Source organism: Haliotis rubra, unplaced genomic scaffold (genome assembly GCF_003918875.1).
Source record: "Haliotis rubra isolate DU_JTF1 unplaced genomic scaffold, ASM391887v1 Scf246, whole genome shotgun sequence".
In the NCBI taxonomy this organism is placed as follows: Eukaryota; Metazoa; Mollusca; class Gastropoda; order Lepetellida; family Haliotidae; genus Haliotis; species Haliotis rubra.
The window spans coordinates 1169162-1313340 of NW_025766514.1; the positions used below are offsets into that span (position 1 = coordinate 1169162).

The following is a 144179-nucleotide window of genomic DNA, read 5'->3' on the forward strand; positions in this document are numbered from 1 at the left end:
GAGAATTGCAATACGAGCCCCTACACCAATGATTCTCCGTGACCTGGGGACACATGTGATTGAGCGTATGTAGGGACGTAGTCTGTCATACAGACCCTGAAGCAAATATATCCAAGTCCACGCAAGTCTAGAAAATGTGGCAAGTCTAGATTTCCACAGCTTCAGGAGAATGTCTCAGGGCTCCTTTTTATTATATTCTCTTTTTTACTATGAACTTTTTTTCTGTAAAATATGTTCATTTCAGAGACCAGTTGTTCGTCTAGTAGGGACGGGTAGAAGACAAAAGACAAAATGGATACTCGTGCTGTCATACTTTTGAATTATATGTAAACATTCGTTCTTGTCTCGGGATAAATGTATATTTTCCAGTTTCAACCAAATGTACATTCGAGGATATTGAAATCTAGGTTAAGCTATTTGAATCATATTTACAATTAAAAGACCCAAACAATGGTCTGTTGTCCAAATTGTTGGTTTTCCATACCTTGTCCCAGTCTGTATCAGTCACAGACCGATATTATTTGCCCTTCTGTCCAGCCCTTACTGTAATATGCATACTGCAATACTGTATATGTTGCACATATACTACACAACGTATTATGCATGTAGTCAATGCTATGCTAAGCAACGTCCACTCGTATTCAAGATTACACCTGGTTAGAGATGCAAACAAATGTGTATTCGTATGTGCATTTTAATGAAATGAGGAACCAAGCAAGCAAAATCATAGTATGCATAAAAATCAAGTTGGTACACTGGGACTCGTTATCAACGGAGGAAGCTCACAGTTTACTTGTATGGACGATCTATTATAAGTACGTGTTGTCTGTCTGTAGTAGACAGAACCGTTACATAGCATGTAGAGCACGGATACACTGCTCGTGCATCCCACACACTCACGTGCACGTGCTTCACAACATTCGCAGCGCGTTCACCGTTAACATCTGGCGGTGCGTGTCACTGACTGAAGACGTGAAGGGAGGCATTGACAACTTCATGAGCACATATTATCATATTTATCTAAATCATATAAATTGTTCATTTACATCACATGTGAATCTCTGCATAAGCGCAATGTTACTGTAAACAACACAGTTTTATGCACAGTTATACTGATGTTAACATATGTAAAGCATGGAGTCATGATGACTATCGACAGTAACTGTTCATGAGATCGTGCAAGGGCATTATGGGTATTTCAAACAAGTTATCTCATGACTGTAATAGTATTCATTTGTCTTGACTCAGACTAATCACCACCTTGAGTTTAGTAGACTTGCACACTTCATCGAAGTGCTGTTGGCCACCTTTCTCGCCGGCCCGTCCCCCCATCTTAATGAGGATGCATGACCCCGCTGGTCACCCATGACGCCTCAACTTTCTTATACAAGACCAGTTGGCGGGCCCTTCGACCTTGCGCTGCTCGGGTCCGGTAAGATCTTCATTGATGATAAATCGTGTCAACTGACAAGTTATGCGTTCTCCTAAGGTCCTCATATAGCTTCCCGTCTCGATTACGATTTGTGAATCTTAAATCTGAATCCTATATGTGTTATTCAGAATGGTTGCATTGTATTCTCTCTTCAGAAACAGTTTTAAAAAGGAAGTAATAAAACTATGCTTTTCAATGGCAATGCTAGAAAATAAAATTTTATATATACACATACTTCACTTTCCGAATGAAAGCATATATGAAATTATCTGCTGTGTCCATATATGAAAACAACCATAGGAATGTGCTTGATGTTTAACAAATTATGTTCTGGTCACGTGTCCTCGTTGATCATGGAGGGTCGGTTTGCTTGGCTAGTGGTTAAAGCGTTCGCTCGTGGATCCGGGTTCAATTTCCCATATTTGCATAATGTGTGAGGCCACCCCCCGAGATATTGCTGGAATATTACAAAAAGCGGCGCAAACCACACTCACTCGCTCACTCGTTGATTACAGAGTAACAGCATGCTACGAGATTCCTTCTTATCGTTTATTTGCATATCTCCTTAAAGGCATTGTAACTCTTTAATCTTGCATGAAAACGCATTTAGATGATATCAGCTTTTACTGACATTATTGTAACATGCAATTTGTATGTGTCTCTGTATGGTTCATACACGGACATGGGCGACGGCAAAATAGTCGGGGCTGCATGAAATACATGGACAGTGTCGGTTATAATGAAGTGAGTGGGTGAGTTTAGTTTTACCCGCTTTTAGCAATATTCCGGCAATATCACGGCGGGGGGACACCTAAAATGGGCTTCACACATAGTAACCATTTGGGGAATCGAACCCGGGTCTTCGGCGTGACGAGTGAACGCGTTAACCACTTGGCTACCCCACAGCCCAAATGATGGTTGAATGTTTGTCAAGTTATATTTATCAATAATACCATTTACAAGGCATTACATGTACTTGACTTCATACTCATAGGCATATATGGAGAGATTATTCATATTGGTCAACCCATTTCGATCGTTATTAAAAAGACATACTGCAAAATTTACACTAGTCTTTCATGTTAAATACCTGTCTTTGAAACACAGCTTCTATTCCGAACTGATTTGCTTTTCAGTCACTTCACGTCCCACGCCCAGCGATGACATTGGCATTATGTGATTTACACCAGCCATTAATGTTAAATAGCTGTCTTTGAAACACATAAAGTATTCCGAGCTGATTTGCTTTTCAGTCACTTTCCGTCCCACGCCCAGCGATGACATTGGCATTATGTGATCTGATAACGGAAAACAAATGGAAGCTCTTGTGCTTATTTACTCTTTGAAGTGTAGCGTTTCTACAACTTAACACATGCTAAATGATACATAATAGTGGATAAAAAGAAACCTTGCTTTGTAAACTACTGACTGTTTTTTTGTTGTGACAACAACCATCTGTCGTCGTATATCTCATAAAGCGAGAGCGTGTAGTGAACGCCTGTGTATGTTCGTGCTGGTCTTTCCTTTGGGAACATGAATCAAATCAAAACCCTGTATGGTGTTTATGCATAACTCCATGTTGAGTCACTCACTCATGCACGCTGGGAGTTTTAAAAACTCTTGTTACCTTTGATCGCGCAGTGAATATCGAAGATTTTCAGTCGCAGATGATATTGTGAAGCTAATTCATAACGCCATTCGTGTTGAACATGTAACGGATATTACTTCATACGTTTACACGCGCACCACCTCCTGTACAAACTTGACGGAGAACGGTTCTCTATGAACGGTTCTATGTTCATGATAACTGTCTCTTACAGTAATATGTAGAGTTTCAAGTTAGGGTTTAGTACTACGGAAGCGTAGTAGGGCCACGGTGAAAAAAATGTTTGGTCTCACTATCTCCTACGTAGGACTTAATATCTCCTACGTAAGGCATATTTTCTCCTACGTAGGACAAATTATCCCCTACGTAGTACTTAATATCTCGTATATACGTAGGAGATGAGCGATATATTAATAGACATTAATCTGATATGGTCGACTTAGATCCGCAGACATATATATATATATATATATATATATATATATATATATATATATATATATATATATATATATATATATATATAGTTTTATATATATATAGTTATATAGTTATATAGTTATATGATTTTTTACTGGAGTATATCATCCGAGTATTCAATGTGCTGCACGTCCACGTGAACTCATTATTCTTATCACCAAAAGAGCCTGACAAAGAAAGCAGTATTACGCAAGCTAACACGCCTTATTAAGCTGCACTCGCTCTTGCTACCAGTATCAGTTACGTCTTGTCTGCGGTGTTGGCAGATCTTGTGAGGTGCTTGTTTCGAGGGATTAAAAGGTTCAGTGGTGAACAAAGGGCGATGAAGTGCCTCTTTGTCCTCTCAAGTGTCCCTAGCTGTCCCAATAGAATAGCACTTTATCTCTCTTACATCCTCGATAATCTCCAGGGTATACGTTACGATCACTCTCCACTATACCCTGGATGCATCCACGGCTTAGGGCGATGATTTTATTACCTCAATTGGCTGGCTTTTTATCCAATCAGGTGCCTACGCTGGGAAGTTGAGCGTACCAATCACAACTCACTTTCGCTTCTTAAATTATCTAACCGTTAAAACTTGGCAACACAATTGATGCAGAGGTACTCTGAAAGAAGTAGAAGGAGTTCTGTCATATATTTTTTAAAGTTTCAGATCTGTCAATTTGTCTTTATTATTTCCCCAAAAATCTGAGTGGCACTGCGAACAAACCTTCGCGACTGCGACCGCTATCCTTGTTGACACTGGCAAGCTCGGTTGTAACGGCGGCTTAGCTGATTGGCTACTGTGAGAATGCGGAGCCAGCCAAGGGAGGTAATAAAATCATCGCCCTAAGCCGTGGATGCATCCAGGGTATAGTGGAGAGTTATCGTAACGTATACCCTGGAGATTATCGAGGATGTCTCTCTTAGAGCACAGCCAAATATGCCACACGTACCAACTCGTAATTCTTAAGTCTATTCAGCTCACTACTGTAAAATATTTTTTGGCAGTACATAATTGGAATATTATTGCGCTGCATGTGAACTTTCTTAATAGTCTCACAGTGCCGGAACCATGTTATTTCTCCTTCCGCTCAGCCTTTGCTGTAATAACGCCATACATCAGCTTTAAGTTGTCCACATTTGTTTCAATAACGCAAAAGTATGCGACAACAAAAAAAGGAGGTATCTCATAAGACCTTACCAGCAAACAAATCTAGTGGACCTGATGGCATTAACATGAGAGGGGTAAAACGAATTTGTACATCTATAGCTGAACCTCTTTGTTTGTTGTATAAAAAATATATCACTGAGTGACTGTATTTCCTACATTGTGGAAAACGGGTAATGTTACTCCTATTTTGAAAGAAGGAAATGCATCCCTCCCAACTAATTACAGACCTATTAGTTTAATACCTATCCTTTGGAAAATCCTTGAAAGAATAATGGTAAAGCATGTGCACGACCATTTCCATGAACATAACATTTTAAGTAAATTCCAGTCAGGTTTTACTGCTAGTCATTCTACTACATCTCAACATAGACATTTATCATAATATATGCTCAGTCCTAGATAATCACCACCGTTACTGTATGCTGTTTTGTGATATTTCAAAAGCTTTTACAGGGCAGGGCATAAAGGTTTATTGCACAAATTAGAAAATGATGGTGTTCGTGGAAACGTACTTAGTTGGTTAACTAACTAGACGACAGTGTGTCTCTGTTAATTGAACATTATGAAAAACTAAATGTTACTGCAGGGTTTCCTCGAAGATCTGCCCTTGGTTAATTTGTGTTCCTTGTATATATCAATGATTTACCTGGAAATTTACAAAATATCACAATAATGATGGCCGATGACACATCAATCGGTGTTCCGGGAAAATATGTAAAATCCATAGAAGCAACTCTCAACTATGATTTAGCCCAATTGAATAAATGGGCAGAAAAGTGGTGTGGTCTAACGGTTATATCTAGCATACTTTAAGACATAGAGAGGGTGGTGGTGGTTCTAACGGTTATATCTCAAATACATGTAGAGGCGGGAGGCCTAACTGGTATGAACAACAATAAAAACCTTAATGCATTTATGACCCACATTTTCGAACCATTTATCAGTCTCTGAAAGGGAGCTGGCAATAGATTTTAATGAGCATCGTCCTTCAAACCTGAAAACCTTTTAATATGGTTGATTAATCCTTTGTCATTTATCAAAAAAAGTAGTGAGGTTGTGCTTTATTGTTATAGATTTCTAAAATATATGGACACTATTGGGACGTTGGTAACTGTCATCAGACATTATTTGACGACATTTCTCGTGGTTTGAATATAGCCGACTTTATAGAAGATCAATATCAGTTTACAACACAACTGCCTAAATCTTGGTATTTTCGGAACCAGAGAAGGGATATGCCGATATTTAGGTAGTTAACCTAGCATATTATGGTCACGAATATAATTTTCTATTTATTACCGAAGTCTTTAATTGCGGAAATTACGCGATAATCTACTTTCCAACAAAGGCAGGCTCCCCGTCATCGTTGTATTTAGAAGGCGGCTTCTTAGAAGCAACGTGACGTCATAACATTGTTCATGATGTCATGTCACCATGACAAAGTGATATTTCACCCGGTGCATATCGCATGAAAACAAATTATCCCCGATATGTTTGCCCTCGTATGTTATAAGCATTGTTATGATCATTCTTTGAGGTTAATGCCACCCGTTGAATTCTTTGTTGTATTTTGAGCGGTGAAACTAAATAAATGATTTCTTTGGTCTACCCATAACAATTAAGGTGTCAACTTCCACTGTATACCTTACAGAAAGAAGTTTTGACTTTACTTTGATAACGAGCACATCTGATCGATTCCTTGAAGCAAATGATGCAATTCAATATCATTTCTACATTTTATTTTATATGCATCAATCAAATACAACAAATGAGTAGACAGATTGACTGCTATGTGACAAGGAATAACCAGGCGCCAGCGATTTATGATATCCTTAGCAAATGTAACTTAAAATTCCCTCTCAAAAATACAATAATATGTAGTAATATGATGAAGAAAATAATACGAACCAGGTTAAACTATGACAACGCAATATATGAATGTATGATCGAAACATAAATCATAATAAATCACATATGATTAAAACATTAAATTAACTTCAAATATGTCATTGCGTCAACATTGAAAATAATTCGAAAATGAAGAAAAAGAAACGTACATTTCAAAGCGTAAACAAACAATATCCTGTTATTTTGGGATATGCTATGAAGAACTTCAAAATTTATTGAAAGCTATTGCTCGTAAAATATGTCCTTGCGTCAACATCGAAAATAACTCCATAATGAAAAACAATTAACTTTAAACATACACAAATAATCTCTGGCTTTTTTAAGACGTGTCACGAATAATTTCACAGCAGGTAGAATTAACATGAAATTACAGAAACCATATGCTAACAAAAATTTGAAAATTAGTAATGACAAAGCGTTTGTCACAAACATAGCTATTACCCCCGCCACATGTCGATATCTGAATGTCGCAATTATCCTCTGTCTGACCCTGAAAATTATGTAAACGTTACCGAAACTGTCATCTGATGCCTTGATACAAAATGCGAACAAATTCGATCCATTAGGTTTGGAGATATCGCAAGAATACTCGCTGTGACCTTGAAAATAATCCGAAGGTCACTGAATTGGACTGGCGTTAGACCATACTCCCAACGCATCTTGGTACTACCTTTAAGCAAAACATATTAATTCTGTCTTGTATTTTCGCACTAAAAAGTTAGACATGTGCAAAACACTTTTCACTGTGAACTTAAAATGAGCACAAGTTTCCCAATCAATTGGTGTTGGGGGAATCCCGCCAATACACCTTGATATAAAATTGGATCAAAATCTATTTATACTTTCCTGAGTTCGCGGCTACCAAGCTTGGCATGTGCAAAACTGTTACACCTTCGCTGTGACCTTTAAAATGACCTCACGGTCACTGAATTCAAGTGGTGTCGGTAAATCTCCAATCTCCAGTCAATAAACCTTGGTACCAAATTTGAACAAAATCCATCATTTCTTTCTCGAGTTCTTTCAGTAAACAGAATGGGGAGTCATTTGAACAAGCGATTGTAGTTTTGAAATTGCGTTTTTGTGAAGTTTAATATCTATGTTTGATTCTAGCCGACTTCTACCAATCTCAAACATAACATATTTGGTTTCCTGAAGTTTGTGATGCATTTTATTGCAGATTTTACCTTTTTTGGGAGTACCAAGCCAAGATACAAAGTCTCACAAATGGGAATCGTGAGGCTGCAACATAGCAAAACCAATTTGCTTGAGGCTGACAGATAATATGTAGAAAAATAAAACATAAAAACAGCTGCATTTGTATCATATTCTAGTTATTACACTAGTAGTTACACTACTATTTGAACGTCCCTCGTAGTTATACCCGAACACCCACCCACCTCTCCGACTCTACATGCATGCAAGTGTGTTAGATATACCCGTTAGAAACCCACCCCCACCCCACCCCACTTTATATTTATACATATTAAAACCTTAAAAGATATTTGCGAAAAGACATGATACAGAGGACAGTAAGAGATTTTATATCGATTATATATCAGGACGAATATCATTTTCGTCATTTGGCTAAGATTTGTCAGTTCTTTCTTGGGTTATCGCGCTAACAATCTTTATATTGGCAAAACCCTCAAATTTTTGCTGTGACCTTGAAAATTATCTCAAGGTCACTCATTTCACTTGTGTCGGTGAATCTCGCCAATATACCTTGGTACCAAATTTGAACAAAATCCATCATTTCTTTCTTGAGTTATCGCCCTAACAAGCTTATTTGATGTATGAAATGCAACGAAAAACAACCACCCGCGTATTTACGAAGGATTAAAACTGTTATTACAATTTACGTAAATATTTATTACATTTTACCGCAACGAAAATTATTACAATTTACGTCAATTTTTATTACAATTTGCGTATTACAATTTACGTCAATTTTTATTACAATTTACGTTTTTATTACAATTTACGTCAAGTTTATTACAATTTGCTGCAAGTATTACAATTTGCGTTTTTATTACAATTTACGTCGTAACAGGGGTCTTGCGTTGTTATACTGAAACAACATGCCGATTGATCAAGAACGGCAGTGCAACTGGTTCCAAAAGTTGACGCTTGTATTTGTTTGCGTTTAGATGTCCCCGGATTATCACGAAGTCCGTTTTCTCATCACAAAAATGACACCCCACACCATTACGCCATTTCCGCCGTAAGGATGAACCTCACGAATACAAACCGGGGCCAATGGGTCACCTCGACGCCTAAATACCCTTTCTCTGCCATCGTTGCGGAACAAACAAAATCGACTTTCATCACTAAAGAGCTCTTGTTGCCAATTTCGCACTTGCTACCGAAGAACTTGTCTCGCCCAACGCGACGGGTTCTGTCCATGTCGAAGGGTCAAGGCCATGCGGAAGGGACGCCGAGCTCTGATTCCAGCTGCTGATTCCAGCGTTGCCGTCAAAAAGCGGTTTGGCAGGTGAAGGGTATGGATGTAGCGGGTTTCTCTCTCTCTCTCTCTCTCTCTCTCTCTCTCTCTCTCTCTCTCTCTCTCTCTCTCTCTCTCTCTCTCTCTCTCTCTCTCTCTCTCTCTCTCTCTCTCTCTCTCTCTCTCTCTCTCTCTCTCTCTCTCTCTCTCTCTCTTCTCTCTCTCTCTCTCTCTCTCTCTCTCTCTCTCTCTCTCTCTCTACACATATCCCTATTTTGTAGATTTTCATTTGTGTGTTAAAGCTGTTTTGAAAATTCAAAAATAAAAACAAATACTTTCTTTTGCAAGGGAGTTTATAACTTGTGTTATTGTAGCTATGAGACCAGAAAACAGGTAAACGTTTATAGACACATACACATAGACACATGATGTTTTAAACTGCTAACGGGCATAACAGTTGTTTTGTAAATGAAATATACTTACATACAAAAACGTAAAGCTTAGATGCAACCAAAAACATAAACATAATTAAAACACAATTATCATTTATTCATGACAGATAATATACATTGCTGATTATGAAAAATACAAATAAACACAATTATAAGCGTACAATCGCAAATCAAAAGTGCAATATTTTGTGCTTGGGTTTACTTCCCTCGAAACGAAGCAATCGGGATACCGAACCCAGTCAGAGCGGGTGGGCGTGCACTTAAGTGTAACGATGACTTTTATTGTCTGTTTCATTTGCCGATACACCCAGGGCTCTTTGTGTGTGTATAGAGATGTTGGGTTTTGTAAATACATGCTCATTTTCTGTGTATATCATTTGCAATCAAGAGACATCATAACATGTCATGTCTACAAGTATCACACCTGCCTGTCTGTGTAATTACATAATGTGACAGAGACAGAACTCGGGTGCACGAGCCATAAATCAATGTGTTTTGTTTATGGTGTATAGCCTGATAGGTGTTCAAATTGCATGTGGTCAGTGATCCAAGTTGTGTATTGCATATTGTCATTAGCAGACAGGCAGGCAGACACATAGGTGTCAATAAAACAGACATTGAGTTTCGTCTGTGACAGAGGCAGCATATCTATTATTTACAGACCGCCGCCATATAGCTGGACTATTGGTGAGTGCGGCGTAAAACTAAACGCACTCACTACATTTAGAGTGTGCCGGTCCGTGAACCAAATGATTTAACAAAGAACACATAACACATTATTTCATTGTTACAGCAGATACCATAAAAGAGTAATCTGTCCTGATTATTCCAATCTAAACCGCCCGTCCTTGTGCAAGAGTTGTTATTGAGCTACCTAAACACTGCGTGGAATTGAGAGTTCGGTGATGAAACATATTCGGTAGAATACGCAGTAATCTGTTTCAAGCAGGGGCGGATACAGCTTTTTGAGAGGGGTGGGGTTGGGTGTGCGTACCCCTGCAAAAAAACATTGACATTTATGTTTATTACTCGACCGTAGAAGATACTGCAGTGTAATACTTTACGGTAATTTTACACACTAGGGTAATACCGCTAGACGTATGACGTCACAATGCTAATACCTCTGTCACGATGGTATTGGGCCTCGCTTGCCTGGCGGAAAGCTGAGTCAACACACTGTTGGACAGTATCAAACAGAATACTAAACTCGCTTACGTGTAATAACATTTTTATATAACGAGTTAACGATTTGGTATGATACCAAATCTTTCACGAGAGAGTCGTGAAAGACGTGTGGTTTAGTATGCTCCTTAAATGTGCTCTAGAAAACCTTGTTAGCACGATATGCCTTTCAATTTAGCTATTGTGTGAAAACTCAAATATTTTGTGTATGTTCATGTTGCATTTCAACTTTGGACATGGCACATGCCGTCAGCCATAAAGTGATCTCAAAGATATCCATATATGTTCGTGGCACTTGTTTCATTAATAAATCGTTTTCTCCTTCAAAGTGCGTTGAAGTAGAATAAAATGATTTTCCTCCTGAGAGGGTACGTAAGTCCCAAAACATTCGAAGTAAATTTAGTTGTGAAACTTTCTAGTAAAGTCTGCGGTATTCCCCTCCATAACTTGACTGCCCCGGGTTGAAAAGAAAGCATCTGCCATTCTGACTGATACATCCCACTTTTTACATAATCATTTTGATAATTTACATTGCTGTTGCCAATCTTAATATTACTTTTGTGTTTTGATACTGTCAGTGCAATATTTTATGATCGTTAAATGCTCCAGAGTGCTTATGAATGTAAACCAAATTTCCTACGTGGATAATAAAGTCTTATCTTATCTTTTCTTATCTTATCTACCACGTTTTTAATTATACGATATTTGTGGTTTTAAGTGATGGCTAAATTTGCCAACGTCTGAAGGGACCAAATAATTCCACCTACGGCCCATGCAGGTAGCAAAAGTACTGTAAGTCCCCATGGTGACCTACCTTTAGGTGCTGGCAGTCTAGAGCTTGTTTTTATATTGTGCATTGTCCGAATGGTGCTATTATTTTAACATTAAATGCTGGTTTTAAATCTGACTCATACTCTAGTTGTTTTACTGTCCCTTGACCACAGGTTTTATGATGTACATTTATTCCTTATCAATGTTGAATTGGTTCATGTCAAGATATGGCTGCAATATTGCCGATGTGACGATATATACTTACTCACACTCAAATACCCTTCATCTACATTCATTTTTTTTCAACGAACTTTGTCCATAAGGATAAAATGAAGCAATTCGTATTGTGTTTTCATAAAACATGGAAAGAACTGTGTCATGAGTCAGGATCCTTATAGACAGTAATATATTTTTTTTGCAAACCAAACCAAATGAATTTTAGCTCGCCAGTAGGTTAAATTGTTTCGCACATTGTAGATTGACATTTATTACTGAGTTATGAGTAAATGTAAATATTCTCTCCCATGGTCCAAATATATTTCGCCCATTGGCGAGATGTTTTAATAACACTCTAATTTTGTCGAATTAAGTCAAAATGATTTAACAAAAGAACACATAACACATTATTTCATTGTTACAGCAGATACCATAAAGAGTAATCTGTCCTGATTATTCCAATCTAAACCGCCCGTCCTTGTGCAAGAGTTGTTATTGAGCTACCTAAACACTGCGTGGAATTGAGAGTTCGGTGATGAAACATATTCGGTAGAATACGCAGTAATCTGTTTCAAGCAGGGGCGGATACAGCTTTTTGAGAGGGGTGGGGTTGGGTGTGCGTACCCCTGCAAAAAAACATTGACATTTATGTTTATTACTCGACCGTAGAAGATACTGCAGTGTAATACTTTACGGTAATTTTACACACTAGGGTAATACCGCTAGACGTATGACGTCACAATGCTAATACCTCTGTCACGATGGTATTGGGCCTCGCTTGCCTGGCGGAAAGCTGAGTCAACACACTGTTGGACAGTATCAAACAGAATACTAAACTCGCTTACGTGTAATAACATTTTTATATAACGAGTTAACGATTTGGTATGATACCAAATCTTTCACGAGAAAGTCGTGAAAGTCGTGTGGTTTAGTATCCTCCTTAAATGTGCTCTTGAAAACCTTGTTAGCACGATATGCCTTTCAATTTAGCTATTGTGTGAAAACTCAAATATTTTGTGTATGTTCATGTTGCATTTCAACTTTGGACATGGCACATGCCGTCAGCCATAAAGTGATCTCAAAGATATCCATATATGTTCGTGGCACTTGTTTCATTAATAAATCGTTTTCTCCTTCAAAGTGCGTTGAAGTAGAATAAAATGATTTTCCTCCTGAGAGGGTACGTAAGTCCCAAAACATTCGAAGTAAATTTAGTTGTGAAACTTTCTAGTAAAGTTTGCGGTATTCCCCTCCATAACTTGACTGCCCCGGGTTGAAAAGAAAGCATCTGCCATTCTGGCTGATACATCCCACTTTTTACATAATCATTTTGATAATTTACATTGCTGTTGCCAATCTTAATATTACTTTTGTGTTTTAATACTGTCAGTGCAATATTTTATGATCGTTAAATGCTCCAGAGTGCTTATGAATGTAAACCAAATTTCCTACGTGGATAATAAAGTCTTATCTTATCTTTTCTTATCTTATCTACCACGTTTTAATTATACGATATTTGTGGTTTTAAGTGATGGCTAAATTTGCCAACGTCTGAAGGGACCAAATAATTCCACCTACGGCCCATGCAGGTAGCAAAAGTACTGTAAGTCCCCATGGTGACCTACCTTTAGGTGCTGGCAGTCTAGAGCTTGTTTTTTATATTGTGCATTGTCCGAATGGTGCTATTATTTTAACATTAAATGCTGGTTTTAAATCTGACTCATACTCTAGTTGTTTTACTGTCCCTTGACCACAGGTTTTATGATGTACATTTATTCCTTATCAATGTTGAATTGGTTCATGTCAAGATATGGCTGCAATATTGCCGATGTGACGATATATACTTACTCACACTCAAATACCCTTCATCTACATTCATTTTTTTTCAACGAACTTTGTCCATAAGGATAAAATGAAGCAATTCGTATTGTGTTTTCATAAAACATAGAAAGAACTGTGTCATGAGTCAGGATCCTTATAGACAGTAATATATTTTTTTTGCAAACCAAAACAAATGAATTTTAGCTCGCCAGTGGGTTAAATTGTTTCGCACATTGTAGATTGACATTTATTACTGAGTTATGAGTAAATGTAAATATTCTCTCCCATGGTCCAAATATATTTCGCCCATTGGCGAGATGTTTTAATAACACTCTAATTTTGTCGAATTAAGTCAAAATGATTTAAATTTTGGGTCATGATACTTATGAACATACCTTCATTCATTTGCAACCTCCAAAACAGCCCCATAAAGTAAAAATTCTCCGCCTATAGGCGAGGTAGTTTAAATTTGAATTTTTCGAAAAACATTTTGTTCATTGTTTCATCCTTAGCACTGCATGTTGAATTTTGTCAAATCCTTTGTCATAAAGTGGCCACAGTGCGGATAGTTTCTACACTTTTGGTTTCCAGAATTAAATCGTGACGTGTTTTAGGCTTGATTACATATGTAAATACATTCCAATATCGAATGTTCTCTAACACCAAACATGTATGTGTGTCTGACTCTAGATAGCGGCTTGTGGTATGGCTGAGTGGAGGGCTAAAACGGTCTGTGTTAAGAACATAGGAAAGAGGGATTCACTTTGAGCAACGTGTAACAAAAGTTGCAAAGACGGCTGTGTCATAAAGGCTTGAATGGAAAATTATATTTATACCGTCAAAAGGCATTTTGTAGTTGTTGAGCAATGTCAATGACCTGGCATAGCCCCATAATTTCGACAAGAGATCAGGTGTCTATTTGCGGTCGTTGAAGGTGGGCTCAGTTGTTACTCTTGAACAATCTGCACTTACTTAACTCTTAAACACTTATATATAACTAGTGATACCTGCAATCCGCAGGAGAATTCTAAAGGTAATAATTTCATTTTCCATTCACGCGTTCAGGACACACAACATTGGTGTGGTAACGGCGATAGAGCAAGTATTACTTTCAGGTCAATATCCGTGGACAATACGATCCCACTCGTGTGTAGACCTGTGTCACATTTGAAAACCTTTTGAAATGGCTTCTGTGTTCATAGCTTTCTGGCGTGGGAACTTCCAATAATTTCGGAAGCCGCGGTAGCTGAGTGGGTTAGACGGCTGTCTTTAGGTGTGTGACTCTGAGGGTGTGGGTTCGAATCCCGGATGGGAGTCAACCTCCCAAAAGTACTAGAATCTGTACTTTACTGAGAAAGTGTAATCCCAAGTAAAACATGTGCTACTGTAGGTATTAGAAAACATGTACACGTTTACAGACACATAAATTCTCTCATGTTTTAAACTGCTCACGGGCATAACAGTTGTTTTGTAAACGAAATATGCTTACATAGAAAAACTTATATAATGTTCTCATAATATTTATCGTATTCCACAATTTCGTATTTAGAGTGTGCCGGTCCGTGAACCAAATGATTTAACAAAGAGCAAATCTGCAGCCCCGAAAGAACAAATTAACTAAAACTGAACAAATGAACGAAAAATGAATCCGTGAAATAAGTCTAATTCTTGCTATGTAAACGGAAAAACCAAATACCCTGACACTCCCTCGCAAAGCAAACACGCCCTGATCACCACCCAGCCTGTGCATATGCGGAGTTTCATGAAAGAATATCTCTAAATGTCAGAGATATGGTTACAACGGTGTCAAAATGAAACTTGTTCCCATGGAAGGGTAAAAACACGAAAATTATAAAAGGGATTAAAAGAAAAGTTGGTGTGTAGGTAGAGACACTGACATGTAGTAGTTATACCACACGGATTTCTGTAAAAAAACTCGATATTGTTCAAAGGTGAAAACACTGACATATAGTGGTGGTGGTGTGTAGGTAGAGACACTGACATGTAGTGGTGGTGGTGGTGTGTAGGTAGAGACACTGACATGTAGTGGTGGTGGTGGTGTGTAGGTGGAGACACTGACATGTAGTGGTGGTGGTGGTGTGTAGGTGGAGACACTGACATGTAGTGGTGGTGGTGGTGGTGTGTGGGTGGAGACACTGACATGTAGTGAGTGGTGGTGTGGTGGTGGAGACACTGACATGTAGTGGTGGTGGTGGTGTAGGTGACTGACATGGTGGTGGTGGTGTGTAGAGTGGAGACACTGACATGTGTAGTGGTGGTGGTGGTGTGTAGGTGGAGACACTGACATGTAGTGGTGGTGGTGGTGGTGTGTGGGTGGAGGTGGTGACATGTGGTGGTGGTGGTGGTGGTGTGGTGTGTGGGGTGGAGACACTGACATGTAGTGGTGGTGGTGTAGGTGGAGACACTGACATGTGTGGTGGTGGTGGTGTGTGGGGTGGAGACACTGACATGTGGTGGTGGTGGTGGTGTGGTGGTGGTGTGGTGAGGGTGGAGACACTGACATGTAGTGGTGGTGGTGGTGTGTAGGTGGAGACACTGACATGTAGTGTGGTGGTGGTGTGTGTAGGTGGAGACACTGACATGTAGTGGTGGTGGTGTGTGGTGGAGACACTGACATGTAGTGGTGGGTGGTGGTGTGTAGGTGGAGACACTGACATGTAGTGGTGAGGAGTGTGGTGGTGGTGTGTAGGTGGAGACACTGACATGTAGTGGTGGTGGTGGTGTGTAGAGTGGAGACACTGACATGTAGTGGTGGTGGTGGGTGGAGACACTGACATGTGGTGGTGGTGGAGACACTGCACTGACATGTAGTGGTGGGTGGTGGTGTGTAGGTGGAGACACTGACATGTAGTGGTGGTGGTGGTGGTGGTGGAGACACTGAGGTGGAGACACTGACATGTAGTGAGTGGTGGTGGTGTGTGCAGGTGGAACACTGACATGTAGTGGTGGTGGTGGTGTGGTAGGTGGAGACACTGACATGTAGTGGTGGTGTGGTGGTGTGTAGGGGTGGAGACACTGACATGTAGTAGTGGTGGTGGTGTGTGGGGTGGAACACTGACATGTAGTGGTGGTGGTGGTGTGTAGGTGGAGACACTGACATGTAGTGGTGGTGGTGGTGTGTGGAGTGGAGACACTGACATGTAGTGGTGGTGGTGTGTGTAGGTGGAGACACTGACATGTAGTAGTGGTGGTGGTGGTGTGGTGGAGACACTGACATGTAGTGGTGGTGGTGGTGGTGTGTAGGTGGAGACACTGACATGTAGTGTGTGGTGGTGTGTGTAGGTGGAGACACTGACATGTAGTGGTGGTGGTGGTGTGTAGGTGGAGACACTGACATGTAGTGGTGGTGGTGGTGGTGGTGTGTAGGTGGAGACACTGACATGTAGTGGTGGTGGTGGTGGTGTGTAGGTGGAACACTGACATGTAGTGGTGGTGACATGTGGTGTGGTGGTGGGGTGGAGACACTGACATGTAGTGGCAGGTGGAACACTGGTGGTGTGGTGCAGGTGGTGGTGGGTGGAACACTGACATGTGAGGTGGTGGTGGTGGTGTGTGGAGTGGAGACACTGACATGTAGTGGTGGTTGTGGTGTGTAGGTGGAGACACTGACATGTAGTGGTGAGTGGTGGTGTGTAGGTGGGAACACTGACATGTAGTGGTGGTGGTGGTGGTGGTGTGTAGGTGGAGACACTGACATGTAGTGGTGGTGGTGGTGGTGTGTAGGTGGAGACACTGACATGTAGTGGTGGTGGTGGTGGTGTGTAGGTGGAGACACTGACATGTAGTGGTGGTGGTGGTGGTGTGTAGGTGGAGACACTGACATGTAGTGGTGGTGGTGTGTGTGTGGTGTGGAGACACTGACATGTAGTGGTGGTGGTGGTGTGTAGGTGGGAGACACTGACATGTAGTGGTGGTGGTGGTGGTGTGTAGGTGGAGACACTGACATGTAGTAGTGGTGGTGGTGGTGTGTGGGGTGGAGACACTGACATGTGGTAGGTGGTGGTGGTGTGTGTGTAGGTGGAGACACTGACATGTGGTGGCAGGTGGTGGTGGAGACACTGACATGTAGTGGTGGTGTGTGGGTGGAGACACTGACATGTAGTGGTGGTGGTGGTGGTGTGTAGGTGGAGACACTGACATGTAGTGGTGGTGGTGGTGTGTAGGTGGAGACACTGACATGTAGTGGTGGTGGTGGTGTGGTGGTGGAGACACTGACATGTAGTGGTGGTGGTGGTGTGTAGGTGGAGACACTGACATGTAGTGGTGGTGGTGGTGGTGTGTAGGTGGAGACACTGACATGTAGTGGTGGTGGTGGTGGTGTAGGTGGAGACACTGACATGTAGTGGTGGTGGTGGTGTGGGTGGAGACACACTGACATGTAGTGGTGGTGGGTGTGTAGGTGGAGACACTGACATGTAGTGGTGGTGGTGGTGTGTAGGTGGAGACACTGACATGTAGTAGTGGTGGTGTGTGTAGGTGGAGACACTGACATGTAGTGGTGGTGGTGGTGGTGTGTAGGTGGAGACACTGACATGTGGTGGTGGTGGTGGTGTGTAGGTGGAGACACTGACATGTAGTGGTGATGGTGGTGTGTAGGTGGAGACACTGACATGTAGTGGTGATGGTGGTGTGTAGGTGGAGACACTGACATGTAGTGTAGTGGTGAGTGGTGGTGGTAGGTGGGGACACTGACATGTAGTGGTGAGTGGTGGTGTGTAGGTGGAGACACTGACATGTAGTGGTGGTAGTGTGGAGTGGAACACTGACATGTAGTGGTGGTGGTGGTGTGTAGGTGGAGACACTGACATGTAGTGGTGGTGGTGGTGGTGGTGTGTGGAGTGGAGACACTGACATATGGTGGTGGTGGTGGTGTGTAGGTGGATACACTGACATGTAGTGGTGGTGAGTGGTGGAATGTAGGTGGAGACACTGACATGTAGTAATGGTGGTGGTGGTGTGTAGGTGGGAGACACTGACATGTAGTGGTGGTGGTGGTGTGTAGGTGGAGACACTGACATGTAGTAGTGATGGTGGTGGTGGTGTGTAGGTTGAGACACTGACATGTAGTAGTGGTGGTGGTGTGTAGGTGGAGACAATGACATGTAGTGGTGGTGGTACGTAGGTTGAGACACTGACAAGTAGTAGTGGTGGTGGTGTGTAGGAGGAGACACTGACATGTGTGTTGGTGGTGTGTAGGTGGAGACAATGACATGTAGTGGTGGTGGTGGTGGTGTGTAGGTGGAGACACTGAGATGTAGTAGTGGTGGTGGTGTGTAGGTGGAGACACTGACATGTGTGGTGGTGGTGTGTAGGTGGAGACACTCCCATTTAGTCATGGTGGTGTGTAGGTGGAGACACTGGCATGTAGTGGTGGTGGTGTGTAGGTGGAGACACTGACATGACATGGTGGTGGTGGTGTGTGGTGGTGGAGACACTGGCATGTAGTGGTGGTGGTGGTGGTGTGTGTGGAGACACTGACATATAGTGGTGGTGGTGGTGGAGATAACTGACATGTAGTGGTGGTGTAGGTGTGGGAGGTTGAGACACTGACATGTAGTGGTGGTGTAGGTGGGAGACACTGGAATGATGTGTAGTGGTGGTGGTGGTGTGTAGGTTGGAGATACTGACATATGGTGGTGGTGGTGGTGGAGACACTGACATGTAGTGGTGGTGTAGGTTGAGACACTGACATATAGTGGTGGTGTGTAGGTGGAGATACTGACATATAGTGGTGGTGTGTAGGTGGAGACACTCCCATTTAGTCATGGTGGTGTGTAGGTGGAGACACTGGCATGTAGTGGTGGTGGTGTGTAGGTGGAGACACTGACATATAGTGGTGGTGTAGGTGGAGACACTGGCATGTAGTGGTGGTGGTGTGTAGGTGGAGACACTGACATGTAGTGGTGGTGTAGGTTGAGACACTGACATGTAGTGGTGGTGTAGGTTGAGACACTGACATGTAGTGGTGGTGTAGGTTGAGACACTGACATATAGTGGTGGTGGTGTGTACATGCTACGTGTTATGTTTACCTAATTTTCCTTGCATATACGTACTTTGATAACCCATTGTGAACATTCTCTAATATTTATTTGTAAACATTTCTATTATTGACTGATTATGTTGTGGCTGTGCAATAAACTCGTCATTAATTTACTCAGGTTGTGTGTTGTGTGTGGGTTGGTATAGTGGAACCTCTTGCCAAGCTAATCCCCCAAAGTAAGGAAGCAAAGTGGATTCCGACGTTTTCAGATTCTTGGTTTCCCGTCCTCTCTGTTAAAATGTAAACTAATTAATCCTTTACTGCAACACTAACCAAAATCGAGCTACAAAATATTTTATTTTCAACAAATCAAAGAACATGAACAGACAGGGTGATCCCAACTGGTGACAGTTGAATAACATTGAATTCAATATTTCCAGCACTGTTTAACTATCGTCAGACGAAATGGCTGTGCACTGGCACATACTAACTGAAAGTAACATCACTAAATTATAAAAAAAACATCATCGAACGTCAAATGCTATCATTATGCAATGAAATACTATGCGACCTCTACATATTCCCACAAATAAAGTTTCTACTTTATTCACTAACAATGTAATCCTACATAGAACAACGGTGGGAGAATTTTGACAGTAACCTCCTAATCAAAGCCTCAGGTGAAAGAATTCCGACAATACTTGAAACACCTAAACAAAGCCTTAGATGGAAGAATTCTGACAGTAAACTCCTGAACAAATCCTTAGATGGAAGACTTCTGACAGTAAACTCCTGAACAAATCCTTAGATGGAAGACTTCTGACAGTAAACTCCTGAACAAATCCTTAGATGGAAGACTTCTGACAGTAAACTCCTGAACAAAGCCTTAGATGGAAGACTTCTGACAGTAAACTCCTGAACAAAGCCTTAGATGGAAGACTTCTGACAGTAAACTCCTTAACAAATCCTTAGATGGAAGAATTCTGACAGTAAACTCCTGAACAAAGCCTTAGATGGAAGACTTCTGACAGTAAACTCCTTAACAAATCCTTAGATGGAAGACTTCTGACAATAAACTCCTTAACAAATCCTTAGATGGAAGAATTCTGACAGTAAACTCCTTAACAAATCCTTAGATGGAAGACTTCTGACAGTAAACTCCTTAACAAATCCTTAGATGGAAGAATTCTGACAGTAAACTCCTTAACAAATCCTTAGATGGAAGACTTCTGACAGTAAACTCCTGAACAAATCCTTAGATGGAAGACTTCTGACAGTAAACTCCTGAACAAATACTTAGAAGGAAGACTTCTGACAGTAAAACTCCTAAAGAAAGCCTTAGACGAAGAATTCTGACAGTAAAACTCCTTAACAAATCCTTAGATGGAAGAATTCTGACAGTAAACTCCTTAACAAATCCTTAGATGGAAGACTTCTGACAGTAAAACTCCTAAAGAAAGCCTTAGACGAAGAATTCTGACAGTAAAACTCCCAAAGAAAGCCTTAGATGGAAGAATTCTGACAGTAAAATCCTAAACAAAGCCTTAGATGGAAGAATTCTGACAGTAAACTCCTGAACAAAGCCTTAGATGGAAGAATTCGAACAGTAAAGTCCTAAACAAAGCCTTAGACGAAGAATTCTGACAATAAATTCCATTAAATGGAAGAATTTTAATAAAAAATGTGTGTTAGATTGGGTTCAAAGTCCCAAACTGCACATCGGCACTATGACATTTGTAAGCCAAGGGTGAACTGTGGAGTTATGAAAGGTTTATGGATCAGGACCCAGGTCTTGATTCATGGCGGGCCATGGAAGGTGAGTCACAGCATTATTGTAAATGAAAGGTGTCACTGCCCGAGAATGTTGTGGCCTAGCATTGTCATCCATAACTACAAGTCTTGTAACAAGAGGATAATCAGCAAACAGGGGGACAACAACTGGATCCAGCACTTCCGGGATATACTGGTCACCCGTCAAAGTTCCACGCCTTGTCACTCAAGTCAAGTTCAGAGAGGAGATATCCCCACATCATAATGGAACCGCCACCAAAGGCAATTGGCAGTTGGTTGACTGTTTTTGCTTCAAATGCTGTATTTCGCTGCCTCCAAATTGTCATGCTTTCATCAGTTACATGAAGATGGAATATCATCAGACCAATGTATTTTTCGCCAAGTCCTTAGGTTGACCTGTTGCCGTTGTCAACAACAAACCACATGTACTTGTTGGTGATTATCGCTCAGTAGAGGGCGTTTGATGACACTTCTAGAGCTGTGCCCGGCTCTCATCAGGCTATTCCAGAATGTTTCCATCCAGACCCAGCGAAATGCTAACCAGTGGTGCTATGGAACAGTGCTTGTGGCAAATGGTTGTCGTTCAGTGAGCTTCAACTGTGTTCTTTCTTCATAATCTGCCGTCGCCCTGGGTCTTTCAGAACGTGGGCGATCCTTCAGCTCATTGGCTCCCCTGTACTTTCTGATCCAACGGATGACAATTTTGTAGAAACAGTTCTTGCTCCATGTCAGTATGAAAGTCGCGATGTTCACATTACGTGCTCCTGCGCTCATTTCTATGAGCATCAATCATGTGCAGCATTGCTATGCATTACCTTGTCTCTCTCATTCTGTTTCAACCGTTCTTGTTAATCCACAGCAAGAAACTACGCACGCGGTACACCTAAAACCTTGATCCAGATCACATACTAGGTTTAGCAATCTCTGGGTCAATTACACGAGGTAGACCTGGCATCATTATTCTTTTAACAGGTGTTATATTTGGGATGACACTTTCTCAGTACAGTAAAGATTCCAGCACTTTTATTAGCTGAATTCCCATCCAGGATTCGAAACTCTCAGAAAAAAACAGTCTGGCACACAAAGTCAGAATCTAACCCACTTAGCCAGCGCGGCCCAAAAATACCCCCAAAACGGAGACAAAATAAAAATAAATCAATAATAATATGGAGTCCTAATTGTATCTCTGCCAATTTTCTACCTATTAACAAGCTCCCCTGCTAATCAACCCTTTTAATAATCAAGCATTTTCTCGGCAGTTCCAGGTTTCATAAAACGCACTAAACTGTTAACCAATTTTTTTAAACAATCCAAAACTAAAACACAGTGAAGAAAATATTTTGCATTTTTGATTCAGAATCGAAATTGTTAGCCTGAACAGCTGTGTATGTATTCATAACCCGTATGCACAACATGATAGTGATTATTTCTATGAAGTATATTCTGAAAATGTGTTTTCAATGATTATTAATCAAATATGGCCATGATTTCAGTGATCTCTACAGTAACGTAACCAGGCAACATTCTTTGTGAATGTCTTTAGCAGCCGCCTGCAGCCTGCCCAGGGCCACTGTGGAGGTAATGAGGGCACGACACCTATTTGAAAGAAATGTTTAAAAAATAATGGTTCAGTTTTTTATTAATCAAATATAGCCATGATTTCCTTTTCACTTCTATCAACAGTAACGTAACTAATCAACATTCTTTGTGAATGTCTGTACCATGGTGTACCCCTCTGTACCATGGTGTTCTGACTATGTCCAAGGTCAAGGTGGAGGTAATGAGGGCACGACACCTATTTGAAAGAAATATTTAAAAAATGACGGTTCGGATCTTCTCCCGTAGACACTCGTCCTATACAACAGAAATTCCAGCGTCCTCATTTGTTTAGGATCCACATAGTGAAAGGTTATCGTCAGCTGGCTGCAACATTCTTTGCCCTGAAAATAGAGTGAGACAGTGCTCAGAAGTGTTCTGTGATGCCGCTAGTAATATGACAGCAATGTAATGGAAGCAGTGTCTCATGGGTTCTTTGACACGGTCAGCAATACTATGGAGGCAGTGCTATATGGGTTCAGGGACATCGTCAGCAATACAGTGGAGGCAGTGGTACATGGGTTCTGGGACACCGTCAGCAATACAGTGGAGGCTGTACTACATGGGTTCTGGGACACTGTCAGCAATACAGTTCAGGCAGTGTTAAATGGGTTCTGGAACTACGTCAGCAATACAGTGGAGGCAGTGCTACATGGGTTCTGGAACACCGTCAGCAATACAGTTCAGGCAGTGTTAAATGGGTTCTGGGACACTGTCAGCAATGCAGTGGAGGCAGTGTTACATGGGTACTGGGACACCTAAACAATACAGTGGAGGCAGTGCTACATGGGTACTGGGACACCATCATCAATACAGTGGAGGTAGTGTTACATGGGTTCTGGTACACCGTCAGCAATACACTGGAGGCAGTGTTACATGGGTTCTTGGACACCGTCAGCAATACAGTGGAGGCAGTGTTACATGGGTTCTGGGACACGGTTATCAATACAGTGGAGGCGGTGCTACATAGGTTCTGGGACACCATCAGCAATACAGTGGAGGTGGTGCTACATGGATTTTGGGACACTGTTATCAATACAGTGGAGGCACTGCTACATGGGTTCTGGGAAACTGTTATCAATACAGTGGAGGCGGTGCTACATGGCTTCTGGGACATCCTCAGCAATACAGTGGAGGACGTGCTACATTGGTTCTGGGACACCGTCAGTAATTCAGTGAAGGCAGTGCTATATGGGTTCTCGGACACTGTTTTCAATACAGTGGAGGCTGTGCTACATGGGTTCTGGGACACTGTTATCAATACAGTGAAGGCAATGCTCCATGGGTTCTGGACACTGTTATCAATACAGTGGAGGCAGTGGTACATGCTTTCTGGGACATCCTCAGCAATACAGTGGAGGTCGTGCTACATAGGTTCTGGGACACCGTCAGTAATTCAGTGAAGGCTGTGCTACATGGTTTCTGGGACACTGTTATCAATACAGTTATGAGTGTACTACATGGGTTCTGGGACACCATCATCAATACAGTGGAGGTAGTGTTACATGGGTTCTGGTACACCGTCAGCAATACACTGGAGGCAGTGTTACATGGGTTCTGGGACACTGTCAGCAATACAGTGAAGGCAGTGTTACATGGGTTCTGGTACACCGTCAGCAATACAGTGGAGGCAGTGTTACATGGGTTCTGGGACACTGTTATCAATACAGTGGAGGTGGTGCTACATGGGTTCTGGAACATTGTTATCAATACAGTGGAGGCTGTGCTACATGGGTTCTGGGACATTGTTATCAATACAGTAGAGGCGGTGCTACATAGGTTCTGGGACACCGTCAGCAGTATAGTGGAGGCTGTGCTACATGGGTTCTGGGACACTGTTATGAATACAGTGGAGGCAGTGCTACATGGGTTCTGGGACACCATCAAGAATACAGTGGAGGCTGTGCTACATGGGTTCTGGGACACTGTTATCAATACAGTGAAGGCAATGCTCCATGGGTTCTGGACACTGTTATCAATACAGTGGAGGCAGTGGTACATGAGTTCTGGGACATCCTCAGCAATACAGTGGAGGTCGTGCTACATTGGTTCTGGGACACCGTCAGTAATTCAGTGAAGGCTGTGCTACATGGTTTCTGGGACACTGTTATCAATACAGTTATGAGTGTACTACATGGGTTCTGGGACACCATCATCAATACAGTGGAGGTAGTGTTACATGGGTTCTGGTACACCGTCAGCAATACACTGGAGGCAGTGTTACATGGGTTCTGGGACACTGTCAGCAATACAGTGGAGGCAGTGTTACATGGGTTCTGGGACACTGTTATCAATACAGTGGAGGCTGTGCTACATAGGTTCTGGGACACCATCAGCAATACAGAGGAGGCAGTGGTACATGAGTTCTGGGACATCCTCAGCAATACAGTGGAGGCGGTGGTACATTGGTTCTGGGACACCGTCAGCAATACAGTGGAGGCAGTGCTACATGGGTTCTGGGACACTTTAATTAGCAAAACAGTGGAGGCGGTGCTACATGGGTTCTGGGACACTATCATCAGCAATACAGTGGAGGCACTGCTACATGTGTTCTGGGACACTGTGGTCAGCAATACAGTGAAGACAATGTTACATGGGTTCTGGGGCACCATCATCAGCAATACAGTGAAGGCAGTGCTGCATGGGTTCTGTGACACTGTCGTCAGCAATACAGTGGAGGCAGTGTTACATGGGTTCTTTGGACACCATCATCAATACAGAGGAGGCAGTGTTACATGGGTTCTTGGACACCATCATCAATACAGTGGAGGCAGAGCTACATGGGTTCTGGGACACTGTTATCAATACAGTGGAGGCGGTGCTACATGGGTTCTGGGACACCATCAGCAATACAGTGGAGGCAGTGCTACATGGGTTCTGGGACATTGTCATCAATACAGTGGAGGCAGTGCTACATGGGATCTGGGACATTGTTATCAATACAGAGGAGGAGGTGCTATATGGGTTCTGGGACACTGTTATCAATACAGTGGAGGCAGTGCTACATGGGTTCTGGGACACTGTGTCAGCAATACAGTTATCAATACAGTGGAGTCAGTGCTACATGGGTTCTGGGACATTGTTATCAATACAGCAGATCTGGTACAGCGGTGCTGGAGGCTGGGTCCAGCTACATGGGTTCTGGGACACATCAATACAGCAGTATAGTGGAGGCTGTGCTACATGGGTTCTGGGGACACTGTTATGAATACAGTGGAGGCAGTGCTACATGGGTTCTGGGACACCATCAAGAATACAGTGGAGGCTGTGCTACATGGGTTCTGGGACACTGTTATCAATACAGTGAAGGCAATGCTCCATGGGTTCTGGACACTGTTATCAATACAGTGGAGGCAGTGGTACATGAGTTCTGGGACATCCTCAGCAATACAGTGGAGGTCGTGCTACATTGGTTCTGGGACACCATCAGTAATTCAGTGAAGGCTGTGCTACATGGTTTCTGGGACACTGTTATCAATACAGTTATGAGTGTACTACATGGGTTCTGGGACACCATCATCAATGCAGTGGAGGTAGTGTTACATGGGTTCTGGTACACCATCAGCAATACACTGGAGGCAGTGTTACATGGGTTCTGGGACACTGTCAGCAATACAGTGGAGGCAGTGTTACATGGGTTCTGGGACACTGTTATCAATACAGTGGAGGCAGTGCTACATAGGTTCTGGGACACCATCAGCAATACAGAGGAGGCAGTGGTACATGAGTTCTGGGACATCCTCAGCAATACAGTGGAGGCGGTGGTACATGGGTTCTAGGACACTATCATCAGCAATACAGTGGAGGCACTGCTACATGTGTTCTGGGACACTGTGGTCAGCAATACAGTGAAGACAATGTTACATGGGTTCTGGGGCACTATCATCAGCAATACAGTGAAGGCAGTGCTGCATGGGTTCTGTGACACTGTCGTCAGCAATACAGTGGAGGCAGTGTTACATGGGTTCTTTGGACACCATCATCAATACAGAGGAGGCAGTGTTACATGGGTTCTTGGACACCATCATCAATACAGTGGAGGCAGAGCTACATGGGTTCTGGGACACTGTTATCAATACAGAGGAGGCAGTGCTACATGGCTTCTGGGACACTGTTATCAATACAGTGGAGGCGGTGCTACATGGGTTCTGGGACACCATCAGCAATACAGTGGAGGCAGTGCTACATGGGTTCTGGGACATTGTCATCAATACAGTGGAGGCAGTGCTACATGGGATCTGGGACATTGTTATCAATACAGAGGAGGAGGTGCTATATGGGTTCTGGGACACTGTTATCAATACAGTGGAGGCAGTGCTACATGGGTTCTGGGACACTGTCAGCAATACAGTGGAGTCAGTGCTACATGGGTTCTGGGACACTGTTATCAATACAGTGGAGGCAGTGCTACATGGGTTCTGGGACATTGTTATCAATACTGTGGAGGCGGTGCTACATGGGTTCTGGAACATTGTTATCAATACAGTGGAGGCTGTGCTACATGGGTTCTGGGACATTGTTATCAATACAGTAGAGGCGGTGCTACATAGGTTCTGGGACACCGTCAGCAGTATAGTGGAGGCTGTGCTACATGGGTTCTGGGACACTGTTATGAATACAGTGGAGGCAGTGCTACATGGGTTCTGGGACACCATCAAGAATACAGTGGAGGCTGTGCTACATGGGTTCTGGGACACTGTTATCAATACAGTGAAGGCAATGCTCCATGGGTTCTGGACACTGTTATCAATACAGTGGAGGCAGTGGTACATGAGTTCTGGGACATCCTCAGCAATACAGTGGAGGTCGTGCTACATTGGTTCTGGGACACCGTCAGTAATTCAGTGAAGGCTGTGCTACATGGTTTCTGGGACACTGTTATCAATACAGTTATGAGTGTACTACATGGGTTCTGGGACACCATCATCAATACAGTGGAGGTAGTGTTACATGGGTTCTGGTACACCGTCAGCAATACACTGGAGGCAGTGTTACATGGGTTCTGGGACACTGTCAGCAATACAGTGAAGGCAGTGTTACATGGGTTCTGGTACACCGTCAGCAATACAGTGGAGGCAGTGTTACATGGGTTCTGGGACACTGTTATCAATACAGTGGAGGCGGTGCTACATAGGTTCTGGGACACCATCAGCAATACAGAGGAGGCAGTGGTACATGAGTTCTGGGACATCCTCAGCAATACAGTGGAGGCGGTGGTACATTGGTTCTGGGACACCGTCAGCAATACAGTGGAGGCAGTGCTACATGGGTTCTGGGACACTTTAATTAGCAAAACAGTGGAGGCGGTGCTACATGGGTTCTGGGACACTATCATCAGCAATACAGTGGAGGCACTGCTACATGTGTTCTGGGACACTGTGGTCAGCAATACAGTGAAGACAATGTTACATGGGTTCTGGGGAACTATCATCAGCAATACAGTGAAGGCAGTGCTGCATGGGTTCTGTGACACTGTCGTCAGCAATACAGTGGAGGCAGTGTTACATGGGTTCTTGGACACCATCATCAATACAGAGGACGCAGTGTTACATGGGTTCTTGGACACCATCATCAATACAGAGGACGCAGTGTTACATGGGTTCTGGGACACTGTTATCAATACAGAGGAGGCAGTGCTACATGGGTTCTGGGACACTGTTATCAATACAGTGGAGGCAGTGCTACATGGGTTCTGGGACACTGTCAGCAATACAGTGGAGTCAGTGCTACATGGGTTCTGGGACATTGTTATCAATACAGTGGAGGCGGTGCTACATGGGTTCTGGAACATTGTTATCAATACAGTGGAGGCTGTGCTACATGGGTTCTGGGACATTGTTATCAATACAGTGGAGGCGGTGCTACATGGGTTCTGGGACACATCATCAGCAGCAATATAGTGGAGGCTGTGCTACATGGGTTCTGGGACACTGTTATGAATACAGTGGAGGCAGTGCTACATGGGTTCTGGGGACACCATCAAGAATACAGTGGAGGCTGTGCTACATGGGTTCTGGGACACTGTTATCAATACAGTGAAGGCAATGCTCCATGGGTTCTGGACACTGTTATCAATACAGTGGAGGCAGTGGTACATGAGTTCTGGGACATCCTCAGCAATACAGTGGAGGTCGTGCTACATTGGTTCTGGGACACCGTCAGTAATTCAGTGAAGGCTGTGCTACATGGTTTCTGGGACACTGTTATCAATACAGTTATGAGTGTACTACATGGGTTCTGGGACACCATCATCAATACAGTGGAGGTAGTGTTACATGGGTTCTGGTACACCGTCAGCAATACACTGGAGGCAGTGTTACATGGGTTCTGGGACACTGTCAGCAATACAGTGAAGGCAGTGTTACATGGGTTCTGGTACACCGTCAGCAATACAGTGGAGGCAGTGTTACATGGGTTCTGGGACACTGTTATCAATACAGTGGAGGCGGTGCTACATAGGTTCTGGGACACCATCAGCAATACAGAGGAGGCAGTGGTACATGAGTTCTGGGACATCCTCAGCAATACAGTGGAGGCGGTGGTACATTGGTTCTGGGACACCGTCAGCAATACAGTGGAGGCAGTGCTACATGGGTTCTGGGACACTTTAATTAGCAAAACAGTGGAGGCGGTGCTACATGGGTTCTGGGACACTATCATCAGCAATACAGTGGAGGCACTGCTACATGTGTTCTGGGACACTGTGGTCAGCAATACAGTGAAGACAATGTTACATGGGTTCTGGGGCACTATCATCAGCAATACAGTGAAGGCAGTGCTGCATGGGTTCTGTGACACTGTCGTCAGCAATACAGTGGAGGCAGTGTTACATGGGTTCTTGGACACCATCATCAATACAGAGGACGCAGTGTTACATGGGTTCTTGGACACCATCATCAATACAGTGGAGGCAGTGCTACATGGGTTCTGGGACACTGTTATCAATACAGAGGAGGCAGTGCTACATGGGTTCTGGGACACTGTTATCAATACAGTGGAGGCGGTGCTACATGGGTTCTGGGACACCATCAGCAATACAGTGGAGGCAGTGCTACATGGGTTCTGGGACATTGTCATCAATACAGTGGAGGCAGTGCTACATGGGATCTGGGACATTGTTATCAATACAGAGGAGGAGGTGCTATATGGGTTCTGGGACACTGTTATCAATACAGTGGAGGCAGTGCTACATGGGTTCTGGGACACTGTCAGCAATACAGTGGAGTCAGTGCTACATGGGTTCTGGGACATTGTTATCAATACAGTGGAGGCAGTGCTACATGGGTTCTGGGACATTGTTATCAATACAGTGGAGGCTGTGCTACATGGGTTCTGGGACATTGTTATCAATACAGTGGAGGCGGTGCTACATGGGTTCTGGGACACTGTTATCAATACAGTGGAGGCTAGTGCTACATGGGTTCTGGGACACTGTTATCAATACAGTGGAGGCAGTGCTACATGGGTTCTGGGACACCATCAAGAATACAGTGGAGGCTGTGCTACATGGGTTCTGGGACACTGTTATCAATACAGTGAAGGCAATGCTCCATGGGTTCTGGACACTGTTATCAATACAGTGGAGGCAGTGGTACATGAGTTCTGGGACATCCTCAGCAATACAGTGGAGGTCGTGCTACATTGGTTCTGGGACACCGTCAGTAATTCAGTGAAGGCTGTGCTACATGGTTTCTGGGACACTGTTATCAATACAGTTATATGAGTGTACTACATGGGTTCTGGGACACCATCATCAATACAGTGGAGGTACATACAAGGGGTTACATGGTTCTGGGACATCATCAGCAATACACTGGAGGCAGTGTTACATGGGTTCTGGGACACTGTCAGCAATACAGTGAAGGCAGTGTTACATGGGTTCTGGTACACCGTCATCAATACAGTGGAGGCAGTGTTACATGGGTTCTGGGACACTGTTATCAATACAGTGGAGGCGGTGCTACATAGGTTCTGGGACACCATCAGCAATACAGAGGAGGCAGTGGTACATGAGTTCTGGGACATCCTCAGCAATACAGTGGAGGCGGTGGTACATTGGTTCTGGGACACCATCAAGAATACAGTGGAGGCGGTGCTACATGGGTTTTCTGACACTGTTATCAATACAGTAAAGGTAGTGCTCCATGGGTTCTGGAAACTGTTATCAATACATTGTAGGGGGTGCTACATGGGTTCTGGGACACTGTCAGCAATACAGTGGAGGCTGTGCTACATGGGATCTGGGACACACTTATCAATACAGTGAAGGCTGTGCTATATGGGTTCTGGGACACTGTCAGCAATACAGTGAAGGCTGTGCTACATGCGATCTGGGACATCGTCAGCAATACAGTGAATACAGTGCTAAATGGGTTCTGGGACATCGTCAGCAATACAGTGAAGGCTGTGCTACATGGGTTTTGGGACACTGTCAGCAATACAGTGGAGGCAGTGCTACATGGTTTCTGGGACACTGTTATCAATACAGTGGAGGCAGTGCTACATGGGTTCTGGGACATCGTCAGCAATACAGTGAAGGCTGTGCACAATGGGTTCTGGGACACTGTTATCAATACAGTGGAGGCGGTGCTACATGGGTTCTGGGACATCATAAGCAATACAGTGGAGGCAGTGCTATATGGGTTCTGGGACACTGTCAGCAATACAGTGAAGGCAGTGCTACATGGGTTCCGGGACACTGTTATCAATACAGTGGAGGCAGTGCTACATGGGTTCTGGGACATCGTCAGCAATACAATGGAGGCTGTGTTACTTGGGTTCTGGGACACTGTTATCAATACAGTGGAGGCAGTGCTACATGGGTTCTGGGACACTGTCAGCAATACAGTGAAGGCAGTGCTACATGGGTTCTGGGACACTGTCAGCAATACAGTGGATGTTTTGCTACATGGGTTCTGGGACACTATTATCAATACAGTGAAGGCTGTGCTACATGGGTTCTGGGACACTGTCAGCAATAGAGCGAAGGCAGTGCTACATGGGTTCTGGGACACTGTCAGCAATACAGTGGAGGTTGTGCTACATGGGTTCTAGGACACTGTCAGCAATACAGTGAAGTCTGTGCTACATGGGTTCTGGGACATCGTCAGCAATGCAGTGAAGGCAGTGCTACATGGGTTCTGGGACATCGTCAGCAATACAGTGGAGGCAGTGCTACATGCGTTCTGGGACATCGTCAGCAATACAGTGAAGGCAGTGCTACATGGGTTCTGGGACATCGTCAGCAATACAGTGAAGGCTGTTCTACATGAGTTCTGGGACATCGTCAGCAATACAGTGAAGGCTGTGCTACATGGGTTCTGGGACACTGTCTGCAATACAGTGGAGGCAGTGCTACATGCGTTCTGGGACATCGTCAGCAATACAGTGAAGGCTGTGCTACATGGGTTCTGGGACACTGTCAGCAATACAGTGGAGGCAGTGCTACATGGTTTCTGGGACACTGTTATCAATACAGTGGAGGCAGTGCTACATGGGTTCTGGAACATCGTCAGCAATACAGTGAAGGCTGTGCACCATGGGTTCTGGGACACTGTTATCAATACAGTGGAGGCAGTGCTACATGGATTTTGGGACACTGTCAGCAATACAGTGGATGTTTTGCTACATGGGTTCTGGGACACTATTATCAATACAGTGGAGGCTGTGCAACATGGGTTCTGGGACACTGTCAGCAATACAGTGGAGGTTGTGCTACATGGGTTCTAGGACACTGTCAGCAATACAGTGGAGGCTGTGCTACATGGGTTCTGGGACATCGTCAGGAATACAGTGAAGGCAGTGCTACATGGGTTCTGGGACATCGTCAGCAATACAGTGGAGGCAGTGCTATATGGGTTCTGGGACACTGTCAGCAATACAGTGGAGCCTGTACTACATGGGTTCTAGGACATCGTCAGCAATACAGTGAAGGGACACTGTTATCAATACAGTGGAGGCTGTGCTACATGGTTTTGGGACACTGTCATCAATACAGGGAAGGCAGTGCTACATGGGTTCTGGGACACTGTTATCAATACAGTGGAGGCTGTGCTACATGGTTTTGGGACACTGTCATCAATACAGTGAAGGCAGTGCTACATGGGTTCATGGACACCGTCAGCAATACAGTTCAGGCAGTGTTAAATGGGTTCTGGAACTACGTCAGCAATACAGTGGAGGCAGTGCTACATGGGTTCTGGAACACCGTCAGCAATACAGTTCAGGCAGTGTTAAATGGGTTCTGGGACACCGTCAGGAATGCAGTGGAGGCAGTGTTACATGGGTACTGGGACACCTAAGAAATACAGTGGAGTCAGTGCTACATGGGTACTGGGACACCATCATCAACACAGTGGAGGTAGTGTTACATGGGTTCTGGTACACCGTCAGCAATACACTGGAGGCAGTGTTACATGGGTTCTTGGACACTGTCAGCAATACAGTGGAGGCAGTGTTACATGGGTTCTGGGACACGGTTATCAATACAGTGGAGGCGGTGCTACATAGGTTCTGGGACACCATCAGCAATACAGTGGAGGCGGTGCTACATGGATTCTGGGACACTGTTATCAATACAGTGAAGGCAGTGCTACATGGCTTCTGGGACATCCTCAGCAATACAGTGGAGGACGTGCTACATTGGTTCTGGGACACCGTCAGTAATTCAGTGAAGGCAGTGCTATATGGGTTCTGGGACACTTTTTTCAATACAGTGGAGGCTGTGCTACATGGGTTCTGGGACACTGTTATCAATACAGTGAAGACAGTGCTCCATGGGTTCTGGACACTGTTATCAATACAGTGGAGGCAGTGGTACATGAGTTCTGGGACATCCTCAGCAATACAGTGGAGGCCGTGCTACATTGGTTCTGGGACACCGTCAGTAATTCAGTGAAGGCTGTGCTACATGGTTTCTGGGACACTGTTATCAATACAGTTATGAGTGTACTACATGGGTTCTGGGACACCATCATCAATACAGTGGAGGTAGTGTTACATGGGTTCTGGTACACCGTCAGCAATACACTGGAGGCAGTGTTACATGGGTTCTGGGACACTGTCAGCAATACAGTGGAGGCAGTGTTACATGGGTTCTGGGACACTGTTATCAATACAGTGGAGGTTGTGCTACATAGGTTCTGGGACACCATCAGCAATACAGAGGAGGCAGTTGTACATGATTTCTGGGACATCCTCAGCAATACAGTGGAGGCGGTGCTACATGGGTTCTGGGACACCGTCAGCAATACAGTGGAGGCAGTGCTACATGGGTTCTGGGACACTTTAATTAGCAATACAGTGGAGGCGGTGCTACATGTGTTCTGGGACACTATCATCAGCAATACAGTGGAGGCACTGCTACATGTGTTCTGGGACACTGTGGTCAGCAATACAGTGAAGACAATGTTACATGGGTTCTGGGGCACTATCATCAGCAATACAGTGAAGGCAGTGCTGCATGGGCTCTGTGACACTGTCGTCAGCAATACAGTGAAGGCTGTGCACCATGGGTTCTGGGACACTGTTATCAATACAGTGGAGGCGGTGCTACATGGGTTCTGGGACATCATCAGCAATACAGTGGAGGCAGTGTTACATGGGTTCTGGGACACTGTTATCAATACAGTGGAGGCAGTGCTACATAGGTTCTAGGACACCGTTATCAATTCAGTGGAGGCGGTGCTACATAGGTTCTGGAACACCGTTATCAATACAGTGGAGGCGGTGCTACATGGGTTCTGGCAAACCGTTATCAATACAGTGGAGGTGGTGCTACATAGGTTCTAAGACACTGTCGTCAGCAATACAGTGGAGGGAGTGTTACATGGGTTCTGGGACACTGTCGTCAGGAATACAGTGGAGGTAGTGTTACATGGGTTCTTGCACACCATCATCAATACAGTGGAGGCAGTGTTACATGGGTTCTGGGACACCATCATCAATACAGTGGAGGCTGTGCTAAATGGGTTCTAGGACACTGTCAGCAAAACAGTGGAGGCTGTGCTACATGGGTTCTGGGACACCATCATCAATACAGTGGAGGCTGTGCTAAATGGGTTCTAGGACACTGTCAGCAAAACAGTGGAGGCTGTGCTACATGGGTTCTGGGACACCATCAGCAATACAGTGGAGGCTGTGCTACATGGGTTCTGGGACACCGTCAGCTATACAGTGAAGGCTGTGCTACATGGGTTCTGGGACACTGTCAGCAATACAGTGGAGGCTGTGGTACATGGGTTGTAGGACACTGTCAGCAATACAGTAGAGGCTGTACTACATGGGTTCTAGGGCACTGTCAGCAATACAGTGGAGGCTGTGTTACATGGGTTCTGGACACGGTTATCAATACAGTGGAGGTGGTGCTACATCGGTTCTGGGACAACGTCAGCAGTATAGTCGAGGTTGTGCTACATGGGTTCTGGGACACTGTTATGAATACAGAGGAGGCAGTGTTACATGGGTTCTGGGACACTGTTATCAATACAGTGGAGGCGGTGCTACATAGGTTCTAGGACACCGTTATCAATTCAGTGGAGGCGGTGCTACATAGGTTCTGGAACACCGTTATCAATACAGTGGAGGCGGTGCTACATGGGTTCTGGCAAACCGTTATCAATACAGTGGAGGTGGTGCTACATAGGTTCTAAGACACTGTCGTCAGCAATACAGTGGAGGGAGTGTTACATGGGTTCTGGGACACTGTCGTCAGGAATACAGTGGAGGTAGTGTTACATGGGTTCTTGCACACCATCATCAATACAGTGGAGGCAGTGTTACATGGGTTCTGGGACACCATCATCAATACAGTGGAGGCTGTGCTAAATGGGTTCTAGGACACTGTCAGCAAAACAGTGGAGGCTGTGCTACATGGGTTCTGGGACACCATCATCAATACAGTGGAGGCTGTGCTAAATGGGTTCTAGGACACTGTCAGCAAAACAGTGGAGGCTGTGCTACATGGGTTCTGGGACACCATCAGCAATACAGTGGAGGCTGTGCTACATGGGTTCTGGGACACCGTCAGCTATACAGTGAAGGCTGTGCTACATGGGTTCTGGGACACTGTCAGCAATACAGTGGAGGCTGTGGTACATGGGTTGTAGGACACTGTCAGCAATACAGTAGAGGCTGTACTACATGGGTTCTAGGACACTGTCAGCAATACAGTGGAGGCTGTGTTACATGGGTTCTGGGACACTGTTATGAATACAGTGGAGGTGTTGCTACATGGGTTCTGGGACACCATCAGCAATAGAGTGGAGGCAGTGCTACATGGGTTCTGGGACACTGTCAGCAATACAGTGGAGGCTGTGCTACATGGGTTCTAGGACACTGTTATCAATACAGTGGAGGCAGTGCTACATGGGTTCTTTGACATTGTTATCAATACAGTGGAGGCAGTGCTACATGGGTTCTGGGACATTGTTATCAATACAGTGGAGGCTGTGCTACATGGGTTCTGGGACATTGTTATCAATACAGTGGAGGCGGTGCAACATAGGTTCTGGGACACCGTCAGCAGTTTAGTGGAGGCTGTGCTACATGGGTTCTGGGACACTGTTATGAATACAGTGGAGGCAGTGGTACATGGGTTCTGGGACACCATTAAGAATACAGTGGAGGCGGTGCTACATGGGTTCTCTGACACTGTTATCAATACAGTGAAGGCAGTGCTCCATGGGTTCTGGAAACTGTTATCAATACACTGTAGGCGGTTGCTGCATGGGTTCTGGGACACTGTCAGCAATACAGTGGAGGCTGTGCTACATGGGTTCTGGGACACTCTTATCAATACAGTGAAGGCTGTGCTACATGGGTTCTGGGACATGGTCAACAATGCAGTGAAGGCTGTGCAACATGGGTTCTGGGACACTGTCAGCAATACAGTGAAGGCTGTGCTACATGGGTTCTGGGACATCGTCAGCAATACAGTGAAGGCAGTGCTACATGGGTTCTGGGACATCGTCAGCAATACAGTGAAGGCTGTGCTACATGGGTTCTGGGACAATGTCAGCAATACAGTGGAGGCTGTACTACATGGGTTCTGGGACACTGTTATCAATACAGTGGAGGCAGTGCTACATGGGTTCTTTGACATTGTTATCAATACAGTGGAGGCAGTGCTACATGGGTTCTGGGACATTGTTATCAATACAGTGGAGGCTGTGCTACATGGGTTCTGGGACATTGTTATCAATACAGTGGAGGCGGTGCAACATAGGTTCTGGGACACCGACAACAGTATAGTGGAGGCTGTGCTACATGGGTTCTGGGACACTGTTATTAATACAGTGGAGGCAGTGGTACATGGGTTCTGGGACACCATTAAGAATACAGTGGAGGCGGTGCTACATGGGTTCTCTGACACTGTTATCAATACAGTGAAGGCAGTGCTCCATGGGTTCTGGAAACTGTTATCAATACACTGTAGGCGGTGCTGCATGGGTTCTGGGACACTGTCAGCAATACAGTGGAGGAGGTGCTATATGGGTTCTGGGACACTGTTATCATTACAGTGGAGTCAGTGCTACATGGGTTCTGGGACACTGTTATGAATACAGTGGAGGCAGTGCTACATGGGTTCTGGGACATTGTTATCAATACAGTGGAGGCAGTGCTACATGGGTTCTGGGACATTGTTATCAATACAGTGGAGGCTGTGCTAAATGGGTTCTAGGACACTGTCAGCGAAACAGTGGAGGCTGTGCTACATGGGTTCTGGGACATCATCATCAATACAGTGGAGGCTGTGCTAAATGGGTTCTAGGACACTGTCAGCAAAACAGTGGAGGCTGTGCTACATGGGTTCTGGGACACCATCAGCAATACAGTGGAGGCTGTGCTACATGGGTTCTGGGACACCGTCAGCTATACAGTGAAGGTTGTGCTACATGGGTTCTTGGACACTGTCAGCAATACAGTGGAGGCTGTGCTACATGGGTTCTAGGACACTGTCAGCAATACAGTAGAGGCTGTACTACATGGGTTCTAGGACACTGTCAGCAATACAGTGGAGGCTGTGTTACATGGGTTCTGCACACGGTTATCAATACAGTGGAGGCGGTGCTACATAGGTTCTGGGACAACGTCGGCAGTATAGTCGAGGTTGTGCTACATGGGTTCTGGGACACTGTTATCAATACAGTGGAGGTGGTGTTACATGGGTTCTGGGACACCATCAGCAATACAGTGGGGGCAGTGCTACATGGGTCCTGGGACACCATCAGCAATACAGTGGAGGCAGTGCTACATGGGTTCTGGGACATTGTTATCAATACAGAGGAGGAGGTGCTATATGGGTTCTGGGACACTGTTATCAATACAGTGGAGGCAGTGCTACATGGGTTCTAGGACACTGTCAGCAATACAGTGGAGTCAGTGCTACATGGGTTCTGGGACACTGTTATCAATACAGTGGAGGCAGTGCTACATGGGTTCTGGGACATTGTTATCAATACAGTGGAGGCAGTGCTACATGGGTTCTGGGACATTGTTATCAATACAGTGGAGGCAGTGCTACATGGGTTCTGGGACATTGTTATCAATACAGTGGAGGCTGTGCTAAATGGGTTCTAGGACACTGTCAGCGAAACAGTGGAGGCTGTGCTACATGGGTTCTGGGACATCATCATCAATACAGTGGAGGCTGTGCTAAATGGGTTCTAGGACACTGTCAGCAAAACAGTGGAGGCTGTGCTACATGGGTTCTGGGACACCATCAGCAATACAGTGGAGGCTGTGCTACATGGGTTCTGGGACACCGTCAGCTATACAGTGAAGGTTGTGCTACATGGGTTCTTGGACACTGTCAGCAATACAGTGGAGGCTGTGGTACATGGGTTCTAGGACACTGTCAGCAATACAGTAGAGGCTGTACTACATGGGTTCTAGGACACTGTCAGCAATACAGTGGAGGCTGTGTTACATGGGTTCTGCACACGGTTATCAATACAGTGGAGGCGGTGCTACATAGGTTCTGGGACAACGTCAGCAGTATAGTCGAGGTTGTGCTACATGGGTTCTGGGACACTGTTATGAATACAGTGGAGGTGGTGTTACATGGGTTCTGGGACACCATCAGCAATACAGTGGAGGCAGTGCTACATGGGTCCTGGGACACTGTCATCAATACAGTGGAGGCAGTGCTACATGGGTTCTGGGACATTGTTATCAATACAGAGGAGGAGGTGCTATATGGGTTCTGGGACACTGTTATCAATACAGTGGAGGCAGTGCTACATGGGTTCTGGGACACTGTCAGCAATACAGTGGAGTCAGTGCTACATGGGTTCTGGGACACTGTTATCAATACAGTGGAGGCAGTGCTACATGGGTTCTGGGACATTGTTATCAATACAGTGGAGGCAGTGCTACATGGGTTCTGGGACATTGTTATCAATACAGTGGAGGCTGTGCTACATGGGTTCTGGGACATTGTTATCAATACAGTGGAGGCGGTGCAACATAGGTTCTGGGACACCGTCAGCAGTATAGTGGAGGCTGTGCTACAAGGGTTCTGGGACACTGTTATGAATACAGTGGAGGCAGTGCTACATGGGTTCTGGGACACCATCAAGAATACAGTGGAGGCGGTGCTACATGGGTTCTCTGACACTGTTATCAATACAGTGAAGGCAGTGCTCCATGGGTTCTGGAAACTGTTATCAATACACTGTAGGCGGTGCTACATGGGTTCTGGGACACTGTCAGCAATACAGTGGAGGCTGTGCTACATGGGTTCTGGGACACTCTTATTAGTACAGTGAAGGCTGTGCTACATGGGTTCTTGGACATGGTCAACAATGCAGTGAAGGCTGTGCTACATGGGTTCTGGGACACTGTCAGCAATAGAGTGAAGGCTGTGCTACATGGGTTCTGGGACATCGTCAGCAATACAGTGAAGGCAGTGCTACATGGGTTCTGGGACATCGTCAGCAATACAGTGAAAGCTGTGCTACATGGTTTCTGGGACACTGTCAGCAATACAGTGGAGGCAGTGCTACATGGTTTCTGGGACACTGTTATCAATACAGTGGAGGCAGTGCTACATGGGTTCTGGGACATCGTCAGCAATACAGTGAAGGCTGTGCACCATGGGTTCTGGGACACTGTTATCAATACAGTGGAGGCGGTGCTACATGGGTTCTGGGACATCATCAGCAATACAGTGGAGGCAGTGCTATATGGGTTCTAGGACACTGTCAGCAATACAGTGAAGGCAGTGCTACATGGGTTCAGGGACACTGTTATCAATACAGTGGAGGCAGTGTTACATGGGTTCTGGGACATCGTCAGCAATACAGTGGAGGTTGTGCTACATGGGTTCTGGGACACTGTTATCAATACAGTGGAGGCAGTGCTACATGGGTTCTGGGACACTGTCAGCAATACAGTGAAGGCAGTGCTACATGGGTTCTGGGACACTGTCAGCAATACAGTGGATGTTTTGCTACATGGGTTCTGGGACACTATTATCAATACAGTGGAGGCTGTGCTACATGGGTTCTGGGACACTGTCAGCAATACAGTGGAGGCAGTGCTACATGGTTTCTGGGACATTGTTATCAATACAGTGGAGGCAGTGCTACATGGGCTCTGGGACATCGTTATCAATACAGAGGAGGAGGTGCTATATGGGTTCTGGGACACTGTGATCATTACAGTGGAGGCAGTGCTACATGGGTTCTGGGACACTGTCAGCAATACAGTGGAGTCAGTGCTACATGGGTTCAGGGACACTGTTATCAATACAGTGGAGGCAGTGCTACATGGGTTCTGGGACATTGTTATCAATACAGTGGAGGCAGTGCTACATGGGTTCTGGGACATTGTTATCAATACAGTGGAGGCTGTGCTAAATGGGTTCTAGGACACTGTCAGCGAAACAGTGGAGGCTGTGCTACATGGGTTCTGGGACACCATCATCAATACAGTGGAGGCTGTGCTAAATGGGTTCTAGGACACTGTCAGCAAAACAGTGGAGGCTGTGCTACATGGGTTCTGGGACACCATCAGCAATACAGTGGAGGCTGTGCTACATGGGTTCTGGGACACTGTCAGCTATACAGTGAAGGCTGAGCTACATGGGTTCTGGGACACTGTCAGCAATACAGTGGAGGCTGTGGTACATGGGTTCTAGGACACTGTCAGCAATACAGTAGAGGCTGAACTACATGGGTTCTAGGACACTGTCAGCAATACAGTGGAGGCTGTGTTACATGGGTTCTGGACACGGTTATCAATACAGTGGAGGCGGTGCTACATAGGTTCTGGGACAACGTCAGCAGTATAGTCGAGGTTGTGCTACATGGCTTCTGGGACAGTGTCAGCAATACAGTGGAGGTGGTGCTACATGGGTTCTGGGACACCATCAGCAATACAGTGGAGGCAGTGCTACATGGGTTCTGGGACATTGTCATCAATACAGTGGAGGCAGTGCTACATGGGTTCTGGGACATTGTTATCAATACAGAGGAGGAGGTGCTATATGGGTTCTGGGACACTGTTATCAATACAGTGGAGGCAGTAATACATGGGTTCTAGGACACTGTCAGCAATACAGTGGAGTCAGTGCTACATGGGTTCTGGGACACTGTTATCAATACAGTGGAGGCAGTGCTACATGGGTTCTGGGACATTGTTATCAATACAGTGGAGGCAGTGCTACATGGGTTCTGGGACATTGTTATCAATACAGTGGAGGCTGTGCTACATGGGTTCTGGGACATTGTTATCAATACAGTGGAGGCGGTGCTACATAGGTTCTGGGACACCGTCAGCAGGATAGTGGAGGCTGTGCTACAAGGGTTCTGGGACACTGTTATGAATACAGTGGAGGCAGTGCTACATGGGTTCTGGGACACCATCAAGAATACAGTGGAGGCGGTGCTACATGGGTTCTCAGACACTGTTATCAATACAGTGAAGGCAGTGCTCCATGGGTTCTGGAAACTGTTATCAATACATTGTAGGCGGTGCTACATGGGTTCTGGGACACTGTCAGCAATACAGTGGAGGCTGTGCTACATGGGTTCTGGGACACTCTTATTAGTACAGTGAAGGCTGTGCTACATGGGTTCTGGGACATGGTCAGCAATACAGTGGAGCCTGTACTACATGGGTTCTGGGACATCGTCAGCAATACAGTGAAGGCAGTGTTACATGGGTTCTGGGACACTGTTATCAATACAGTTGAGGCAGTGCTTCATGGGTTCTGGGACACCGTTATCAATACAGTGGAGACTGTACTACATGGGTTCTGGGACATCGTCAGCAATACAGTGAAGGCAGTGTTACATGGGTTCTGGGACACTGTTATCAATACAGTTGAGGCAGTGCTTCATGGGTTCTGGGACACCGTTATCAATACAGTGGAGCCTGTACTACATGGGTTCTGGGACACTGTCAGCAATACAGTGAAGGCAGTGCTACATGGGTTCTGGGACACTGTCAGCAATACAGTGAAGGCTGTGCTACATGGGTTCAGGGACATGGTCAACAATGCAGTGAAGGCTGTGCTACATGGGTTCTGGGACACTGTCAGCAATACAGTGAAGGCTGTGATACATGGGTTCTGGGACATGTCAGCAATACAGTGAAGGCAGTGCTACATGGGTTCTTTGGACACCATCATCAATACAGTGGAGGCAGTGCTACATGGTTTCTGGGACACTGTCAGCAATACAGTGGAGGCAGTGCTACATGGTTTCTGGGACACTGTTATCAATACAGTGGAGGCAGTGCTACATGGGTTCAGGGACATGGTCAACAATGCAGTGAAGGCTGTGCTACATGGGTTCTGGGACACTGTCAGCAATACAGTGAAGGCAGTGCTACATGGGTTCTGGGACACTGTTATCAATACAGTGGAGGCAGTGCTACATGGTTTCTGGGACACTGTTATCAATACAGTGGAGGCAGTGCTACATGGGTTCTGGGACATCGTCAGCAATACAGTGAAGGCTGTGCTACATGGGTTCTGGGACACTGTTATCAATACAGTGGAGGCTGTGCTACATGGGTTCTGGGACATTGTTATCAATACAGTGGAGGCGGTGCTACATAGGTTCTGGGACACCGTCAGCAGGATAGTGGAGGCTGTGCTACAAGGGTTCTGGGACACTGTTATGAATACAGTGGAGGCAGTGGTACATGGGTTCTGGGACACCATCAAGAATACAGTGGAGCGGTGCTACATGGGTTCTCTGGGACACTGTTATCAATACAGTGAAGGCAGTGCTCCATGGGTTCTGGAAACTGTTATCAATACACTGTGAAGGCGGTGCTACATGGGTTCTGGGACACTGTCAGCAATACAGTGGAGGCTGTGCTACATGGGTTCTGGGACACTCTTATTAGTACAGTGAAGGCTGTGCTACATGGGTTCTGGGACATGGTCAACAATGCAGTGAAGGCTGTGCTACATGGGTTCTGGGACACTGTCAGCAATAGAGTGAAGGCTGTGCTACATGGGTTCTGGGACATCGTCAGCAATACAGTGAAGGCAGTGCTACATGGGTTCTGGGACATCGTCAGCAATACAGTGAAAGCTGTGAAACATGGTTTCTGGGACACTGTCAGCAATACAGTGGAGGCAGTGCTACATGGTTTCTGGGACACTGTTATCAATACAGTATAGTGAGGCAGTGCTACATGGGTTCTGGGACACTGTCAGCAATACAGTGGAGGCTGTGCACCATGGGTTCTGGGACACTGTTATCAATACAGTGGAGGCGGTGCTACATGGGTTCTGGGACATCATCAGCAATACAGTGGAGGCAGTGCTATATGGGTTCTAGGACACTGTCAGCAATACAGTGAAGGCAGTGCTACATGGGTTCAGGGACACTGTTATCAATACAGTGGAGGCAGTGTTACATGGGTTCTGGGACATCGTCAGCAATACAGTGGAGGTTGTGCTACATGGGTTCTGGGACACTGTTATCAATACAGTGGAGGCAGTGCTACATGGGTTCTGGGACACTGTCAGCAATACAGTGAAGGCAGTGCTACATGGGTTCTGGGACACTGTCAGCAATACAGTGGATGTTTTGCTACATGGGTTCTGGGACACTATTATCAATACAGTGGAGGCTGTGCTACATGGGTTCTGGGACACTGTCAGCAATACAGTGGAGGCAGTGCTACATGGTTTCTGGGACACTGTTATCAATACAGTGGAGGCAGTGCTACATGGGTTCTGGGACACTGTTATCAATACAGTGGAGGCAGTGCTACATGGGCTCTGGGACATTGTTATCAATACAGAGGAGGAGGTGCTATATGGGTTCTGGGACACTGTGATCATTACAGTGGAGGCAGTGCTACATGGGTTCTGGGACACTGTCAGCAATACAGTGGAGTCAGTGCTACATGGGTTCAGGGAGACTGTTATCAATACAGTGGAGGCAGTGCTACATGGGTTCTGGGACATTGTTATCAATACAGTGGAGGCAGTGCTACATGGGTTCTGGGACATTGTTATCAATACAGTGGAGGCTGTGCTAAATGGGTTCTAGGACACTGTCAGCAATACAGTGGAGGCTGTGCTACATGGGTTCTGGGACACCATCATCAATACAGTGGAGGCTGTGCTAAATGGGTTCTAGGACACCGTCAGCAAACAGTGGAGGCTGTGCTACATGGGTTCTGGGACACCATCAGCAATACAGTGGAGGCTGTGCTACATGGGTTCTGGGACACTGTCAGCTATACAGTGAAGGCTGTGCTACATGGGTTCTGGGACACTGTCAGCAATACAGTGGAGGCTGTGGTACATGGGTTCTAGGACACTGTCAGCAATACAGCAGAGGCTGAACTACATGGGTTCTAGGACACTGTCAGCAATACAGTGGAGGCTGTGTTACATGGGTTCTGGGACACGGTTATCAATACAGTGGAGGCTGGTGCTACATAGGTTCTGGGACAACGTCAGCAGTATAGTAGTCGGTTGTGCTACATGGCTTCTGGGACAGTGTCAGCAATACAGTGGAGGTGGTGCTACATGGGTTCTGGGACACCAATCAGCAATACATGGGTTCTGGGACAGGCAGTGCTACATGGGTTCTGGGACACTGTTATCAATACAGTGGAGGCAGTGCTACATGGGTTCTAGGACACTGTCAGCAATACAGTGGAGTCAGTGCTACATGGGTTCTGGGACACTGTTATCAATACAGTGGAGGCAGTGCTACATGGGTTCTGGGACATTGTTATCAATACAGTGGAGGCAGTGCTACATGGGTTCTGGGACATTGTTATCAATACAGTGGAGGCTGTGCTACATGGGTTCTGGGACATTGTTATCAATACAGTGGGCGGTGCTACATAGGTTCTGGGACACCGTCAGCAGGATAGTGGAGGCTGTGCTACAAGGGTTCTGGGACACTGTTATGAATACAGTGGAGGCAGTGCTACATGGGTTCTGGGACACCATCAAGAATACAGTGGAGGCGGTGCTACATGGGTTCTCAGACACTGTTATCAATACAGTGAAGGCAGTGCTCCATGGGTTCTGGAAACTGTTATCAATACATTGTAGGCGGTGCTACATGGGTTCTGGGACACTGTCAGCAATACAGTGGAGGCTGTGCTACATGGGTTCTGGGACACTCTTATTAGTACAGTGAAGGCTGTGCTACATGGGTTCTGGGACATGGTCAGCAATACAGTGGAGCCTGTACTACATGGGTTCTGGGACATCGTCAGCAATACAGTGAAGGCAGTGTTACATGGGTTCTGGGACACTGTTATCAATACAGTTGAGGCAGTGCTTCATGGGTTCTGGGACACCGTTATCAATACAGTGGAGACTGTACTACATGGGTTCTGGGGCATCGTCAGCAATACAGTGAAGGCAGTGCTACATGGGTTCTGGGACACTGTTATCAATACAGTTGAGGCAGTGCTTCATGGGTTCTGGGACACCGTTATCAATACAGTGGAGCCTGTACTACATGGGTTCTGGGACACTGTCAGCAATACAGTGAAGGCAGTGCTACATGGGTTCTGGGACACTGTCAGCAATACAGTGAAGGCTGTGCTACATGGGTTCAGGGACATGGTCAACAATGCAGTGAAGGCTGTGCTACATGGGTTCTGGGACACTGTCAGCAATACAGTGAAGGCTGTGATACATGGGTTCTGGGACATGTCAGCAATACAGTGAAGGCAGTGCTACATGGGTTCTGGGACACTGTTATCAATACAGTGGAGGCAGTGCTACATGGTTTCTGGGACACTGTTATCAATACAGTGGAGGCAGTGCTACATGGGTTCTGGGACATCGTCAGCAATACAGTGAAGGCTGTGCACCATGGGTTCTGGGACACTGTTATCAATACAGTGGAGGCGGTGCTACATGGGTTCTGGGACATCATCAGCAATACAGTGGAGGCAGTGCTATATGGGTTCTGGGACACAGTCAGCAATACAGTGAAGGCAGTGCTACATGGGTTCAGGGACACTGTTATCAATACAGTGGAGGCAGTGTTACATGGGCTCTGGGACATCGTCAGCAATACAGTGAAGGCTGTGCTACATGGGTTCTGGGACACTGTCAGCAATACAGTGGAGGCAGTGCTACATGGTTTCTGGGACACTGTTATCAATACAGTGGAGGCAGTGCTACATGGGTTCTGGGACATCGTCAGCAATACAGTGAAGGCTGTGCACCATGGGTTCTGGGACACTGTTATCAATACAGTGGAGGCGGTGGTACATGGGTTCTGGGACATCATCAGCAATACAGTGGAGGCAGTGCTATATGGGTTCTGGGACACAGTCAAAGCAATACAGTGAAGGCAGTGCTACATGGGTTCAGGGACACTGTTATCAATATAGTGGAGGCAGTGTTACATGGGTTCTGGGACATCGTCAGCAATACAGTGGAGGCTGTGCTACATGGGTTCTGGGACACTGTTATCAATACAGTGGAGGCAGTGCTACATGGGTTCTGGGACACTGTCAGCAATACAGTGAAGGCAGTGCTACATGGGTTCTGGGACACTGTCAGCAATACAGTGGAGGCAGTGCTACATCGGTTCTGGGACATCGTCAGCAATACAGAGGAGGCAGTGCTACATGGGTGCTGGGACATCGTCAGCAATACAGTGGAGGCAGTGCTACATGAGTTCTGGTACACTGTCAGCAATACAGTGAAGACAGAGCTACATGGGTTCTGGGACATCGTCAGCAATACAGTGAAGGCAGTGCTACATGGGTTCTGGGGCACTGTTATCAATACAGTGGAGGCTGTACTATATGGGTTTCTGGGACATCATCAGCAATACAGTAGAGGCAGTGCTATATGGGTTCTGGGACACTGTTTTCAATACAGTGGAGGCAGTGCTACATGGGTTCTGGGACATCGTCAGCAATACAGTGGAGGCAGTGCTATATGGGTTCTGGGACAGTGTTATCAATACAGTGGAGGCGGTGCTACATGGGTTCTGGGACATCGTCAACAATACTGTGGAGGTAGTGCTATAGGGGTTCTGGGACACTGTCAGCAATACAGTGGAGGCAGTGCTACATGGATTCTGGGGCACCATCAGCAATACAGTGGAGGCAGTGTTACATGGGTTCTGGGAAACTGTCAGCAATACAGTGGAGGCGGTGCTACATGGGTTCTGGAACACTGTTATGAATGCAGTGGAGGCAGTGCTACATGGGTTCTGGGACACTGTTATCAATACGGTGAAGGCAGTGTTACATTGATTCTGGGACACTGTCAGCAATACAGTGGAGCCTGTACTACATGGGTTCTGGGACACTTGAGGCTGTGCTACATGGGTTCGGGAACACTGTTATGAATGCAGTGGAGGCAGTGCTACATGAGTTCTGGGACACTGTTATGAATACAGTGGAGGCGGTGCTACATGGGTTCTGGGACACTGTTATCAATACAGTGAAGGCAGTGCTACATGGGTTCTGGGACAGTGTCAGCAATACAGTGGAGCCTGTACTACATGGGTTCTGGGACACCATCAGCAATACAGTGGAGGCTGTACTACATGGGTTCCGGTACATCGTCAGCTATACAGTGAAGGCAGTATTACTTGGGTTCTTGGACATTGTGAGCAATACAGTGTAGGCAGTGTTACATGGGTTCTGGGACACTGTCAGCAATACAGTTGAAGCAGTGCTTCATGGGTTCTGGAACACCGTCAGCAATACAGTGGAGGCTGTTACACGAGGTCTGTGACATTGTCAGCAATACAGTGAAGGCAGTGTTACATGGCTTCTGGGACATCGTCAGCAATACAGTTGAGGCAGTGCTTCATGGGTTCTGGGACACCGTCATCAGTACAGTGGAGCCTGTACTACATGGGTTCTAGGATATCGTCAGCAATACAGTGAAGGCAGTGTTACATGGGTTCTGGGACATCGTCAGCAATACAGTGAAGGCAGTGTTACATGGGTTCTGGGGCATCGTCAGCAATACAGTGAAGGCAGTGTTACATGGGTTCTGGGACACTGTTATCAATACAGTTGAGGCAGTGCTTCATGGGTTCTGGGACACCGTCATCAATACAGTGGAGCCTGTACTACATGGGTTCTGGGACATCGTCAGCAATACAGTGAAGGCAGTGTTACATGGGTTCTAGGACATCGTCAGCAATACAGTGGAGCCTGTACTACATGGGTTCTGGGACATCGTCAGCAATACAGTGGAGCCTGTACTACATGGGTTCTAGGACATCGTCAGCAATACAGTGAAGGCAGTGTTATATGGGTTCTGGGACACTGTTATCAATACAGTGAAGGCAGTGCTACATGGGGTTCTGGGACACTGTTTTCAATACAGTGGAGGCGGTGTTACATGGGTTCTGGGACATCGTCAGCAATACAGTGGAGGCAGTGCTATATGGGTTCTGGGACACTGTTTTCAATACAGTGGAGGCAATGCTACATGGATTCTGGGACACCATCAGCAATACAGTGGAGGCGGTGCTACATGGGTTCTGGGAAACTGTCAGCAATACAGTGGAGGCAGTGCTACATGGGTTCTGGGACACTGTTATGAATACAGTGGAGGCTGTGCTACATGGGTTCTGGAACACTGTTATGAATGCAGTGCAGGCAGTGCTACATTGGTTCTGGAACACTGTTATCAATACAGTGGAGGCTGTGCTACATTGGTTCTGGAACACTGTTATGAATGCAGTGGAGGTTGTGCTACATGGGTTCTGGAACACCGTTATCAATACAGTGAAGGCAGTGCTACATGGGTTCTGGGACACTGTTATCAATACAGTGGAGGCAGTGTTACATGGGTTCTGGAACACTGTTATCAATACAGTGGCAGGTTCTGGAAACACTGTTATCTACAGTGGATAGCCGGTGCTCATGGGTTCTGGGACACTGTTATCAATACAGTGGAGGCAGTGTTACATGGGTTCTGGAACACTGTTATCAATACAGTGGAGGCTGTACTACATGGGTTCTGGGACACCGTCATCAATACAGTGGAGGCTGTTACACGAGTTCTGGGACATTGTCAGCAATACAGTGAAGGCAGTGTAACATGGGTTCTGGGACATCGTCAGCGATACAGTGGAGCCTGTACTACATGGGTTCTGGGACATCGTCAGCAATACAGTGAAGGCAGTGCTACATGGGTTCTGGGGCACTGTCAGCAATACAGTGGAGCCTGTACTACATGGGTTCTAGGACATCGTCAGCAATACAGTAAAGGCAGTGTTACATGGGTTCTGGGACACTGTCAGCAATACAGTGGAGCCTGTACTACATGGGTTCTAGGACATCGTCAGCAATACAGTAAAGGCAGTGTTACATGGGTTCTGGGGCACTGTCAGCAATACAGTGGAGCCTGTACTACATGGGTTCTAGGATATCGTCAGCAATACAGTGAAGGCAGTGCTGCATGGGTTCTGGGACACTGTTATCAATACAGTTGAGGCAGTGCTTCATGGGTTCTGTGACACCGTCATCAATACAGTGGAGCCTGTACTACATGGGTTCTGGGACATCTTTAGCAATACAGTGGAGCCTGTACTACATGGGTTCTGGGACATCGTCAGCAATACAGTGGAGCCTGTACTACATGGGTTCTGGGACATCGTCAGCAATACAGTGGAGCCTGTACTACATGGGTTCTAGGACATCGTCAGCAATACAGTGAAGGCAGTGTTACATGAGTTCTGGGACATCGTCAGCAATACAGTGGAGGAAGTGCTTCACATTTTAGAGAGTGGTAATCTGGATAATCAAGTGAGGGTTTTCGAAATAATGAACAAACCACCACCCACTGAAGGTAGACAGTTATTCGTGGGTGAGGGTTTGTAAACAATAACACACTGTCTAACAGCTGACCCTCTGCTGTCTCTAAATGTTCAATATCAAGACTGTCGCAAGGTGACATTTACACTATTATTTATTTATATTTTCAAACTGTTTTATTGTTTATCGTTTGGGGGTTTGCATCAACTCGTTATTTCTGATTCCTTGTGCACCCCTGACAGTTGAGTAGCTATTGTAATCAGGGCTCCTGACATTCCCTGACTCGGATCTTACCTTCTTTGTTTTATGGCGGTCCCACTTCTCAATTTCTTTGGGCAGGGAGCCCATGATATGGTCACCGGCACTGAAGGCATGGAAGGACTCCCGACCGAACCTGTCCAGAGTGTTGTGGACGGGGACTCCAACATTGTGCAGGCAGCTCGCTATTTCCACGTCTTCGTCCGTCCCAGACTTCCGGCACACGTTCTGAACAAGGACCTAACTATTAGTGAGTGTGCGAACAAGGGAAATTGTTTTAAACACAGAAGTGAGCAATATACGAGTTATATCACGCTTTATGAATCACTCTCGCCTCCATTTGGATTGCATGACAAATAATCCATAATTCAGATTGAGGTATGTTTTAGAACTAATGAGTCGTATGTGACCATCTCTTCTGGTGTCCAAGAAGGGGGACAACAAACTGACGCTTAGTCTTTGAATACATATGTTGAAACAAAGAACCATGTAAGTTCAAAGGGAGTCAAAGTACTTGCTTCGTTAAGGGCTCTTGCATTACAATAATGGCTGCTTGGAACGAAGAACAATATGTTTTGGGACAGGAAGTACACACAAGCGTGAGGATACTTAAGACTCTGCATTTATCAATCTAATGCACACCACGCCTTTTGTGAGGCAAAATTGTTGTCTAAGACATATAATTTCCAATGAACAAATTGGAGAGAAAGGCGTATGATCACACAATAAGGAAACACTTTGCCATTATCTATAACCAATACACAGCCTTTAATGTTGTCATAGCAATGGGTAGGAAACTAAAATTAAGGCTGACCAATGTATTGACCTCTTCAGGAAACTCACGGACCTGACATGTCAGGAGTTTTTTTGACTAAAATGTAATGGAATTTGTATCTTGACAATGATGACAACAACATACCTCTGTATTGTACCCCTTTTCCACCAAAAGTCGTACAGCCTCTCTGCTAAGCACGTAGCCAGCGCCGCCGCTCATATAGCCCCAGCTGGAATATTTCTTGAACAGGTGACCCACATACACCCCCTCACTCGCGTTATAGTGGGACAACAAAAACTTCAGGTTCTCCATCACCACGAATGTATCATCGTCTGCTTTCAGAAACCAGTCATAATTGTTCAGATGATGTTTGTAAATATACTTTAAAGACGCTATCGTCTTTTCCGTCAAGTACTGGCGGCCATCTTTGATGTGTAGGTCAACTATTTTATTTCCTGGATATTTTTTAGTGGTTGTCATAACAAACATTCTGTTATCGCAGCGTCTCGCCCAAGTCTCGTTCACTGCCGCCATTTTATTGTCGATTTCCTTTTCCCTTGTTGTTATCCAACAGAAGATCTTTACTTTTGATAAGGTATCCATGGCAACTGATTCATCTACTAAAACTGAAACATAATATATTAATTTCTAAGATCTGGCGAATAAATATGTAATTCAGTCTGCCAGTGAGTTGGGGTTTGTTGTTATGACGTCAAGAGAACTGTAGACTATAAAATTCTTACGTTACAGCATACACGTTTACGTTGTGTTTAACTTTGTGTGCAGAGCACGACCATTGAAAAAGCACCTGCTCCTACAAAATCCCAAGCACCCAACTACCCTACTCTCCCCAGCCACCCCCGCGCCTGTATTTGTAGGTATTCTCATCACGCCTACCTGATCTGTCCAGGTTGTCAGCTGGGTTACTCTCTGGGGCCGCTATTCTAGTCTCCGTCGCCACTACAACAGAGCACATATTGATAACTGTAAGTATGTCTCACCAGTCTCTGTGATAGAAGATGTGGGTCTAATGTTCAGCGATGTGTTTGTTTTTTTAACGTTGCTATCAACGTTATGTCTTCTATTTCTGGGGGCGGTGGGGTAGCCTAAGGGTTAAAGCGTTGGCTCGTCACTCCGAAGACCCGGGTTCGAATCCCCACATGGGTACAATGTGTGAAGCCCATTTCTGGTGTCCCCCGCCCTGATGTTGCTGGAATATTGCTAAAAGCGGCGTAAAATCAAACTCAGTCAGTCAGTCAGTCTTCTATTTCTGGGCAGCCTTAACATGCCCTCCACTGAAAATCAGTAAACCAAACCCATATAGAAATAGTCGCACAAATTGTAAACATGACACAATGCCCAGAAAGTGTACATTGTAATGATTAAAACTCGCCATGTTTCCTTATCGGTGAATCAGTAGACATCATCAAACCATGTGCGCACGCACTCGAGGTATCCCTGGGAAATGTGTCGGGTTTGAATCATTACAGTCGTCATTTTATTGTGTATATATATTTTGTCGCTAGATGATGTCTTCTTTGACTGACATTCTAGAAGTTTAGGAGATGAAGAATGAGGACAGTTTTTATGGATATACAACTTCTTTATTCTGTATAGGCGACGTTTTCACATAGATTCTAATGTCGTTGTCAAGCAAGTGTTTAGTCTCAGGATTGGAGGTGGTGTTGATGGTCTGGTCGACGAAGGATGCAGGATATTTGTTGCAGTTGATGAAGACACCTGAGGTGGTACAACTCGGCGTCTAGGGATGAGGTTGTGGAGCAGATGTTCTTGGCTCGTCTGGTCAGGGTGGAGATTATCCCTCTCTTAACTTGGATAGGTTGACTGGAGCAGAAATGGAGATACTGGACCGTATGGGTGGTTTGCGGTAGACGCTGGTGTTCAGTTTATTGTCATCTCTCCTGGACCATGGCAGTTAGGAAGGGGAGTTTGTTGTCTGTTTCTAATTCCATAGTAAACTGCATACGGGGGTGTTTAAATATTTTAGGTGTTGGAGAAGGATGTTGGGGTCGTCAGATGGAGGAAGGATGACACTAGTAATATCTCCTTTACGGAACCAGCAGGTGGGTTGGACTGGGGACGTCTTAAGGACGATTTCTTCTTGGTGGGCCATGTAGATCTCGGTGATGTTTTGTTTGAAATGTGTCGGTCTAATCCATTCGTGATCAACTCGTGCTATTCCGGGACAAGCCGAATGGCGACTCGTGCCCCTCTGGGAAGGATTTCATATTGGCGCCTGAACATCAGAAGTACTTCAAACAAGATCGATAACTCTATTCCATCTTTTTTTAAATTCCAATGGTGCTTATATCACCGAAGCACTCGTATATCGTACAGGGGTGGAAATAACTTTAAAATTGCTAGTGTACTCCGGTACAGTGGCACATGTAAAATCACTTGCCCTGATAATATTTCCACTATACTGGCCGTTTTCTTGTTGATTTTTTAAATAAACAACATAATTAACATTGGAATATCAACTGGACACCGGGACAGTGTGATATACAAATGTGCTTGCCCGACAGAAAAAAACACTGGACTCGGGCGTCGGGCAATGGGTTATTTCCACCACTGAATCGTATTGCTGGATTTTTTTTATTTGTTTCATATTTATTTGTTTAAAAGAAATAAACCTCTTAGATACGACTGAAAGGAGGAAATATATTTGTTAAACACATATTATAACGTAATTATTACCTGCTGTTCACCTAATATTTCCAAATGTATATTTCTAAACATGGTCTAAGAATCACAAAAGGGATTTGTTTTATTGAATGTCCAAATAATAGCAGATAATCAAAAAAGACTTAAAAATATTTCTCAAAAGAAACATTCATGAAACCTTGCTGCCATACCCTTGGTGGAATTTTGAAATGAATACCCTGAAAAAATATGAATGGCCCCAGAAACGACAGGCTTAAAAGTCCCCAGAGATGTGAAATGTCAGCCTAATGATTAAGAATAAAGTTGATAAACGATAATTAGTATTGTTAACTCGCAGCTATTTAGGGACCATTCATAAGTCATAGCTTAGGAGAGCGTGTGTGTGTGTGCGTGCGTGTGTACAAAATTGACTCTCCCCAACCCCTACCCTCCAAATTAGGAACGGTCCCTCGACTATTTTACTAAGTATTTGTAGGAGAACAGCTTACATATTTCTATATGTACTTTATATACTTTGTATACTTGATTTGGGAACGATAAAAATGAATAAATACTGAAAAAATACTGACATACCGGCTTTCTTGGGTTCAGTTCAGTGTATTTCTGACGATCCCGCGGGCTTGTTTCGGAGATTGTATGTGCGCTTTCTAACATTTGAAGGAAATAGAATTATAAGGGACCGTTCCTCATTTGGTGGTAGGGGGTTGGGAGAGTCAATTTTGTACACACACACACGCACACGCACACGCACACACGCACGCACACAAACACGCACGAAGACTTGTGATCCCTTATTTTTTTTCCCTCAGTATATGTTCGTTATTTTGTAGGGTTTGTGTCCGTGCGCGTGTGTGCGCGCGCATGTGCGTGCATGTGTTTAGTATATAGATATAAAGTATACCATAAGTAGTCTGATAGCCACTGTTGCCAGCGGTTGTCCGAGGCTACTGTCCCAGGCGTTGGTGACAGCTGTGATATGTACCTAAGACTCTCCCACGTTTTGTCTTGTGTAGGCATTGTGGCCGTTCTGACCTGTACGATAAGTTCCCTGCCAGTAATTTAAGGTAAGTATTCCATTCGAAGCCAAACAGTGTGAGAAAGACACAGATACTAAAGAAGTGAGGCGAGTTTCCAAGACAGAAGTTCATAACATTATCAGCTGGTTTCAGGGCTGATTGACCAATTGTTTTAATTGCAGTCCTTAATTCAAAAATATATTACCAAAAATGGGGTAGATTTTTATTGTCTTTTGTAGACTTTGCCAAGGATTTTGATACTTTTAGGCATGATGTTCTTTTAAAGATGCTCTATGAAGTTGGTATAAGAGATCGTGTATTAGGGTGTTAGAAGGGTTAAAGGACCTGTTCTGCCACTCTCCAACCATTATCAAGTTGGTGTTACGCTACGGTTATTCTTTCATAGACAACATAGATAGGGTTTAGGCCAGGCCGGAAACAGCAATAAACATTCCACAGCACATTATTGTGAACATAATACTGATATACCTCAGGAAATCCAATACACCGGATCAAGACATTCACTTTATATTTTGGAACATATCAGGTATCATACATAAACTCTGTGAATATGACTTTATTAGATACCTGCACAATTTTGATATAATAGGTTTAACTGAGACGTGGGCGGATGGCTTAGACTTCGAACATGTATTCTCAGACTACTCTTCTATCTCCAAACATACAGAACGAATCTCCAACTGTGGCAGACTATCTGGTGGAATATCTGTTTTGATAAGGAAACAATTTGAAAAGTTTGCACTGTGGTCAAAAATAACTGAAAATGCTGTATTTATTATGTTTGATAAAACCCTGTTGGTTTAGATCATGATCTGTTATATGCATGTGTCTATGTTCACCCAGAATCATCTACCTGGTACAACAAGCGATCATTATCTTGTAAAATGGTATCAGTATGTTTCAAGATAGCCTCCTAGAAATACTAAATGTTGTCCATGAAGATATTTTTATCTTATGCGGTGGAGACTTCAATGCACGAACAGGTACCGATGCAGATTTTGTTGAAGATGATTTACTTAAAAAGTTGAAAATCAAAATTTTCCACTATTAGATTCTATATGTGACAATTTTAATCTACGACCTTACTCTACCGATAAGAAAATAAACAACTTTGGAAGATATTTCCTTGACCTCTGCGCTGTACTTAACATTCACATTATGAACGGGCGATGTGGTTCCGACTCTAAGATTTGAGATTTTACTTACATTGGTATTAACGGTGCAAGTGTGGTAGACTATATTATCTCCTCTGCGTCAATGTTTGATTATGTAACTGACTTTGCGATACCATCTCGAACTGCGTCATCTCCCGGTCACTATGAAATTACGTGCGCTTCATGTTAGAGAATCATGTACAGGTACACACATAACAACAAATATAATAATGCTTTCAAATTTGTTTGGGATCATGACAAACTTGAATATTTTAGACAAAAGATTTTATCGACAAATCAGTCGATAGTGAGTTTACATGTATTGATACCAGCATTGATTTTATTGTAGACGCCCTTTGTCTAGCAGCATCAGATATGAAAAGAAAGTGTGGAAATATGAAAAATAATTTTAATAATTGGTATGATGATGAATGTAGAAAACTTAAAACTGAACGCTGCAAATCACTGAACAAGTTTAGAAAACGTAAAGATATATCATCATTGGAACAATATTATCTATCAAGAAATAAATATAATGCTTTGTGTAAGCAGAGACGCACTGCATATTATAAAGAGAAACAGAATAAAATAGAAAATAACATTAATGACTCCAAAAGATTTTGGTACGAATTGAAATATTTAAACAGAAAAGAGAGTTCCAAAAAGCAATATCCAAACCCAAGAGTGGTTTCACCACTTAAGAACACTGTTTTCTGGTGCAAATGTAGATATTGAGAGAAATACTGAAAGTGATGACCATGACTCTTTGTTAAATGATGACCTAAACAGTGACCTTACAAAAGAAATTCTTGACTCTCTAAAATCCAGAGAAGAGAATTCAAGTACTCTGCTGATCTTCTACTACCTTATCTTGAGTTAGTTTTCAATCTGATATTAGAAAGAGGGACAATTCCTACCTCCTGGTCTGTTGGGATAATAGTTCCTTTACACAAGCAAGGTAATTTGAACAATGTTGACAACTACAGGGGAATCACACTGTTAAGCATATTTAGTAAAGTTTTCACCTCAATCATCAACCAAAGATTATTTTTTGTGGGGGAGAAACAATGAATAAATTAAATGAATCTCAGGCTGGATTTAGACAGGGATATACAACAATTGATAACATGTTTATATTACCGAGTGTGATACAAAGATATTTAAATACTCAAAGTGGCAGGTTATATGCATTGTTTGTTAATTTTCAAAAGCTTTTGATTCTGTGCAAAGACATAAGCTATGGGGACTCAGCCTCCAAATGACCAATCTATTACGTAACATGTATGAGAATGTTAATGCTTGTGTCAGGAATAACACTGTACTCTCTGAAACTTCTGATGTACTTATTGGAGTAAGGCAAGACAGTGTACTCAGTCCTTTTTTGTTTTCCTTCTTCATAAATGAACTAGCAGTACAGATTGAAAATAATTGCTCACATGGTATACAGTTGCATCACGATATGTTTCATCTTTTCCTTTTATCATTTGCAGATGATATTGTTCTCATCTCGAGTACTATCACTGGCCTACAGAAGCAAATTAACAAACTAGAAAACTACTGTAAAAAATCATGCCTAAATGTAAATATGGATAAAACGAAAGTAGTTGTTTTTAAAAAAGGGGTGAAGTTATCAAAAAAGGAAAAATGGTTTTATAAAGGCAGTACTAGAGAGACTACCACTTCATATAAATACCTTGGTGTATACTTCACTAATCATCTTTCATGGCTGGTACATGCAAATTATGCATCTATTCAAGCACGAAATGTATTGATAGCTATATTGAGAAATATAAAAATACTTGGGGATTTAAATTACACATCCTTTTTTAGAATATTTGATGTTAAAATCAAACCAATTCTACTGTATGGTGCGGAAATATGGGGATTCAAATACTTTGATTCCATAGAAAAGGTACATTTATTTTCTTGCAAGAATTTTCTCGGGGTAAAGATGAGCACATCAAATGTTACGGTGTATGGGGAATGTGGCAGATGCCCGCTAATCATATCTTCACAAATCAGGGCTATTAAATATTGGATAAGGTTATTAAGTATGCCATCCTACCGTTTACCCCAAAAATGCTATAATATGATGTTACTATATGACAAAGAAGGTAAAAAGAAAGAATTGGACAACACATGTTAAACACCTACTATTTTCTACAGGATTTAATCATTTTATGGGTATGAACAAAACGTTGAATGTTCGTCATTGTTTCTAAATGCATTCACTCAAAGATTAAATGATATTTACCAGCAGAAATGGTTAGAAACAATTTCATTAGCTACAAAATGTAATTATTATTCAATCTTTAAAACACACATTTATACTGAACGTTATTTATCATGTGTTAATGTTAAGAAATATAGAATAGCTTTAGCTCGTTTCCGTTGTTCATCTCATGATTTATTAATTGAAAGAGGTAGGTTTATGAATATCAAAAGAGAGGATAGATTATGTAGATGTTGTAATAATAATCTTATAGAAGACGAATATCATTTTCTTCTACTATGCCCAGCATATAATACTACACGTATAAAATATATTAAAGAACTCTATTTTGTCCATCCATCAATTGATAAATTTTCGTCTCTATTGAATTCTTCAAATGAAAGTGTAATTAAAAATGTTGCTGTTTTCATTTATCAAGCCATGTCGATAAGATATTTGTATAAATGAAATGTACTATAGGCCTGTGGCCTCCTCAGTACTGAAATAAAAATTGATTGATATTCTTTCATTGTTTCTATTGGAATCAAAGACGTGCTATTAGGAAAGTTGTTTAACGCCGCACTCAGCAGTATTCAAGCAAAATGTCGGCTGTCTGTAAATAATCGAGTCTGGACCAGATAATCCAGTGGTCAACAGCATGAGCATCGATCTACACAACTGGGATACGATGTGTGTCAATAAAGTGAGCCAGCCTGTCCACTCGATCCCGTTAGTCTTACTCTAGCGACAAGGTTTACTGGAGACCAATTCTAACCCAGACCTTCACGGGTCGCCAGCCTGGTTATCAAGCTATGTAAGCTTAACCCATGATGATCCTTACTTGGGTCTCTAGACCAAACATAAAACAAGGAAACCAATAATAACCCAGATCAAGAATATCTCACAGCCTTTCAGATTCACCCCAGGAAAAACAATATAGGGTACTAACGTTTACTTTACTATAGAGGTAGTTGTGCAATCTTTTCAGAAGGTGCCAGAGGGTTCGAGACAGAACATTTAAATGTGTCTTTATGAAAATACTCATGCCCAAACCTGTTCATGGTCTAATTAAACTTAAACCATCACAACAATTATCTCATTTCAATCTATTTTTTTTATAAATCAGAAAACATCATGTAAACCTGTATATCTGAGAGCTAGTTTTCTCAAAACTGTAAAAATAGTTCAGTTTCATTTGTCCCGGACCCATCCAACACAGGATATCCTGTAGTGTGCTGTGAAATTCATAATGGCCACAGCACACCAAGAGTTCCACCGAAAAGCCCCCAAACCCAGGGGAGCTGAAATAGGGTTAAGTCATTTGAGTTGGTCAAATTTATCTCATTTTCCATTAAATGGATCTTGGTGAGTTTTATTTTTATAGTCTTTAACAATAAACACTCATACCCCAGGTCTCATGACACATGTACGTCTAGGCTGTTGCAGGTTGTTACAAGGCAGAACTCCTTTATAAACAATATACACTCATACCTCAGGTCTCATGACACACGTACGTCTAGGCTGATGCAGCTTGTTAGAAGGCAGAACTCCTTTATAAACAATAAACACTCATATCTCAGGTCTCATGTCACATGTACGTCTAGGCTTATGCAGGTTGGTAGAAGAAAGAACTCCTTTATGAATAATAAACACTCAAACCCCAAGTCTTGTATCACATGTACGTCTAGGCTGATGCAGGTTGTTACAAGGCATAACTCCTGTATAAAACAATAAAACTCATACCCCAGGTCTCATGACACATGTACGTCTAGGCTGATGCAGGTTGTTAGAAGGTAGAACTCCTTTATAAACAATAAACACTCATACCTCTGGCCTCATGACACATGTACGTCTAGGGCTGATGGCAGGCTGTTACAAGGCAGAACTTCTTTTATAAGCAATAAACTATCATACCCCAGGTCTCATGACACATGTACGTCTAGGCTGATGCAGGTTGTTAGGAAGGCAGAACTCCTTTATAAACAATAAACACTCAAACCCCAAGTCTCGTGTCATATGTACATCTAGTTTTATGCAGGTTGTTACAAGGCAGACCTTTATGAAAAAAGCCAAAACACTCCTACCTCAGGTCTCATGACACATGTACGACCCACCCAAACAGGAAACAGACTTCAGGTTACCAAGCGTACAGGCGTGTACTTGGTACCCATCCACAGAATAAACGGCAGCAAGGACATACAGCTCAGTACCGGAAGAAAGTACCTTCTGCTTCATATCCGGACTTCCTGCAGAGGCTCTACAACGAATAATAAACGTACTTTGCTGACTGGACACCATGGTCTCTACGAAGATCAATTCCTCCCTGACCTGCCTGATAAAGTTGTTATCAGCCTGTGACACGATAGTCATGTCACCGTGGGACGTTGTGACATGTTGGTTTAGAGAAGATACGGACAGAGGGATGTGATCGCGTCTGAAGAAGTCACGTGGTTCTGTCCACAACCTTCCATTAAAGCACACACACATCAAACTATATTTGATGGAAAACATTATTTTTTAACTGTTTAATGATGCATCAAACTGTTGTAAAATGTACACAAAGTTGTTTATTGAAATCCACCACGCGCATTGAAATTGTCCAAATATTGATATGATGACAGAGATCATCCCTTGATGTTTGTACCAGAACACTAGGTCACGTGACATCTAATCAAATGAGATTGACAGCAGTACGAGTACCCAATGGGACTGCTATCAATCGCTCTTCAATGTGCTTCGCCGGGTCGCCCTCGAACACCAAAAACCTTATGACTGCTCTGTACTCAAGCTTATCCATTTCTGCCGTTTTAATAGAGGCACATATTAGATGTCACGTGATCGGAAACTAGCGACATGTGTATGTCAATATTACGTTTATGTGAATGATATAAACAATTCTTCAATATCATACAGTTACTTTTATCATGCACATATCAGAAGTATTCTAGGCCCAAAACCTTTTGATGGACGCTCGTAAGTTACAGAGACAACATCTAATACTGAAATTATTGATAGCTGCATTCAGGGGAGTCTGTAAAGAGACACGGGACCAAAAAGCCGGATAGTACACCATTGAAATAAACGTAAATACAGTTGTCAACACATGCTATGATCGGATTTGTGTACGTTGGGCGCTTATATTATTTGATTTGAAACTGTACCTTGCAGAAACATATGCTCATCGTATATTCCGTATGCACAGGCACCTTTTGGTGTATGCTATGACCGGATTTTCAGACATTTACATGCAAATTGAAGCTTTAATACCTCTCAGGAAATGCTTGACCATCGAGTATTTCCAAATCAATTCAATTCAATATTAAATCCGACAAACCACCATTGGTGGTACAGGAACAGTACAAATAAAGTCATAACATAAATGATGAGTTGTTATGATCACTTGGTAACAGTGAATATATCAGTGCTTATCTTTTTATAGTGTTATTGATAATTCTTTTAAATCTTGAAATATTCTTAACAAGTGAATAATCATCTGAGGTAAAACAATAGTTTAAATTTTACAAGATTCGGCCATTTACTGTAATAAGTCCGGGATATATTGGGATCTTTGTCGTCAAAGAAAGAGCATTTAAATAGATAGTGGAATTTGTCGGCTATCGCCGGTGAATTACAAAGATTACAAGTTCTGTATATTCTTGGTATATTATTCCAGCGGTCAGTCTCTATTGGTAGAGTGATGGTTCGATGTCCGAAATGACATAATGGGCCGAGAGATGTAGATAGGAAATAGAAAGGTACTTTTCAAACGACAGCAGATCTTTGAACAGTTTATAATAATTACCCTTTGAACTTATATGAATATCTTCCCCACTTCTGTCTAAAATGATCTTTAAGAGTTGATTCAACCACTGAGACAAGCCACTGTTTACAAACACAACTAGAGTTATCAAATACATAAGTTAAGCCACAACTGTTTAAATGCTTTTATGTGAGATATCCATACATTATTATTACGGAGATTAAGAGAGTTGTCTAGTTTGAAGAGTTGAAGGACACGATGATGATAACCTATACGGGGAAGATGCTGTTTCTAAATTATACCAACATGTGATCATCCTTTTTAGCTATTGTAATGCTCACAGGAAACGACCCAGTTCGCCATAAACCATGAAGTTAGGGGTTGATAATAGTAATCCCTGTAGCAAACTTGATAAATTTAAGATGAAACTTTTCAGCATTTACACTATTTTCATACCCCCATATTTCGCTGCCATAGGCAAAGGGTAATATTAAAATATCGAACAGATTAATTACAGTATCAAAGTGCCAACCTGAAGTTTCTAGAATTCTTCAGTAATGCAAACATGTACTTTTCTTAGAAGTTGACAATAAATCATTGATTGCGAAATTAAATCTTCTATTGCGGTGAAAGCTGATGCCAAGATACGTATAATTATTTACAATTTCAATTGGTTTAGAGTCAAACTGGAAAGATAGCTTAGATTTATTACCGACACCCTCTCCAAATATAATAATCTTAGTTTTTGCTATGTTAACACGAAGGTTCCATGTATCACAATATGTTTTAAATACATCAAGGGAATTCTGCAGTTCTTTCTGTGTTTCGCCTAGAAGTATCGTATCATCTGCATATAGCAAGATAATGAATTTGATACACATGTACACAATATCATCATACAACACAACTGACGTCGACGCCCTTACAACCTTTGCTCTCAAGAAAAACACCCAAATCTTTGAGAAAAATCGAAAATAATAACGGTGAAAGATTTTCCCCTTGTCGAACACCAGAATAACTAAAGAAAAAAATTGGAAATTTGGTTGTCAACCATAACACAAGATTTTATATTACCTATACATACTTTGAATTAACTTGAAGAATCTCTATGTTGTATGATGACATTTTGTGCCAAAGACCTACTCTCAATACACTATCGAACGCCTTTGTAAAATCGATAAAAGCACAAAAGTTTTTTTGCAGGTTTTGAGATACTGGTTTAACATATTTAAAATGAATATATTATCAAGCGTTGACATGTTTTCTCGAAAGCCAGCCTGTGATGGGCTAAGAATGTTATTTAATTCTAGGTAATGTTTAATCTGGAATTCAAAAAGACAGGTGAATAACTTTCTAAACAACTAAGAATTGTAATGGGCCGGTAAGAGTTCGGATCAGCAGAGTCACCTGTTTTCTTCTATATTGGTCGAATCACCGCGATCAACCACGAATCAGGGATAACACCAGATGATAAAATCAGATTGAAAAACGAAACATAAAAGTCGCCAAGGACATCAAATGAGTCAATCAAGTAGTCATTTTCAATCAAGGTCTTCAGACGCAAGATAGCTGAACGTATTTCTTCTAATGTAATATCTATTAAGCATAGAGTTATCATATGAACCCGGGTTGAGATCTTCCTCAATATCATCATTGCCGTCACCATATGAATCGTTTATAGATTTGAAAAAATCATGAAATATTTCTAGTTTCGGGGTTTGAGAGTTATCATCATTTACTTGAGAACTGAGAAGTTTCCAAACTTCTTTCGGCGAGTATTTGAATTTATTTCGAAGGACAGTGCTTGTTTCATGTTCATGTTTTCTAACATGTTTGTTTATGAATTTTTTATACATTTGCCATGATGTTGGTACATTGTGTGATTTACTTGATTACGACTGACTGAGTTTAGTTTTACGCCGCTTTTAGCAATATTCCAGCAATATCACGGCGGGGGACACCAGAAATGGGCTTAACACATTGTGCCCATTACTTGATTACGAGTTTCCTTGAACCGGCGTTTCGATTTACGGTAAAGTTATAACGCGTGTGCGCGTTTTACCGGGAGCTCTATTACATTTGACACCGGACGTATTACGTGCGGCATCAACCTGCAAGTGCGTTACGTCCTCAGCCAGCCTATTCACTTCAGTATCAACATCAACACTATCATGACAAATCGCATCACTTCGATCCTTCAATTTGTTGATAACTTCAACCTCAATGTTATCACGGAATGCACTAGCTCTGTCTATCTCGTATCGCCTTGGTCTAATTTCGGTATCAGTTTCGGTAGATTTGAGGGTTTCACAGAAAACAGATTCATATTTGTTTTTAACACTACTTGCCAGAGAGAAGGTAACAGGGCAGTGTACATCTGATAACAAGGGTGAGAAATCAAGAACATCAAAGTTATTAATCAGGAGACAAACATGGAGCAGAGACAATGACGTAATCAATTAAACTCTTATCATTACAGGTGTTTCTTCCAACATTAGAATCATTGCCTATGCGTCCATTACATATGTATAGATTAGCAAGGCTTGTACACAGATCGATTAGCTGTTTACCATAATTGTTAATTTCACCCATGTCCATGCTGCCTGTGTTTTGGTAAACCGACGTTTAGCAGTACTACGTCTGGATCAAGATCTTCTCTGATTTCATCACAACCTAGACCAAATTGCTTTGAGACAAAATTATCAATAGCAATAAAATCATCCACAGTCGAAGTCCTCGCATTGAAATCACCAAGTAACATGACATAATCTGTGCGTGGGACCTGTAAGACAGATTGTTCACACTGATAAAACATGTCATCTGAAGCATATTTCGATCCTTCTGGGGAATGTACACTACTGAGCAGCTTCCTCGAGATTTAGAACCAGAGAATATACTCGTTTTCATGATGTAATAGTGTAATATATTGTACGAGGTTATTTCTCACTGCGAGTGCCATGCCACCAGAACGCCTCGTTGCTTCAGAGCGATGTTGCAGAAATATTTTAAAACCATCCAACTGAAAGTCATCAAATGAGTTAGTTATCGTTTCCTGAAAACATTAGACATCATTATTTCAAATAAACTTCTAAACTCGGGATACTCGAGTCGTCCACGTAAACCACAACAGTTCAAACGTATTAAACGGACACCTTCCTGAAATAAATTACTATGCCCATTTTGATCAGTTGTTACATTTTCACTGTGTGAGCTCGTCAGAGACAGTGCGTGCGGTCACCTGACCACCGGCGCGCCCCTATTGCGTGTTGTCCTCTGCACCAGGGTTAACTGACCCAGATGTCCTGCATTACGGGGCTCTATAGGGCAGGCACGGGCACAGACTGGAGGCGATTTTCGACATAGAGCTTATCTACAACGATTAGACTAAGGCTTAGTCTCTGAATATATATAATTTTGATAGTAACAAACAAACCCATTTATATTGATAAGGAGCCCTAGGGAGACCAGAGATTCAGATAACCACTTTTTTTTAACAAACTGTTCAATGGAAGTGAAAAGGCCAGCGTCTGTCTTACGCTTGAAGATGTTCTGGGTATTTCTAGATACTAGATCATCCTCACTAGATTTCACCTTGCATGCCTCAATCACATCACGAAGGTTAACAGATTTAATTCCGAGATGCTGTGCCTTTTGAATTTGCTTCTTCACGAGAAGGCGACTAGCGGGGTTGGGTGGTCAGGCTTGCTGACTTGGCTGACACATGTCATCGTATCCCAATTGCGTAGATGCTCATGCTGTTGACCACTGGATTGTCTGGTCCAGACTCAACTTATTTACAGACCGCCTCCATATGTGGAATATTACTGAATGCGGTGTAAACCCAAACTCACTCACTCACTCACTCTTCATGAATGCTAGGTCCCTGCCATATGTTTTACTGTTGAGCAATTAGATAAAAAGAGATACTCAAAACACACCAGAGTTTCACACAATAATCTTATATCAGGAATAAGAAAAATAACCCTTGTTTTAATTACAATTAAATCCTTAACCGCATTTACAATTAGGCTGCCATGTGTGGACCCAAGTCAGACAATGAAACAATACTTTTTACAACATAACATTCAGGAGGAACCTTTCCCCAAGATTTTGCTTGATTTGTCTCTTAAGACCAGAAACTGTACACAAGGCCTCCACTATAGCTTCATGTCACCCAATGTGCTTGTTAATTAAGAGTTGACAGATTAACATGTGAGGCAAGATTCCAGACCGCTGGTGAGGATGTTGGTCCGGCCAGCCATGGTAGTTAGATATGTTTACTTTGTAATCCGACCCCCAAAGTGAGTTAGTTTTCTTGCAGATGTTAACAGACCCTGAACCTGAGGAAATCTAGACTTGCTTTATTTAGGGCTTTAGCACTGCAGAGAAAGCTTGGCAGTAGGGAAATTAATGTGGTTCAGGGACTGTGAGACAGACTATACAACGATGTGCGCTCTCTTTTTCTCAGCTCTTGCTACTTTCATTAGGGGCATAATGACATTTCTTCTGTATTCAGATACTTCCTCCGGAAACTGTTCTGCTATCCCATAGGGTTAACCAGCTAGCATTTTACCGCATCGCTTGACTGCGTCTCCTCTCTCTCTCTTTGTAACGAGGAATTTGGCAATGAAATCGGTGGAGGTTTAATTTTTTTCACCTGGTGTACCGGGGAGCACGTCTCTGACCAATCCTGTGGACTCTCGCTTGAACTGTAAGTTCTCACTGTCAAATTTCAATTGCTTTTCGACAAAGTCTCTCAGAACTTTTTCGGTGTCCTCGATCTCAAAGTGTTAGTCATTTTGACCTCGTACCGTGGATGAACTTTCCTCGATATTGGTAAAGATCAAGTTATCGCGCATCGATCTGCATCGTTGATCGATCAGAGATTCTTTCAGACTGAGATTTTGTAATTTGAGATCATCTAAAGCACCTGTCTTTTCATTTAACACAGCAATGTCGTTCTTCATATGTACAATGTCAACCCTCCATTCGTCGAATGTACATCGCTTATGTACTTGGTGCTAGCTTCCTACCTCAGGAAAGGCTTGACCATCGAGTAGTTCCAATACACTCCTTTTAATTGTAATAGGTGCAGACATTTTCGATTTTTTCGCTAAGTTGACTAGGGTAGTAAATACGAATAATTCCTTATGCGGGGAAACGTTTTCAGGCCATAGAAAGCTATCATTCCGGATATCAAGGGTATGTATTTGAACAGTGTGTGTTCATATTAACGGATACTAAAACGTGTGAAATACTGGGTTCACATTGTTTTATTGTTTAAAATGCTGTAGCCTTGACCATATGACGTCATTAAGTCTCTACCAATCAGGGCCAGGCTAAGCAAAACAGTGGAAGAGGACACGTTTCCACAAACCGAAACATTAACCAATTCAGACAATGACCTACTTTTCAGCCGATCCGAATTTTCTCGTGTGAAAGTGAAAAGAGACAGTACAAACAGACTATGGTTACACTAAATTCAATTCCTTTGTTTTATAAGAAAGATTACTACTTACAAATTGATTTTAATTCGTATTTCTATATTTAATGTCGAGGTTTAGGCAGCATGTTGTCAACTAAGCCGTCACACACTGCCCCTGTTGAAGAGGTCGAACAATGATTCACAATTCAACTGGCTCACTGGTTACACCTGTTACGTGTTCTTTGCGCTTATTGAGTGTATTTTTGTAACGTACAGTGGGATTGATATAATATAAAGTCCGTACCAGACCACAAACTGTTCTAACGGCCGAGTCTCCTTTTAGAGATTTCCACAATTTCCAGACTTCCGGTTGTCAGAGTACGCTGTTGGTGAGATAACGCTGCACGGTAAGTTTGCAAATAAAATATCTAATCACTTATCAATATACAGAGTGATTAGATATTTATTTATAAATCCAGTTGAGATGAGTTGGTCTCAAAATTCTGGATTGGTTATTGTACTAAGTTACGCAAAAGGACGGAATCTAGTCAGCATGAAACAAGACTGTTGTGTAATCAATGTTTTGACTCGTGGGTCACCAGCTTAATCACTTCCCTTTAACCAGTTGTCAGTTCTTTAGACAAATGTGAGTGGAGTAAAGGGGGCTCCAGACAGATTTGAGCCGTTAAGAGTTTGCTTACATACTGTCATTCACATTGGGGTTTGATAGATGTTTATGTTATGCAATGCACTATGACTTTTTTAGGTTTTTGCTGAGCTTTTGCAAACAACGAAAACATTACAATAAGCGAAATATAGCAGAGTTCTGCAGTCAATATTGATTGATTGTTGTTTAACGCCGCACTCAGCAAAATTCCAGCTATATGAGCATCGTACTACGCAACTGGGATACGATGACATGTGTCAAGCAAGTCAGCGACCCTAACCACCCGATCCCGCTAGTCACCTCTTACGACAAGCATGGGTTACTGAAGATCAATTCTAACCCGGATGTTCATGGGTCCTGCAGTCAATAACACAAATCCTTAACTATACTTGCATTCTCAACCTGCTAAAAGTTGCATTACTAATAGGTCCTCATGCTGCACCACAGCATTGTTCTACGTTTCGGTTTTTCAATTATTCCATGAGTATCTGAGCGTAAGTAACTCAAAATGAAACGTGTTATGCTTGTTTTCAAATGTAGTTTCGTGTTTTAATCAAATACGCGGCTTATCTGGAGGTCTGTTGACGTATCAATGCATCAACACCTTGTACAGATACCTCCTCTCTTTTCCCTACAGAAAGTAATGCTAAATAAGAGATCACACAACATCGCACACACAATGTACACACAGTGGATGTGAAGATGCGGGTATACACACACACGTCTTACAGTTAACCATTCAAACAGGTATTAAATATCATAAATACATGTTGATCAGCTTACAGTGCGAACATTATAAAAATGTAACCATGATTAAATTAAGTGATTAGGATTTAGATGTGTGACATTCACCAATAAAGTGAGCAATCTGCAAGATAACGGGCCACTTGTCTTCTTTTCACTCACACACAACTACCCCTTATATTTCTAAGTTTTAGGTATTTTCATCAGTAAAAACGCATATTAGGGCATGTCTCAAAATTTATTCCATCGGTCTACATTAGGTAGATGTTTCTTGAAGTGAGATTTGTTATTTAAGTAACTGTAATACCCTCTGAATTTTAAATATAAGTCAAACAGCATTTTTCTAGCATTTCCGACAGTACTTTAGCTGCTCACTGGACGCTGTTATCACAATCTGATTATTATTATTACCCCAGATAACCCAAGCTGCCTGTGAGGCGCTTGAAGGTTAAAAGTCACATAACTTATCTCACCGGGTACCCATTTTCTGGGGACCCCTCCGTGGTGTAGTGGTTAGAGCGTCCGCCCGGAGAGCGGAAGGTCGCGGGTTCGATCCCCGACCGCGTCATACCAAAATATGGTACTTGTTGGTCCCTGCCTGGCGCTCGGCATTAATGGGTACAACAAGGACTGGTCGGCTCGGAGTCAGTATAATGTGTCTGAGTGGGGTATTCATGCTTCACTGCGGCAAGGTATCTCAGTGGGCTAGCTCTATAAAATCAGCTTAAGTCTGGACTAGTGCAAGCAGCCGCACATACACATACACACGTCATGCACGTCGTCATATGAGAGAAATATTCTCAAGCGCGACGTTAAACCCAATTTCACCTCACCTCACCCCATTTTCTGCTGGCTGAACAAAGGCAATTTTGAACTGCCTAAGGTGAGACCACATGTATCACATGTGCTTCGTTGTTGGTCAAAGAAACTCTCAGGAGTCAAGCTGCCAAACACGGCGCCCAACATTGCGTAACTTCAACTGATCTGTGACCTGAGCTCTATGCACAGGACCACACACCACCACAGTTATTTACGCCTTTTAACGAAATAGCACTACAGTGTACACAGTAAGATAGGTCTAATTCACACGGTCCAGTGTACGAAATAGTCACTGGCAGGCTAGCCCGTGGCTGATAAAAATCCAGCCGGGCCAGTAAATCTCCAGTCACTGGCCCGACTGGCACCATGGGGTGATGTTGTAAATATATCATTCTCTCCGACTTGCTAAGTTGTAATACACTTTTGAATCATGCAAGAGTATGGCCTGATAAAAATGTTCATCATATTAGCAGCATAATGATGCACACATATATTTGTAACATTTTGCTTAGTTTCTACATTCAAATTTCGGGCCAGTGAATTTTTGGGGGGGCTAATAATTTTCAGGCATAGCTAGTCCAACTGGCTAGCAAGATTTGGAAACTATTTCGCACACTGTGGGCCCACCTGTATTCTTGTCATCTCTTACCCCGACATCCTAAATCATAAGTCAGTTGATTTGAATTTCGTACAGTCCTCACTACTCAATGGGCTATGTGTATCATTGTAGACCCTCTTTTCTGTATTTACCAGAGCTCATTTTCAATAAGAATGAGTGGGTGAGTTTAGTTTTACTCCGCTTTTAGCAATATTCCAGCAACATCACGGCGGGGGACACCAGAAGTGGTCTTCACACATTGTACCCATTTGGGGAATAGAACACTTTAACCACTAGGCTACCCCGCCGTTCCTTTCCACATCAGAAATCTCTGACAAAGGCAGAGTCGGTTCTACTATTTTATGAGCATGTGTTTGTTTAACGCCTCTTCAATATTGCAAACGAATGATGGCGGTCTGTTAATAAGCGAGTCTGGACCAGACAATGACGTTATTGACATCCTGCGATACGGTGACAGAGCATGTGTTTATGAATCGCTATCAAGTAGTGATGATACCTGCTGTTGGCGAAAAGGTTCGCCCTTTCATGACCCCGGCATAAACGTTAGCAAAGTCAATTGTTCAACTGGAAAAAAATGGAACGTTTGGTACAAGTCAAGATTTGGAATTGCATCGGACATAATTTTTGTCACAAATGCGTCAAGTCGTGAAAGTGTCGGTCGAGAACACAACGGAATCTACACAGTAACAAATATAGCCAAGACATATTACGATTGTTGTCGCTATGTAGACATGTGGTGTAATATTCCAGGCTGTTATTTGTGCTTATGTTGTATCACGTGGTCAGTACTGTATCAGAGTATCGTATACTGGTTATTCACAAGGTTCATGCAGCTAACGCATACATTCAGGTATGAGAAGATGATTGGGTATACCACCTGTCCCTTTAAAGTGACAACGACATATCAAGTATGTCTAGAGGAAATTGAAGCGTATAATCGGGACATATATGTCCCTACGGCATGAAAGTATAATGTGCCTATCAAGTCTAGGTGCGTTCCGGACAAAGTACAGAGCTACAGATAACTTTTTGGGGTCATTGAGTTGTGTACTCGCTAAGTTTCCTTTGAGTAACCAAATAAATTGTACCCTCCTCACCTAACCTCATTTGGGTATTTTGCTATTTTCCATAAATTGTAAAAATATGATCAAGTTTAAATGTTCGTTTAAGTGCTTGTTACCTATATTTTATATGTAACATGAGAAACGATAAGAAAGACTGCAAGTTGCCAAATTCATGTCCTGAAATAGAGCCTCTCAGTATACCTTTGTTACTTTATCTGCCTATACGCAAGCTAATATTGGACACGTGTGTGTACGTATGCAAGATCAAATGTATTGAGTATTTACAACAAATCAAGCCTACCTGTATTCAATAGACTTAATACGAATTGAGTTTTCACATAAATATTTGTGTAATTTACGCAGATAAGCAGCTTATCTGTACCTCTGCCAGTACCTCTGTGAATAATAAACTAACAGTGAGCTGTTCAAGAAACCAGCAGGAGTGAGAGTAAATAACAACATAACGTCCACGTCGTTGCTAGCCCTACCGGTTACAGAGATGCCTTTGCCAATATTCCAAATAGATGACGATATTTCTAAAAACATCTTACACCTATATCATATTTGATGTAATGGGTTGTTATTATGACAATAGCTTCAGTTTTAGTCTATGTTATCCTCGTTCTAAATGGATGACTATGATATATATCAAACTTTATATTTTTCGATATGTTCAGTTGATAATATGAGGGAAGGTACATCTTGCCTGTATCCCTGCCGTCAGTTATTGCGTTCTACATGTACCTACATGAACAGCATCTCTCAGCTGAACATGATACCCTTCTGATTCAAAGTCAACCTTACATTATACATAAACAACTTTGTATCTGTCTCCAGTATCTCCTGTCATTTTGAACAGTTAAACAGGGTTTTACATGACGCGTGATTCCTGCGTATTTGACGCAACAATTTTTAACGACTCTCAAAATACTATCATACGAGTCAAGCTTGACGCAAGTTTTATAGGTGGCCCTCACAATTCAGTTCAATAAAAACGATTTGATAAGCAAAAAATGATATTGCTCGATGATAGTTTGACTTTTACAGAGCTGTCAGATTATTCCAGAGAACTCAGAGGAGACAGTAATCCTGGCTGTTTGAATTAAACAATGCTGTAGTTTCATTTGGTGGTGTGACATACACAGTTACATACTGAGAATGATTAACACAAAGAAATATTCAATTTTCATGACTCCCAAATATTGAAAATGACTCCCAAAAATAAATATTCTGAGTCACCATGACTCCCATTTTAAACGTCTGTGTAACACCATGCAGTTAATTGTTGTGCACTCAGCAATATTCCAGCTATATGGAGGCAATCTGAAAATAATCGAGTCTGGGCCAGACAATCCAGTGATAACAACTTGGGCATCGATCAATAATCGGGATACCATGTCAATCGTCAGCCATGTCAGCGAGCCTGACCCTCCGATCTCGATCTTGTTAGTGGCCTTTTTACGACAAGCATGGATTACTGAAGATCAATTCTAACCCGGATGTGGGCTCAGGCTCCCTGACTTGGTTGACACATGTCATCGTATCCCAATTGCATAGATCGATGCTCATGCTGTTGATCACTGGATTGTCTGGTCCAGACTCGATCATTTACATACCGCCGCCATATAGCTGGAATATTGCTGAGTGCGGCGTTAAACAACCACCAAGTTCGTGGGATGTCATTGACGTGTCTGAAGCAAGCTGTTCAATTTTCGGGTAATTTTTCTCCATATATTTTTTATGTTTACGAATTGTTTTGGTGTTCATATCTTAGGTTCGAGTCTTTTGTGTAGTATGATCGCCATCACTAGTCACGCTGTCGCACACTGTTATATATCGGGAAACAAATAAAACTCCGGTATTCTCTTCCGGTACCCTACTACTTACCTGAATATAATACCATGAATAGGTTTTGAACAATGCCCACGCACTTAACCCCCATACCCCAAGCTTTCAGTGAACAAAATACTGCCTGATGTCTAAACGACATACAGTTTTATATCAAATGGACTTTGATGCTTATTATAAATGTATATTACCAATGGCTTTCAAGAAATGACGAGTGAGAGGTTACGCAAAAATGAAGAAAGGGGGCATTATGTCAGTGAAACTCAGGTCACATGCCGAGAGTTTGTTGTTTCACGCGCCGGCGCCGTGATGACTTAGCATTTGATAATTACCGCGCACATGGCGAATGTTTACATGTCACTAGTATGTAGAGATACAAAGAAAAACAGAAGCCCATGGCCAAAACAATTCATTCTACAAAGTGTGAAAATACGTGTACTAAAAGGTACTGACCATTTTATTACAGTAATATATTTAGTTTTACTTATAAAATACAATGAAATCACTATTCAATCCTGTTACCAATTACATGTAATTACAATTCTACATACCAAGAAACCACGTACATGTTGCAGTTCTGCTTTCACTACATCTTCTTACACTTCTCTAACACTCCTACACAATATTTGACAATTTCATACGTAAATAACTAAGAGATAAACCTACCGGGGTATTTTTTAATTAGAGGACAGAGGGAGTGTAACGGAATAATAATAGCTCTAAATCTGATTTAAAACTGAACGCGTCAGTTTGTTTGGTCTCCGCATGTTGGTGGGCAAACGACAATAGTGTGTTACCATGTATAACTGCGACCGGAAAATCTGTACAACGTGATTCTACCTCTGAATGACTTTAATCAACCAGTCAAAATCCAATATTTACTGAAGTCATTTTAGAATGTTAAATAACAGAAGATTGGGAAAGGTAATCAAAATCTGTGTCCTTATATCTGCACATCAACTACTTATATATACTTCATTATTAAATTAACTGTGTGAAAAAATAATACATGTAAAAATATGCGTAAAACCTTCATCACAATTACAACTGTGCGAAGCTGAGTAAGATCAGCGTGCCATTAACAAAAAAACTAACCTCAAGGGAAATTAGCATATACAGTAAAACATGGATATAGCGAACACGGATATAGCGTACAAACGGATATAGCGAACAAATTTAAAAGTCCCGTCAATAGTCCTTTATAATATCATTAAAATTATACGCGAATAACGAACTCGTGAGTAGCGAATTAACGGCTATAGCGAACTGATTTACTACCCCCAAGACCCAATTAACGACGTGATTAGCGAACTCACTCAGTGTCAGCTCAGCCACTTAGCGGTATACATCAAGCGGCAAACATGTCCGGGAGTGAAACACTTAAGTTGTTAGTCACAGGGAAGTCAGCAAAGATCCTGATGTTTGTAGACAATTGTCCTGCCCATCCTGTTGTGAAACACCGGACACACGTCAAACTGGTCTTCCTTCCACCGAACACTAAGTGTTATGTCAATGTACATGTACAAGAATAAAGATTTGTAGCCTCAGCATATACATGTCTCTACATCTCTACAATCCAAGATGGCGGTCAAATGTGAATAACGAACAACGGATACAGCGAACTAAATTTCTTGATCCCTTGGAGTTCGTTATATCCGTGTTCTACTGTATATGTACAATACTGTTAAAGCATAACATCACTGCCGGTGACCGACTTTCACAAAATATGCGTTCTCACGGACATCGGTCATGGTGATTTGGCGAGGAAATGTTCACTCAGGCATCATTTATGCATAGACGTGTGATGCAAGTAATCAGAAACATTTAGACAGCATGTGTATTGCTATTTTTTTTCATGTTTTTTTCATCGTAACTAAGAAAAATGGTCAGAAATGCCGATAAACAGCGTTGTCGTTCAAAGTGGTTTTGTGACATCGATAGCGTCACCACAAGAATGGAAACTTTTACAAATTTATGAAATCGCTGTCATGCATCAAGTTTTAATTCCATATTCTCTGCTACGAAATTGAGCTAAGGTATGCAACTAATAGACGAATGGATCTCTCATAACATGAAAAAATGCTACACAGTGCAAATGCCCAAAATTTGAATTTTTGTTTTGTTCACATTTCAAACATATGCATAGTCTGCTTTGACACCTCATGAAATTGTCCGACATACACACGCGCACGCACGCACGCACGCACGCGACCACACACATATATTAAACCTTCAAGTCGTAGTTAGCCTATGCATCATACCTGATTTTCTCCATTCCAGACGACTGCCGGTCTTCGTGACTGTGAGCAGTTGAAAAATAAACGATTGAAGGCGAAGGTCGTAAAGAAAAGTTAATCAAGTCGCACTGAAAAATAGAGTGATCTCCCTTTAATGGCATTCATAAGGTGAGGGCGAAACAAACTAACTAGTGGCAAAAACGGAACTCCGACGATTTGCTTCACTCGTGAACGCACAGTGTAATATGTTTGGTTTGTTTTTATTTGTTGTTTATTGTTAACGCCGCACTCAGCAATATTCCAGTCGGTGGTGATCTGTAAATAATCGAGTCTGGAGCAGACAGTCATTAACAACGCGAGAAACCATGTAAGCATTTGGTGTTATTTTTAGAGGATCAGGTGTGATAAAAAATGTGTCATATGAAGGAAATGAGAAAATTATTATCAAACTGTTTATGAAGAGTTGTTTGGGGGTGGGTGGTGGTTTGCAGCTGATTGGGTCGTTGTCGACACGAGTACAATTTCGTATACAGAATCAAAATACATAAACGTACCCGGTACCCTAAACGGTCTATACGTTTATATTCCTCTACCCAAAACCGAAACTTGTTCATGTTATTGTTCCTGTTCGCCTGATTACGAGTTACACTGTGCATCAGGAAATATTCGTCATTGTGTTTGCTCGTTTCTTCTATAGCAATCGGGTGCATAACAGTTCCCATCAAGAAAACGGAGCGGAATTGACTTGGTTAAGACTCTGTCTTCTGATTTTGGATAGGGTGAGTTTCTGTATAAACGTACCTAGGGTACATATCTGTATAAACGTACCTAGGGTACATATATGTATACCTAAACGTGAATGGGGTACATATCTGTAGTACGTACCGTGTCGACAATGACAACTTCTGCATTATTACCGCTTTCAAAACGACCCAATCGGAGTTATTTCTGCGTTATAAGGTTAAAAATCCATCTTCTAAATTCAAGTATAACAAACCCATTATTGAGAATGTTGGTTATTTTGTGATTGAATGGATGCTATCACTGTTTGGTAATAAATCAGGGGATATAGAACATAATAACTGGGAGTAACAGAATCTAAAAGACTCTTAAAGTATTAGTTAAGGGTGAATCACCGATTGGGTAGTTAACAGTAATTCTCCGATCACGAGGTACGACATGAGACCATGGAATGATGTAACTTTAAACGAATCAGAAATATTGTATCTGGACATGTGACCAGGGCGGAGCAGGCTCGATAAAGACATCACCAAAGTGGTGCAGGTTTCAAAGCCAACAGAACGTTCGCCCTATCCTGTCCAGTCCGTCATATTGTAATGAAGCGAGGGATTGAGTAAACCTACTCCTAGTATAGAACCAGGTGTTAATTTAATCATTGTATGAACGTGCGCCAGTACATGAATACAATGTTGTAGTTAGGCGTCCGACCCCTCACTGCTTGACTTTGCATTCCCCAACGGACCAAGCGAGTACAGAGCTTGAGGTAACACTTCCCCTGACAATGTGGAACGGTCATATTAATAGGTAACTGTACGTTGTAGGGTCTACTGATCGGCAGCTACGACACCAGTAGACAACGTTCCCCTCCAGTATTGATATATCTTTGTCTGTAAAGTGTTCCGGTATATTATGTTTTGGCAATACCAACATGTTACCCGTCACTGTAAAGCCAACATGTTACCCGTCACTGTAAAGCCAACATGTCACCCGTCACAGTAAAGCCAACATGTTACCCGTCACTGTAAAGCCAACATGTTACCCGTCACTGTAAAGCCAACATGTTACCCGTCACTGTAAAGCCAACATGTTTCCCGTCACAGTAAAGCCAACATGTTACCCATCACTGTAAAGCCAACATGTTACCCGTCACTGTAAAGCCAACATGTTACCCGTCACTGTAAAGCCAACATGTTACCCGTCACTGTAAAGCCAACATGTTACCCGTCACTGTAAAGCCAACATGTTACCCGTCACTGTAAAGCAAACATGTTACCCGTCACTGTAAAGCCAACATGTTACCGTCACATTAAAGCCAACATGTTACCCATCACTGTAAAGCCAATATGTTACCCATCACTGTAAAGCCAACATATGTCCCGTCACTGTAAAGCCAACATGTTTCCCGTCACTGAAAAGCCAACATGTTACCCATCACTGTAAAGCCAACATGTTACCCATCACTGTAAAGCCAACATGTTACCCATCACTGTAAAGCCAACATGTTTCCCATCACTGTAAAGCCAACATGTTACCCATCACTGTAAAGCCAACATGTTACCCATCACTGTAAAGCCAACATATTTCCCGTCACTGTAAAGCCAACATGTTACCCATCACTGTAAAGCCAACATGTTACCCATCACTACAAAGCCAACATGTTACCCGTCACTGTAAAGCCAACATGTTACCCATCACTGTAAAGCCAACATGTTTCCCATCACTGTAAAGCCAACATGTTTCCCATCACTGTAAAGCCAACATGTTACCCATCACTGTAAAGCCAACATGTTACCCATCACTGTAAAGCCAACATGTTACCCATCACTGTAAAGCCAACATGTTACCCATCACTGTAAAGCCAACATATCACCCGTCACTGTAAAGCCAACATGTTACCCGTCACTGTAAAGCCAACATGTTACCCGTCACTGTAAAGCCAACATGTTACCCGTCACTGTAAAGCCAACATGTTACCCATCACTGTAAAGCCACAGGGGGCGGTGGGGTAGCCTAATGGTAAAAGCGTTGGCTCGTCACGCCGAAGACCCGGGTTCGATTCCCCACATTGGTACATTGTGTGAAGCCCATTTCTGGTGTCCCCCGCCGTGATGTTGCTGGAATATTGCTAAAAGCGGCGTAAAACCAAACTCAGTCATTCAGTCAGTCAGTAAAGCCACAGCTTTTTTATATGTCGTATTTGAAAATAGATATTGTAATGTTTTCATTCTACCATTCTGGTGGAATATACGCATCTTACCTGGAGCCCGAATCTGGGCAAAACTTAAAAAATTATTTACGACTTAATATGCTATTGGAAATTGGAAATATTACAGACAAACCGACCGCGTTCCACTATCTTTGGCCCGCCAAGGGGCGGTGATAACGGACGTAGAACATCCGGGACCTGTATCTATGCTGTTCAGATTGTGTATATCGTCACACTTGAGCTGATCAGCTAATCTAATTCATCGTGAACTTCACCCATCAACACTGTTGTCATCAGTACCCTTATCAAATTTGTTACATTATTCTGTCAAGAAAAGGTTACTTAACCCACAATAACAACCTTATCTCCCATTGAGTTAGGCAGTGAGGACAAGATAGAGCAGCTGAAGTTGACAATATCAACCTTTTCGTCCGTTTAATCAGTAAATGCGATTATCTGTGACAGCTAGAATATTTATAAAATACGGACGACAGTCAGTCGCAATGATTCGGTGGCTGTTCTAATTAACTAAGGTATATTTGCTCTGGTTTTGTGTTCTGTTGATTGGATGTGCATAGAGCTCAGGTCACAAATCAGCAAGTTGAGCAACTTTGGGCGCGGAGAGTTCTTGATGGGTCCCCGTGTTTGGCAGCTTGACCCCTGAGAGTTTCTAGTCCTGGGTCACAACGAAGCACCTGTGATACATGTGGTCTCACCTTTGGCAAGTGAGTTTGTTCAAAATTGCCCCTGTTTACCCAGCAGAAAATGGGTACCCGGTGGGATAAGACATGTGACTAATAACCTAGCGCCTCACTGGCAGGTTAGGTTACCCGGAGTAATAATAGTCAGGGCCCGGTTGTTCAAAACTCGGTTAAGTACATTTAACTGACTGTTACCTAATTACAGAGGGTTATCTTGTTGTTCAAAACTCTGTTAACTTTTAACAGGCTGTTAACGAGAGGTTAAGTTAACACACCTAAGGACCTCCGCTAACTTTTTAACAGTGTGGTTAACTCGCAAATGGCGTTCATGGCTAACACTGCTTTGTAGCAACCCACTATGTAAAAACAACGCACTATTACACTATTACACTATTACATAGTGCGTTGTTATTACATAGTGGGTTGCTACTGGTGTAACGTTAACGCAGTTTGTAATAACCCGTTATGTAATAAAATCGCCTAAGTCCGAAATGTTTTTGGATTATTGTAAATCGTGCTACAGTGACAAAGCGCCACCGAGTACCACGGCTATGATGGTCTGACACTCGCGGAATATCGAGTAATACCGCGGAATGCGTAACACGAGTTACAACAGACCTTCTTGGTTCAGTTACATAGTCAGCACACCCGGATGTAGGTCGACCCTCGCGGAAGCCGCCGAGGGTTTCCGGAGATAGCCGATGTAACGACATCGACATTCACTACACTCTCCCTAGTTTTATAAAGACCCTCAATATATCTATTTTAATACACTCTCTCAAAAAAGAAACGCAACCCCTGTTTTTTATGGTAATGTTTATATCAATTTTAACTGGTTATTACATTTGTATTTTTAAAGATAATGCCATGAAATTTGACATGGTGAACCTTAGGTCAGCACGGTATAAGGTAACAGTTAATGCAGGTCAGTATCGAACTCTCAATTTACGCTAGGGGGCGTTGTCTTCAGTATCTCGTTGTAGAGCCACGAGCTCTAATCACAGCAGTGCACCTCCTCGGAACAGAACGAATCAGACGGCAGATGTTTTCCTGAGGGATTGCATCTACCAGAGTACTCACTCTTCCTGAGAGTGCTGCGGCCAGTTCAACCAACGTGCGTTGGTTGTGGTGTACGTGCACGAACACGACGATCCAGCTGGTCCCACAGATGTTCGATAGGATTGATGTCTGGCGATCTGAGGGCCACGGCATCACGTTGACGTTTGAATTCTGTAGGAATGCCACTATTGCACGAGCTGTATGAGGGCGGGCATTGTCATGTTGAAACAACTCCTCTGTTGGTCGATTATCGGCAGAAGATATGGCTGTAAGACGTCATCAATGTACCGTTGTGCCGTCAAATTGCCACGAATGATGACCAAATCTGACCGTTGGTTGTAAGACATGGCTCCCCATACCATGATGCTTCCTCCTTCAAATCTGTCGACCTGTCGAACGCAGTTCGGTGCAAAACGTTCATTTGCTCGTCTATAGACACGTTGTCTACCGTCACGTCGTTGAAGAAGTCCAAAACGAGACTCGTCACTAAGTTGCAGACTCTTCTCCAGTTTCTTAGGGTCCATCTCCTTACGTTAGTACACCAACTGAGACGTTTGCGTCGATGTTGGCGTTTCAAGAACAGGCCCAACAACTGGTCTTCTTGTAACGTAAATTTGCCTCATGTAAACGGTTCCTGATGGTTTGGGCCGATACTCTACCGATGATCGATTTCTCAAACCTGGCACCTGTGTTGCGAGGACCCTTCCAGTGATGGTGGGTGTGGCATGCCGATTACGTAGGTGGCTGAGTCGAATAAAGCGATCCTGAGCCGGTGTGGTGATCCTAGGTCTACGCTCCTGGGACGATCTTCAATTGCATGGAACATTGCATTGTATGTAACGATTTCCAAAGTCGTGAGATTGTTGTTTTGTGTACGTTTAGATGACGGGCATGTTGTTCCCAAAGCTTTCCCCAGCCTCAATGCGACCAATGGCAATATTTCGATTTGCTGTACTCAAACGGGGCATTTTCGAACTTGATTTATAAATGAGCAAATTATGAGAGAAAATTACAAACAACCGATTACGCGTGCTTTTAAAACCCTCTACATGAACTGTGTTTTCAACGATTTTGCACGTGCAACAGGCTTTTAGCATTTTGTACATGACAGGGTAACTCGCTACTCCCGGATAGATACACCTCTCTCTCCTCTCCTACTTCAGAAAGACGCGCCTTCCGTTGGCAGTGCAGACCTCGATGAGTTCCCTTGGCGACATGTGGAAGTGCCCTGCCAACTTTTGTGCGACGTCCCCAATGTAGTGCGGTAAATTGCATCGCACATTGTTGGTAACACCAAGGTATGGCGAGTCCGTCTCCAGGAGGAGATTGTCCTTTGGGATGGCTAGGAGAGCCTCTTGCTGGCTTGCCTTCACTCGTCGACAAAAGCCGTTGACACTGAAGAATGTGTTGGGGAAGGCCTCCAACCAGGACCTCACTGTCTTCAGGTTCCCATGAAAGCAGTGGAGCACGGTGGTCTGCTCTGGGGAACGAAACTGACCAACAAGTTCCCGCAGCTTGGAGTATAGATCTTCTGCCAGATCGTCTCCTTGTGCCCCACGCACGTGGAATATTAGGGGCAAGCCCTCCCTCGTACTTCCCAGAATTGTCTCCAGGAGCTGATGTTGTTTTGCCAGATGTTGGCGCCCATCCATGAGGTCGTAGCCAATCTCTCCGATGGCTGACACTCCTGGTTCAGCGCACTGCCTGATAAATTGGGATACGAATCCGGGCGATGCCTCTGCGATCTTGCGAGGGTGTATCCCCAGGGATACCTTCCAGGAAGGCCGTGTTGGTAATGACGCCGGCCACACCTCTGGGTCACAGAAGCAGGTGACGCCACCCACCAGCTTGACTGGGTAACTCGGAGCCTGCACTGGTGTCCAATCCACGAGGGTGTCTAGTGGAGACTCCACAGTCGTATCCCCGAACAGCCTCCTGCAGGTCCTATCCGCGTGGAAATGGCTGTCAAATGCTTCTGGGAGGTCCTCATCCGCAGGTGGAATGGGTGATGGTAGGTGAACCACAAACATTGTTTCAGTCGTTTCCATGGCGTCTGACGGGAGCCTCTCCGCGTCTATCTGCTGACCTGGGTCTTCCCCAGGTGGGAGCCGCTCCACACCGTCTGCCGAAGGTACATAGTCTGCCACAGCCAGACGCTCTCGGAACAGGTCAGCAACCAAGTCGCGCCGGGCTGGGGAAAGGTAGTTGATTACAAGGGCCAACCACCTTGGGTGTAGGAGGGCCGCTGGCCCGGCACCACAAGGAATGTCACTGTTGTTGATTTGACTCCATCCGGCTGCCGAACAAAGGGCTCCAAGGCAACCTGAATACCTTTGAAATTCGGCCCTCGGAATTTCATGACTTGCCTTTAAGACTGTCATTAACTCCTCCGGTGTCCCGTATCGCTGCCCAAGCAGCCACAGTGCCAAAGTTTTGAGGATGAACAGGCATGGCTGGATGACGTCCTGTGATCCATCCCGGCCCAAAACTGTCCAATACAGGGCGGTACATGGACAGCAAGTAGATGGCTGTCCTGGTCCGTGATGGGGGCACGGCAATTGTGAATGATGCATTCAGATGTTGCAGCTGCAGACGCTGAAGTGCTCTTTGTATCACAAATATGGTCCACCGATGGGAAGGGGAGGCCACCTCGCCCCTCATCTGATGAAGTCAGCGATGTGATGGTTGCATCCACCGTTGTTGCCAGGTCACCCCGCCCCTTGTCTGTTGATGCCCCTGAAGTGCTAGGGATATCCCTCGATGTCAGGGGGAGGCCACCTCGCCCCTGAATCCCTTCCAGCCCCCATTCAAGACGTGGTGTCTTCGCTGATGTTTCCCTAGAAGTTCCCTCCCTCCGGCGTTTCGGCTGCTGTTGGGCTCCCTTGTCAGAGGACCGGTAGAACACACGGCTGTGAATTCGATGTCTGCGCCGACCTCTGTGCTGGAAATCCTGGGGGTCGTCTGGATGAGGGCGCCTTTGTTCTCTTTGGTGAGGCCTGGGACGGTCCACTCTGCGGGGGGAGAGGGCTCCGGTGATCTGAGCTGGAGCTCCGACGATTTTAGCTGGAACACAGGCGGCCGCCAGGACGGCTTTGATGATCATGCTGATCACTCTGATGGTGTTGATGGAGATCCTGGGGGCTCCGGCAATCATGACTGGGGCTCCGACGATCGTGACGAGGGTTCAGGCGATCATGATTGGAATGTCTTCGTGAGCTCAGATTCCCTGAGTCCCACAGGTATCTTGGAGGGTGTCTCTCGGGCGGAGATAGCCTTGGCCAGTCCTTGTCGCTCAGTGGTTGACGAGACGACATCCTTTAGTGCTGTTTTACCTGGAACCACAATAAACATAAGTATAGGTCACATGCCACAGCTGGCGCCACGCCGAGCCGCAACCCGCCAGACGTTTGAATTACTGACAATCTGGGGAATTGAGTTTACAAGCATCACAGAAATATTCATCAATACGCGAGCGTCACTCTCGCTTATGCCGACACACGAGCCGTGGTACCAGGTGTCGCATCCGTCGCATCCAATCATGAACCTGCCATCATACGGTTAGTGGCAGATACAGTAGATCTGATCATCACCATCATCGGTTTCAGGATCTACTAGCGGAACATCTCGGTTGGGCAGATGTATCCCTAGCTCCCTATCGCAGAAACGGAAAACCCACCGTGGGGTTTCATCGCCCTGAAATAGTTTCAGTCGATCGTGGTTAGCTACTACCGTTGTTGTTTTCGTCTTGATTCGGTAGAGAGAGGAAGAGAGCTTCTCAATTACCACATGGGGACCCTTCCAAGGAGCACTGAGCTTTCGGTTCTTCCCCTTGACGACTGCTGTGTCCAAGGTGAGAACTAGGTCCCCAACCTTGTACTCCTTTGTTAGGATCTTCAAATCGTAGTCCCTCTTCATCCGAGCTTGGGAAGTCCTGAGATTTTCTCGGGCCAGTTCGTGTGAGGCCAGAAGTGATTCTTGCAGATCCCGGGCATACTCGTGTGGATTGGTTCCCTGAAGAGGCTGCGGCCTGTACATCAAGTCTGCTGGGTGGTTAACTTCCCGTCCCAACATCATTCTGTTGGGTGTGAATCCGGTGTTTCTGTTGACACACGCTCTCATTGAACTGGCCAGCTGGGGTAGGTGTTCATCCCATCTGTCTTGAGAATCCCGAACGTAACACCTCACACAATCCATCAGAGTATGGTTAAAACGTTCCACTTGACCGTTTGAGGAAGGTCGGTAAGGGGTTGTCCTATTTTTATGAATGCTTAGGACCTTACAAACTGAAGCGAACAAGTGACTTTCAAAATTCCTTCCTTGATCACTGAACAATTGATATGGGTACCCAAAGCGGGTGAAGAATTGATCAATCATTGCTCGAGCGGTAACTTCGGCAGTTTGTGATGGGAGGGGGATGCATTCAACCCACTTTGTAAATTGGTCCACAATCATTAATATGTGCTCATTACCGTGCTTGGATTTTGGTAGCGGCCCAAGGAAATCAATGTGTACTCGTTCAAGTGGGGCGCCCGCATGGTAGTTTGTGAGCGGATGACGGGGCTTCCTAGTGCCCTTTTTATACTTACAGCAAACTCCACACGTGTTGACATAAGCTGCTACATCCTTTGACATACCATGCCAGTAGTACTTCTGCTTGACTTTAGCCTTGGTACGCGAAATACCAGTGTGACCAGATGATGGGATGGCATGATACAAGTGGAGTAGTTCTTTTCTGAGGCTCCTTGGAACAACTACCAATGATTCACCTCCAGTGTCGTTCGACAGACGATAGAGTATGTTATCCTGCAGGAAAAACCTTTCTTTATTCAAGAAATAGTTCTTGCTCGTTGGGCTACTCAAGAATAGTACGTCGTTTGGAGGCTCCTCGTTTGTCTTCAGATACTGCAGAATGATAGCTAGGTCCGTATCTTCCTCCTGGGCTTGTTGAATGTCGACCTTCGCTGAAACAGAGTCAGCTTTTCGAATTAGAACACCTTTGTCAGGTGTCAGGTCACCATCTGCGGGTGTCGACCTCTCTATCACTGTTGGTGATACTCCAGGTGGGCATATGATTTCTAATCCGGACACTTGACAGTTTTTCATATCTCGGCCAGGGTCCCATGGCTCGTACACATTTTCGTGTGAACACACTTCGTCTACCAAATGGTCTGTTACCACATCAAACACGGGAGACACTCCAGATGAATCTTCTCTCTCCAATGTTTCTTGTGGCACCTCCATAGAAAATAGCCAGGAAAGAGCAGGCGCCACGCCGTACTTATCATTCCTTGTGCTGTGAATTACCTCATTTTCCTGAACAACTCGGGCCACCTTGCCATCTCCAGCCGGACGCCTCCCTATTGGGACGACATCGTCGACTTCCTCGAAGAAGGAGTACCAGTTGTTGTGGGCTCTGGTGCAATATGGACAGCCCCCACAGGGTAGATCTGGTAACTTGACTTCACTATGAAATCCAGGACAGGGACCCTCATATGGAATTCGTGAGAGTGCATCTGCATTTTGGTGCTTGGAACCCTGCCTATGTTTGATGACCATATTGTATTGGCTCAATTCCTCCATCCACCTGGCTAGCTGGCCGTTCGGCTCTTTAAAGTTCATCAGCCATAGAAGACTGCTGTGGTCAGTGCGGACCGTGAATTCACAGCCTATTAGATAGTGCCGGAATTGCCTGGTAAACCTCACCACTGCAAGGAGCTCCTTCCTTGTGGTGCAGTATTTGCGCTGCTCTGGGGAAAACCCAAAGCTGCCGTAGGCTACTGGCCTTTCTACACCATCTTGCACCTGTAGCAGTTCAGCTCCTATCGCTCTGTCTGATGCGTCAGTGTCAAGGGTCAAGGGTGAATGGGTCCTCTGTGTTTGGTAATGCCAAGATGGGGGTTGACGTTAACACCTGCTTAAGCTGGTTGAAAGCCTCCTGCTGCTCTGGGCCCCATAAAAACCTTTTCTTGCCCGTAAGCTGGTAAAGTGGCACTGCTATTTTGGCATAGCCCTTAATGAACAGGCGATGGTAGTTCACTAAGCCCAGGAACCGCTCAACATCTTTTGTGCAGACAGGAACAGGCCAATTCGCCACTGCTTTAGTGTCCATGTCACCACATTCTAGACCATCTTGACTCACTTTCCTCCCGAGGAATTCAACTTCACTCTGGAATAAAACACACTTTCGTGGCTTCAATTTCAAATCGTACTTTCGGAAACGTAAAAACACTGTTCGCAAGTTATGTATGTGATCCGAATAGTTTTTCCCCAACACAAGACAGTCATCTAGGAAAGCTAGCACTATTTTCCAGTTTAGTCCACGTAGCACTAAGTTGATGACTCTGGCAAACGTTGCTGGAGCATTGCACAAGCCGAAGCCCATCCTGGTAAATTCATAGAGACCATACTTTGTAATGAAAGCGGTCTTCCTGCGGTCTTCCTCTTTTACCTTAATTTGCCAGTAAGCACATTTTGCGTCAAGTTTAGAGAACCACACATTTCCAGCAAGGGTGTTCAGACACTCGTCAATCAGAGGTAACGGGAAGGTGTCTTTTGTACAGCATTCATTCAAGCGGCGATAATCCAGGCACCAACGCACTTCGCCTGATTTCTTGCGCACTAGCACTGGCGGGGAAGCCCACTCAGATGATGAAGGACGGATGACATCAGCCGCTAACATCTTTTCCAGATGAGCCTCCTCTTCCTGAGCAAAAGCTGGTGGTGTCCTCCTCATCCGTTGCTTGATTGGTTTATTGTTGCCGGTATCAATAGTGTGCTCAATCTCCTTAAACTCCCCAAGGTCCAGGTCATGCTTTGCAAAAATGTCAGCAAACTCTGTCAGCAGTGCTTTTAGCTCTATCCTCTGGCTGGGATTTAACAGAGTGACTGACTGTTCAAAAAGACCCTTGAGATGCTCAGGTAACTCTGCTGGTGTCTCGTCATTCCCACGAGCCATACGTACCTTGGCGGAGTGGGTATTGTCTTCCTCCTGAACTTCATCTATCTCAGTAGCTGTGCCTAACACATGATGCTTCTTTAGCACCCTGCAAGAATTTGAAGGGTTCAGGAGACACACAACTGGGTTGCTTCCCTTAGCTCGCAGAACACGTGGGACTATAACCTTCAAGTACGGTGATGGCTCAATGATGTAGTCATTTATGACAGAGTCTATCGTACAAGGGATGCGTACCACAGAGTTCGGCGGAATCACTGTTCTTTTTGCTATAGTCACTCTGGCAACTGTGGGTGTCTTTCCGTTTGATCCAAAAACCATGGGAATCATATGGCCTTCAACCCTCAACCAGTCACCATCCATCTCTATTGCACAACGATGAGACCTCATGAAGTCAAGTCCCAGCAGTATGTCATCCTCGATGGGTGCCACATATAATGTCTCACAAAACTTGATAGGTCCTAACGACACATTGACGGGACCAACTATCATGCCTTCTAATCCCATATCCCTGCCCGCTAGACGAACACTGATCTTCTCTAACACTGGCGGTTTCGGGATGAGGTCCTGGTAAACCAAGTCAGAGATAATTGTCACTGATGCCCCCTGAATCCACCACACTCATTAACTTCTTGTTCTCAACTTGAACAGGGATCCAGTACGAGGAACTGGATTTCAGCTGGCCTATGAAAATTTCCCTCATTTCTTGTGGGTCAACGCTGGATCCTTGATCGTGATGTGATGGTAACTCTGGTGCAGAGTGGGACAGAAATTTGTCCCTGTCTGTCTGTTCCCTAGTCACAGAGGAGGCAACTGACCACAGTGCACCATCCTCATCTGGGATGCCTTGTTGAAAAGAGTTGGCGACCGGCCGCAGTGCACCAACTCTGTCAGTGTCAGAGAGTGGCAAAACTGTGGAGGTACCTGTGCTGTCAGCAACCACCACTACCCCAGGCGTTGCCTGGATACAGGAACTCATGTCAGTTGAAGCATTGGCAATGGTAGATGGACTGACTGGGGAACACATGAGGCCTTTAATTGGCGATTGGACCGGACCTAGGCCTACTTGTCCGATCCTTTGCCGTTTAACCCATTGTCAGAGAATGTTACAGTCTTACGTGGAGGTGTGTTGGATGGACACTCACGTGCGAAGTGACCTGCCTGTCCACACTTGTAGCATCCTCTTCTCGTTGGAGAAGGTGAAGAATCACTTGCCCTCCTCCCTGAGCGCTGTTGAGTTGTCATCCATTGTGTCAGGGTCGACGTGAGGTTGGTCATTGCGCTCGTGAGAGAGTCGATAGTTTGGGCGATGGCATCAAGTTTGCTGTCTATGCTTGAGTTGGCGCTGGGCGTCGGAGACGGATGCCTCCCCTTTCGGTTGTCGTGTTTAGGACGAAGGTGGCGGCTGACAGGAACATCGGTGTCTGAGTCGTCAACCACCACTTGGCGAGCTCCACGGCGGGGTCCATATACAGCTTGGCTATTGTGCTGGTACCACCGCAATTTTTCCAGAGCGTCTTCGACTGTCCTGGGTTGTAGGTTACACACAAGGGATCCCGCTTCCTTGTCATTGCATCCCTGGCATATCCGGAGCACGGACTGCCGCGACACATGCTCCTCTGGAACTTCCTTAAAGGCACGATATGCCAATTCCTGGACCCGATCAGCCCAATCAGCGAGAGACTCGTCGGGGAATTGCCGCAGTGCAGAAAACTGCAACTGGGCGGTCTCTGCCAACTCTGAATGACCAAAACGCTTGTCCATTTTAGCCACAATCTCTTGAAAGGAGAGATTGCCCTTCTCCACACACAGCGCGAAGAACTCGCTTGCCTTACCGGTGAGACAGTAGCACAGCTGGTCTTTTTTTTCCGCGTCGCCCAGCATCTCCGTCTCTGTAAAACGGGTGAACTTGCTGAGGAACGCCTTCCAGCTCCCCTTGCCATCAAATGTTATGGATTTTGGGAAATTGATCTTGCGCTGTTCCCTCAGTTGATGGACTTGACGCCTGCGTTCATGACGCCTATGGGGGTAAGGTTCGTGTTCCTCAGAATCGTCACTTTGGTCCAAGACACGTCGTTTGGCTATTTGAGGAACCTGATCGGCAGGTGGTCTACTCACCTTGGCACTTAAGGCCTTGATAAGGATCTCTATGGTCTCGTCTCTTGTTGCTGGCCCCTGTGGTTGCACTTGAGGTTGTTGCACAAAGGGTTGTGGTGAATACCCGTACCCTTGAGGTGGATATATGCCATAGGGCTGCTGAGCATAGCCCCAAGGTGAAGTCTGTATCTGTGGGGGAGGGTGCGCTTGCATGCTGTACCCCGCAGGAAGTTGGGTGTTGAACGCTGGTGGCACCTGACCTTGAATGGCCTCGCTGAGTGATGTATGATTTGAGAAGGCTGCCGGATTGTTGAATGCCGCCTGATTGGGTAGTGCAGCTCGTGGCAAATCATTCATGGCTGCCTGATTGGTTATCGCAGCCTGCGATTGTGCGGTCAGGTTCTGGTTACCAAGTAAGGATTGCTGGCTACATAGTAATGATTGCTGGCTGGCCCCCGTGAGATCGACGGACGGTACCTTGTCGTTGCAACCACCCTGCGTTTGAGCAAGGGCATTCAGCCAGAGGGAACCTGTGCCCATTTCCTGGTCCCTAACAGTCCTGCGGTCCATGGTGTGTTTCTCCTTGCCCCCATGATTTTTATGCCGGGACTGAGGAATTTTCGGCCTCACATCGGGCTTGTTATTATCACCTTGGAGTGGCTGTGGTGGAGGGCCTTCATGTCCTTTTGCAGCATAAAAACCCGAGATGGCACTGTTGACACCGTCAACGTTGTGTTTATGCTCCTCCTTTCCAAGGCATATCCCATGGGCCCCTTCCTGTAACATACCTTCGTCATCTGCCATAACGTTGGCATCAATAGGGTTCCATTTCACTGGTGAAAAATCAAGTGAATCCTAGGTTGCTGCTGAAAGTTTTAGATGGAGGTCCTGTAAATCATTTTCCGTTACATTGCCATTGGCATTCCTTAGTTGAATAATGTACGCAGCAGATTTCACCCCTATCCCCTGTACTTTTTGAAGTTGTTCAAAATCCAACTCGTTGATGCGGATCCGGTTGCTCTGCTCTGAGTCGGACATAGTGGGTCACAGTGGGTATTGGAGTATTAATATGAGTTAATAGTTACCCTTCCCAGGTGTAACACAAGGACAAATATCGGCAAAAAATAATAATCTAGAGCGGACTGCTATGTTAAACAGCTGCTAGGATTGCACCCTACAAAATTAATACTAGTAATACAATGTAGTATGTAAGCCAAGAAAATAAATTTACGCCTACATATGGTGAAAAATCGAATGCCACGGCTGATGAGAGTACAATGTAAACCTACATCATTGAGCGAAAAATAACAAGTATTAAGTACCAAAATGTATCCAATCCTACAGAAGGGAAATTTTATTACAGTGGTAAATGTAACTAACAATGAACGTAAAATATTACATTTAATGGAAAATGAAAGAAATGAGTTGTGTGAGAGAAATAAATCTATCACAATTGTACCAGCAGAAGATTTATAATCTCCTACACTGAGAAGAGTAAAATACTACCAAATATTAATGCTACTACTAATAATAATCCTAAGATGATAAATTAAAACTTACCTTGACGATACCTGAATTTACTACAAAATATATTTCACACCACTGCCACCAGCGTAACATACGACATGTTCTCGAAGTGTGTATGGGTAGCTAGCAATAGTACCAAAATGATGTGAGTGGTAAGAAGTTACCTGACAAGACGAAAACAAACCCACCGGAAGTTGCATTGAATGATCACGTGGGCCAGGGAAATTCAACCTGTACCCGCGTGGTCGTGGTAAAGTGTTAATATACAGCAAAAAACTGACAGTGATAGTCAATAAATCTCGCGTTACACGTTTGTATGGAAACGCAAGAACCTTCCGGAATTCAAGACAAGTGATGAATCACTTGTAGTGAACAGGAATATCGCTGTACATACGCTCGGCTGCGAATAGCAGACGATCCAAAATGGCGTACAGAGCAGACGACAATGTGGTCGGCTGCACGCACAGAAAAACGAAATTTCCGCGAAAGTCGCAAAAACTGTCGCAGCGCCAATATTGTAAATCGTGCTACAGTGACAAAGCGCCACCGAGTACCACGGCTATGATGGTGTGACACTCGCGGAATATCGAGTAATACCGCGAAATGCGTAACACGAGTTACAACAGACCTTCTTGGTTCAGTTACCCGGATGTAGGTCGACCCTCGCGGAAGCCGCCGAGGGTTTCCTGACAAGCCGATGTAACGACATCGACATTCACTACAGGATTTTGAATATTTTATTACATAGTGCGTTGTTATTACCTAGTGGGTTGCTACACTGCTTTCATGATGCCAGTTCAGCAAAGAAAGGATAGGGTGTATCGTGGACTGGACTTCGATACTGGAAATTATTCTGACGAAGAGTTACATACGAAACTGTAACTATGCACATCATAGTAACTAAAATACATGTTGTACAAGTACATGATGCCTACGTTTCATATTTTAACACTTGTGGAAAGGTTTATATATGTTTTACTACACTAAATGTGTGAATTTCTTCTGTAAATACTATTCAAACAAACACTTTCAAAGAATATAACATGTAGCCTACACCCTATACCCACGTATGATATTGTAACGGTTCAATGGGGGTAAAATGAGAAAAATAAATTTTATTTAAGTAGCATGTCGGTTCTGTGGACCACTCTCACTTTTACCCTGTTAATTACAGTTTTTACCAATTAAATAATAACTTGACAACATGAAGTTGAAACAATGAACAAGAATTTATTACATATAAATTTATCAAAGTCAGTAATGTCAAATATTATACAAACCAGAACAAACTTCTGGTTAAGTAAGTTCTGTCTCAAGCAAAGCTTGGATATAGTATACTTACATAATATTGTGGTGTTCTCGGTAGATACCGGTGAAAATATATACGGAAAAACAGCGACTCGCATCTACCATAATCAGTCTAGAACTGTCAACTGTCAACTGACAACTCACCAAAATTACTTCACAATCCTCATGACGTAATTTGTTTACAATCAACAAGCAAAACATATTAATTTATTATTGGTGCAGAATAATAAATGTAGAGCGTCACTGGACTCATTATAATTGTGGAAATGTCTTTTGACGCTTAAAATACAGAATTTGCAAAAGTAATTTTGTCAACGAACTGTGTACGCATAAACTCATGACGTCATCATCAAATATGGCCGCCTCCATGGATAACATTGCCGAAGCAATAGCTCTGACGAAACGACAGTTAAATATAAGTTCTATCAGGTAAAAAGGATATGGATTACAATGTACACAACATCGAGTAGGTTTTGAATCTTATTCAAACGGTATTACGTCTCACAATCCAAAGACTGAGGATAAATGCAATGAAACTCACTGCCTATATACCGACAGGGGAAAACTCGTCGAATGTAAACACACCGGAATTAACCCGAGGCCAAATGCGAGAAAAGATAATTAGGGCTGTATATTACAATATGATATTGAACAAGACTAAATGTAGATAATTATATTATTTCATGAAAAAAATATCCGAACGATTACATTATGATACTGAAAGTGTAATCGGCAGGATATGGTGATTGTGTGTACTCTTATTCTACCGACCTTCACCTCAGAGAAATTGCCAAATACACTCCCAATTTAAGAAAGAGAAGAAGCCAGAAATGCCGATTATTACCGTTGTCGTTCTGTGTGATTTTGCGTCAGTCATGGCGTCAGGCAGCACAGAAACTTGACAGTTTCGTGTAAACACATCACATTCCTGTATTGCATCTATTTTTAATTTCCTATTCCTTGCTACTATGCTCTTTCCATGCAAATGAGTCTCTGAAAATTTGATAAAATGCTACACAGTGTAAAGTCGGAACTTTTCTTTGTTTACATTTCAAACAGGTGTTGTCTTTCGAGCACAGCATTTGTTTCCTTCCCCAAATATCTTTCGTTTCACTTTATCTAGACGCTTGGTATTGGTGACAAAGACCAGTTGTAATTAGATTCTAAAATGTATGAGGAATTCAGTAGGGGATGGGACGAGTAGAAAAAGTGGAACCAAGTACCCGCATGTAGTTACCCGAATCAGTATCGAGTACCCGGAAATGTAAGAAATACATTCGGGTCAACTTTCTGAATATTCAATCACGATTTGACAGAGATTATTATAAAAAACTTAAAAGGCGGTAATGAGTCATTAAAACTTACCTCAAGCTATTTAATTTACGTCTGTTTAACCGATACAGAGAGTAACACCATTACTTACATTCCTTGTTATAACAACGAACGTTTCGTTCCTGCTGCTACTGTAACTTAACTACTCACTGCTCATGCACAGATAAATTACAGTCATTAAAACTATGCTCCATTAATCGGACAATACCAATGATGTAAAAACCCGTGAATTTCCGGGTTAGAATATTGATCTTCAGTAACCCATGCTTGTCGTAAGAGACGACTAACGACTCGATTATTTACAGACCTCCGCCATATAGCTGGAATATTGTTGAGTGCGGCGTAAAACTAAACTCACTCACTCACTCAATGATGTAAATGTGTATTACGTCAAAATGAAAAAGACAAGCTATTGTCTGCCCTTGTCATTACAGAGCTCTCTCCCTTTCCAGATAGTCGATTCCTAGAAATAGGACTCGATTCCAGCTGTACCCGACCCGGATTCGAGTACCCGAGTACCCGTCCTAGCCTTAGAATTCAGTGATTCATTTGTCGCCGCTGAATATGAAATATAAGTGATGTAATTTTTCAACGTGATTTTTTCAAGACAACTTTCCGGAATAAGCGTCTGTGAAGGCGTTCAGATAATGACGATATTGCACAGTATTATTCATGAGATTCCTGTCAACAGTAAGGTCGGATAATAGATCGATTTTATTCAGCAGTGTTGGCCCTGGGGCCTATATAGTACAATTACAGTGTGATTACTTGCACGTTGTGCTAGTAGCATATTCAGTTTCTATTGGCATTGAATGCATATTTCAGATAAAAGCTGTGGTATTAATTTCACAACATCTATATTGTTTGATACATTACATTACAAGTTTTGACAGACTTGGCAAATAATTAATAAATGATATTGATAGCATGTTCACGACTTGGCCATACAAAAAAGACAATTTAAGGAGTGAAACGTGAGCGATAGGTCTTGTGGGAATTCAAAGATTCATTAAGACTGTAGCCGTCGAAGCGTAACTCTGTGTGTAATATTTATACATTTTCTATCCACGGACAACATGCTTCTAATATTAATATTATTTTCATGGATTCATCATATTTTATCTATAGCTGTGCTATAGTTTTTCATTAAAATGTCTTTTCTGTTGTTGGAATTGAAGTAAGTCCCACACAGAGCTTGGATCATATATGTCTTTGAAATATAAATTAAGCAAACGGCTGGAACCTTGTGTTCCAATACAAAACGTTCGTAGCGCTACGGCATTCGCATGCCTATGATAAACTATAGAGTTGGCCTCAACCATTGACTGGATTACATTCCCTTCGTCAGAAGAGAAATTTCGACTTCTCTTTTTCCTTGGGGTGCAGGCGACATTTTGCGTTTCCATTTCTGGTAAACCGGAAGTAAACAGAAAACGGAATTATGGGATATATGGAAGCTAACCAGTGACGTTAACCACACTGTTAAACTTTGACGGCGACGTTAGCTAACGGCATGACTAACTATGTCTTGAACAACGCGATATTTAACGTTCGGTTACCTAACGGCCGGTTAAGGAGTTCACCGGCGGTTAGGAAAACCGAGTATTGAACAACCGGGGCCAGATTGTTAGGGCTATAAGTATCCACCCAGTGAATGGAGTTTAGAGCCTTATAGATCATTATGAACAATTATTATCATTGGTACCTCTGCCAAGCGAGTTGATTTCCTCTACTCGCGTTTACATGTAGCGAAGATATATGCAAACAACTAATTTGTCTCACATGTCCTAGACTAACGCCTTTTCTCTGCATATATTTAATGTTGAAAGGACCGGAAGAAAATCTAACTTTGCTTCATTAATTGCTCTGTATTTGCTCAGGGACGGTGGGGTAGCCTAGGGGTTAAAGCGTTCGCTCATCACGCCGAAGACCCGGGTTCGATTCCCTGCAGGGGTACACTATGTGAAACCCATTTCTGGTGTCCCCCGCCGTGATACCGCTGGAATATTGCTAAAAGCGGCGTAAAACCAAACTCACTCACTCACTCATTTTATTAGCTCATTGTTTACATTTGGCCTGTGTGCCGGCGACGTTAAAGGTCACATGCAACGTAAAACATAACTTTGCAGATTCTGATACCTTTCGGTATGGACTTACCGAAACAAAGCGTTAAAAATGCAAATTCAGCTTATAAAGTTGAAAAATAACGAGATGAAAAAAACCGCGCGAAATCGGAGTTCAAACGTTTCCCTAATTTTCCCCAGACTTTTTCTGGGGAATACGGGTTTCAACAGCTGGGCTGCGCTCATAGCATGTGCGCAGTGAAATAGGTTCGCGCAACTTGGAAGCGGGCTGTCTGGTGAATACTCGGTGAAGGCTTTGGTGTGAGCTATTTTCATAATGTTTTGTTGATATCTCACAGGTGCGAGCTTTTTATATGTTATGACAGTAAATAAACTGTTTATATAATTTCATTTGTCTATTTCACCACACGTTCTTCTTACCGAGTCACTTTCTCAGTTCGATGCTTAAAAGCAATGTCATTATTTAGCGTTGACAGAATTTCTAACTGTGATATAGATATGTCGCTGTCACAGACAAAACTCAATGTCTTGTTTTATTGACACCTGTGTGTCTGCCTGCCTGTCTGCTAATGACAATATTCAATACACAACTGCGATCACTGACCACATGCAATTTGAACTTAACACCAATCAGGCTATACACCATAAACAAAACGCATTGATTTATGGCCCGAGTTCGGTCTCTGTCACATTATGTAATTACACAGACAGGCAGGTGTGATACTTGAACACATGACATGTTATGATGTCTGTTGATTGCAAAATGTTATACACAAAAAATGAGCATGTATTTACAAAACCCAACATGAGCCGTGAAGGCGGCATTTGCTAATGAACCAGCCGTTACACTTGAGTGCACACCCACCCGCTCTGACTGGGTTCGGTATCCCGGCTGCTTCGTTTCGAGGGAGGTAAACCCAAGTACAAAATATTGCACTTTTGATTTGCGATTATACGCTTATAATTTTGTTTATTTGTTTTTTCATAATCAGCAATGCATATTATATGTCATGAAGAAGTGATAATTGTGTTTTAATTATGTTTGATTTTTTGGTTGCATGTGACCTTTAACGAATCTGCTTAATAGGGCTGGGACGGGTAACCCGGGTATCCGGGACGGGTGGGTAATGAGTTGGACCCGGGTACCCGTCACGTTACCCGGAGCCGCTTTGAGCACGTGACCAATACATGAAGACTTAATTGAATGTGTTTATAATTATTATATATATTTACAACGAGATTGTTGTCTTATGTTTGAGATTGCTGACTAAACTAGCACAAGGTATCACCTGTCAACAACTACTTATAAGCATGTCACGTGTAACATAAATTGCAAGTACGCCAAGCAGTTAATTGTTTACATGTAAAAGACTCAAGAACGCAGACGTCCGCCTCAAATAGAGTCTGAACAAACCGCGAAGGCAGACCTATTGTTGCCGATTAGGTAAGTCGGTTTCAAAACATTTACCAAACTGTACGATGCATTACTTTGGCCAGTTATAACTTAAGGCATTTCAATCTATGGAACAGGGGACTATTCTATTCATCAATCAACGCAATGCAAAACCGTGCTATGATATTTTACCTGGGTTTAGGCTATTGAAGTCGAGGCTAATGAAGAAGTTATTGGTGACATGGGATGGAACCCTGCAACTAAGTGTACGACAAGATATATGCTTGATTTCGTTACTGGAGGAGAATGATGAATATGGACCAAGAACGTATAGAGCCCTATGTTTTTATTTGGGAAAATAATCAAGCACGGAACAGACACAAGCCTTGGCACTTCTTACCGGCGAATGAAGACATTGGGAATCACCAAAGAACTTTCGTTACAAGCTTTAATAAAAACAAGGGAAAATTCATCACACCTGGAGAACGCAAAACGGGTATCGGGGAAAAACAAACTCTGGCACTACAGAAAACAGGCCCTCGTGTTTTGCAAGGATTAAAGATTTAAACAATTTTGTTTATGAGATGACCCCCGACTAGAAATGCTTCACAGTACAATACATGTCGAGTCGGGGGTCATCTCAAATTTTCATATATTTATAAAATATCTTTAATCCTCGCATAGACACGAGGGCCTGTGCTACAGAATCCATAAATCAATATTCGATATAACAGAGGCCTATGTTTTAACACCTCAAAGTCTCACAGACGTGTCCTCGCTTTGTTCAGGACGGAGGCGGAAGAGTAGCCTAGTGGTTAAAGCGTTCGCTCGTCAAGCCGAAGACCCGGGTTCGATTCCCCACATGGGTACAATGTGTGAAGCCCATTTCTGGTGTCCCCCGCCGTGATATTGCTGGAATATTGCTAACAAGCGGCGTAAAACCATACTCACTCATTCACTCAATTGTTCAGGACGGGTACAGCGCCTCCACGTATAGAAACTGGCCGTTATGAAGGAATCGAACTTACAGATAGAAGATGTTTTCACTGCCCAAATCGAGTTGAATCGGAACAGCATTTTAGTGAAATGTCCACTTTACGACGATTTAAGAGAAGACCTTCTAACATCAGCAAAGTTGTTCATGCCACGTTTTACCCTCTTATCAGAACCTGAGAAGTCATCACCCCTTTTTAGCTCTCAAGATCTTATAAACCTACGTGCCAAAAACTGCTTTAAAACCCTTTTAAGACGCCGCCAAATTTTATATAAATAAGTTTAACATTTCATAATAATATTTTTGTATATATTTTTTTTAAGTTCAGTTGTCATTTTATCTACTCATATGCTTCCAGTATATTCCTCTGTGATATTTAATTATCAACCGTCTCACATAACCCCATTTAAAATATTTACTGTATATTTTTGTAGGTATTATTATTTATTTTAATGTACATATGGTGAGACGTAAATAAGCAATCTGTCTGTCTGACTATTGTGATTTTAAGTCCACGGGAGAGGGAGAGAGGTATTTACTTTGAAAATTTTATGTTTACATTACATTGTTTACTTGTTCGTTTAATGGTATACACTTTTTATTTTTACCTTCAATTGTATTTTGCCTGTAGATTGGGACGGCATTTGTTTGTAGCTCCTGGTTTGTTACGGAGGGATGTTTGTTGTTCTGGGGCCGTATTCATAAACATTCTCAGAAATTTCCTAAGACTACTCTTAAGTCGATAAGAAAATTCTCAGCTAAGAACTACACTTAAAAGTGTAGTTATAATGACTCTGAGCGTAACTCTTAGATAAGAGGAAAAGGAAACTCTGAACGTAACTCTTAGAGCTGACATTGGTCGTAACCAGGGGATTCCCTGTGCTATATTTAGAATTTAAAGCATTCTTCCGGTTTGGAGGCGAAACTTTATACCACGTGACTCTCACATGATGTAAACAAGCAGACGTGAATGACATCTGTCAAAACTTCGCGCGATGGATTCATAACACATTGTTTCGATGAAACGCAAGCCAAATTGGACATCTGTTGCTGTTGGTCCGACTTGTTGATGAGCGGAAGTCAATCATCAAGGGCAAGTTTGGACCGGGAGTAACATCAAGGATGAAGAAGGAGGAATGGGGGGAGGTAGCAGCCAATATCAACGCTGCATTTCCTAACGCTGTTAGGTCAAGCGATGACTGCGAGAAAAGATGGTACAACATCCAGTCCGAGTCAAGGCAAGAAATATCTGCTACCAAGAGACAGCTCAGTCTCAATTTCTGAGATGACGGATGCGTTGTCTAGCGTCCGCCATTTTGTTGAGTTAAGAAAATTCTTAGGTAGATTAGGAGTCCTCTGTGAGAACTCCTAACATTTCCTCACTCTAAGAGTACTCTTAAGAGTAAAGAGGCTTTATAAATAGGTGGGGCGGTGGGGTAGCCTAATGGTTAAAGCGTTGGCTCGTCACGCCGAAGACCCGGGTTCGATTCCCCACATGGGTACAATGTGTGAAGCCCATTTCCGGTGTCTCCCGCCGTGATGTTGCTGGAATATTGCTAAAAGTGGCGTAAAACCAAACTCAGTCAGTCAGTATAAATAGGTCTTGAGAAAATTCTGAAACTTAAGAGTAACTCTCACAAAATTCTCAGTATTTTCTACACTTAGGAGTAACTTTTAATTCTTAGAATTTTTATAAATACGGCCCCAGATGTATCCACATCGATTACGTACTCCCTCCTTTCTGACTTAGCTGCACTGTGCACAAAAGTGCATTTTGTCTTTGTGCCTGATGCGAGTATTCAAAATATTTCCAGACGCCACTCTTAATTCCATCCATAACTGATTTTATTGAAGGGGAATAACTCGCAATTAGTGCTATAACGGGTACCCGGGACGGGTCGGGTAATAGGGGGTCGGGTACCCGGGTAGGAAATTTGGACCCGTCCCAGCCCTACTGCTTAAATAATATATTCTTTTACTTTACACCTGTTATGTGTTCTCTGCGCTGATTCAGTGTATTTTTGTAACGCACAATGTAATTGATATAATAGCAAGTCTGTACCAGACCGCCAAACTGTTCTCGCGGCCGAACCTCGTTTTGAGATTTCCACGTTTTCCAGATTTCCGTTTGTCAAAAAGCACGCCGTACGACAGAGCACGCTGCACGACGTGTTTGGAAGTATTACAAGGAGTGTAGTGTTGCAATATACAAGTGCTTAGATGTTTCAAATAATACTGATTAATATTTACATATCCAGTTGAATAAATTTGTCTCAAAATTCTGGACTGGTTATTATACTAAGTTGCGCAATAGGACGGAACGCATTCAGCAGGAAACGAGACTGTTGTGTAGAATAGAATAGAATAGAATAGAATAGAATAGAATAGAATAGAATAGAATAGAATAGAATAGAATAGAATAGAATAGAATAGAATAGAATAATACTTTAATGCCTTTTCAGGAGTTTGTGTTACATCAGCAGAGCTGACACATTAGAGAGATACCAAACATATTTACATAAATTCTTTGATTTAGATATCTTCACATTTGTTTAAGAGAGATATGGTACTTGGAATAAAGGATGTACGGGCTCTCTTAGTTTTCACAATTGGAACTTTGTATCGGCGGCCTGAAGGGAGAAGGTTGTATTCCGAATTTAAGTAGTGAGTACGGTCAGATATGATTTTGACAGCTTGATTCACGATTTGCCGCTCATATATTGATGATATAAAATTCAAATCTGACTCCAGCGATTTTACTTGCAGTGTTAACAATTTTGTCTATTTTAGATTTGAGATGAACTGAGAGAGACCCGTACCAACAATAGAAGGAAAATGTTAAAATACTCTGAATAAATGCTACATAAAAAGATGACATCACAGATGGGTTAACATTATAAGATCTCAATTTACGCATGAGATGAAGACGTTGTTGACACTTTTTGTATAGGGCTTCAGTGTTAGAGTTCCAGTTCAGCTTAGAGTCAATGGAGGTTCCCAGATACGTATACTCCGACACTGTCTCAACACATTCACCGTTGATTATCACTGGAAGCAGTTCTGTGGGTTTACTCCGAAAGTCAATTATCAGTTCCTTTGTTTTTGTGACATTTAAGAGTAAGTGGTTTTCTGCACACCAAGTCGTAAAATGATTAATGTCCTCTTTATACAGTTCCTCAGAATCAGTGTCGTTCAGTTTGCCGACAATTGCTGCATCATCTGCGAACTTTACAGTTGAACAGGTTGAATTCGAGCTTGCACAATCATTAGTGTAGAGGGTGAAAAGAACAGGAGATATTACACAGCCTTGTGGTGCACCAGTGTTGGTGGTCCGTTTACTCGATACAGCCCCGTTAACTTTCACGTACTGCTGTCTGTCCACAAGAAAGTTGTCGATCCACTTAATGAGGTATGGGTTAACGCCAATGTCTAACAGTTTCTGTATCATGATATGTTGCTGGATAGTGTTGAACGCAGATGAAAAGGCAACGAAGAGGATCCTGATGTATGACTTAGGTGTCTCTAGATGTTTATAGACATTATTTAGGAGTGACAGTGTGGCATCAACAACTCCTCTCCTTGGCCTGTAGGCGAACTGAAGCGGGTCCAGTATGTCGGCAACTTCCTGACGGAGATGTCTCAACAAGATGCGTTCCAGCGACTTCATTGCTATAGATGTGAGAGCAACTGGCCTGTAGTTGTTGAGTTCTTTAGGTTGTGTCTTTTTAGGAACTGGTACAATTTCTGATGTTTTCCAGACCGAAGGAATAACGTGTGTATTCACTGAGAATTGAATAATAATAATCAATGTACATGTTTTGACATGGCCCAAAAACCCGCGAAATTCATCAATATCAACTGTGACGCAAATCTACAGTGTTGAATAGATTTCTGATATGTAACCGATACCCTGAATTCTGTTTTTAGAATTGATTACCACAAACGCTCCATAAGTGACGTCACACATCACTACAATGTGAACTCAATGGTTTTCATTTTGCCCGTGCAGAGATAGGTCTAGTCTGTCTCACAGTCCCTGAACCACATTAATTTCCCTACTGCCAAGCCCTCTCTGCAGTGCTAAAGCCCTAAATAAAGCAAGTCTAGATTTCCTCAGGTTCAGGAATCTCTGGTCTCCCTAGGGCTCCTTTTCAATATAAATAGGCTTGTTTGTTACTATCAAAATTATATATATTCAGAGACTAAGCCTTAGTCTAATTGTACCCATGTGGGGATTCGAACCCGGGTCTTCGGCGTGACGAGCCAACGCTTTAACCACTAGGCTACCCCACCTGCCCTTTTCCCTTTTGCCCTCTGACGTTCGTTAGCCTTTAAAGGTGGCATGCCCACTGTTGCATGAGAATGCGAATGCAGACGTTTAGCAGTACCCGTTCCTCAGGAGCATCATAAGAACAAGAACATCATGCAAAGAATGCAATTCTAACTTCACGACCTATCTTAGACTAAGGCTTAGTCTCTGAATATATATAATTTTGATAGTAACAAACAAGCCTATTTATATTGAAAAGGAGCCCTAGGGAGACCTGAACCTGAGGAAATCTAGACTTGCTTTATTTAGGGCTTTAGCACTGCAGAGAGGGCTTGGCAGTAGGGAAATTAATGTGGTTCAGGGACTGTGAGACAGACTAGGGTACAATGTGTGAAGCCCATTTCTGGTGTCCCCCGCCGTGATGTTGCTGGAATATTGCTAAAAGCGGAGCATCCAACGTGTCGCCAGGCATTATGGAACACATCAGACCACCATCTACAGACCGCTTGACCGCTACCAGCCGACAAACACCGTCGTTGACCACCCTCGTAGCGGGCGTCCACGTGTAACGTCAAAGTGGCAAGATAACTACATTGTGACCTCTCATTTGCGAAATAGCTTCATACCAACTACCACAACAGCTCATAACACCATAGGAAGACACAACTGACCCATACTCACTGAGGCTGGTTTACGTTGCCGTCGACCATACGTTGGTTCACGTTTGACGCCACGACATTAACGTGCTCGACTGAACTGGGCAGCAGTCCATAGCAGCTGCCGCAATGGACAGTGGCAGAAAAGCGCCTTCTCAGATGAAAGTCGCGAAGAAAACTGGGTAGTATAATAATAATGTATTAATCCCGATGGAACCTGGGTAGTATGATAATAATGTATTATTCTCTATGGAAACTGGGTAATATGATAATAATGTATTATTCCCCATGGAAGCTGAGTAGTATGATAATAATGTATTATTGCCGATGTAAACTGGGTAATATGATAATAATGCATTATTCCCGATGGAAACTGGGTAGTAAGATGATAATTATATTATTCCCGATGGAAACTGGGTAGTATGATAATAATTTATAATTCTAGATGGAAACTGGGTACTATGATAATAATGTATTATTCCCGATGAAAGCTGGGTAGTATGATAATAATGTATCATTTCCGATGGAAACTGGGTAGTATGATAATAATGTATTATTCCCGATGGAAACTGTGTAGTATGACATGAATGCATTATTCCCGATTGAAGCTGGATAGTAAGATAATAATGAATTATTACCGATGGAAACTAGGTAGTATGATAATAATGTATCATTCCCGATGGAAACTGGGTAGTATGATAATAATGTATTATTCCCGATGGAAACTGCAGGGTAGTATGATAATAATGTATTATTCCCGATGGAAGCTGGGTAGTATGATAATAATGTATTATTTCCGATGGAAACTTGGTAATATGATAATAATGTATTATTCCCGATGGAAACTGGGTAGTATGACATGAATGCATTATTCCCGACTGAAGCTGGATAGGATGATAATAATGCATTATTCCCCATGGAAACTTTATAGTATGATGTTAATGCATTATTCCCTAAAGAAACTAGACAGTGGGATATTAATATATTAAGGACATTCATGTGTTATTCCCGATAGAAACTGGGTAGTATGATAATAATTTATAATTCTCGATGGAAACTGGGTAGTATGATAATAATGTATTATTCCCGATGGAAGCTGGGTAGTATGATAATAATGTATCATTCCCGATGGAAACTGGGCGGGGTAGTATGATAATAATATATCATTCCCGATGGAAACTGGGTAGTATGATAATAATGTATTATTCCCTATGGAAACTGCAGGGTAGTATGATAATAATGTATTACTAGTATTCCCGATGGAAGCTGGGTAGTACCATAATAATGTATTATTTCCGATGTAAACTTGGTAATATGATCATAATGTATTATTCCCGATGGAAGCTGAGTAATATGATAATAATGTATTATTTCCGATGTAAACTGGGTAATATGATAATAATTCATTATTCCCGATGGAAACTGTATAGTATGATGTTAATGCATTATTCCCTAATGAAACTAGACATTGGGATATTAATGTATAAAGGACATTCATGTATTATTCCAGATAGAAACTGGGTAGTAAAATGATAATGTATTATTCCCGATGGAAACTGGGTAGTATGATAATAATTTACAATTCTCGATGGAAACTGGGTAGTATGATAATAATGTATTATTCCCGATGGAAGCTGGGTAGTATGATAATAATGTATCATTCCCGATAGAAAGTGGGTAGTATGATAATAAGGTATCATTCCCGATGGAAACTGGGTAGCATGATAATAATGTATCATTCCCGATGGAAACTGGGTAGTATGATAACAATGTATTATTCTCTATGGAAGCTGGGTAGTATGATAATAATGTATTATTCCCTATGGAAGCTGGGTAGTATGATAATAATGCATTATTCCCTATGGAAACTGGGTAGTATGACATGAATGTATTCCCGATGGAAGCTGGGTAGTATGATAATAATGTATTATTCCCGATGGAAACGGGCATGGGTAGTATGATAACAATGCATCATTCCCGATAGTAACTGGGTAGTAAGATGATAATGTATTATTTCCGATGGAACCTGGGTAGTATGATAATAATTTATAATTCTCGATGGAAACTGGGGAAATGTATTATTCCCGATGGAAACTGGGTAGTATGATAATAATGTATTATTCTCTATTGAAACTGGGTAGTATGACATGAATGTATTATTCCCGATGGAAGCTGGGTAGTATGATAATAATGTATCATTCCCGATTGAAACGGTCATGGGTAGTATGATAATATTGTATCATTCCCGATAGAAAGTTGGTAGTATGATAATAATGTTTATCATTCCCGATGGAAACTGGGTAGTATGATATTAATGTATTATTCTTGATGGAAGCTGGGTAGTATGATAATAATTTATTATTCCCTATAAAAGCTGGGTAGTATGATAATAATATATCATTCCCGATGGAAACTGGGTAGTATGATAACAATGTATTATTCTCTATGGAACCTGGGTTCCCGATAATAATGCATTATTCCCTATGGAAACTGGGTAGTATGACATGAATCCCGATGGAAGCTGGGTAGTATGATAATAATGTATTATTCCCGATGGAAAACGGGCATGGGTAGTATGATAACAATGCATCATTCCCGATAGTAACTGGGTAGTAAGATGATAATGTATTATTCCGATGGAACCTGGGTAGTATGATAATAATTTATAATTCTCGATGGAAACTGGGTAAATGTATTATTCCCGATGGAAACTGGGTAGTATGATAATAATGTATTATTCTCTATTGAAACTGGGTAGTATGACATGAATGTATTATTCCCGATGGAAGCTGGGTAGTATGATAATAATGTATCATTCCCGATTGAAACGGTCATGGGTAGTATGATAATATTGTATCATTCCCGATAGAAAGTTGGTAGTATGATAATAATGTTTATCATTCCCGATGGAAACTGGGTAGTATGATATTAATGTATTATTCTTGATGGAAGCTGGGTAGTATGATAATAATTTATTATTCCCTATAAAAGCTGGGTAGTATGATAATAATATATATTATTCCCGATGGAAACTGGCTAGTATGATAATAATGTATTATTCCCGATGGAAACTGGGTAGTATGATCATAATGTATTATTCCCTATGGAAACTGTGTGGTTGATGAAATGTCGCGTTGTCGCGTTTGTAGTGCATACTGTAGTCAATATTTTAACAAAGCGCGACACGCGACAATGAGACAACAATTCACAACCTGGCAGCTTGATATTGGTGAAATGTGCAAAGCGATGAATGTGTATGGTGCTGGGATTCGAACCTATTATCATAGTTTTCTGGTACGACTAAGAGACGCAACCCTACACAGCGAATTGCTAGAAACGCCTAGAATGACAGGGCCACCGTGTGCCGTCATTACAATGAATAGTAGCGCTAATAGACTAATAGTTTGTCTTGCTGCTAAAACACACTTGATTGGCTAAATACATTTACAATATGAAATAATTTTCAAAGCAGCAATGAGAGATTTGCATTAAGTTCAAGAAAAGCAGCCCCCATTGCCATTAAAACCATTGCAGGTAACAAAAGACCAGTGACGTCTGAAAAAGACTATAACATTTTCTGCGCATGCGTAGACTAAATGACTCTTTACACATGCGCACCGGTAATACAAAAGAGCGACAACGCAACAATGCGACATTTTCAATATGTCGTTATGTCGCGTTGTCGCGCATTTTTACACATCTTAGATTGGGCGACAATGCGACTTAGCGACATTTTTACCTTGAAAATTGTCGCTATGTCGCATTGTCGCCCTTTGGAGGAATAGAGAAATATTATTCAAGACAATGCCACAAAATGGCCGAAATGTAGCGCTTTGGTTAATTTTGCCTCAGTTTGCTTGTTTTTGAGAGGGCGACAACGCGACAATGCGACAACGCGACATTTCGGCCATTCCAGGATTCCATAGTATGCATAGTATGTTCTATTATCAATTTATGAAAATTAGTTTACCCAATCATGGGTACCCAATCATGATTGACGATCTTCGTGTTCTCCATGACATCTGACTTTCGATAGTTTGAATTTAGTGAACAATGAATGAGGTTCTAACAATAAAATGACATAATTTTATAAAAAAGAAGAACTTTTATATCAATTCTAGTTATCAGTCGTGCACATTTTGCACGGAATAGGTGTTACACAGCATGCTAAGGTTTTCTGGACAAGAAAAGGCAATTACTAAAAAACAGAACACCCAGTGCTCACCCAAAGACCCCGACATATGAATATTTTAAACAGACATGAATATGTCAAGAAAGGCACACACGTTAATAGTGGAGACCTTTAATTTGTAGGTGTTCAGTCATTGGTATCATTTCGCCATGTGTTTCTAATTATCTCAGTGCATGGAGATCTTATATTTCTCAGCTTTCATTGTTCGCCTCTCGCGTGTCAGGTTACAGGCCGGAGTTTGACGCAGTGTTCGTAGTTCTCAGCGGAATTACTGAATCCTAACGTTCTGCTGAGTATCTAACAAGTGTTTCAGCCAACTATCACAGCGAACTTAAACATGTTAAAGGAGTAGTTGTCTGACGTCGAACAAAACTACTTAGTCCAGTTCTGTGTAATATCGCGCGTTAAGGAAAGACGTTTTAACGAGGAAACTTAGCTATAAATATTTTATGATGAATCCATGAAAATAACATCATTAGTGGATGTATGCTGTCGTTGTAGTGAGGATTAGCAAATATTACACACTGGAGCTTATAATTAATCTCCATGAATCTTAGTTACAAGAGCCGCCTCCGTGGTGTAGTGGTTAGAGCGTCCGCCCGGAGAGCGGAAGGTCGCGGGTTCGATCCCCGACCGCGTCATACCAAAAGACGTTGAAATATGGTACTTGTTGGTCCCTGCATGGCGCTGGGCAATAATGGGTACAACAAGGACTGGTCGGCTCGGAGTCAGTATACTGTGTCTGAGTGGGGTATTCATGCTTCACTGCGGCATGGTATCTCAGTGAGCTAGCACTACAGTCTGGGATAGTACAAGCAGCCGCACATACACATACACACGCATGACGTGATATGAGCGAAATATTCTCAAGCACGACGTTAAACCCAATTTCACCTCACCCCACCTTAGTTACAAGACCTACCAAATCGTGAATATGTTATCAATATCATGGAACCGATACTTACTATTTGTCATGTATGTTAAAGCTGTTCTAGATGAACATACATCGTCAAATGTTCTAACTTCAAGCAATATAAACATTGTAAAATCACCAGTTCGTTATCTGAAAAAATATATTCCATGACATTAATATGTTACTAGCACCGCAAGCAACTGGATGCAACTGTAATTGTACTAGAGGCCTCTACAGATCAACCGTCGTTACCCCACACTGCTGATAGGAGCCATTCATATATAATGATATAAGTTGTATGCTTCTCTCGAGGGTAATACGGTCTGATGTACGCCTCTTTGTAAGCGTACATCAGACCGTATTACCCGAGGGAGAAGCATACAACGTATTTATCTTACCGCCATGTTAAATGTACAAAATATCATTTTATTTTATGTTAAAGATCGCTACCGACTATATGACATGCAAACAAAATGGCGTCTGCCTCTCGACTGGATATTTAACATCAGTAAAACATATTCTGAGAATCATAAAACTGCTATAAAAATTGTTAATTATGTTTAAGCTGAGTGTGCAAACCACTCCATGTATAAAATAGCTTAAATAAAGCAGTGAAAGTCGGTAAAATAAATCTGTACAAAATGAACACAAATACAGCTGATCGAACGGTTTTCGAACTCCGGGCACGGCATACTTCATATTATGACGTCATACGATTGTTAGCTCTTCAGCTTCTCGGTGGAGAGCTTGGCGGTTACCGTGGCAGCGAGTAATATTTTTTCCAGTTGTCACCCTCCACGGAAACTTGTTAAACCGTCATTGACCAATGAAATTAAAGTATTTTACATGAAGGTAAGACAATGTGCAATATCGTCTAAGAACACCTTCACATACGTATATTCTGAACAACTGCTCGGATCATTCCTGGCTTAATAATAATAATAAGTCATCTTCTATAGCGCACAGTCTCCAAACACCAAGTGGTTGCTCCCGGTGCTTAATCGGAATCTGATTCTTATTACCCCGGATAACCCAAGCTGCCTGTTAGGCGCTAGAAGGTGATAGCAGAGACCAATAATCTATTATATGGTCTCTGGTTATAGTCACATGACTTTATGAAACTGGGTACCCATTTTCTGTTGGGTGAACAGAGGCATTTTGAACAAACTCAAATTGCCTAAGGCGAGACCACATGCATCACGTGTGCTTCGTTGTGGGGCAGGACTGAAGTCCAAGAAACTCTCAGGAGTCAAGCTGCCAAACACGGTCACCCATCCAAGGATTGTCCGAGCTCCACGTTGCTTAACTTCAACAGATTCGTGACCTGAGCTCTGTGCACGCGCTACCCCGTGTAATCAGTTCCAGGGCCCCGTTTCACAAAGCTCTTGTAGCGCTACGACTATCGTAAGTCAATGTTACATTATAGGAAGTACGAATGCTGCGAGAAAAGTTACGAGATCTTAGGCTTACGAGAGCTTTGTGAAACGGGGCCCTGGACTGTACAGAACCTACTGGTCCGGTCCCGACAGCCTGCGCTCCAACGTCACCGACAGGCCGTCGGCCTGGTGCAGACAACATCTACGGTACAGGAGACAAAATTGGGGTGGTATTTTGTTTTTTTGGGTCGAGATTTCATCTGGACATCTAAGATGGAAGGGCAAGGGTGTACATACGTCGATGTGTGAACGGTATGTTGACGCGTGCGTTGTTCAACGTCAATAGTTTGGTGTCGCCGGCGTTATGATATGGGGAAGCATTACATCTCATGGTCGGACACAGCTTGTCATCGTCAGTGGCAACCTGACAGGTCTGCAATACAGGGATGAGATCATTGGGCCTCATGTGCAGCCGTTCCTTCAATGACAGTGATGTAACTTCACAGGTCGCTCGTGTTGTGACAGATTTCCTGAGACAGCAGAACATTCCGGTACTCCCCTTGTCAGCTGTTCCTCCGGACCTGTCCACTATCGAGCACGCTTGAGATGAAATGGGGAGACGTTTACGTCAAGCCAAGAATCAGCCATTGACGTTAGCTGAATTGGGACAAGCGTTAGTTCAGACATGGAACAACATTCCCCAAGCTTTCTTCAATTGCTATGCTTCATCGTTGTCAAAGCTACATCAACGCCAATGGTGGACACACACGATACTGAATTTGTGAGCTGACGTTTGACACCACATTTCTTCAAGGGCTTGTCACGATGCCTAGTGTCAAATCATACAGATTTCTACATTATCCAGAATGGCATAACATGAATGACTGTGCAGTTACTTTATTCCAGTAAGGAATGATAATATTAATATTTTTACAGACATATAATTGACTCTTCGTGAAAGAAATATACTTACACCAGAAACTGATTCGCCGCGTGTGCAGGAGTGCACACGCCCTTACAGTGTAGTAAACTCATGATAACAGTTCGCCAAATCTTTCACATCCGCTTTAAAGGCACAATGTCACACCTTTCGACAATATTTTGGCCTATATTCTATATATTCGGGACATATGCACTCACGTTAACTTCCTAGTGATGCAATAAAATACTTATTATATTTTATGACGTGCCTGAAATCGTTAATTGAAACTTCGAGGCGAACAGCTACCAATCAGAAATTTAAGTATTATTGAGAGAAATGCATTATTTTTTTTTAGAGTGAGTGAGTGAGTTTAGTTTTACGCAGCTTTTAGCAATATTTAGGCAATATCACGGCGGGGGACACCAGAAATGGGCTTCACACTCTGTACTCGTGTGGGGAATCGAACCCGGGTCTTCGGCTTGACGACGAACGCTTTAACCACTAGGCTACCCCACCGACCCTATTCATTTTCAGAGAAGCGTGGTGTGATATTGAGCTATTAAGTTCAGTAAGAGTCTACCGAGCATTAAACCAACAAGAGAAATGGAAAAGTGACAAGTAAAGCTAGCAACGAGCGTGTTACCCCATGCAACCCCACTTTGTGAGTTGTACCACGTGTCCTCGTGGTTATTTTTCCGGGTACGCAGTTGTCATATCATTTACAGGGTTTATCCTTGGACAAATGTAGATAATATCAAAGTCAAGAAGAGACACGGGATTGAACCACACTGCATATCTTGACACGGGGGACATCAGTGCATGTCACCCTCCATTGCGTTTCAATGAACCTATTCACGTTCGTGCTTTGTACCCTGCACCTATGTGTGTTTATGTACAGTAAACCCTCGTCTCGACTGTGAGATATATCTGAATAAAGTGATAAAGTTTACAATTTTCACCATGTTCATGCAATTTATCAATCTGGATACATCACCTTTAACCTCTTTCGTCATTGTCTGTTGTATCTGAGACGTGGGGCTGTGTGGGCCAAGCCGTGTGGAAACCTTGCTTGATTTTGGAACCTGACACGTCTTTGATTTTGGTAACCTGACACATGTCTGTGTCTGTCTATTGTACTTGTTCTTTTGTCCGGGTAGTTTTGAGGGTGTCAAATAGGATGGTGGATATTATACGCAGACACGAGCGCTCCTCTAACTGAACCTGTTGTGGCGAACCTATCCATCCAGCCTAAAGCTTCATCTCACTGTTTATGACAAACTCTTAAAGGCACAATGTCACACATTTACGACAATATTTTGGGCTATTTTATAGATATTGGGGCATAGACACTCACTTTAACTTCCTGCTGATGCAATAAAAGACTTATTATCCCGTACGAGCGCCTGAAATCGATAATTGAAACTTCGACGCGAACAGCTTCCTAAAGTACTGTCGGAAATAGAAAAAACTGTTTTTTCTCATTTATCTCTACAATTTATGTAGTTGATATGTGCAAGTGTGAAATATCTGTTAAACTAAGTTCGGCCTAACTACAGTCTCAGTGGTAGGGACATAGGAAACGTAGAAAAAGGACTTTACTGAGGAGAGATTAGTGCAGAAATGAGCAATGCGGGTTTTTTCTAAGTCCAAAACGATTTATTTGGAACAGACCATGGCTTTATGCAAATTAGTGTGCGACGATATTGTATTACAAAGGACACTTTTTAAATGCCCAATTTGAAATTAGACGTAGCTTCATTATAAACGATAGCTGGCGTGAAAAATAATAACTTTCATGCTGAAACTATTAGGGATGTAGCTACCATGGAGTCTCACTGTCACTATAAAGGGAAACAGGTAGGAGGGTTCGTCTCAAAAGCAAAACCTGGACGGCTGTCGCAGACGATCGTTGGGGTCGGGCTGGGGGATAGAGATATCAGCTAAGATGAGCTAATCCTTTAGGGCAATTATACTGGGGCAGTACACGGCATGTCATAGCAATTTACAAATAATATCCAGTCCTGTCGATCGGGTGGTCATGCCACCTATATATTGAGACATTTAACACGATGCGTTTGTATGGTCATCAGGTATCATACTATTTTACATATCTCAACATAAACTTTATGAAAGAAAGACACGTAAGATGTCAATCTATAGATGAGGCAAAGTCAACACACATGAAAAAGCACAAAATATCTTTGAGATGACCCCTTGTGCCTGTAGGCAGCACGTGCATTTCATGCCAGGTGAGTCGACAATCCGTCGTCATACCTGGCTGAGCGACCTAATTGCCATCTATGGTCTGATCTATTGTTTTCAGCAGCTATTCGTATTTTTGCCCGATTTTACGAGTAAACATGCTTTTCTGGATATCCTATTACGCATCCCACTGAATGTCAAGTTAAGCCGAAGTGGGTTATTTCGACATATGCTATTTGCAGTTGTGTGAATTTTAGGGATACAGAGTAACAGCCTAAAAACAGGGGTTTTTTTTCTATTTCCGACAGTACTTTAACAGAGATCACTTGCCATATATGGAATGTAAACAATTGCTCCGTAAATCGAAAACTGTCGCACGCTGTGTTGTCTGAGTTTGCCGAACTTTTTTAAGTTACAAGTTGTGCGTAGGATATCACTCAAGGGGGTTCACATGAAATAATGTTCGGCCGGTAGAGGGCGCGAGAGTCGATTTAATGCAACGTTGCATTAATTCATTAGAACTTTTTAATTAAATAGTGTAATCTTAATACGTATTTTCTTAAATAAATTATATAGCAGCTTCCCTGAGGGCTGATAGTTAATATAATTGAGAGAAATGGATTTATTATTTCTAGGGAAGTGTGGTGTGATATAATGCCTTTAAAGTATATAAATATGACAATTAAGGAAAGGCTCAGAAATAGGCAAAGGTTTCTATAGGGGTTTACATAATCAGACAGTTTGAAATAAGATTGCGTAGATATGTTCACGAAACGCATAATTATCCTTCATTCAAATCTACAGACCCCCGCCACATAGCTGAAATATTGCTGAGTGCGGCCAGAGACCATATGGTCTCTGGTGCGGCGTAAACCTGTTGTTGTTAATCCCGGCCGTTTGGTGTATTCCTTCATGTTGTCTTACTTAATCCCCGTTGCAATTTGTGGCATACAACACGTTTCATGCCACAAATTACAGGAATGGTGTAGCCATTCAAACGTTGCAACAGTTGCATAAAATGTTTAGTTTCGCGACACTGCCGTGCGTATGCGCGTGTATAGTTGCTATGCAACCAATTATTCTTCGGCAACAATGGCGTCCTTTTGTGGGAGCGATAGTGAAGATGAAGATGCTTGCCAGTTTACAACCTGAAAAAACTAAGAGATCTTGTTGGGTACGCCCTAGCCGAGAGCCGCGACGCGGTCCTATACAGTCAAGACATGACCCTGCATAGGACCGCATCGCGGCTCTCGGCTACCATCAACTGTGCTATTGACGTGTAGGCCGCCTGTCGGTGCTTCCTCCTTGAGTAAAATGGGCTGCTCACATGCCACAAGCAATCGTGAGATTGGTAATACGAAATAAACCTTTCGGTCTCTGCCCTCGTCAAGTCAATTTTCTTTGACCGAACCGGAGTTGCCATTGTTTACGAATTTCGCAAAAGCCGGGGGAAACGTCACGTGACTGCGAAACGCGCTCTGATTGGCTACAATCATACAATTTGTCGCATAAAAATAGAGCAAGTTCTATTGCTTGCAACTCGCTTCCCAAAAGTTGTATACAACAAAGATCTGTCCAACTCGGGAGTTCACATTTTGAAATTCATTGCAATCCACAAATTTTATACAACAAATTGCAAGGTGGTTACGCGCTTTACATGTATATAAGTCGGTTCTGTGCTGCATTACTTTACTCTTGCTTGACAACTGTATAAGAAGCTATACCGAAACGTCGCGTCATATATAATAAAGAAGTTGTTATCCATAACGTGTCTTACTTTCTTAAATGTGACAAAGTCACACTTATAAATGATGATTGATTAAGGAAAATGAGTTATTGATATTACATGATTTCCAAACGCTTATTTACTTCCTAAGCAATTTAAATGTGATTGTTGTTAAAGTAAGCGAAATTAGTGCATTAAAAATTTAACATACGTGTACATGTACATTGTATATGGGGCATTTTATTTACTGTGCTTCTCATCGCTCGACCGACCCTTCTAATTTTACTGCCAAACTCCCCCCCCCCAACAAAAACACACCCCAAAAAACAAATAAAAATAATTATTTTTATCATCCCTACACCGCCAACTGGAACCTAAAACGTACCGCCTCGTCATATAAAATGTTTACCGTACAATCAGTCGCTGCCACAAGTCCACAGAACGCACGAAATTGTAATAAAAATTACAATAAATGAGAATTAAGTACATTATTCAGCTAATTTTGTCTTTAATAAGCTTTTTGCTTTTTTTTTTTTTAAATTTTTCAACCGACCGACCAACCCATGTTCAGAATTTGGTGGCAACGTGAAACACATGAAAAGAATTAGGGTATCGTTTGTTTTTGTTCCCTATTATTTCATTCGGTATACTCAAGCCATAAACGACGGGGAACAACTGCGCGTCTACCTGCCGTGGCATTGTACATTTGTTGATGTGTACTGTCTATCGCTACAAGCCTGAAACAATAATCGCTCTGATGTTGCGGTTCGGAGGCTAATACCATCTGCATTCTAATAAATGACAGGTGTATTTATTTACCCCTTTGTCCAGCTCAGTCCTCTGCCCCCGGAGTTTAATTAGAAAATAAGCAAGACTTACCTGTCAGTCGAAGTTTGATTTTAATTCCACCGAAGTACTGAGCTATTACGTTATATGTACGCATGCGCTGTAGGGCTGGTAGCCGAAAACACATATCACTTGATGGTTTGATGGTTAGAGGGATATTAAAACAGAAATGTATGTTAGATATGTCACCTCTCGCCAGAAAAGAAACACATTATTCGATTTAGATGTGGCTCCCTACCTCTGCATATTGAAGATGGGACGCTTTTGTAAACCCCCTATTCCTATTTACCTGAGAACCTGTTCCTTTTGCGAAAAGGTCGAAAATGAAATACATTTCTTGTGTGAATGTGACTTTTATTATGATCTTACATATGGCTTATTTACCCTCTCTCTCAGTTTGAATAATGTACCCGTGAATGATGTATGTAATTTATTCATTAATGTAATAAGTCTTCAAAACTTATTAAATTGTTAGCTAATACTATATCCAACATGTTTTATAGGCGGAACTTATATACAGTTAGGTAATTTATAATATTTTGTTATTATTTTTTATGTTTTAATGTATGTGTGTGTGTGTGTGTGTGTGTGTGTGTGTGTGTGCGTGCGCACGTGTGTGTGTGCATATATATATGTATATATATAAGAAGAAGTTTCTGAAATAATCACACGACACGGATCTTCTCCAACATGTTTCACTTTTATCTTCAGGGAGAAGTGATTACAGTTAACGGATTATGTTATGACGTCACTTTGTCATGACGTCACAATGCAACTGTATACAAATGTTGTGACGCGGCGTTGCCATGACGTCACATTGGCGGCTTTAAATTGACAGTACTAGTAGCACAATGAAAACAAGTATAATTCAGACGCATTGCGTTACCTATTTAACGATGGACACAATTCTTTAATGAAAAAAAGTTTTCTTTAGATTCTAATTCAACTTAGTATGTAACACGAGTTCTGATTGGTCAATGCTATAAATTTCCGACCGTATAATCAGCATATACGGTCGCAATTTGAAAACCGATTCACCGAAACCTTTGAATGTATCCCTACACTATTGGGGTAACGCTGTTTCGCAGGACATTGTCATTTGCAGAAGCCATTGGTCAATTAACTCCCCTATCCAGCTAAAATGGGTGGAATTTGTGTTAAAAAAGACAAAACAGTATCATAAATTTAATTTTAAGTTCAAACAACTTACTCGCAACGGGCTGTTGACCCAACACTGTTAGATCATGAAACAAGGTTTATGACGTCATTATGGAGCGTGACGTCACCTGCTATGACGTCATTTGACAACAGAACTGATAATGGCCCGTAGTTGAGGAATCAGCGGGCCGCTCATTTCTGTAACTAGAGGGCGGTTTCATCATAATACCGTCCATTTTATCTATAATACTATGATCTATTCATCATTGTCAAATTTAGTCTGTGTGCACATAATAAACGTGTGTAGTTTGAAAAGGGAACTACTTTCTCTGGCGATGGTGTAAGTTGAAGGAGTGATATGATTAACCTTTGACCTAGAGGAACTTTGACCTGGTTTAAATAATGAATTTCTTTCACGAAAAAAACAGCGGAAAACGAGTTGAATTAGAATGGGGATAACTGTACTGTGTTTGACGAATTGGGGACGTATACCGGTAAATTTGCGGCTATATAACCACCGGTATACGTCCCCAATTCGTCAAACACAGTACAGTTATCCCCTAAGTGCAACTACCTCTGCGGTTTGAGAAATAGACCTTGTTAAATGTTGTCCAAATTCTGTTATGCGTTAAAAAACAGTAAATTTATCCGCTTTTTATCGCGCACCGATAAAAGCACTGTGCTACGAATTTTTTTAATTTGGCATCTTTACTGGAAAGTGTGAGCCTAGAAAATACAGCCTGATATCTGAACGACATAAGTGTATATGAATTGGATTTATGTGCTTATGCATAACATTATACGCTCAACATTAAAAATGACTCGCAATAAATGTCAAAAATGGATTTTCTTCAGAGAGGTCATACACCTGTAATGATAAGGGGGTATAACTCAGTTATGCTTAACACTAGGTCAATGTAACTCAGATCACTTGGAGAGAATTTGTTGTGGATACGGACGCTATATTTTCGTTATTGTTTGTTCACGGTGAACCAAACTATTCCAATTCAAAGTTCCACAATGTGAGCGGATACGCTTTGGTAGTTTCAAAATTTATAAGAAAAGATGACAACGTACTACATGTGAAAGCACGTAATAGCGATTTGGATGGCCCTATCCGATATATAAGTTAGTTCTTAGATTCCCATATTCTCCTGTTTGTGTAGATGTATTTTGACTAATTTTGCATCGTTATTACCAGCTGAATACTAACCATATCTTCAAATGTAATGAAATTGTTGAAAATAATACAACATTTTAGTTGACGTCATTGCTTGTTTTATGCATTTTGCGACGTCGGAAAAAGACGACATTGGTATGCTGATTAGTATATATCTCACCTAAGTTACATTAATTGTATAAAAGGTCTCGGCTTCTTTGTCAGGATTAACACTCTTTAGACAAAACATAAAATGACTGTTTTTTTCCATTTTAAATAGTGTCCTGAATATATCAACAATTAGACAGTTTGACTGTGTATCTTATCATGAGCAACACGCGCACCTGTTTGGCATCAATCGTAAATGAAAAATAACATTTCACAACACCTGAATATTTTGTTTAGGATAGGAATTTTCTTTATTTATGATTATGTAGCTATTTCTCTTATACGTATGCAATGGAAGATGCAAAAAGATAGCTTTTTATATATGGAACTAGTACGTACTATATATTAGAATACGATGTAGGATTTGTCCAAATTAAGACATGACATGCCTTATACATTTTTAAACAATTTTCGTATAAATATAGTTAGAGTTTGATATCCTGTCATCACAATATTTTTAAATCGAATATGAATTGATTATATTATCGAAAACAATGATAGTGAATCATAAAACGTTTCCCACAAACACGCACCTGGCCAATCAATTTACATCATTGTTTTCTCTATAAAACGACACAAAAATGTGCAATGAACAAGACAATTCCTTTAAATGTGTGTGCATATACATTTCATAACATACATAAATCATTTTCAATAAATATTATCAGTTTTACTTATAAGGTTTAATCAAATCGCCGTTCATTAACCTGTTCATGTGAAACTGCAATATTAGTTCAAATGCATTGAATATTGTACATCATAGGAACTAAAGTAATTGCAGTTATGGCTACGTTTGATCTTCTAACACTTGTGTAAAGGTTTAGAATATGGTGTACTGCACTAAATGTGTCAATTTCTTATGTAAATATGATTCAAACAATCAAAAACTTTCAAAGAATAAAACACCGTAAACCCTATATGCACGTATGATATGATATTGGACAAGGCAAAATGTAGATACTGAGGTCAGTTTCATGAAAAAGTATCTGAACTATCCGCAAAATATACATCATAATACTGACAGTGTAATCGGAAGGATTGGGCGATTGTGTTGACTCTTGTTCAACCGACCTTCACCTCAAAGAAATTGCCCAATATGTACAACAATGTTGACGTAAGACATCACTACCGATGACCTATTTCTTACAAAATGGCGGCTTTGCTGACAAGGATACACAGGATTTTGCGAGGACCCTTCCATTGTTTCAGGGATCGTTTGTACATAAATATGAGATGTAAGTAATTAGAATGATTCTGACTAACTGTGTATTGTTATATGTTTCTATCGTTTTTACTGTAAGTAAGAGAAGAAGCCAGAAATGTAGAGAGTGAAGGGCCGGACGTTGAGGAAGGACAATAATACAATTAGCACAACATGTAAAGTAGACATTTGGGAGAGATCCTATCCTAAAGCCTACTCATTTGAAACGGAGCTAATAAACAATGAAATCGGTATATCTTTCTTGTTTCTTAATGTATTGTACCCATGAAGGTCTGGGCTACACTTCAGTAACCCATGCTTGTCGTAAGAGGCGACTAACGGCATGTGAGTAACCTATGCGTCACATGATGTCAAATAAGTGTCATAAACATGGACATAAGATGGGTATTTTTTATGTTTGCAATTTGAGAGTAAAAGTTTTAAAATGTTGAGTAAAAGTGAAAGTTTTACAGGAGGACACATATTTCTTATTCAGTAATATATATGACAAATGCTAAATCATTTCATCACTGTACAACCAAACTACTTGAGATATTCAGTGACCATCTGTCCTCAACTGCTTAATATTTCCTGTCCTTAATTCCGGTCAGACACTTGTCTCCCTACATAACGGAAGCTGACCACTTGTCAGCATACATTCAACATCACATTGAAAATTATCCATGCCATGTACTCATGCTTACAGTCTGACCTTTAAACAGCGGAAAGCTGACCTGTATGTATGTGACCACGCTGAAAATTATCACCAACCATGTACACATAATTACAGTCTGACCTTTAACTTACAATAAAACAATTTCTGGTCAACTTGAACCGGATAACTTTGCGAGCACAGGAAGCCACACACAGGAAGCTAAACATATCAACCCTCCCTCCCAACCTTCCGCACCAACTGTCACCTACTTGAACATAATTTGTACACGCATAAGCATAATCGATACAAATGACAGCATTAAATACTTAAAATGGTGGTCAGTTTTAATGACTGGATGCTGGTGCTTTTAACAAACATAACACCTTACACTATTTCATCCAATCACAGCTGTCACATGTCTCTTCAGTGACGGCTCAGTGAGCAAGCGATTCTGCTATGCAAAATAGCATATTGTTATGTATTAATGCCTATAGACAGGGCCCCATTCACGCTTATACAGGCCCACATGAAATTTAAAAGCTTAAACCGTTTATTGTTGACAGATATGTAACATACTTGTTCCTTGTGTTACAGCGTATTTTAAACTTTGATTTAACAAAATGAGCTGTGATATTTTGACCTTATAAATAGCAGCTAAATTCCCCCTCATTGTGTGATATTAATTCTACGTTGAACACGTATGCTTATTCTGTCTCATAGTCCCTGAACCACATTATTTTCCCTACTGCCATGCCCTGTCTGCAGTGCTAAAGCCCTAAATAAAGCAAGTCTGGATTTCCTCAGGTTCTGAATCTCTGGGGTCATTAGGGCTCCTTTTCAATTTAAACGGGCTTGTTTGTTACTATCAAAATTATATATGTTTATATTCAGAGACTAAGCATTAGTCTAAACTGTGTGAACACTCGAGTCGGCAAACTCATACCACTCATAAGATAATTGAATAATAATCACAGACCACTAAGGTGAACCTGAAGGTGACACACACACCTGGGCCGGACTCCCGAAGGAGGGTGGGGTTCAACAATCGATTAGGTCACACAAAGGTCACACCTATGTGACGTCATAAAAAGAAAATGGCGGATTTTGGCTTCAAGTAATCGTCAAGAAAACGTCGCCAACTTGTTCTAAAGTATTCAGCGACTTCAGGTCCTAACTGTTCTTTCACTTTGGTTTCCAGAGTTCGTTCCAAATACCCTAAAACTAACCTAGCATGCGTCGGTGCCATTTTAGTTCCCATTGCTGTACCCTTTATTTGTCTATAATGTTCCCCATCAAAATTAAATGTATTATTATTCAATATGAATCTAACACTTTCTATGATGAATTCCTTGGAGAATCGTGTTGGGAGTAATGCTGGATATTCGTGTAACCAGAATGATATAGCTTCAATCCCTAAATTGTGTGGAATATCAGAGTATAAATGTTTGACATCAAAAGTAACTAGTTTGGTTTTTTCTTGAGTTTGTTGAGATAAATAGTTTAGGAAATCCATCGTATCTCTAGTATAACTGTGCACTTTGGTAATAAAAGGTTTAAGCACTATGTCAATAAAATTACTCAACCGATGTGTAGCACAACTTGGTCCTGCAATTATCGGCCTAAGTGTCAAATCATTAGGGTGTTCTGTTTCAATGCAGTTATCAGTAGCATTTTCACATTTATCTTTTATATCCCAACACTTGTGCACTTTGGGTAATCCATAAAAGTTGTTTTCTTTGCAAACGAAATTTGTTAGGTAATCTAACTCCTTTTTAGTTGTTTCGTTTGAAAATGTAGTTAGAAAATCTGTAAGTTTTTTATGAACATTGGCATTGTTTATCACCTCGTAATTTTCCTGATCATTAATTATTTCCAAAGACATTTTCCTGTAATGTTTAACGTCCATAATGACAACAGCCCCAAATTTGTCGGCCTCTTTGATAATGATGTTTTTATCATTAAGAATATCTTTAAGTGCAATCCGTTCTGAATTGGAAATGTTAGACTTATTTGAAGATTTTTGTGGTAATAAAGGAACATTAGATATAGAATCAATGTATTTATCTAGATGTGAATTCCTACCTTTCTTTGGAATCCAATAACTTTTGTTTTTAACGAGTGATGTATCCTCTCCTGTGTTAGAATCATCAAAATACTCAATATTCCTTAATTTCCGACAAAACTCATTGATATCACTTTGAAGTTCATTCACATTATTACTACTTGGAGTCGGTGTAAATTTAAGTCCTTTGTTCAAAATCCGCTTTTCAGTTTTGTTCAGTTTCCGTGATGACAAGTTCATTATTTTCACATCTACTTTTGGTTGCGTCGTGATGTTGCTATCCCTGTCTGTGTTGAGCTTAGGCCTGGTTCCAAAAAACGATCGTTATAAGATGTCTGTCCGTTTCCAGAATTTAACATTAATTCAGGTGATGTTTTATTATGTCTTGAATTTGACTTTGATCTTGATGGGAGTCCGTTGTGTTTGTTGTTTCTTCTGTTTGGTTTGGTTTGTTGTTGTCTCATGTTTTCTTGTCTTTGATTTGTTACACTTTTGTGGGGAACTATCTTGCCCTGCTCCCAATGAATGTAACATTTGTATTCAAATTTGTTGTTGCCTGCTTGTTTCCGACCTGTTTGTTAGCTGTTTGCTTCTTTCGTGCATCTCCTCTGTTTTAAAGCCATGGGCTTTCTTCGACTATGTTTTGGTGGAAGTTCTCAGCATATTTGTTTAGCCAAGTTAAAGATTTCGCCCATCTTTTATGCGACTTTTCCTCTTCGTTGCAGCATTGTGTCTTGGAGAGGAATCGCTTCGGTGGTGGTTCCGTGATGATTTGGGTAGGAATAACAGCACGCCAAAGAACTCCTTTGGTGATTATTCAGGGCAACTTAACTGGTGTGGGCTACAGGGATCAGATTCTTCGACCTGTGGCAATTCCTTTTCTGCAACGTCATGGCCCTTGGTTAACATTCCAACAGGACAATGCCCGCCCTCATACGGCAAGGGCTGCTATGGATTTCTTGCAACACCACAACATTGACTTACTGCCTTGGTCTGCAAATTCACCGGATTTCTCCCTGATAGAGCATGTTTGGGACGAGATGGGCCGACGTCTACGCCGTCTTCCTCATCCGCCAGATTACGACCTTGACCTTGCAACAGAACTTGAGAGAATCTGGCGTGACATCCCACAAGCCTTCCTTGCACGTTTGATAGGCTCTATGCGTCGTCGATACACTGCTGTTCTCAATGCCGATGGTGGACATACCCGTTATTGAGCTTGTGACCGCTTGTGGACTCGTGACGTCATTGTGATTGACTTTTCAATTGAAATTTTCCCGACTTGTTATGGTCTCATGATCCCTCCATTAAAGTTTATATGTACCTTTGACATTGTTATCGTACTTATCAACTTGGATAATATTTTGACAATGCACAGTTTCTTTATGTGCCTAGTATATATATATATATATATACATATGTGTGTGTCTGTGTATGTGTGTATGTGTGTGCATGTATGTGTTTATGGATGTATAAGTGTATGTATATGTATGTATATGGGTGTATGTGTATCTATATATTTCTATGTGTGTGTATGTATGTATGTGTATGTATGTATGTATATGTATATAATTGTATGTATTCATTTTATATTTTATAACAGCAATAATTATCTATTTTTCAAAATGTACTTTTACGATACATTTAGTTTCTTTAGTTCAGTGTCTGTAAAGCCAATTCATGGCAGGATGTCAGTTTCTTCTTTATCCATGAATGTGTATCATGTATGTATATATCTTATGTAACTGACTTGTGATACTTAAATAAAATATTTCTGTCTCTCTGTCTGTCTGTTAATATCAAACAGGTAAGTCTCGTTTTACAGGTAAGCTTCTTTTAATTTTGTAATTCCACCTCCCTATTCCACACTAACCCGTGAGAGATTTTGAGAAGGGATATTATTTCAAAATAACACAAGATTAACACAAGATTAATAAATTCATACATGTTTTTATACTCGTATACATGGAAGGCCAATGATATGCAACAACACATATTATATCATCTTCTTTGTAGTTTTGGACATAAAAGCATTTTGCGTCTTCACAGAAGCAAACCACACCCCACCAGATATCAAACGTCATTCTTCAACCAGGAATGAGACAATAAGCTAATACATAAACTGACGTACAAAAAAAGTACACACTTGATGCTTTGGTAAAATATTTTCTTCAAAACAGCGTTAAAATTAGAAAAGTGTTTTCATTGTGATTTACAAGTCACAAACATTGTGTACGTGTTGCAATTACACCAGATATCGTACCCAATTACAACGTTGCTAGCAAAATGTTTGTTTATTTGTGAATAGTCTCAATACACCAGGAGTGTACATTCTTTTGAACGTCAGTATAGAATGTGACGAAACCTAGCCTCCCAGGTTAGCAGTGAATACCTTACTGTACCTAGACTATTCACTAGGATTGCTGAGAAGCTCAAGAATATCCCAGATGTACTCAAGAGTAGCTCAAGAATATCCCAGATGTGCTCAAGAGCAGCTCAAGAATGTCCCAGATGTGCTCAAGAGTAACTCAAGAATGTCCCAGATGTGCTTAAGAGTAGCTCAAGAATAGCCCAGATGTGCTCAAGAGCAGCTCAAGAATGTCCCAGGTGTGCTCAAGAGTAACTCAAGAATGGCCAAGATGTGCTCAAAAGTAGCTAAAGAATGTCCCAGATGTGCTCAAGAGTAGCTCAAGAAAGTCCCAAGCCGCTTGTGTCTACGGATTTGGAACCATTTCTGCACGACTGGGGCTAAAACGACAAACCATCTCGAAGGCTGGCACTCCAAGCTCAACAAGTTAGGCCCCAACTATCCCAACATTTTCAAATTTGTGGAAATGAAGAAGGAGCAGAACCACACAGAAATTGTTCAACTACAGATCAAGTGTGGAGGAAGATTACCACCCAAGAGAAGGAAGTATCAAGGTCTTGAGGACAAACTGCAGGAGGAGAAGGAGAATCTACTGGCAGACAGAAAGACTTTGTCTGAATATGTTGATGTTGTGTGTAAGTTTGTAGGTCTGTGCTATTTGAAATTTCTGATATGTTGATGTTGTGTGCAGTTTTGAAGGTGTGTGAATTTTGAAATTTCTGATTATTCAAATAGTAATAAATGTCTGACGTAATTTCAGAACAGACTATAACTGATCCCTCTTTCTATTGTCTACCTGTTCACCATTGTTGACTGCAGTAGTAAGCTAAACAAAAGCAGCTGGCACAGTGAGGTGTCCCCCTTGCAGACGGCATGAGGGAACCTGTTTTATCTTACAGATAGTGTTTCACTGGAGTTGGGAGTTCATCCTGTGTGTTCCAGTTATCAGACCTTGAGGAAGGTGTGCACATACACGTACAGGGGTTGTGCCCAATAGTTTGATAAAAGTTAATAACCAGAGGACCGCCTCCGTGGTGTAGTGGTTAGAGTGTCCGCCCGGAGAACGGAAGGTCGCGGGTTCGATCCCCGGTCGCGTCATACCAAAAGACGTTAAAATATGGTCCCTGCCTGGCGCTCGGCATTAATGGGTACAACAAGGACTGGTCGGCTCGGAGTCAGTATAATGTGTCTGAGTGGGGTATTCATGCTTCACTGCGGCATGGTATCTCAGTTGCTAGCACTATAAAACCAGCTTAAGTCCGGGCTAGTACAAGCAGCCGCACATACACATATTCTCAAGCGACACAGAACATGTGTCATAATTCGTTCAATTCTTTATGTTTAAGATGCATAATATATGATTTTTAAACAATGTTTGTTCAATTTAAGGAGTTTGACATTATGATCGGTACAGGTACAGGGCCCCGTTGTGTGGGACGTCTTTAAAGACGATACTGTAAGTGAGATGGGTTTGTTTTAATAAATAGCCCCCACTACAATTAATCATGGTACAGCAGTCATGAATAGGTGGTCCATTTAGTATTTGCTTACACCGATGGAACATGTCATACAAACGGACTTTGTGCCATAAAATGATTTTTTTTTCTCGTTTAAACGTTGTATTTGATATTGCATGAAATGGTTCTGGCTCATTGACCAGACACGAGACCGTCTCTTCTTCCTGTTTAATGGGCGGTGGGGTAGCCTAATGGTTAAAGCGTTGGCTCGTCACGCCGAAGACCCGGGTTCGATTCCCCACATGGGCACAATGTGTTAAGCCCATTTCTGGTGTCCCCCCGCCGTGATATTGCTGGAATATTGCTAAAAGCGGCGTAAAACTAAACTCAGTCAGTCAGTCAGTCCTGTTTAATCGTATTTGAATGCATGTAAGTGAAATGACCTACACCTCATTGGTTTCAGTCTGGTATCAAAATATCCTATTTACAAAAAGACTTGATGCAAAACCTCGTATTTTTTCATCCAGCCCTTTGGATTTAAGATACCAAAAAGGTCTCGTTTCATTGCAAGTACTGATGCAAGATTATGGTGGAAAACTCTTTGACAGCAATCGTCATTAAGACAATTCCTATGTTTGAATCCCGTTAATCATGTCGTGGTTGTTCTGTGTTGCATCCCAAACTGTGCTGGCAAACGTTTGTCATAAAAAAATGAAAACGATTCTTGAAAAGTGCATGCAGAAAATGTTATTCACGTAATGCACGTGCAATGTGTTGGAAACATAAGTAGAGACATCGACTATAAAAGGTCAAACTAAATGCATCATTTCATAAAGAAATTTACGATGTAAACGGAGATAAAAAATGCCAAGATTGAATGCTACTTACCGAAATTGACGTTTGGAAGCAGGGGAGTCTCAGTCTGCCGTTGCATCAAACGTCCACACACAGTGCAGCACCATATTATCGATTATAACATGGATATTCCCGCTTCAATTCGACCTAAGCTCGTCCCAGAAGTGGAAGGCCAAGAGTGACCACTGCTGCTCAGGACCGATTCATCCGGGTGTTTCACCTACGTCACCGATTTGCTACAACAGATACAACAGGAAACGTGCCTGTTTTTTTAAGAATTTTCGACCAAACCATCAGAAATCGTCTGAGAGAAGTGGTAATTCGAGCATATCGACCAAAAGTTGGACATATCCTGACACAACGACACCGACAACCAATGGTGCAACATGGTACAGGTATGGAACATGGGGAACTGGCGACGCGTTTGGTTCAGCGATGAATCGCGTTTCCCCCTGCAACGACGGGATGGGAGACAACATGCGCCGAATTGCGTTCGACAAAGACAGATCTGGTATAGGTGCGTCATGGTGTGGGGAGCCATGTCCTACGCGGGTAGTGGCGGTTCAAGGTAATCTTACAGCAAATCACTACAGCAACCAAATCCTGCGACCTCACCTCCTCCCACTTTTCAACCGCCAGAAGGAGCTGTTTCAACACGTCAAAGCTCGACCCCACACAGCTCGTGTAACAGGTGCCTATCTCGCCAATGCAAACGTCAATGTCCTTCTCTGACCTTCCAAATCGCCTGATCGAGCATATATAAACGAACTTGATCGACGCGTCCGTAAACGACACCATCGTCATCAGACCCTTGCAGATCTTGCCAACGCGTTGCATGAGGAAAGGCGAAGAATTCCCGAAGAAAAAATCCGCCGACCTGTGCAGTCTTTTCCAAGGCGGTGTCGAGCAGTGACGGCTGCGAGGGGTGTTGTCACCAGGTACTGACGTGAACGCCCCCCTTGCGTCCACACATGTGCAGTGTGTGAACTGAACTAATGCCGACAATGGCAACAATACATAATGTTCATCCATGTGTCGAATTTCCTTCATCTATGTTCTAGCTTAATTGACTTATGTACACTTAAATACGTTAAATACATTTCCTTATTTTTGGCCTATGCGTTTCTATGAGTTTATATGTTCCCAGTTTGAAATGGCTACAACACTCTAGTTTGAGAAAAGAGTTGATTGACGCTGCACAACAATATCCCGGCGATGGACCTATAAATCGCAATGCTGTGGTGAAGTTTAAAAATGAATATGTGGATGGTGACACAACGTTAGTGGTAAGTTAAGTGTCCATCACTTTGCTTCGTCTCCGTTCAATTAATGTATCAAGAGCGGTATGAAACGTTCATGTATGTAATGATTTTGCATTGTTATCTGGTGTTAGTGCTGCAGTTGTGAGGCCTTGTTACGACGTAAATTGTAATAAAAGGTAAATTGTAATACTTGCAGCAAATTGTAATAAACCTTGACGTAAATTGTAATAAAACCTGACGTAAATTGTAGTAATTTTAGTTGCGGTAAAATTAACTAAATATTTACGTAAATTGAAATAACAGTTTTAATCATTCGTAAATACGCGTGTGTTTGTTTTTCGTTGAATTTCATACATCCATAAGCTTGTTAGGGTGATAACTCAAGAAATGATAGATTTTGTTTAAATTTGGTACCAAGGTGTCGTGGCGAGATTCACCGACACAAGTTGAATTTAGTGACCTTGAGATTATTTGCAAGGTCACAGCAAAAACCTCAGGGTTTTGCCAATATAAAGATTGTTCGCGCGATAACTCCAGAAAAATAATAGATTTTGATCCAATTTTATATCGAGGTGTATTAGTGGGATTCCTCCTACACCAGTTGATTGGGGAACTTGTGTTCATTTTGAGTTCACAGCGAAAATTGTATTGTTTTGCACATGCCTAGCTTTTAGTGCGAAAACACAAGAAAAAATTAATATATTCTGCTTAAAAGTAGTACCAAAATGTGTTGGGAGTATCGTCTAACGCCAGTCGAATTCAATGATCTTCGGATAATTTTCAAGGTCACAGCGAATATTCTTGCAATATCCCCCAAACTAATGAACTAATGACAGTTTCGGTAACGTTAAGATAATTTGTACGGTCACGCAGAAGATTATTGCGATATTCAGATATCGACATGTGGCGGGGGAATAGCTGTGTTTGTGACAAAAATCCTTTTCATTACGGATTTTCAAAATGCTGTTAGAAATTGGTTTCTATAATTTCATGTTAATTCTAACAGCTGTGAAATTATTCGTGACACGTCTTTAAACTACCAGAGATTATTTGTGTTTGTTTGGAATATTAAAGTTAATTGTTTTTCATTATGGAGTTATTTTCACTGTTGACGCAAGCACACATTTCACAAGCAATATTTCACGAGCTTTCAATATTTTAATGTTAATTCTATTACATTTTGAAGTTCTTCATGGCATATCCAAAAATAACAGGATATTGTTTGTATAAGCTTTGAAAAGTACGTTTATTATTCTTCATTTTGAAATTATTTTCAAAGTTGACGCAAGGACATATTTGGAGTTAATTTGATGTTTTGATCATATGTGATTTATTATGATTTATGTTTCGATCATACATTCATATATTGCGTCGTCACAGTTTAACCGGGTTCGTATTATTTTCTTCATCACATTACTACATATATTACAGTATTTTGTATGAGAGGGAATTGGATGTTAATTTGCTAAGGATATCATGAATCGCAGGCGCCTGGTTATTCCATGCCACATAGCAATCAATCTGTCTACTCATTTGTTGTATTTGATTGATGCATTTAAAATAAAATGTAGAAATGCTATTGAATTGTATCAGTTTGTTTCAAGGAATCGATGATATGTGCTCGTTATCAAAGTAAAGTCAAACTTTCTGTAAGGTAGACAATGTTTGTTGACCTTAATTGTTGTGTGTATACTAAGGAAAACATTAGTTTCACAGCCCCAAATACAACGGGTGACATTACCCTCAAAGAATGATGATAACAATGCTTATAACCAACGAAGGGTCATATGTTTTCATACGATATGCACCCAGTAAAATATCATTTTGTCATGTTAAAATGACATCATGAACAATGTTATGACGTCACGTTGCTTGTTAACGACCTAAATATCGGCATATCCCTTGCTCTGGGTTCAGAAAATACCAAGATATAGGCAGTTGTGCCTTAAACATGATAAGACAAGGGCACTCATATTTATCTTCTATAAAGTCGGCTATATTCCAACCACGAGAAATGTCGTCAAATAATGTCTTATAAAAGTTACCAACGTCCCAATAATATCCATAGATTTTAGAATCTATAATAAAAAAACTTCACTACTTGTTTGATAAATGACAACCAAATTAAAAGAATTGTATTGAGAAATAGTTTCAGTCAATGGTGGATGTAAGTCTGTAAGATAATCAGGCGCTTGCATGTTAAAATTTTGTAAAAGTTTCAAAGTTTATTATGTGTATGTCTAACTTATAAAAGTAACCAACTTGTTTTACTGTACAAACCAGCTCTTGAAGCGATTTTTTGCTCACTGGTTACAATTTTTGCTGCTTCAAGGTGAACCGTTTGACGTTTGTCACAAATATCAGACCTCAAAGCAATTTTCTAAGATAGGTCTAGCGTACATTTCATATATGTTTGATAGACTATTTCTAGATAGGACGTACTTTAACGACCGTAATGAGGAAACTATTTTAGAGGCCTTTTCTATTACAGCAGGTACATGATGAGACCTTTGTATTGTCTGACAAGGTAACACCAAGATGTTTATGTTGATGTTTATGTGCACGCTCCAAATGTTCATTGAGGAAGATCAAGTCAGGGACTTGAGGCCAATGTCCATGGTTGAAAAGCATACATTTAGTCTTATTAGGTTTAAACCACTAGTAACCACTTTTCTGCTCATTTATTCAATTTTACTAAATTATAGTTGAGAGTAGCTTCTATGGATTTTACATCTTTTCCCGCAACACCGATTGATGCGTCATCGGCAAACATTCTTGTGATATTTTATAAATTTCCAGTTAAATCATTGACATATACAAGGATCACAAATGGACCAAGTACAGATCCTTGAGGAACCCCTGCAGTAACATTTAGTTTTTCATAATGTTCCGTTAACAGAGACACACTGTCGTCTATCAGATAGATAGTTAGTTAACCAACTAATTGCGTTTCAACGAACACCATAATTTTCTAATTTGTGCAATAAACCTTTATGCCAAGCGCTGTCAAAAGCTTTTGAAATGTCACAAAATACCATACAGTAAAGGTGGCGATTATGTAGGACTGACCATATATTATGATAAATTTCTATAAGTTGAGATGAACTAGAATGACTAGCAGTAAAACCCGACTGGAATTTACTTGAAATGCTATGTTCATGGAAATGGTTATGCACATGCTTTACCATTATTCTTTCAAGAATTTCCCCCCAGGATAGAAAGTAAACTAATAGGTCTGTAATTAGCTCGGAGGGATGTATCGCCTTCGTTCAAAGTAGGAGTAACATTACCCGTTTTCCACATTGTCGGAATTACATTCACAGTGATAAATTATACAACAAAGAGGTTCAGCTATAACCTTTTCGGTTACAATGACATTTGTTATACCGTTAACACAACGATGGCTAACAGGTGGCAAATTCTTGCCGCCATCATTAACATTTGAAACATATACAACATATTCATTAAATGTTTGAGGTTTATCCAAATCTGTAAAAACTTAAGGTATCCCAGAATCATGAGTTACAATTGAGTGAGTGAGTTGGGTTTTACGCCGCTTTTAGCAATATTCGCGGAATATCACGGCGGGGAACACCAGAAATGGGCTGCACACATTGTACCCATGTGGAAAATCGAACCCGGGTCTTCGGCGTGACGAGCGAACGCTTTAACCACTAGGCTACCCCACCGCCCCATCAGTTACAAGAGGGGGATGGGTCCCGATGAAGTAGTAGCTTTCAACAAAAATTAAAGATCATCCAATAACCACCTTCTTTATCGCAAGAAGATGAGTACCATGTATTACTTGTATGCCCGAAATATTTAGAAATAAGAGAAACATATTTGCCTTAGTTTTTCTATAACCAACCGTCGAGACAAAAATTCTGTATGCTACTTCGCACAGAAAATATTGACTTGTTGTTTAAGCTAGCCCTTGTGTTGTACCACATACTTATGTTGAGAGAAAAAATGTAAATTGTGAATGGGTGTTTATTGATTTATTGATGTTCCTATAACTCGCGTATTTACAGGTTGCGCATAAATGCACTGTTATTATTGTACACATGTACTATTGGCCTCAGGGCCACATATACAAATAAATATGTCTGTGTGTCTACATAAATTTTAAGGGGGTCATTATGAACGGTCCCTTGGGCGATAGTGCGAGAACACGGCAGTTTTGAAGGCCAAAACATTGTCGCATTGTCGCACTCTGGTTAATATTAATACTTCTTTCTTGCTATTGACAAGGCGACAATGCGATACTGTCCCTCCAGGGACTCTATATTTAGCACCTGCTATATCAACACGACATTCACCACCAACAGATTTTAACTAAGCTCTTTGTCAGCGAATGTGTCACACGGTGTGTACATTGACAATACGAGCATTTAAAGTCTCAAGTAACTGCAGCTTGATACTCTGCGAACAGAGATAAGAGATATTTCAGCAATATCACGGCGGGAACACCAGAAATCAGGCGCGTTGCAAGTCAGTTTTTTCGTGTAAGCCCGATAGATTGCAAAGCTTTATATACTCAGCAGGAGATACAACATCAGTACGAATTCAAAATCAGATAAGCACTGTAATCAAATCATTTCAGAAATGGACATAATAAGCGGATCAAAAACATTTTTATGTACAACATCAATGAATAACTCAGCACAATTTCAAGACAACGTTTGCAGTCCATTCAGACTCTTGACTTCAGTATCTAGTGTGACCACCACGAGCGGCAATAAATGTAGCACAACGTCTATGCATGGAGTGCACCAATCGATTGATGAAGGCCACTGGCACCTGGAACCACACTCTGAGAAAGGCCTGGCGCAATAAATCGTCTGTGTTCGGCCTTGGTATGACATTATTCAGTCTCCTCTGAATTTCATCCCAAAGATGTTCAATTGGGTTTAAATCAGGACTAAGGGCTGGCCACTGCATGATGTTGACACCGTTCTGCTGTAGGAAGTCCCGTGTATCTCTGGCAGTATGGGCCCGGGCGTTATCATGCTGAAAGTGTTGTTCCGGTGACGTGCGAAATGTGGTATGACGTGGGGTCTGGGAGCTTGGTCGATTTAGCGCACCGCTGTGATACCATGATGCTTGCATCTCCGTTGATACGCAGTACAGACTCTCATCTGTGAACAGAACAGATCTCCATTGCCTGTATCGCCAGTTTTGGTGTTGTAGGGCAAATTGTAGACGTTCACGCCGATGACGAGGGGTGACGATAGGTCCACGGTAAGGTCTACGGCAATGGAGGTTCCCGCTGTTAAGACGTTGGCGTACTGTTTCAGTACTGATTGGTCTTCCGTGTGTTCCCACTGTCTGGCGTGCTGTTTCGGATGCCTGCATGAAGGGATTCTGTACATGCTGTCGCACAACATGGCGGTCTTGTCGTCTTGTGGTCACGCTTGGTCTACCAGTACGGGTGCGATCATTTGGGGTGTTGGTGGCCCGGAAACGTTGCTGCAGCCTGTAGATGGTCCGAACGTTGACCTGGAAGTGATTGGCAACAGCTTGTGCAGTGTGGCCAGCTTCAAGTCTTCCTAGCGCCTGGTTCCTCTGAGCTGTCGTGAATCGCGGCATCCTGCTGACGTTGTAATGTGAATGTTTCGACCAGGTTTGGGGGTGCATTTTATAGGGCCGGTCCTTGTGAACAGCACGTGCAGCATGAGTTGCATGAAAAACATGGAGAACACTGTACCATCTCCGACATCAAGTTGCGTTTTTGAGATCATTTCCTGGGTTCAATTTTGAGTTTGGGAAGGAATGTCTTTGCTCAGGTAAAGCTGGAGATGTTGTCAAAAATATACAATCAAAACATGTTATCCGTTTCTGCGAAGGAAAATTCCAAACTGACGTTTCTTTTGCTGCTTAGTATATTTAGATAGTATTTGAGGGCTTGCCAACCTTTTCAGCAACAATCATGTAAGCCCGGGCCTTTTTCATTAATGGCAATTACGCCCCTGGAAATGGGCTTCACACATTGTACCCATGTGGAGAATCGAACCCTGGTCCTCAGCGTGACGAGCGGACGCTTTAACATTAAGCTACATCACCGCCCCTTTATGATTATAAGAAATGAGTGAGTGAGTGATTTTACTTTTACGCCACTTTTAGCAATATTCCAGCAATATCACGGCGGGGGACAGCAGAAAATGGGCTTCACACATTGTACCCATGTGGGAATCGAATCCGGGTCTTCGGCGTGACGGGCGAACGCTTTAACCACTAGGCTACCCCACCGCCCCATCAGTTACAAGAGGGGGATGGGTCCCGATGAAGTAGTAGTTTTCAACAAAAAATTAAAGATCATCCAATAACCACCTTCTTTATCGCAAGAAGAACTGTACCAAACCTTGACTTGTAAATTGAAATATTTAGAGCAAAGAGAAATATATTTGACTTAGTTTTCCTATAACCAACCGTCGAGACAAAATTCTGATGCTAAATTGCACAGAAAATATTGACTTGTTGTTAAAGCTAGCAAACTGTTGTAAACATACTGATGTAAATTGTAAAAAATGTAAATTGTGAATGGGTGTTTATTGACTTTATTGATGCAAACTATAACTCGCGTATTTACATTGTTGCGCGTAAATGCACTGTTATTATTGCAGCACACATGTACTATTGGCCTAAAGGGCCACGCTTTAACCACTAGACTACCCCACCACCCCTATAAGAAATGAAGGCCTGTTACGACGTAAATTGTAATAAAACGTAAATTGTAATAAAACGTAAATTGTAATAAACCTTGACGTAAATTGTAATAAAACGTGAAATTGTAATGCTTGCAGCAAACGTAAATTGTAAAATTGCAATAAAACGTAAATTGTAATACGTGACGTAAACTGTAATACTTGCAGCAAACTGTAATAAACCTTGACGTAAACTGTAATACTTGCAGCAAACTGTAATAAACCTTGACGTAAATTGTAATAAAACGTAAATTGTAATACTTGCAGCAAACTGTAATAAACCTTGACGTAAATTGTAATAAAAACGTAAACTGTAATACTTGCAGCAAACTGTAATAAACCTTGACGTAAATTGTAATAAAAACGTAAACTGTAATACTTGCAGCAAACTGTAATAAACCTTGACGTAAATTGTAATAAAACGTAAATTGTAATACTTGGGGCAAATTGTAATAAACCTTGACGTAAATTGTAATAAAAACGTAAATTGTAATAAGAATTGATGTCAATTGTAATTCTTTTCGTTTTTCGTTGCATTTCATACATCATATAAGCTTGTTAGGGCGATAACTCCAGAAAGAAATGATGGATTTTGTTCAAATTTGGTACCAAGGTGTCGTGGCGAGATTCACCGACACCAGTTGAATTTAGTGACCTTGAGATAACTTGCAAGGTCACAGCAATAATCTGAGGGTTTTGCCAATATAAAAATTGTTAGCGCGATAACTCAAGAAAGAACTGACAAATTTTGCTTAAAAGTAGTACCCAGGTGCGTTGAAACGATGTGGGGACACCAGATGAACTGGGCGACCTTCAGATTGATAAATACTTATGGAAAATATAATAACCGTAGTATCAAGGATGCTCTTAGCTAAATGACGAAAAATTATATTCTTCCTGATATATATAAAATCTCCAAATGTCTTCTGTATCATGTTATTTAGCAAATATCTGTTGAGGTTTTAATATGTAAACATATACCGAGGGGGGATTCTAACGGGTATATCTAACACACTAATGCCTGTAGAGTTGAGGGTTGTGTAATGTTCTAACGGGTATATCTAACACACTAATGAATGTAGAGTTGAGGGTTGTGTAGTGTTCTAACGGGTATATCTAACACACTAATGCCTGTAGAGTTGAGGGTTGTGTAGTGTTCTAACGGGTATATCTAACACACTAATGCATGTAGAGTTGGGGGTGGTGTAGTGTTCTAACGGGTATATCTAACACACTAATGAATGTAGAGTTGGGGGTTGTGTAGTGTTCTAACGGGTATATCTAACACACTAATGAATGTAGAGTTGAGGGTTGTGTAGTGTTCTAACGGGTATATCTAACACACTAATGCCTGTAGAGTTGAGGGTTGTGTAGTGTTCTAACGGGTATATCTAACACACTAATGCATGTAGAGTTGGGGTTGTGTAGTGTTCTAACGGGTATATCTAACACACTAATGAATGTAGAGTTGGGGGTTGTGTAGTGTTCTAACGGGTATATCTAACACACTAATGCCTGTAGAGTTGAGGGTTGTGTAGTGTTCTAACGGGTATATCTAACACACTAATGCATGTAGAGTTGGGGGTGGTGTAGTGTTCTAACGGGTATATCTAACACACTAATGCCTGTAGAGTTGGGGGTTCTGTAGTGTTCTGTAGAGTGGGGTGGGGGTACGGGTGGGGGTGTAGTGTTCTAACGGGTATATCTAACACACTAATGCATGTAGAGTTTGGGGTGGTGTAGTGTTCTAACGGGTATATCTAACACACTAATGCCTGTAGAGTTGGGGGTTGTGTAGTGTTCTAACGGGTATATCTAACACACTAATGCATGTAGAGTTGGGGGTTGTGTAGTGTTCTAACGGGTATATCTAACACACTAATGCATGTAGAGTTAGGGGTTGTGTAGTGTTCTAACGGGTATATCTAACACACTAATGCATGTAGAGTTGGGGGTGGTGTAGTGTTCTAACGGGTATATCTAACACACTAATGCATGTAGAGTTGGGGGTGGTGTAGTGTTCTAACGGGTATATCTAACACACTAATGCATGTAGAGTTGGGGGTTGTGTAGTGTTCTAACGGGTATATCTAACACACTAATGCATGTAGAGTTGGGGGTGGTGTAGTGTTCTAACGGGTATATCTAACACACTAATGCATGTAGAGTTGGGGGTTGTGTAGTGTTCTAACGGGTATATCTAACACACTAATGCATGTAGAGTTAGGGGTTCTGTAGTGTTCTAACGGGTATATCTAACACACTAATGCATGTAGAGTTAGGGGGTTCTGTAGTGTTCTAACGGGTATATCTAACACACTAATGCATGTAGAGTTGGGGGTTGTGTAGTGTTCTAACGGGTATATCTAACACACTAATGCATGTAGAGTTGGGGGTTGTGTAGTGTTCTAACGGGTATATCTAACACACTAATGCATGTAGAGTTAGGGGTTGTGTAGTGTTCTAACGGGTATATCTAACACACTAATGCCTGTAGAGTTAGGGGTTCTGTAGTGTTCTAACGGGTATATCTAACACACTAATGCATGTAGAGTTAGGGGTTCTGTAGTAGTGTTCTAACGGGTATATCTAACACACTAATGCCTGTAGAGTTGGGGTGTAGGGGTTCTAATGTAGTGTAGTGTTCTAACGGGTATATCTAACACACTAATGCCTGTAGAGTTTGGGGTTGTGTAGTGTTCTAACGGGTATATCTAACACACTAATGCCTGTAGAGTTGGGGTTGTGTAGTGTTCTAACGGGTATATCTAACACACTAATGCATGTAGAGTTGGGGGTTGTGTAGTGTTCTAACGGGTATATCTAACACACTAATGCATGTAGAGTTGGGGGTTGTGTAGTGTTCTAACGGGTATATCTAACACACTAATGCATGTAGAGTTGGGGGTTGGTGTAGTGTTCTAACAGGTATATCTAACACACTAATGCATGTAGAGTTGGGGGTTGTGTAGTGTTCTAACGGGTATATCTAACACACTAATGCATGTAGAGTTGGGGGTCGTGTAGTGTTCTAACGGGTATATCTAACACACTAATGCATGTAGAGTTGGGGGTGTTGTGTAGTGTTCTAACGGGTATATCTAACACACTAATGCATGTAGAGTTGGGGTTGTGTAGTGTTCTAACGGGTATATCTAACACACTAATGCATGTAGAGTTGGGGTTGTGTAGTGTTCTAACGGGTATATCTAACACACTAATGCCTGTAGAGTTAGGGGTTCTGTAGTGTTCTAACGGGTATATCTAACACACTAATGCCTGTAGAGTTAGGGGTTAGTGTAGTGTTCTAATGAATGGGTATATCTAACACACTAATTGAACACACACTAATGCCTGTAGAGTTGAGGGGTTGTGTAGTGTTCTAACGGGTATATCTAACACACTAATGCCTGTAGAGTTGGGGGTTGTGTAGTGTTCTAACGGGTATATCTAACACACTAATGCATGTAGAGTTGGGGGTTGTGTAGTGTTCTAACAGGGTATATCTAACACATCTCAGAGTGTGGTTCCAGGTGCCAGTGGCCTTCATCAATCGATTGGTGCACTCCATGCATAGACGTTGTGCTACATTTATTGCCGCTCGTGGTGGTCACACTAGATACTGAAGTCACGAGTCTGAATGGACTGCAAACGTTGTCTTGAAATTGTGCTGAGTTATTCATTGATGTTGTACACAAAAATGTTTTTGATCCGCTTATTATGTCCATTTCTGAAATGATTTGATTACAGTGCTTATCTGATTTTGAATTCGTACTGATGTTATATCTCCTGCTGAGTATATAAAGCTTTGCAATCTATCGGGCTTACACGAAAAAAACTGACTTGCAACGCGCCTGATTTCTGGTGTTCCCGCCGTGATATTGCTGAAATATCTCTTATCTCTGTTCGCAGAGTATCAAGTTGCAGTTACTTCAGACTTTAAATGCTCGTATTGTCAATGTACACACCGTGTGACACTTTCGCTGACAAAGAGCTTAGTTAAAATCTGTTGGTGGTGAATGTCGTGTTGATATAGCAGGTGCTAAATATAGAGTCCCTGGAGGGACAGTATCGCATTGTCGCCTTGTCAATAGCAAGAAAGAAGTATTAATATTACCCAGAGTGCGACAATGCGACAATGTTTTGGCCTTCAAAACTGCCGTGTTCTCGCACTATCGCCCAAGGGACCGTTCATAATGACCCCCCTTAAAATTTATGTAGACAGACAGACATATTTATTTGTATATGTGGCCCTGAGGCCAATAGTACATGTGTACAATAATAACAGTGCATTTATGCGCAACCTGTAAATACGCGAGTTATAGGAACATCAATAAATCCATAAACACCCATTCACAATTTACATTTTTTCTCTCAACATAAGTATGTGGTACAACACAAGGGCTAGCTTAAACAACAAGTCAATATTTTCTGTGCGAAGTAGCATACAGAATTTATCTCTCGACGGTTGGTTATAGAAAAACTAAGGCAAATATGTTTCTCTTATTTCTAAATATTTCGGGCATACAAGTAATACATGATACTCATCTTCTTGCGATAAATTGCAGAATGGACATTGGATATCTATTGCATTTGAAGTTTTGGCAAATCGCGCCGCTTAGACTTTGAAGTTGTAAGCGTTACATCTAAATTTAGTAAGCGTACGCTTAAGTTGTGGTGATTTAATCTTTGAAAGGTAAATTTCTGTATTAATACAATATTTATATTCTGAATAAAAGTTGACACAGGTTGATGACGTTATTTCATTATACCAGTCCTGTTGATAAATGTCTTTGCATCTCTGCTTGAATAATTTGATGAAATATTGAGTATTACTGACATTTTGAGCGAGCCATACATTTCCAAAGCCATGACTAAAAAAAGAATAGTTCTAACGAAGGAAACCCAATTAATATCTCCGGTATCATCTAGTGTTTTAAGCATTTCATAACTACATCTTGAATATCGTGAAATTGGTTGTCTCATCAATCTTAGCCAATATGAAATAACCCGACATCGGGCGTTAATAAACAGTGGAAAACGGCCACATTCAGCTAAAATAACAGTTCTGTAGCCAACACACAACAAGAACTTACAGAACTTTGAATGTACCTTTTCAATATTCTTGTTTATGTTAATGCCCCATATTTCAGAGCAGTACAACAAAATTGGTTGAATTTTTCCATCAAACAGTTTAAATGATGCATGGATCGGTAATTCTTTATATTTGCATATGAATTTCTTTATGACATGTAGGGCTCGTTCAGCTTGCATAGATAATGTTTCACAGGCTCTGGAAAATATATTTCTACACGAAAATATAATACCTAAATATTTGTAATATGATACCACCTCCAATTTTTGGCCATTAAGGAACCATTTTTCACTTTTAGAGATTTTACCCCTATTTTTAAAAACCATTACTTTAGTTTTACTAATATTTATCTGAAGACCCCATTTCAAACAATATTCATTTCGAGTATCTATCTTGCATTGTAACTGGACAACAGAATCGGCAAGAATCACGACATCATCTGCAAATAGCATTATTGCAAGATCTCTGATATGTTCGTTAATAAATACACCTCTCGTATCATTTAATAACATTTCCTTAACAAGTTCTTCAACATATAACAGGAAAAGTACAGGTGATAGAATGCAACCTTGCCTCACTCCGGCATATAATTTATGTACAAATTAAGTGAACCACCCCCCAGCACGTCATGAACAAAATCAATGACACTCCCAATTTCCATATTTTTAAAGCATAATTTTAAAATATTTAATATGTACAAATTGCTGACCCAACCCCTCTAGAAACATATGGAAAAAATGCTGACTCCCACTACCTCCCCAGAACAAAATTGGTGAAACTCCTGCTTGGCTGAACAGATGCATATTTCAAGGCATTTACTTGAACAAAGAGACAACGGATGTGTTGTGTGTTTCAGTGTAGAGACACCACATGTGTTGTATGTTTCAGTGAGGAGACACCACATGTGTTGTATGTTTCAGTGTAGAGACACCGCATGTGTTGTATGTTTCAGTGTGGAGACACCGTATGTGTTGTATGTTTCAGTGTAGAGACACCACATGTGTTGTATGTTTCAGTGTGGAGACACCGCATGTGTTGTATGTTTCAGTGTAGAGACACTGCATGTGTTGTATGTTTCAGTGTAGAGACACCGCATGTGTTGTATGTTTCAGTGTAGAGACACCGCATGTGTTGTATGTTTCAGTGTAGAGACACCACATGTGTTGTATGTTTCAGTGTGGAGACACCGCATGTGTTGTATGTTTCAGTGTAGAGACACCACATGTGTTGTATGTTTCAGTGTAGAGACACCGCATGTGTTGTATGTTTCAGTGTAGAGACACCACATGTGTTGTATGTTTCAGTGTGGAGACACCGTATGTGTTGTATGTTTCAGTGTAGGGACACCGCATGTGTTGTATGTTTCAGTTTGTAGACACCGCATGTGTTGTATGTTTCAGTGTAGAGACACTGCATGTGTTGTATGTTTCAGTGTGGAGACACAGCATGTGTTGTGTGTTTCAGTGTAGAGACAACGCATGTGTTGTATGTTTCAGTGTAGAGACACTGCATGTGTTGTATGTTTCAGTGTAGAGACACCGCATGTGTTGTATGTTTCAGTGTGGAGACACAGCATGTGTTGTATGTTTCAGTGTGGAGACACAGCATGTGTTGTGTGTTTCAGTGTAGAGACACCACATGTGTTGTATGTTTCAGTGTGGAGACACCGCATGTGTTGTGTGTTTCAGTGTAGAGACACCACATGTGTTGTATGTTTCAGTGTAGAGACACTGCATGTGTTGTATGTTTCAGTGTGGAGACACAGCATGTGTTGTATGTCTCAGTGTGGAGACACAGCATGTGTTGTGTGTTTCAGTGTAGAGACACCACATGTGTTGTATGTTTCAGTGTAGAGACACTGCATGTGTTGTATGTTTCAGTGTGGAGACACCGCATGTGTTGTATGTTTCAGTGTGGAGACACCGCATGTGTTGTATGTTTTAGTGTGGAGACACCACATGTGTTGTATGTTTCAGTGTAGAGACACCACATGTGTTGTATGTTTCAGTGTGGAGACACCGTATGTGTTGTATGTTTCAGTGTAGGGACACCACATGTGTTGTATGTTTCAGTGTGGAGACACCACATGTGTTGTATGTTTCAGTGTGGAGACACCGCATGTGTTGTATGTTTCAGTGTAGAGACACCACATGTGTTGTATGTTTCAGTGTGGAGACACCACATGTGTTGTATGTTTCAGTGTGGAGACACCACATGTGTTGTATGTTTCAGTGTAGGGACACCACATGTGTTGTATGTTTCAGTGTGGAGACACCACATGTGTTGTATGTTTCAGTGTGGAGACACCACATGTGTTGTATGTTTCAGTGTAGAGACACCACATGTGTTGTATGTTTCAGTGTGGAGACACCACATGTGTTGTATGTTTCAGTGTGGAGACACCACATGTGTTGTATGTTTCAGTGTGGAGACACCGCATGTGTTGTATGTTTCAGTGTAGAGACACCACATGTGTTGTATGTTTCAGTGTAGAGACACCACATGTGTTGTATGTTTCAGTGTGGAGACACCGTATGTGTTGTATGTTTCAGTGTAGGGACACCACATGTGTTGTATGTTTCAGTGTAGAGACACCACATGTGTTGTATGTTTCAGTGTAGAGACACCACATGTGTTGTATGTTTCAGTGTAGAGACACCACATGTGTTGTATGTTTCAGTGTAGAGACACCACATGTGTTGTATGTTTCAGTGTAGAGACACCGCATGTGTTGTATGTTTCAGTGTAGAGACACCACATGTGTTGTATGTTTCAGTGTAGAGACACCACATGTGTTGTATGTTTTAGTGTGGAGACACCGCATGTGTTGTATGTTTCAGTGTAGAGACACCGCATGTGTTGTATGTTTCAGTGTAGAGACACCGCATGTGTTGTATGTTTCAGTGTGGAGACACCGCATGTGTTGTATGTTTCAGTGTAGAGACACCACATGTGTTGTATGTTTCCAGTGTGGAGACACACCGCATGTGTTGTATGTTTCAGTGTAGAGACACCGTATGTGTTGTATGTTTCAGTGTAGAGACACCGCATGTGTTGTATGTTTCAGTGTAGAGACACCGCATGTGTTGTATGTTTCAGTGTGGAGACACCGCATGTGTTGTATGTTTCAGTGTAGAGACACCGCATGTGTTGTATGTTTCAGTGTAGAGACACCGCATGTGTTGTATGTTTCAGTGTAGAGACACCGCATGTGTTGTATGTTTCAGTGTAGAGACACCGCATGTGTTGTATGTTTCAGTGTGGAGACACCGCATGTGTTGTATGTTTCAGTGTGGAGACACCGCATGTGTTGTATGTTTCAGTGTAGAGACACCACATGTGTTGTATGTTTCAGTGTGGAGACACAGCATGTGTTGTATGTTTCAGTGTAGAGACACCACATGTGTTGTATGTTTTAGTGTAGAGACACCACATGTGTTGTATGTTTTAGTGTGGAGACACCACATGTGTTGTATGTTTCAGTGTGGAGACACCACATGTGTTGTATGTTTCAGTGTAGAGACACCACATGTGTTGTATGTTTCAGTGTGGAGACACCGCATGTGTTGTATGTTTCAGTGTAGAGACACCACATGTGTTGTATGTTTCAGTGTGGAGACACCGCATGTGTTGTATGTTTTAGTGTGGAGACACCGCATGTGTTGTATGTTTCAGTGTGGAGACACCGCATGTGTTGTATGTTTCAGTGTGGAGACACCGCATGTGTTGTATGTTTTAGTGTGGAGACACAACATGTGTTGTATGTTTCAGTGTGGAGACACCACATGTGTTGTATGTTTCAGTGTGGAGACACCGCATGTGTTGTATGTTTCAGTGTAGAGACACCACATGTGTTGTATGTTTCAGTGTAGAGACACCACATGTGTTGTATGTTTCAGTGTGGAGACACCGCATGTGTTGTATGTTTCAGTGTAGGGACACCACATGTGTTGTATGTTTCAGTGTAGAGACACCACATGTGTTGTATGTTTCAGTGTAGAGACACCACATGTGTTGTATGTTTCAGTGTAGAGACACCACATGTGTTGTATGTTTCAGTGTAGAGACACCACATGTGTTGTATGTTTCAGTGTAGAGACACCGTATGTGTTGTATGTTTCAGTGTAGAGACACCACATGTGTTGTATGTTTCAGTGTGGAGACACCGCATGTGTTGTATGTTTCAGTGTGGAGACACCGCATGTGTTGTATGTTTCAGTGTGGAGACACCGCATGTGTTGTATGTTTCAGTGTGGAGACACCGCATGTGTTGTATGTTTCAGTGTAGAGACACCACATGTGTTGTATGTTTCAGTGTAGAGACACCGCATGTGTTGTATGTTTCAGTGTAGAGACACCGCATGTGTTGTATGTTTCAGTGTGGAGACACCGCATGTGTTGTATGTTTCAGTGTGGAGACACCGCATGTGTTGTATGTTTTCAGTGTAGAGACACCCACATGTGTTGTATGTTTCAGTGTGGAGACACCTGCATGTGTTGTATGTTTCAGTGTAGGGACACCGCATGTGTTGTATGTTTCAGTTTGTAGACACCGCATGTGTTGTATGTTTCCAGTGTAGAGACACCGCATGTGTTGTATGTTTCAGTGTGGAGACACCGCATGTGTTGTATGTTTCAGTGTAGAGACAACGCATGTGTTGTATGTTTCAGTGTAGAGACACCGCATGTGTTGTATGTTTCAGTGTAGAGACACCGCATGTGTTGTATGTTTCAGTGTGGAGACACAGCATGTGTTGTATGTTTCAGTGTGGAGACACCGCATGTGTTGTATGTTTCAGTGTAGAGACACCGCATGTGTTGTATGTTTCAGTGTGGAGACACCGCATGTGTTGTATGTTTTCAGTGTAGAGACACCACATGTGTTGTATGTTTCAGTGTAGAGACACCGCATGTGTTGTATGTTTCAGTGTGGAGACACAGCATGTGTTGTATGTTTCAGTGTGGAGACACCGCATGTGTTGTATGTTTCAGTGTAGAGACACCACATGTGTTGTATGTTTCAGTGTAGAGACACCGCATGTGTTGTATGTTTCAGTGTGGAGACACCGCATGTGTTGTATGTTTCAGTGTGGAGACACCGCATGTGTTGTATGTTTCAGTGTGGAGACACCACA

At 42.2% G+C, this 144179-nt stretch overlaps 2 protein-coding genes across 2 annotated transcripts; both read right to left on the reverse strand.

Moving 5' to 3' along the window:
- Positions 1-19806: 19806 nt before the first annotated feature.
- LOC124279090 (glycoprotein-N-acetylgalactosamine 3-beta-galactosyltransferase 1-like) lies at positions 19807-75479 on the reverse strand. The gene is made up of 5 exons (XM_046714889.1): positions 75428-75479; positions 52030-52092; positions 51277-51758; positions 50394-50585; positions 19807-23197 (listed from the first exon to the last, which is right to left on the reverse strand). The coding sequence occupies exons 3-5, from the start codon at positions 51733-51735 to the stop codon at positions 23024-23026; spliced, it is 825 nt and encodes a 274-aa protein (XP_046570845.1). The 5' UTR covers positions 51736-51758; positions 52030-52092; positions 75428-75479; the 3' UTR covers positions 19807-23023.
- Positions 75480-81245: 5766 nt separating this feature from the next.
- Positions 81246-82519, reverse strand: LOC124279061 (putative deoxyribonuclease TATDN2). Its single transcript, XM_046714860.1, has one exon. It carries the CDS (start codon positions 82489-82491, stop codon positions 81265-81267), a length of 1227 nt encoding a protein of 408 aa, XP_046570816.1. The 5' UTR covers positions 82492-82519; the 3' UTR covers positions 81246-81264.
- Positions 82520-144179: the final 61660 nt, after the last annotated feature.

Excerpts from the sequence above, each read along its gene's own strand:
- LOC124279090 (XM_046714889.1), bottom strand. The coding sequence starts at position 51,735 with ATGGATACCTTATCAAAAGTAAAGATCTTCTGTTGGATAACAACAAGG. Across the intron at positions 50,586-51,276 it reads AAAAGGGGTACAATACAGAG|AACGTGTGCCGGAAGTCTGG; the intron begins GTATGTTGTTGT and ends GTCCTTGTTCAG. Across the intron at positions 23,198-50,393 it reads ACCGCCATAAAACAAAGAAG|GGCAAAGAATGTTGCAGCCA; the intron begins GTAAGATCCGAG and ends CTCTATTTTCAG.
- LOC124279061 (XM_046714860.1), bottom strand. The coding sequence starts at position 82,491 with ATGACAGTCTTAAAGGCAAGTCATGAAATTCCGAGGGCCGAATTTCAA.